Raw genomic sequence first — 142,762 nt, forward strand, 5'->3', positions numbered from 1 at the left:
TCGCGTATACCGTTTATTGCTCTAATGAAGATATAATACTGTTAAAATTATGTTGAATATACTTCAAACCTAAATTTTTTGATAAAATTTAAACGAAACTACAATTTCAAGACTGACTATAGTTTGTTTTTATTTTGTAAACGATTTATGTGCATTTTTAGTGGATTTTGACTCAAAATAATTTTGACAAATTTTGACTCGTTTTGACAAGTCAAAAAATAATTGCTCTGATAATTATTAACAAACAGAATAAAGTGTCTTAATTACAATTACATTTCTTAATATGATTTCAAATTTGTCTTACGCTTTTTACAAAGTACTAGGAACTTTTTGTAGCTGGTAACACTTATTTCTACAAACTCGACTACACCCATAATAATTGATGTGTTGACCACTTGGGTATCTACAGTACACTCTAGTCAACATTTTACAACTAAGTTAAATATTATTTTTCATAGTTGACCGCATGATAACCAGAAAATACCTTTAAATTTAAGAGACGGGTCAAATTGAGGATCCGAAAAAAATATATTATTAAGTACGATTATTTTTAAACGAAAGCTGTAATTACAAATTAGAAACAGCACCCAAAATAAGGTTTCTACTGTAATATACTTTGGAGCATAATGGTTGGAGGTTGTAGTAAGACGTAATAAGAATATCAAAGCCCATACAAAAGTAGGTATCATTTTGAACGTTTCGAATAACTCTTTATTCATTTTCAACATAGAGAGAAGTCACTGATGGTAAGTGTATATATAGTGCTAAGACAGACATCAGAAAGAAGGAAACGTGGATAGATACATAATCTAAACCGGGTGTGCGGCGATTAGAAGGTAGGTCGCCGATAGCAGATAAGGCCATCCACGTGATCAGATGTTGAAAAGATAGAGTGGTATAGAAGCTTGGTCTGCGTTAATTTCCGGGTTGTGCCGTGTTATTTCTACGGTTTCCTTAATCAAAAGACGACGCCAACACCGACTTGTCGCAAGAATCTTGGGGTTTTTAAAATCGATTTTGTGACCAGGATTTTGATGCAAATGTCTTGCCACGTGGACCGTGATGAAGGGTCGTGGTTGTCCATACGCACTTGTAGGTTACGCTTGGTTTGTCCAATATAAGTAGATCCGCACGAACATTGCACTTTGTATATAACTCCTGAACGACGTAACACATGCTGGTGGTCCTTGTGTATAAAAAAACGAACTGATAAGTGTGGTTTCGTGGCTGAAAATAAATTTGACTTTATTTTCGGTGTTGCGCGCTACGAAGGTAGTAAGTTCTTTGCATATATTCATCGATGTTTTTCCAATAAACGGAAGCTTCATTGTGATGGTATACAACGTTTTGTTTTCTTCATGTTCAACCGTTTTGTTTTGCACGTCCTTGTGTTTTTGGTCAAGAAACCTGTTAATGGCAGTATCAATAAACTGCTTGGGGTAACCATTCATTATCAACATTTTAGAAATGTTGCGGAATTCGTGGTGCATTCCCGTGTAAGTGTTACAAATTCTGTAAGCCCGGTGTAATAGGCTATTTATCAGGTTGCGCTTGTATTTAAATGGAACAAAACTTGACCATCTTGTTAGGAAGCCTGTATGGGTAGGCTTGCGATATACGTGAGTGCTGTGTCCATTAGGCATTTTCTTAACCAGTACATCCAGAAAGGGCAGATTATTTTCCTTTTCCCACTCACAGGTAAACTGGATATTTGGATGGATGCCATTTAGAGTGCAGAGAAAAGCCTCAATTTCATCACTGTTGTAGAATACGGCAAAAATGTCATCTACATAGCGGCATAAAAGATGGGGTTGTGCTGGGTTTTCCGCGGTTTGATCAATTAACCAGTTCATGAAAACATCAGCAAGCAGAGGGGCGATCGGGGAACCCATTGCGACGCCGTCGATCTGTGTGTAAAATTTTTGCCTGAATTGAAATGTGATGTCATTGCAGGTCCAATTTAACATTTTCTTGAACTCAGATTTCTTAAGTCCATGAAACAGCTTAACACCTTCCTTGTATATGTTGTTGAGAATAAGGTTGGTGGTAAATTCAACTGGAATGTTAGTGAACAGGCTTTTTACATCGTAAGATACCATGACCTTGTCATACAGTTGTGTGTGGTTAACACGGTTCACGAAATCAAAGGTATTTTTTATATTGGTGGGATGTGCGCGCAGTGGTTGTAGAACTTCACACAGCCATTCGGCACAGTCATAGCAGAAACACCCACGCGAGTCTAGAATAGGTCGAAGTGGTGTGTTGACCTTATGTACTTTAGGAACGCCATACAATGTAGGGGTACGGGCAGCTGTTGGTCTGATTCTGGCGTACACATCCTCTTCCAGTTTATCATTCTTGTGTAAACGATAAAGAAACCCTTGAAAACGACTAAGCTTGGAGAGATTGTTGTCTTCCTGGGTGGTGACAAACTTGCTTGAGTCGTTTAAAACGGAATAAATCTTCTCTTCGTAATCCTGGCTGTCGAGAATAACAACACCATTTCCTTTGTCTGGCTTGCAGATGGTGATGGTCTTGTCCAGACTGAGGTTATGAAGGGCCGTACGTTGTTCATCGGTGATGTCCATCTCAGTGTGACGCCTTTCATGGAAGAAGGAAGACCAAATATACTTAGCACTATATATACACTTACCATCAGTGACTTCTCTCTATGTTGAAAATGAATAAAGAGTTATTCGAAACGTTCAAAATGATACCTACTTCTGTATGGGCTTTGATATTCTTATTACGTCTTACTGTAATATAGTTCCGTCAATGTTTTTAAATTAAGGTAAAAGCGTAAGGCATATTTTGCTTATTATAGGGAAATTAGAAGGCAGGCCGATTAAGTTGCTTGCTCTTCTACAGTAATTTAAATATTATACAAATTTGCTACGTACTTAAAACGTTACTAACTTACTGTGTTACGTCACACTTATCAGAAACAATCGGTTTTTGGTAAGTGATATATTTTTTGACATTGCTTATTGATGATCTATTCTGGTATACACGTTATATTCGAAGGAAAATTGTCGCAGCACGAAAATGAGATTTTATTGCACGCTTGGTACGGAAACGTACTCTCCGTTTGAAATTTTCGGTGTACAAGGTCCACCTGTACCGAAAATTGGAAACAAGTTCATCGAATTGAAAAATTTTTTCGTCGGAACATTCCCGTCTTCATTGGAAGAATTCCGAAACGATTTGGCCTACAACGTTTCTATGATGTTGATTGCCGTACTTATGTTGTTTGGCATATCTATTCCTGGGGGCTGGTTGGCAAAAAAGTAAGCACAATTTTATTTTTGACTTTTCGTTTAATTTTGTTTTTAAGGTTGCCTTCAATTGAGAATTATTGACGACTGATTTATTTTAGTGTTTATTGCCTGATTCCGATGACAGTTGGACTATTTAGAATTGGAAGCAAGTTGAAGAAAAACGTTGCGGTGAGTAATATAGCTTGCAAAAAGATATATTACAATAAAACATGTCCTTAAATATTTATATCCATTAGTTTAAATAATTACGTTAAATCACTTTTCAATATACTTTTTTATGTCACTCATTATAATGTCTGCCCATGTTTTTTCAACAGTTTAATCCGAACTACTTGGGGTGCGAGTTTCAAAAAGCAAGACTTCTTCGTTTAAAAGAAGTGGAAAACATGGTTCAAGATATGAATACCGCATATGAAGGTAACAAGCAGTTACTTTGCCATGGGCAACTGCATGTTCTGCATTTTACAAACGTTGAATTTTAGGTATTTTAGCACAACTGTCAAAACTGGAACTGGTTGCAATAAATATTTCAAAAAAGCGTAGGAGCAAAGTGTTGGTGAAATCATCAGTGATAGTCACCAGCTATCCAGGGTCTGATGAACTGGGAGGAAACCTTGGTCAAAATGGTTGCCTGGATACAGGGTCTACTGTACAGCTGCCATTTGGAATGTGTGGCGAAGGAAACTTCAACAAAGCAACTGCCTCCCCAAATAATAAAACGAGAAATATTCCAACCGAGGAAAACTGGCTTCGTTATTATGAAGAAGAACTGGCAGAGCAGGCAAAATTACAAGCCGCTTCGCAAAAAAACTTAGCGAAAACCGATTCAGATTCAAAACACCTCCACGCGAAAAGTGCAGAAGTATCTAATGTAGAAATCGCTTTGCCAGGAATAGAAACAGCATCTCCTCGTAGTTTGCTCGAATCGGAACAGGAAATGCTGGAGATTCGTGGAGAGTTTAATAAGCTGGTGGCCGATATGGAACTAAGTATATTCGGTGAAAACCTGCAGCCTATTCTAGATGATGTTGGAAAAAGCTGCTCCCCATCTACAGTAGGTAGAGCCATGAGGAAGAAAAAGATAAAGATGAGCAGAAGAATTGAGCGCAACGTCCACTTCATGGAAGCAATTAAGGAGGAGCTTTCTGAACAAACGAATATGACCCGGTTTGCTTCCGGCGATTTTCTGGACAATCGCAAAGAAAAGGTAAGATATTGCTTTAAAAATCCTTTTCGTTAAATATTTTTTCGAAATCTAAACATGTGTGGTTTTCAGAATGCTACGGAATTCGAAAATTTCAAACTTCAGCTCAATGTTTTAAATATCACTGACGATTTTTAAGACGGTCTTCCTATTATAACGAGCGGAGATGTAGAAGATTTGTGTGTCCGAAATCCACTCCTGGCTCCATTGACGCAAAACGAGTCGGCTGAAGTCTAATTATGGTTGCGCAACTAAGATTCCCCACAACAATCTGTCCTAGACAAGTGCCAAAACTTGTCGAAATGAGACAATACGAGTGCGCCGAAAGACAAATGCGATTCTAAAGGATCGCTTTCAATGCGCCGCTACAACTTACAAGGACGCTAAAGAATTATTTTATTATTGTTGTGTAATTTAAATAAAATATATATTTTTTACATTATGTTGGTGGTGTTTGAATAGTAAAAATGTTGTAAAGGAACTGTAAAAATAGTTCTAGTTCTATAGAAATATTGACTTTTAGCAGGTTTAACAAAAAAAGTGCCATATGTAAGTATTGCGATTAAAACCAAATAAGTCTTGCATAAATTCTCCAGACGACAAAGGAGCCAAAAAATAATAAAAATATCGCCGTCCAACCATATCTTTTAAATTTCAACTAAAGGTAATATATTGACATAAGGTGTTAAAGCATTTCCTCTCTATAGAAACGTCAGGATTATAGTATAGGCCTACACGAAAAATCAAGTTTAGAAAATAAAAGAAAAATTGAACGATAAATCATTTTATTTAGTTATTATTGTAGTTGGCAATAAGCTACAAAATCCAGAAATAGAACTGTATAGGTTTTTATATAAATACCGAACTATGTTGAAATAAAGGCATTTTTCATGTTGTTAAGGAAAAGAATGAAACTCGTGTCGCGCAACCCGTATTATGTGTACTTTTAAGTTGGAAAACATTTGGCAGATTTTTTTGTTTATCTATATCAAATTTATACAATTGGTGCTAAAAAAATCAAAATACCTAATATTCAAAAATCAGTAAAATATATTTTGGCGCCAATTTAACTTATTGATAGGAAAATTTGACCCTCCCAGCCGATTCTGTGGTTAATATACTGAACAAAATAAATCCAACAAAATAGCTTTTAAACTAGTAATTTGATGTTCAAAATCTTTAAATGTATTTCGAGTCAGCGCTTCTTATATCTTCCATGTATTACTAACAAATAATACGACATAAAGGCAAAACCATGTGCATCTTATTTGTATAAACACTGTTACTCCTACGGGGTAACATTTGTATAAATAGCAATCTGAAAGTGTAATCCATTTAATTAAAAAATGTTGGGTTCAGAGAGAACCTTATTTGGGTGATCGTAAAAACAAGTTTGGAAACAGACTGGAAATATTCTTTAAAAAATTGGCTTTACGATCCATTAGGAGCTGCAGTAGCATAATCAAGTCCGATTTCGCTGTTAATTTAGGATTTCAGTCCCAGTTCTACTGCACATATGTCAATTAATAATGGCAAAAAGGTTCTCATTAAGCTGTAATTCACCAACACGGTAGATAGTGAAATTGTACACGTCTTTATTACATTTTTATTTCCAGAAATTTAACCACAAAGTTTTTTATTTGTTTAGAAAACAGGAAATCTTAAACTTCAAAAGTAAATCAATTTTTTTAAGAAAACAGTTTAATTAAAAATAAAACAGTTTTGCACTGACTGTATTTCGACTCTATTTCGCTTTTACATTTTGGTTCAAAATCTACAGATTTACGAAGTTTATTTGTTTTGTGACGTCAATTTATGGTGTTACCTTTAACAATCTCTTGTCTATACCGTGGTCCATGCGAAGCCAACAAACATTAAAGGGGTCCGCGGTAAAAAAGTTTAATAACCGCTGGTTTAGATGCTTTAGACTGGAGATGGAAAGTATAGACAATAATCAGGTGGTTCCAATCATGACAGACAAGAAAACTGCCCCTGACACCTACTGAAAATGATATACTGCAATTGCGAATCGTGTCCACCTGACTGTAGTTGCCGGGTATATGGGCTACCATGCCATGCTGGATATGAATCGCGACAAACCGGTTTATGTGTCAACCCATACAGCAAACAAATAATGACAGACGATCACATCGAGATTCACGGCCATGGGCTCTAGTAATACTGGATCCATGTGCTTGCTTTACGCTGATAATGTCAAGATTCTACATGACCACATTGTATGAACTATTTTTATGCCTGCTTAGTTGGACAAAATATAAAATAGAAATTTATCGGGATTTTTATTAACTAATATATTGATATTGTTTTGTTGTTCACTTTTTTATTGTTTTCGCAGCCATCCTGAATTGCCATGTTGAATTTAGGTCAGTGCGTCGCGAATTCTTTTAAGGTGGGTCGCGAAGCATGTATGTTACAGTTTTCTATTAGATCGGAAAATTATTGCGTTATCTTTACGTAACATTTATGCAAAATACGTAACAATCCAATATGCAAGCTCAAGTTTCGCCTTAATAGTAAGTTGCATGTGTATAGGCCTATACATTGTGTATTTTCTCATTAATTTGTTTGTCATTCGTTTGGTCATATTTCATTGTGGGTCGCTCACTGAAAAAGGTTGGGAAGCACTGATTTAGATAATTCAACAATTCTGAGAATGGCCTCATTGACTATAAAGGGTATAAGAACCTAGACTTAAATATTGGCACCAAAACTACATGTTTTGATCATAATATGATGACCGAGTTGTGGTTAATTTTCTTTTTACTGGGTTGGCGGCCAACTTGGAAGCCATCTTTAAAATAACCACTTTCCAGAAGTTTGATTCTTTAATATTTTAGTATGTAATGATAGACACCTATTACTACGCGAATCAGTTAAAAAACCCTTTATTGCAATTTTAGGGTCAAAATAAATATGCCCCTATATCGATTAGGCCTAAACGAACGAACAGTTGAGTTGGGTTCGACCGGTGTCGCGGTAGACAATACAACGTAAAATGGTTAGGGATATCGGTTTAGGACACAAATTAGCCAGGCCGCTCCAAAGATGAAAGTCAACTGAATTAAAATATTTAACACTTTACCATTCAAACACGCTATAATCACATACACGAACAGTCGAACATGCGCCGCCGATGCAACATAAACCTGTCGAAATAAATCCTAAATACGAAGGCCTGCGGGCCGAATGCGTTTTTGAGAACATTGTGCGCCCTGCGACGTTGGAGTATAAAATATAATTAATTATTTATCGTGTTCAGTGCCTCATGGCTTCAGTTGTTTTTAGGCCAACAACAAATCTTTCACTAATCAATTTATATCTGATTGCTGGCCTCTGTTTGGGCTTAGTGGTGGGTAATGGGTAGTGTTAGGGTTGGGTAAAATATTCTGACCACATAGGTTTATTCCGTCGGGTTCGGGACTTATTCCTATTTATTTTTTGGTTTGATTTGGTTGTATATTCGTATGATTAGCAAAAAAGAGGCGATAAGGTGATAAAAAATGCCCTGAGATTCTAAGGATCCCCCCAACCCCACCCAAAAAAACATTGGAAATTAAACAACGACATACTAAAAGAGGAAAAATACAAAAGCACAATAATATAACTCATAATTAAAACAACAACAAACAAAAAAGACGAATACCCCCCACATCTAACACCATGGACCATAGCGGAAACAACTTAAAAGGAAAATTAAAAAATATACAACAAAATACTGACTGCATAGAAAGAAAACGAAAATCCGAAGCAAACTCAAAGATATAAACGCAAAAATTAAATCACAATTGTAAAAGATAGAAGCTTGCGGCTGTTCATCTGACTCACGCAACGCCTCCAGTGATGGAAACCATTCTATTTGTTTGAAAAAACATTTGTGTTGTTGGGGCAAAATTGTCTCTTATTTTTGGCAATAAAAAAATTATATCGTAGGCCTAGCTGTTAGTAAAACTATAAAAATCATATCGAGCTATTAAGATTGTCAACTAACAAAATGTCAATTTAAAGGACTTTTTATCAGGGAGTCGAACCGTTTGACTTTTCCGGTTCAGGTTCAGTTCGGGTTCAAGGATTTTTTCGGAATCCGGTTCAGTTCCGGTTTCGGTTCGGAGTAATTAAAAAGTTCCGGTTCAGCTCCGGTTCAACCATCATTATTTCAAAACCGGTTCATAAAGTTCCGGTTCAGATACAATATAATTTGCGTTAAATCTCAAAATGTGGGTCGATAAATGTAGAGAATAATCTTTTTTGTAAGTCATTTTATCGAAGTTCCGTGACTTATTAAAAAAACAGCAACTCTATATTGAAATATCTAAAAAATAAAAAATGAACGATTTTTTTTTCTATATTTATATTTTTTCATAAAATTTCGAACATGGCGTAACTTGACTCTGTAAAATAGAAGTTGTGACGTCATGTTGGAGCGAACCGCTTTTGTTTACAGGTTCGGTTAAGGTTTTTTCAAATTATTCGGTTCAGTTCCGGTTCGGCTCCTTAAAATCTCATAAAAACCGGTTGAGGTTCGGTTACGGTTGCAAAAAATTGACCCAAAACCGGTTCATAAAGTTCCGGTTCGACTCCCTGCTTTTTATTGAACATTTTATGCTTGACTTGCTGATTTTTCGCGGGTAAAGTTGATGATCTCATTGGCTGTTTGACATTTGATAGTGATAATCGAAAGCTTCGCAAAATATTTCCTAACCAAAACAAGTCTGCCTTCATTGCACTTCACGCGTGTGCTTCGACGAATTTTATTGCGTGCAGTTGTACAATTAAGGTTTTAACCTAGCACAACTCAACTTTTTTCGGCGCTGGTCTAGAATCCTACCACAACGCACATTATTTGGGTTAGGTTGCGGGGTTAGCGTTTGGGTCAAGTATTTTTATTAAATAATGGGCGCTGGTCTAGAATCCTACCACAACGTTGAAATGATTATTAAGCAATGCATAATATGTGGGTTAGGGTGTCGGTTAGTGTTTGGGTGTGGGTAGGTCAAGTAATATTGTTTAACACTATTACTGGACTCACCCAAACCCAAACGCTAACCGGCACCCTAACCAAAATAATGTTCGTTGTGGTAGGATTCTAGACGAGCGCCAAATAATGAATATAATGATACTTGACCTATCCACACCCAGACGCTAACTCTCACCCTAAATTTCAGTGTGCACACAAATTGCTATTAAATAATCTGGCCACAGAATGCAGGCCAAAACGGTAATAACAGTAAAAATGATTTGCAATTTAATTATTTTTAATTTTAGGAATCAATTAATTGCTCATTTTTTTGTTCTTAACATGTCACGTTTCTGTGACCAAAAAGAAGAATGAACACTGAAAACTTAGCTCAAAATTATCTGTGGAAGGTCTCCAATAAGCAATACAATGACAATTTGTCGCAGTCATCCCCAGAAGAAATTGCAAATTTGCATCAAAAAAATTACGTTCAAACTGTTGCATCTCTGTATCAGGAAGAGGAAAATAGCAGTTACATAAATATGTTAATGTGCAAGGAGCTGGAGCTTTATTCAAGTGCTGTCGATGGTGTGTATTCCAATGCTTGAATTAAATATCTTACTATGTAAAGTTTGGACCATGTTGGAAAATTACTTATAAATAAATACCCAATGCAGTTGCCTGCTCAGCTGCGGCCCTAATTGGAAACTTGGCACACAGTGAAATCATTTAACCAATGTTAAATAACTAGGCATGCTTATACAACTGGACCGTGTTACTTGAAATTGTGCTTCGCTTAAGTGTGGTTGTCTTTATGTCATGCATAATAAAAAAGAGTAAAAACTATTTTTTTATGTGAACTAGAACTACATTTTTTAACAGTATTAAAACCCCATTCCTTGCCAATTTAAACATATAGATCAATTGCTCAACAAAAGAGTTGACAACAACAGTTTTCTGCAATGGTTAATTAATCATGCAAGTTTAATAAAATAATTATTTTTGACTAAAGAATCTTAAAAATGAATCATGCAAGTTAATTAAACATTATTTTGACACTTTTTAGGAAAATCAAGCATGGTTACTCCAGCACCAAATCAAATGTTATCTTGGAAAAACTCAATGTCCGTTGGTGGTATTCAACAAGTTATGAAAATAATGAACTTAAGTCATTCATCAAAAGTTGTTTTTACACCCCAGACTGATAATAACCATTGCATGCTGCTGCAAAGTCCTGAAATATCACCATATAACGGAAGTGAAATTATATTAAACAATAAAGGGTATGAAAATGTTAAATCTTTGAATTTACCAAATGCCAATTGCCAAGATTTTAACCCAAAGCGACAAAAACGCCAGCGAGTGGATGAAGTTTCGGAGGGTAAGTATCACTGCTACCACTCATTTTAACAATATGCACATTTCTACAAGTTTTGAACTAAGATAACAAATACCAAAATGTCCAAATTAGGCTATTTAATGCAGCTGAGGCATAACATTCACATGGGTATATACTGTGATTAGGTGTAATCTGTAAGGTTTTTTCTCTGGGTGCATTTATTCTTGTGAGTTGTAAAGTCAAAATGAAAATAATACATGAATTCACTATAAAATGTATCACACCCAACATTTAGCTATAATTTGCTTAGAAAACACAATGAGTTAAGAAACGACCAAAACTTTCTTTATTGATTATACGGTTGAACTTTGTTTATTTTTAAAGAAATGAGTTCTAATTTGTTTGAATTCCGAAGTGCAAGGGAACAACTAGAAATCAATGAAACAAAAAATTGTGGTTCGCCAAAAACCGACAAATATGGAAACATCAATGGTCAGCATTAGCTGAATTTTTAGTTAACGTTTTCAAAGTGGTATGTTTTAGAACTTTATTACTCTACAGTGACAAACAAATTAGGAAAGAAATCTCTTGGGTCAAGGCCAAGAAATCAATGCTTTTCAAAGTTTATTCCACCAACTGGAAAAGGAAAGGAAGACCAATCCACAATGGTTACTGAAATATTTGTAGTTATATACTTCTATGATTTTAAACACATACAAATTTATTTTTTTTATCCATTTTGACCAAAATCATACTGATCTTTGTTTACCAGGATGTTAAAGAAGATGCTAAAAGTGTAAATTCGTCAAATTGTAAAATTAAGGGAATTGAACCCCAATTAGTTGAGCTTATTCTAAGTGAAATAATGGATCATGGGCCTACCATTGAATGGGATGACATTGCTGGTGTGTAATATTGCTTTAATGAATAGCAAAACTTTTCATATTGCTGTAAACAATATTTTGTTCCTTTATCTCAGTGTTTTGCAACCTTTTTTGGCTTGCGGCACCCTACAGAAATTTTAAATAGTTCGCTTGTATTTTTGCTGAGTGGTTCAGTGTAACATTACAATAAACGACATTAAAACAGCACATTAACTGTACAATAAGGTTGAAAAAACCTTTTTAGTTTTTGTCACTTTTATCTTACACAAAAATTATCAATAGAGCAAAAATTGGAATCCTAAAGAACTTGAAATATCTCTCGGCACCCTTGAGCGTTAAAAATGGCACCCTAGAGTGCCGACATCGCGGTTAAGAACCACTGCTTTAACTGAACGACAATTTCAAAAAACTTAATAGTAATAATTTTGGCAAATGTTGACCTAACATGTAAATTTTGACAAGTCAAAAAATAATCTCCTAATTATAAGGATATATAACTATTAAAAACCTGGCTTTGTTATATAGAAATGATATAATTTATTAAGTTTTCAATTTTTAGTATGATTGATTGTGCTATTCTCACTATGCTTAGGTTTGGAATATGCAAAAGCTACTATCAAGGAAATTGTTGTTTGGCCTCTGCTCAGGCCTGATATATTTACTGGACTGAGAGGACCCCCCAAGGTAGTAAAATCAATTTACTGTTTTAAAACTATGCCTCATATTTAGGTGATTTATGTGTATCGCAAAGCATGACATGTATTTATTTTTTAATTTATTTTTTTGTATTCCATTTTTTAAAGGGGATTTTACTATTTGGACCACCTGGGACAGGAAAAACTCTGATAGGAAAATGCATTGCCAGTCAATCTGGGGCGACCTTTTTTAGTATAAGTGCATCATCCTTAACCTCTAAATGGATTGGCCAAGGAGAAAAGTTGGTGAGCAACTATGTTAAATGTGCGACGATCTTTTTGAAAACATAAACATATTATGTTGGAGATATTTTCATATCCTTTTATTTTAACATTGTATGTTGTTATTTTTTTCCAAAACACTGATATGAACACAATGTGATTCCACTCAGATTTGTATTAAGCTTTAACAATCAAAATATAATTATTTTTTTGATACTGAATTCGGGAAAACATTTAAGCTTAGATAAGGGATTGAAATATATATATAGAATTATATAGAAATATAGCTTATCTGCGTATATCTTAAAATTGCAGGTTAGGGCTCTCTTTGTTGTGGCAAAACTTCATCAACCAAGTGTAATTTTTATCGATGAAATTGACTCATTGTTGTCTCAGCGGTCGGACACTGAGCATGAATCATCAAGGCGCATCAAAACCGAATTTTTTGTTAGTTACTTCTTGTTTAAAATACTTTTAAAAGTTTATATGAAATTAACATGTTATGTTAGTTGATCTCTAAATTACATGACAGGTTCAACTAGATGGAGCTACAACAGTGAATGAGGATAGAATCCTTGTTGTGGGTGCAACTAATAGGCCTCAAGAAATAGATGAAGCTGCCAGAAGGCGTTTAGTGAAGCGATTGTATATACCCTTACCTGATGATAATGCAAGAAATCAAGTAAATAAGAATATTTAACCTGAATGATTAATATAAGTAAAGTTAATAGTTTGGCTTGCCTTTTTAAGGCATTTTTATGCCTGATTATTTTTTTTAGAGATTTGTATTTACCCGAAAATGGGGTACCTGGCAAAAAAAATGTAAACTGTATATTATTTGCTAACTTTGAGTAAAAGCAAAAATATTTTTAGAGCTTCACGCAAACTTTATTTTTTCTATAATGTTTTTGGCATGTTTTGCAGTGTTATTGTGCCGTCTGTTGTGGATTTCTTAACATTTTGACCCTGGTGATTACCAATCTTTTTTGGCTGGATAAAAACTTACTTCTCTATTCATGTTGCAATGCTGCAATATTTAAACAGTGAAAGTATGTTGTTCAAATTGTTAGAGGGAATAAATGTTTTATAGATTATTACGAAGCTCCTTAGTCAGCAATCACATGGATTAAATGAGAAGGAAATTAATATAATTGTACATGGAACCGAGGGATATAGTGGTGCAGATGTTACTAATCTTTGTAAAGATGCTGCTCTTGGTCCAATACGGAGTCTTAAGGTAAAAATAACAAAAAGCCTTTGTAAACATTCTATCTGAATCTCTGTATTTATATTGCCAGGTTCAAGACATATCTAACTTGCATAAGGATGATGTTAGGCAAATTGAAATAATCGATTTTGAAATGGCACTAACCCGAGTGAAACCCAGTGTCTCACCGGATGATATAACTTCATATATTAAATGGAACAAACTGTTTGGTTGTGGTTCGTTTTGAATTTTGTTATATTTCTACTTGACATTTTTTGGCTTTTAGTAAATTTTCATTTTTTATTCATAATGATCAAAATATTTAGGTTTCTCCTATCACAATTTTTGTTGCAGTTGTTAAGTTTTATTTATGTTAAATATAAACGAACAACTTGCTCAGTTGACAGTAGTAAAAAAATAGTTTAACAGTTAAAATAAAATCACTCAGTTGAAAATATTGCACATTTAAAGATGTATAATACATTAAATCTACAAAATATATAAAAAAAAAACTATGTTGGGCTATTTAGGACATCATATTCATTCTGAAAACTGTATTCACTTTCAAAACCAGATGTTATGTTATAAATAGCAGAGCTTATATCTTCCATAAATTGTGTATGCTGTAGGGATCTTGACACAGAGGCATCAAACTGGAAAGGTACATCACTTACGGCCTGATAATAGTCTGTTGTTGCAGAGATTCTATTGTTACTGTTGCCTTTAACATCAGTTGTTGTCAACTGTTGATTTGCTGTTACTTCTGTGTTGGTGTTTGGCGGATTTATAACACTTGTTGTGTTTTTAAGACCCTACAAAAAAAACTTCTTTAATCAAGGCCTAGTAATACAGGGTGTCCATAAAGTCTCTTAACAATTTAAAAAATTATTAAAAAGTGAAATGATGAGATATCACAATGAGGTTTGTTTTATTTTAATCAGTATTTCATAAAGCTTTTATTGACACATTAAATACACTTCTAAACATCTAATTGAAAATATCATTACTTTATTTAATACACTTCTATATGGGCACCATTAGTTGTATGAAGCAGGTCTAAACGGTTCATTTAGAAATTTTGTCTGAAACAATAAATTAGTGGCAATAAAAACTTTATGAAATACAAATTACAATTACCAGAGAAGCTGTTTTTGATTTACATTACCATGCCTGGTAGCAACAGTTTATATTTAAAACAAACCTCCTTGCGATATCTCATAATTTCATTTTTTAATTATTTTTTTAAACTGTAAAGAGACTTAATGGACACCCTGTATAATCTAAATTGATAAAAAAATATAAACACACTAAAATTAATCTATAGATCTCCTAATTTTTTTTGTTTTTATTACCGAATACATTGGTGGAAGTTCATTGTTAATTGAATCTCCTGGCTTCACAGTTTCTCTTTCAGCTTTAGTTTCTCCAATCATAACAAAACCATCCACTTCTTCCTCATCCCCGTTATTTGAGTTTTCCTTTGAAGGAACTTTTTTTCGAAAAATGACATTCATTCAATTAATCATCTATTTCATGGGTTATCCTAACAATTTATTGATGGCAGATTAAGTAATTTATCTTTTTAATGTAACCTGAATAATAGTCCTAATTCAATTGATAAAATAAGTTCAACATTTTATTCTGCAAATCCTCTGCAACAGGGATCAGCGCAATCTTTTTCTAGTCATGGGCCGAAGTCAAACTGAGAATAATCTGTGCGGGCGAATTTTTTCAAATGTTATGTTTACATCTAAAAGATGGAATTGTTCATACAGCTTAAAAAAGGCTAAAATGATGCCCTCAAAACAAAAACATACCAAATACATAAACCACCATTTAGTAGTGTAATAGCTAAAATATAAAGTAGTTTTTTAATCAAGAAAAAAATGCTAATGAGTAAAACCCATGGCAAATATAACCCAATATTACCAAAAACGTTTTAGTTAAAAACTTCCTAAAAAGTTATGTATTTAGTAAAAAAGTTCGGATTAAATCAATTTAAATTATTCAACTTGGACATTGGCAGCCAACGCAAACCAGGGCTGCGGAGTCAGACTCTTGGACTCGAGGAGTCACCAGTCCGACATGCACAGAACCAAATATTAAAACTGGTGGAATGAAGAGTGGAATAACATATGATGGGATATTTTTTAACCATATATTGTGAGTGAATGAATTATACGACATCCCTTCAAGTGTATTGCTGAATATCCACGTTATTTTAGTTGCGTAAATTGGGGATTACAGGCTGTAGGGTCAGGGCCGAACTCGGGACGCGTTGAAATCGCTCATTTCACGAAATCCGCTCGAGTTATTTTTAACCGACACTTTCTTTTAATCCTTCCTTTTAAGTTTGTTCCATCGCAACATTGACTGGATCCAGGGTGATAACCAGGACATGCCCAAAAAAATTTTTTTGTGACAGCTTTTACTATGCTTTCATTCATTTTTGGGAATTTATTTACCCCAATAGCCTGAAACTCTGGAAAGGGTAAAATCTGTTGAATTCGCCAAATATCTGATATCATAGGCAATATGCGAATCTCTTTTATGAGCTTAATACGTCTCAGATCTTTTTGAATTTTAAAGTTTTGCCAATTTTCACCAAACAAATGCATTTTTTTTTCTTTATTCTGCTCTTTTGCATTTTGAAAAATGTCAGAGAAGTAGGGTGTCATTAAACCAAACTAATTGCGCTCTTAGTAACACATAAAAACAAAATAAAAGGATACGGTCTACAAATACCGCAACGCACATTCTTTGGGTAAGAACGCGGTAAAGCGTTTGAACTTGGGTGGGTCAAACCACCCGATCCGTTAGAAATCAGTGCATTTCCAAGCAAAAAGGTCTACGACAATCAGGCCATCCAATGGCAGAAAAGTCTAGACTTTTAGACCTTGAGGTCCTGGCAATGCACTGATTTGGACCTTTAGGTAAACTCCCGGCGTAGATAAATTAAAAATATTCATTAAAAGTTCAGAAAAGATAACAAAAAATATGAGATAGGATTAATAACACTTGATCCGGCGCTCGTCTAGAATCCTACCACAACAAACATTATTAGGGTTAGGGTGCTGGTTAGCGTTTGGGTTTGGATGAGTCCAGTCATAGTGTTAAACAATATTACTTGACCTACCCACACCCAAATACTAACCGACACCCTAACCCAAGTATTGCGCATTGTTTAATAATTAATTTAACGTTGTGGTAGGATTCTAGACCAGCGCCCTTGATCCACCTAAACCCTAACGCTAACCCGAATCCTAACCCAAATAATGTGCGTTATTTTAATAATTCTTTAAATGCTGGGGAAAAAGGCCCAAACTCGGATGGTCATAAGATGGTTTCTCGTCCATTGTATTTAAGATTATTACGTCACAAATTGAGGTATTGGGGCCTGAAGCGCAAGTATTAAATTATCGCACATTATTTGGGTTAGGGCGCTGGTTAGCGTTTGGGTTTGGTTGGGTCAAGTATTGTTAAACTTAATCTTCTTATGCATATTTGTTAATGCAAATCAGTGCATTGTCCAAGACCTCAAAGTCTAAAAGTCGGACTTTTTGATCCTTTGAATGCACTGATTGTCGCAGACCTTTTTGCTTAGAACTGCACTGATTTCTGACGGATGGGGTGGTCAAACATTATTTTTAATAATACCGACCAAAACGCTAAACCAAATGGCTTGAAACTTCGTAATCCTGGCGTAAGAATATTTCTCCTTATTTTTCACCAAAAATATTATAAGTTTTTCAAAGACGTTTACCATAGCATTGGCAAAAAGTAAGATCGATTTATCTTAACATATACTAAAATATTACTGAACAATTTTATATTTTACAAAATAAGATCTTTCCAAAAATAAAAATTAACGCAGTGCGTGTAGCTAAGTTGAGCGCCCAATAAAAAGTTATTCTCACCAAAGACTTCGGTGAAAATCGCTGTATGGCAAGCCAATATAATCTAAATTACACAAATTTGTAATAATTTTTCATTAAATTCTTGGTTGTGGATGATTTTTACAGGCTCTCAACCTAGTTACACGCACTGCGCTAATATTGTTCAGTAATATTTTAATAGTATATTTAAAATTGAAAAAATTGGTGCTAAAAGTATAATAATAAATTGATCTTACTTTTTCCAGGTTTATGGTAAACGTCAAAAAATTATAAAATCTTCCAAACAATTAATTTGCTGAAATGACAATGGCAGTTGGCACCTGATCCGTTAAAAATTAGTGCATTTCTAAACAAAAAGGTCCACGACAATTAGGGCATCTAAGGGCAGAAAAGTTTGAATTTTAGACTTTGAGGTCGTGGCAATGCACTAATCGATACTTTTGATAAACCCCGGCGTAGATAAAATGAAAATATTCGCTGCAAATTTTCGAAAGATAACAAAAAATGCAGGGTCGAACCGTTTGACTTTTCAGGGTCAAGGATTTTTTCGGAATCCGTTTCAGTTCCGGTTTGGGTTTTAGGCAATTTAAAAGTTTTGGTTCAGTTCCGGTTCGATTAAAAACCGATTTATGAAGTTCCGGTTCGGATGCAATTTGGAGATGAAAACGTGGGTCAATAAGTGTAGAGACGTGACATAAACAAGCAGCTCGCAATCAGTATTCATTTGTTTTTATAAAATTTCCAACATGGCATAACTTGACGCCAGGGCTGGGGAGCCGGAGCTGGAGCCCGTAGCTAAGCATTTTCTCTGGAGCCGGAGCCATTGTTATTATTTTTGTGGAGCTGGAGCCGGAGCCATTTTTATTATTTTTGTGAAGCTGGAGCCGGAGCCCTTTTTATTATTTTTGTGGAGCTGGGGCCATTTTTCAATTTGTGGTGCTAAAGCTAAGAAATTATATTTTGTTCTATCTCCAACGTTAGTTAGCCAAAAGCGATTTTTAAAACTTGCTTTTGAATAAGTGACTGGTGGCACCGGAGTCATTGGGTGTTTGTTTGATGGCTCCGGAGCTGGAGCCGGAGCCAAAGGATATGAGTTTTACTATTCCGGAGCCAAAGGATTGAGTTTTACGACTCCGGAGCTGGAGCCAGAGCCATTTAATAATTGCCTGATGGCTCCGGAGCCGGAGCTAATGCTATTTTACGGTGGCTCCCCAGCCCTGCTTGACGCTGTAGAATAGGTTGTAACGTCTGCTGGAATGAACCGCTTTTTATGACGGGTTCGGTTAAGGTTTAGGTTCTTTCAAAATGTTTGGTTCAGTTCCGGTTCGGCTCCTAAAAATCTTACAAAAAACAGTTCAGGTTCGGTTACGGTTCGGGAAAATTTTGACCAAAACCGGTTCATAAAATTCCGGTTCGACTCCCTGAAAAATTGTGAGATAAAATTAATAACACTTGACCCACCTGAACCCAAACGCTAACCCGAACCCTAACCCAAATAATGTGCGTTAATTTAATAATTATTTAAACACTGGGGAATAATACCAAATTTGGGTGGGCATAACACAATTTCTCGTTCAGGGTATGTACTATATAGGATTGTTACCGATTAGTGCATTGTCCAAGACCTAAAAGCATAGTTGCCATTTTTTGCTTACGGTAAACATCTAGAATTGCAATAAATTTAATCTAGAAACATCTAGATTTTTTCCAAATTTTTTTTTTTTTTTCCAAAATATAATATTTTAGCCTAACATACACTAGGGGTCCACCGGGGTATTTTCGGCGCTGGTTAAAATCCTACCACATTTCCGTCCGTTTTATTTTATTGTTAACGTTATTTGGGTTTGGGTTTGAATAGGTTAGTTATTATCGTATTTCTTTTCATAGCGCTGGCGAAGAATTCTAAGTGATCTTTCTGTCTAATTCCGACAACTTAAGTTGTAGTTCCGACAGTCTTAGGTCTTTTCGTTTTTTTGCTATATCTTGTTCTGACGAATATAAATTTTTATTGTTCTGTCTGGTTTCGGTCTATAATTCCGAAATCGTTTGGTATTCTTCCAACATTCCAGCGTCACTGCGTGTTATTTTGGCGGCTTTTAGTCATATTCTGAAGGGATTCGGGCTCCGATGACATTAGTCTCATTTTGACGGATGAATTTTATTTAGCTTTTAGTTTTTTGTGTGCAAATAAAATATTGCTGTGCGTTTACAAATAAAGCGTATTTGCTGAAAGTACCCATCCAGCTTCTGGGAAAAAAACAAGCCTATAACTGATGTACAACTATCAAAGCACACAATATCTCACACGAGTTATCGTTTTAATTGTAAAGTGTCTTTGGTACAGTCGTTAATTCAAATTATCATTAAAATATACTCAGATTACCAACGCTACAAAATTATTACGCAGTCCATATCTCATTTTATAAAGTTTAATGTTTAGATATGTAAATATTGCTGAACATTTACAAGTAGACATATTGTAAATTACCTAATTTGGAATAATATATGTTAAAATAGTAATCTGGACAACGTAGCCTATATGGTAAAACTAACAAAAGTCCATTTTATTATATTTGTATGGAAACCTAATATATAGAAGACTTATTCTATGCAGGGGTTAAAGTAGAATTTTTTCTTAGCAGAACGTTGAAATATTTCTTACGAAAAGAAATTGTCGAGAATGACGTCACCGAGTTACGTTATGAACAGACTTCCTACAACAGTGATTCCCAAATTGAGTTCAGTATGACCCCATTTAAGTTTTGTGACGCATTAAGCACATAAAATAGATTTGCATATTGCCTTAAAGACACGACATTTTGCGTATATTAGGAGAACGTGCACATCGTCTTTTTTAGAAATTAAAAATTTATATTAAACTAGGTCACCAGAAATTGACCTTAAACTCTAATAAAACAGTAATTTAAACAGTGGGATAGTTATGAGCAGAAAATAAATTGACTTTTGAGTTTGACAAATTGCTGAAGATTATGCAGACCAATCACCACACTTTGGAAAGTTGGAAGGAATGTTACTCACAGGGTATTTTCCTCCAACCCGTATTGCTACCATCATTCCTGACAATGTAAAAGTATAGTTAAAATATTTGTAATATTAAGTTATAAAATCATTTCTATTACCATGTTATCAATAATAAATTTTACAATATTTTTACAAGCTCTCAAGCAGTGTTAATAACATGTCCATGTGGCATAAGGTTTAAAAATTAGGATCATAGGGGAAGGTTGCCCATGATGGGACACGTTTTTTCAAATGATTGTAGTTCTCAGTTATAACAATAATTTTGAATAATATCATACCTATACTTGATACCTCTGCCCTTAACGCTTAAAAACACTTATAACTTTGCCTCTAGCGTTCTAACTTTTTTATAAAATCGTCTTAGAAAAAACGTTGTTGTGTCCCGTCTTTAGAAACCTTTCATATGATGGGACAGTGTGATTCGCAAGATGGGGCAGGGCGAATCCGTTGTTTTAAATTGATCAATTTATAACACAAGCATTAAAAACAACTTTAACTCTACATGCATAAATTTAAAACTAGATCAATATTTCCAATATTTTGTTCTCACGACGCATTTAGCGGTTTTCCAAAGCTTACGCCACCCCGTGATTTATATAGGATGTACGCGTAGCACTAATGGTACGAGAAGGTTTTTCAGGTGGTACGCGAGTAGCTTCCCGTTTTTTCACAAAACCTGGATTCACAACTTTATTTTTTGCTTATCTGGTTTTGTTTACATAAAAAAATTTCCCGAAGCCCATCTTGTTGTTTCAAAATAATGTGATCTTCAAAATACAAGTCATGTGAATTGTCGACAAGAGCACAGTTGGTTGTAAAGCGTACAACGATGTGAGACAGTGGGCGTTAATTATGTACGAGGTCGTGAAAAGGTTGAGAACCCCTGCCCTATATAAAGCAGAGTGAAGTAAAATTATTACGATTTTTATGAGAAAACACTGTTTTGTCTGAAGCTATTAGGTAGGCTTAATTCATTGATTAAAACCAAGGACAATGGTTACGTCATACACACGACTGGTTCACTTCAGGAAATGCCACGAAAACACAACTGTTGGACTGGCTGTTGCTCCTTCTATTCAAAACTTTTGGATTTTTTTTCATTATCGAAAACTGCCCGACGAACCAGCAGACAACCTCCATTGCGACCTTCTTTAAAAAAACAAGTTATGGGGCCCCAAAAACTATTAGGCCTACATATTGTGTTGTACGATGTCCGATATTGTAAAAATTTAACATGTAAAAAATTGTGACGTTCGACTATATACGCCTGGGGACATAGCGTTTCTTTGCAAAATATGAACAAAAATGTACACGCGAAAATGTGCGCACATTATTTAGAATTTGCATATGGTAGGCCTACCATCTGTCCTCTTTTCGTGAAAAAAATGAATGGCCCTCCGAGGACGCTCAAACATGCCCAAATGCCCCCTTTTTTCGCATTTCGAGTTAGTTGCTTATATTTTCACCAAAACTTTTAGGCGAGACGTTGTATTTATTTCCAAAAAAATACTGTTGCCTTGAAACATGCTGAATTGCTGGTTTAAAAAAAGTTTTCCAACAAATTGCCTACCAGCCCTACCTTGTTGATTATTATTGCAAAAATTGCAACAGAACCTCACATAAAAACGCCTTGGCCTATCAGTAAAGCAATGGTGTGAGTTTTTTAGGCCTAGCCTACTATCAGTGTCATTGTATGTCCAGCAATATTCCTAGTATTACAGAACCCAAGAAATGTTTAGTGAACTGTTAAAGATCGCGCAATTTTACTTAAGCATTATGTCCTATAACGAAAATGTTGAACTCATTTTTTCTTTGATGCAGCCTCAATGGTGCAAAGAAAGAAACATCCTATTAGTTGGATCAGTTTCGAGCATCTTGACGGTTGTATATAATTTCAGTGATATTTCGAGTAAACAATTTTACGATCTCGTTAAAAAAAGATCATTCCTTATTGGCAAAAGTTAAGGGAACCGTAAAGTATTCATGGGCTGAATCTGAAAAATATATTTGATTTGTTGTTTTTGTTACTGTTTTTTTGTAACTTTTGCCTGCAACTACCAAGGAAATGTAAAACATCTTCAAACTTAAAGATGTTGCTGAAAAACATGGCAGCCCTAGCATGTGGCACATTTTCTCTGATCTGTATATGGCCATATAAGCAGATTAAGAGTTAGTGTCAGTGTCAGAGTTACGGTTAGCAGGATTCTGGTTACAGTTAAGAGTTCTGGTTATAGAAAAAGTTTGTTGTTTATGTTGGAAGAGTTTGTTGTTTTTTCGGTTAGATCAGTGTTATATACCCTCTAAAGCGAGTCAGTGCTGAGATCTTAGGAGCTATGGGTACTTTGAGCTTAGAACTTAATGAGTTTATTTGGACTATTTCGTCGTCTCCAACATTCTGTGCAAAATTGTAAAAATGCCAATCTACTTCAGCAACTGTGAAATTAATGCTTCGCGGAAACATAAATTTTAGAGATACAAACATTGTATACCGCATGAGACTATTAAATTGTTTCGTTAATTGTTTGCATAGGTTGAAAAACATGTAAACATTTGCATGCGAGTTGTCATTACGGAGATTAGCTTAATTTAGTTTGAAAAAAGTCATATTTTTCATAATGAACAGACTAATTTATGTCATTGTAAACTGGGAATTTAAAAGGTCAAACACTATCACTTATGATGTTAAAGTTGGATGAAGCCGCTGGTTATTGGCAGAGTTCAATGTTGTGTATGTATAGTGTTTCTAAAATGGATCTGCTAAGTAGCCTACTCGGTTATATCGCACATAACTAATAACGTCGCATATGATATCAAGGGAGATTTCTATTTTTCCCTTGTTCTGTTGTCTGAGATAAAATCATTCTCGCTTTGGAGTAACGCGGGTCGCTCGATTTAGTCTCATGACGTCTGTATTGTGCTCTTGAACGCGAATACCCTGATCGACTGGCGGACAAAAATATCTATACATATACTTTCATCCATTAACTAACAAATGTACTTTCGCCTTACCGGCTTCTACATGAAATGCCAAATGACAGTGGAACGCCCAGATTCCCGGATTTCTGGCTACAAAGCGCAGAACAGCATAACCTCCGTCCGGAATGATCACTGTATCTTTCATCACAGGTTTTTTGAGGTTGAGTTTCATTTCACCACCGTAGTACATTGACTTCACCAATGCCGTACTGATACTGCTGTTTACTCTAAACGACAAAATGGCCAAGCTAAAAAATATAATTTAATATTCACTGCCACTTAATAGGATATGTGTAATTATTATTTTTGTCAAAAAAAAAATATGGAAGCGTATATATAGTTACGCTGGTTACAGGAATTTTTACACCAATTTTGTTGTTTTGGTGACTATACAACATCGAGATATACCCGCTTCTTTTTTGTACCTTTTGTCAAACAGCATTTTGTAGGGCTACTATTACGTCTTTTTTAGGAGGATTTGTCCTCTTTTTGAGTTAAAACTATATTGTCCTCCGAGGGCACTAAAAATGATATAATCTCCTCCTTTTTTGCACATTTGAGAGAAGGGTAATAAAAGAAAAACTCCATTTCCAATGTACTTTTTGTTCTCTGTTGGGGCAAAAGAGATAATGACCTATATTTTGTATATTACAACTAAAATTTGCCAATTTAAAAATCGCGAAACCGAAATCTTATACAAACTAAAACCGGAATAAGTTGAATTTTATAGCGATTTTAAGAAAATGTTTTGTATGTTTCTTTGTTTTCTGCTTGAAATAACCTACTTGGCCATGTCCATAACGGCGAAATGTTGCCCATGTAGATGCATCGGATGTCCTGCATTAAAGGTAACTCCTTCGTCAAACACGACCAGGTCAACCAGTTGTCCTACTTCAACATCCAGTATTTGAGGGCACGCTTTAAACTATGTGAAAAGTTTTAATTAGCAAATGAAATGCTGCATGACTGCAAAGAAAACAACGAAAATTTAAAGGAAAGTTAAAAAATAGGATAGACATAGGCCTACATGTTTATTAAATTGTTTGATTGCGAGTATCTTGGTATTTAAACAAAATAGTGTATAGGCCAACCTATGATAAGAAGTAAGAATATATTATGCATAAGGTTTTATTTTAACGTTACCTCAGTCGAATCTTTAAATTCACAAAACGCAGATTGGTCAATTTCGGCTCCTTGGCTCAGCAAAGGCGAATTTGCTGATTTCCAACTGATGTTGTTGATTTGCGGTGAGTAAAGATGATGGTCGCGAGGCACTAAGCTTATGGGATACAATTCAGGATCGTGGTAATTGGGATTGTCAACCTATAAATTACCTTGTTTAAAAGACCTATTACTACTTTTTCTTTTGATATTATTCATATTAAAAAAAATTAAATATACTTTGACTTACTTGTTTAAAATCAAAACCATAAAATTGGACCACATCAGGAGATTCAGACAGTCTTGGATCCATTTGTTGAACAGTGGACAGACTAGATACAAACACAATTTCTTCGGTCTCCTGTTCGTTCAACGGATTCAGCACCTTCGATATATTGGAAGGTTTGCTTGTCGGTTGCTCGTTTTCCTCTATCGTGGAATATCTGACGATTTAATTAATAAACATTTTAATGTGAGTTGTAAAATCAATATAGATATATACAAATTGTTCACCATTTCGATAACATTATAAAGTACACCTTATTGTCACTAAATTAACAAATTTACAAAGTTAGAATTAAAATGGAGAACTATAGGCGGATTTGAAAAGAACAATCACCTTTAAATAATATATATTTTTTTAAACACACGCTATTGACATAGACAGTGGTTTTCAACAGAAAAATTGTTCTGGTGGCCCAACACTGTGAAGGCCTTGCCAGCGACTTAACATACACTTAGGCTATATAAAACAAAAAAACTCCAAATCAAGTTAACCTGATAATTGCTACTTGCGACTGGTTGCAACAGTCAGCCATTCCTTGTACGCGAAACCAGTAGGCTGAGTCCGGTTGATCGGCTTTCAAAATAAAATCGAATCGCTTCCCTCCATGAACAACCAGCGCTGAGACCAGTAAAGGTTCAACGTCAATTCCATCGGTCGCTATTATTGTCAAGTTGTGCTCGTCAATTGTTAGCTGAAAATAGCCTCGAAATTTAGGATCCTTTCGTATTTTATCTAGACCAGGGGCGTGCAACCTGCGGCTCGCGGGCCAAATGCGACCCGCGGAACCTAAATATGTGGCCCGCGGCGTGCTTTGTTTTTTGGGAAAAAACACAAAACATTTCTTAAATGTTTTAGGTAACTGTTAAAATATAACTGTTCCTAAGTCTATTCTGGGTCACCTTATAGCATGTAAATGTTTAGCCCAACGGTGTCTAATCTGCGCGGCCTTCGATGAATAATTGTGCGGACGTTTACACGTATAATAAGCATTGGTTGGCGGCCGTGACCGATGACCGTGCTGGCATGCGTTAATGGTTGTTAAATGTGGATTATAATTTTTACCTCTTTAGGGAGTGCAGTTAAATCATTGAGTTAAGCTTTTTCGTTACATTCTCAGTGACTTCTTATGTGCACTAAAAAACTTGATTTCATTGATTGATTGATGCACAAAGAAATCAGTGTATGACAGGGGTAGGCAACCTACGGCCCGCGGACCGGATCGGCTCGCCAATGTAATTTATCCGGCCCGCGGCCTCTTTGGACAAACTATAGACACGAGTAAATATTTTTTGACTATTTTAACTAGGCAAGGGCGTAAAATTTTTCGCGCGTAATGATATTTGTTCGTCCAGTTCGTTTACGTTTTGAGGCTGTCTTTTGAACTAAATCAGCGATTCTTTACCAGTGAAACAGTGGAAGGCTGACAAGTGGGTTGCGGACAAACGGAAACCGTATTCAAAAATATCGGCCATATATTTTTAATTTGTTTTTAATTTTTGGCAATGTAATAAAAACTTGCACGAAATTTAAAACAAATGCCAGTATAGAAAAAACATGCCGAATTTGGAAGTTTGAGACAGGTCTAAAATTAGACGGGGTTTTCATGTTATAAGCCAGCCAGACATTCTTCTACCATTGCTGGTCATTAGATTGGGTAAGAGCATTAGAGCAGGGGTGGATCCAGAGGGGGCACCTGGCCATGCTCCTTCTGGATCCACCTTCTTTATTGTATTTTAGTCCCTATGAAGTAAATCCGTTAATATCAAAAGTGCTATTTATATCATGGCATATTGAGCCGCATTACTAATAAAATCCAATTCTTACATAAATGCTTGTGTTTATAACAATATGCGATTATTTAATGTGCCTCAGCCCATTTCGATTTAAAATTTTGCCAAATCTAAACGTAATAAACGCATTTTTTTCGCGCTTCACGCGATCAATCTGCATTTAGGTTCCATATTTTACCACGAGTTCGTTAGACAAAAAAATGTCTTTTCAAAATTAATTATGCTATAACGTCACCATTTGACAACTTTTTGAGTCATCCCTAAAAAAATTTAACTTGCGGCCGTGAGGAAAATAAGACTTTCAATGCGGCCGTCAAGAGATGAAAGGTTGGACAACCCTGGTTTAGCCTATTAGAATAATCATAGCATGAGGTGCAAAGCGATTTACCTTAAATTACCGCCAACTGTCATTTTGACCGTAGAGCAAATTCTAATTCCTCCACGAATAAAATCGCCTTAAACAATATCCTTTTGTTTTACTATTGTTTAAAAACAATCATGGAACATTTGCTGTTTTTTGCTTGTTTTAAAGTAGGTTTTGTGTTTTCTCAGATTCCATGCAAATTTAAATATAGACTAATTACGAAAGCAGATGCAGACTTAAAAAGTGTCTTACTTACTGTCCAACGTAAAATGGTAGCGAGATATGTCTGTTTCATTGGTCTTACTTTTTGTATTCCCTTGTAACATCTTGACGTCATTTAAAAAGTTCGGAATAAAACCAATTTATTCTTTAAATCTTTCATTTTGTTAAGGTTTTACGTTTCTTGTCAACAGCCTCTCTTAACGTTACAGCGTAAAACCAAAAATCAGCCAATTGTTTTTTAATATGATGCCAGACGATTTTTTGCACGTTTTACAGAAGCCGTATGCTCACAAGGTTTGATTATTGTCAAACTGTTATTGTAAAGTATCTGGTTGACCCATGTTTTTAGGCGAACAGGCGAACGGCCAGCGGCTTTACTTTGTTTTATTGGGACTAGATGTCTCGCGATAAGCGCGACGTGCAGAATAACATTAAACACGACATTGAATGCCGACTTACCGAACGTGCACGTAGCCTAATATTTTATGCCACACTAGTTTGTCTTTGTGTCCTATGACCAACCGTTGTTAATATTATCACGCTAAAAGACTGAATGTTTAGCACTAACATAGGTCTATGCAACTCAACAGCACGCAACATTACTTTTGGTTAACCTACGATTAAATCCCCATACATACTAAATTGTCGCAAAGGTTTTTTATTTATTTATCGGGTATAAAACATGTCTTAGCAAACCTACACGGAGATGGTAAAGCCAGCATATAGGCTATGTAGCCTAATAGTAATTAGGACTTAGTCTTAGTGGAACGTAGCATGAACGATTGGTACTTTTTTTAGCCAAGCAAAATTGAATTGGAGGTCGCAAGCATCGTTCAACGTTTATCAACAGCACGCAACATTACTTTCACTTTTATCACTTTGTTTCGCTATTTGCCAGTTATCCACGTCGTACTTTTTTCGTGCAGGGCGACAAAGTATTTCAACTGATAAATCTATTATTTAACCTGGGCATCGTCCGTTATTTCGTTTATTATATTCGGTTATTATATTAATATTTTCGTTTAACCTACATACAGGAACTGATTCCTAAAGGACGAGGAAATTACCCTTCGTGAACAGTTTGCCAACTTGAAATTATTAAATGCATATTTTGCCGTTAGCGCGAATAATTTTTTACATATTAGTGTAACTAAGCGGATTGGATACATGCCAATCAAGTGACCACCTCTAACTTTATAATCACAATGTTCTGGGTATTAACTTAGTACAGTGGTTCTCAACCTTTTATGCTTCGTGACCCCCTTTTAAAAGCTCTCAACCCTCGTGGTCCCCCTAATTATAAAAAAATACCTAGCATTGTATTTAAGTGTTTTCACTTGTTTTACTTTCCCACGTTAGTGGCAAATACAGCCATTAAACGATTTGATAAACCCTGACTTAGTAGAACTATTTGTCGCCACACCTAGGATTTCGCGTTTTGTTGGATTCTAAAAACAAGCGCTGTGTTAAAACCTTGTGTTGACCCAGTTTAGTGCAATATGATGTTCTTGCAAAACATAACTATAACATAAAATCTAAATCCAATAACATCGTCTGGTATATTTTGTAAACTAAATTGCCTTCCTAATACGCGCCTAAAAAAGTTTGATTTTTTTATTTATTATACCAAGTTGAAACTCTGATAGGCTTATTACTAAAAAATACCTGGAAAGGACAGAATACAGCCGCGTTGCTAATAATTCTAAATCTATAACGTTGGCCGAACATCACGTTAAACTCAGCCAGAGGTACGGTGTAGTTTGTTCCATTTCTCAAATGATTCTGTTCAAAAAAATAGAAATAATAAATAAATCCAAGGTATTTTTTTACAAAGAAACTTTTCTAGCAGCATGTTCCTGGACAGAGATTTTAAACACGGCGGAAAATGTCGAAGTTTCAAGCGGGGAATTTGAAAATCGCATATTTGTGTTTTAATCGTCAGTGTTTGCATTTCGTTAAATTTAAAATCATCTTGAGGTGTTGTTAAAATTATCCATTATATTTAAGCGGCTAATCTTTTTTGCCCAATAATTCATATATTCTCCTAAATCAGTGCACCGAAAATGTGCGAAACCATACCGGAAAATAATTTTTCCTTGTGCTTTACAGAGGTTGTATATTTTATGTTAAAAATACTGAGGTATGGGCATAACAAGTTTGTATGCAATAATATACCAATTCAAACCAAACAAATCACATTTTAGTTAAAGATAGTAATCTCGTTGCAAATAGGCTACTTATTGAAGGACTCCAGCCATAAGAACGAGATAAGAACAACGTCAAGGTCAGAATAAAACACAGTTCGAAATAAGACCAAAATAAGGCTAATACCTAATGGCCGTAGTGCCGTTAAAATCGTAATAAGTCCTAAATCCGTCGGAAGAAGATCTAAATGGTCAAAATCAGGCCTAAACAACACTTTAACTAACCCCAAACCTCACCCTTAAGTACATGACTAACTCATTAATATAAATCCCAACCCATTTTCTAACCCCACCCATTACCCATCAATAACCCCAAACAGGACAGCGGCGCCCTAACGGCGCCGGTCAAACTAGGGCGTCCAAACGTCGTCACCAAAACGGCCCCCGCTTATCCCATACCCTCTACCTACAGTTTCAGGCGTTATTTTGGCCATTTAGGTCTTATTCGGATGGTTATAGAACGTATTCCGGCAGATTTAGGTCTTGTTCAGACGATTTCGGTCTTATCCTGTACTGGATATTACGGCGTATTTGGCTATATATGTTATGTCGTTGATTTTATTGCTATGATTTTATAGATTTTTCCGCTTTAGGTATTGTTGCTTTTTAGGTCTTATTGTGTTTTCCCTTATTGAAGCCGGTGCTGCAGAGTCGCAGTCGGGACTCGGGACACGGCGATGTCGGTTTATTTTTCCCGAGTAGGACTTGTGACTAAGGGAATAACAAAGCACACTTATCGCTGACAAACATTGGTATAACGATATACAATACAAAGTGGAAGAACATGAGCTAGTCTGAACTTGAGGGTTCTGTAAATGTTACGCGATGGTAAATAAAGCGACACCCTGTTTAACATGGTATATATTGAGCGACGGTGTCGCAATGTTAACAGCCAATCCCGTTTGCGGTGTAATGGTTTGCGGAAATATTACGCAACTTTCCGAGGTAGGCTACAACGTTTTACGACAAATAATATTTCCAAGCTCGAAAAAACCTATAATATGCCAAAAAAATAACAAAGACACTATACCTTTTTTTCGAAAATAACACTGTTATCATTATTAAAACAATATTTACTGTGTAGTTTAACTTACAAATGTCAAGGCTATTTAACAATGACCTGAAAATGCAATGACTTTTGTCCTAAGTGTTGCGCCCAAAAACATAATCAATTGAATTTTAATAAAGTTGTAACTTTTAAGAGCGTGACACTAGCACAGAAATGTTGTACTGAAGCTATGAAACAATGTAAAATATCAAAAAAATTAATCCGGATAGTTCCAAGTTACCTCGAAGTGACCCCGTGCATTTATTAAAATACTCTCTCCTTTATTGTTTCCTGACGAATGGTGATGTTGGACGTACTTTTCCATGGTCATCTGGTGCAACCAATCTCCAATCATCACAGTATAATTAGTGTTATCTGATTTAATGAAATGTTAAAAATGGAATGCTTGTAATAATTGTATTAGTTAGGGGCATATATGGTTTGACCCTAACAAATTGCAACAAAAGGGTTTTCAACTAATTTTAATAGTAGTGGGTGTCAGTATTAATAACATATTCAAAACCTTAAGAAGTCCATCTTCAGGAAAGCGGTTATTCTCAAGATGGCTTCCAAGATGGCCGCCAAACCATTAACATAACAATAAACTGACTATAACTCGGTCATCATATGACCAAAACATGAAGTTTTAGTATCTATATATCTAAGTTTTTATACCCTGTGAAGTTAATGAGACCATTCTCAGATTATAGACACCAAAACTACATGTTTTGTTCATATCATGACCGTGTTATGGTCAGTTTACTGTTATTTTAATCGTTTGGCGGCCATCTTGAAAATAACCACTTTCCGGAAGTTGAATTCCTTAGGATTCTAAATATGTTAATTCTGACACACAATTCTAATCAAATCAGTTGAAAAATCTTTTGTTGCAACTTTTGGGGGTAAGGGTACCATATGTCATAAATACCCCTACCTATATACCAGTGAACATACCCACGTCGTACAGACCGCGATGAGGGTCAACGCTGGATCGGACGACAAAAGGGCCAGCAACACCATCAGATTGATGAAATCCTACGTGAGCATGCCACCAATGAGTACCTGAGAAGAGATTACTCTATGGCACTCATGAATAAACTTGCGTTTTTTAAATAAGTTTACACTTGCATTAGTGTAAAGTATACTTATACTAGTGGTGCCTGACCGGATAGGTAAAAAAATTAAAAGTTTAAAACACCGAGGAAAGATTGTTTTGTAATATTTGTTTTATTTAATATAGTATCGCCCTAAATGGCCTAAAATCAATAAGGTTCAAGCTGGCCGTGATAAGGTTTAGCTCATACTTTTGTTAAAACGTGTACTTCTAAGAAATTTTTACAACAGCTGTTTATCAGGGATTTTTGCATTTGAAAATTGGTCTAATGTGCCTATCGGTTCATTTAAAGAAAACGCTAGCACAGCGTCATTCATGATCACAATAAAACGGTGTAAAATACAGTTTTTACACAATAAAACGGTGTAAAATACATTTTTAAATAAGATTTTTGCGAAGTCCGATTTTTTAAGCTTACGTAGCCTATATTTAAACTAGATAACAAATATGAATAACGGTCTCTTGCCCAGTTTACAAGAAAGGTGATGGGGCGAACATTTAAATTGGTTGGCCTTAGGTTGCCGACCCCTGGTTTAAACAAATGTCATTACAGTTTGGCAGTATTCTTGAGTCAGAAACCTGCTATCCATTGTTTTGCATTCAATAAACCGAAACTAAATAGGTATCCCGACCCTTAATATTACCCGTTTCCATGTACCTTGCTGGGCGAGGTTAGACTTTTGTAATATTGACATGGAAATGACGCTTATATGTTTGATTTATGGTTTTGCTCGTTGGGAAGTAGGATTAGCTTAAATCAACGGCCAAGGGTGCTGGGCTTGCTTGCCAAACAAGTGTGTTTTACTTAGGGCTGCCAACCGTCCTTTATTACAAAGGACATTCCTTTATTTTCCTTTTTTGTCCTTGTCCTTTTTGACATTCATAAAGGACGCCAAATGTCCTTTATTTTGATCTTTTGTACTAGATTTCATTCAAAAACGTTATTATTTAGAATATCTATTAAAAATCAAGAGCATGTATCATGTATGTGAAAATGCCTTACTAGCTACCGAAGCAAATGAAATCGTTTTTGTTACTTTTAAGTTATGTAACGCAACCATAATGGTTATGTTTAAATATTTTGTTAAAAAGGATATATATATATATATAAAACATATGCATATTATTTGTTGTCCTTTATTTTCCATTGACAAAATTGGCAACCCTAGTTTTACTACTTAATCGCACATAACTGGTTTGGTGTTTCGGGCGGTCAGCTAAACTTGCCCTATAAAGCGCTAACAAGCAAGGGCAAGGATTCCACATAAGGTCAAGTAGAACAAATTATTTCAGTAGTTGTCATTTCGATATCTAAATTTTCCACATTATATAAATAGGCAATAAAGTATTTTTATACAAAACTAGGAATGTCCGATAATATGGGATCTAAGAAAGTGGTGCTATCGACACTATACGATACCATAGACTTTTTGGGGGCGTATTAGCTATTTGTGCCTATTAGCCATTTTAAGATCCAACGCAAAGTTTCCTTTCTTGACAAAAAAATTAAAACAAAAACATAGGTGACTTATCATGCGAAATAATTTAGAGTTTTTTTAACGCTAAAGCACTGGCGTACAACATCACAGCAATTAAATTTACCAGATAAGGGCTAATTTAATCAATGAGTACTATGAAAAGGGTTCTTTTTTTGTTGCATAGTGACGTACCTGTTCCTCTATGGTGCGCAACTGCGCTAATGGACAGCAATGCAAAGCCATTGCAGTAAAATGTGTTCCTTGTGTAATTCAGTTCAAGTTTTGTACTAAATCAGGACCAAGTAATAAAATTTGAAAAGTACCATAACAAATATATATTGTGTGAATTCAAAGTGTCTTTGTAGGTATTTTAATTCAAAATGTCTTTGACTTTACATATTTTTGTGCCTCACAAGCAAACTGAGATGGATCCAAGATCTATTTAAATGCCGATCTTCGCAAAGCTAATTTACAGCTGAAGTATGTTTATTAGGGAGAATAACTTAAACTTGGGAAGTTATTTGAGGTCAAATGAAGACATCTCGATCTTACCCGCAGACAAAGGGAATTGTACTGTCATCATGAACCACTCAGATTACGACAAGAAGATGTCTGACTTATTACTGGATACTTCGACTTACAAACGTTTAAAGCGTCACGTAAGTCGGAACGCGTCCTTAATAAGTTTGTGGGGAAATTGCACACAGAGAGGCAATGCATTTCTGAAGCCGCATTCCATGAACTGCATAGCACGGACGGCTCCGCCCCGCGCATCTACGGCTTACCAAAAATCCACAAAGAAGGCATCCCTCTGCGACCAATTGTTTCGTTTGTTGGTTCTCCAACCTACAACCTTGCGAAGTACCTAGCGAAAGTTATTTCTCCGCTCGTGGGCAATACAGAATGGACTGTTTCGAACTCGTCCAAGTTTGTTCAAGAGATAGCACAGGTGCCGCCCCTGTCCAACGAAGAGGTAATGGTATCGTATGACGTCGTGTCACTTTTTACATGTGTTCCTGTGGAGTTGGCAATGAACATCGCGTCATCCAGGATTATAAACGACTATAGCCTTAAAGACAGAACACCATGGCTCCCTCTGGATATTGTGGACGGTTTGCGGATTTGCTTGGAGCAATCCTTTTTAACATTCAGGGGAAGCTTTTACCAGCAGGTTCAAGGCACAGCGATGGGTTCCCCGGTCTCTGTGGTTGTCGCGAACATGACAATGGAAGCGCTTGAGGAAAAAGCCTTATCAACATTTGCCTACCCACCAAGATTCTGGCGGCGATATGTTGACGACATTTTTTGTGTCATTGATAATAACAAGGTTGAGGCATTTCTACGGCATCTCAACGAGGCGCAACCAGGCATTCGGTTTACCATGGAACTTCAATCGGTAAACTGTCTTCCATTTTTAGATGTTCAGGTCACAAGAACCGATGACGGTGTCTTGTACTCGAAAGTGTACCACAAGCCAACGAGTACAGACAGGTATCTCAATTTTCGATCGCATCACCCCACATACCAGAAAAGAGGGGTGGTTCGTTCCCTGAAAGATCGGGCACGACGCTTGTGCACACTTAACGACGACTGCGAGGCGGAACTGGCGAACGTTCGCAAAGCCTTGAAATATAATGGCTACCCCAATTGGATTCTCCGTGATCGACGGACAACTTGTCCCAAACAGGCGACTCATCCAAAAACAGAGGGTTTTGTGACACTTCCGTACATACCAAAACTGACGGATATTCTGCGGCGTATGTTGCGTGACTTTGGTGTAGCGGTGGGCGTCCAACCTGCCAATACTCTCCGCAAGCTACTGTGTCACCCGAAAGATCCAATCAACACCTTTGAACAACGAGGTGTTGTATATTCTATTCCCTGCGCCGAGTGTCCGTTAATATATATCGGAGAGACTGGAAGGTCACTTAACACCCGACGAAAAGAACATCAACGGGATGTTTCCAACAGTGACGCGAAGAAGTCGGCCCTCTCCAATCACGCGGTGTCACAGGGCCACCGTATTGATTTTAATGCGGCGTCGGTTTTGGCCCGGGAATCTGACTACAGGAAAAGACTATTTCTTGAGTCATGGATTATTCACCAACGGGGCAACACAATGAACATCAAAACGGACGTGATGCTTTCAGCGTGCTACAGGCACCTGCTTAAAGATTAGAGGCCCAATCATTCGTTATCGCGTGTTGTTTTCGTTTCGTTGTAACGTGCTTGCGTTCCATTCTTTTTTCCTTTTTTTCCTTTGTTTATCGTGCACTGTACTAGTCGCATTCAGTGTTATTTACCCTGATGAAGACGACCTGTATAGGACGTCGAAACGTCGGAATAAAAATTACATTTGCCAGAAGAGCTCTACAAACCTGATATTATGCCTGGCAGCAATAGCTTATATATTGGGAAGTTATTTGTTTTAGAGAGCAGCAAAGTTTTTACAGGGTTTCTTTAAGGGAATAATATCGAAGAATTAGTCTGTTGATATGTTATAAAACGCACGGAACTGTCGATTTCTTTAATTTTTTCGTTTGGGAGATATAAGATGAATTTAACATTTCGATCTACACAGTTTTAATTAACTGTAGGCTATTTCAGCATATTTGGTTACGAACGCTGCATTTCCAGATAGATCAGGGGTTCTTAAACTGGGGTCAATGGACCCCTTGGGGGTACGTCAACTAGTTTCAGGGGGTCCATTAGGGTATAATTAGATTATTAGTGTATATTTGAAAAGCAACAACTTTTTCAAAGAGAAGTGTTGACTTAAAAATAAAACGTTTTTGCACCGAATGTATATTTAGACTCCAGTTTGCGCTGTCATATTTTTGGACCGGAAACAGCATATTTATAGGTTTATTTGTATTATGACGTCAATGTATGACAACATCTCTAAAATTTCTTGCCGAACCTGGGCCCTGCGAACCAAAAATATTTTTAAGTGTCCGCAGGAAAAAAAGTTTAGCAACCCCTAAAAAAACTCTTAAACAATTGAAACATCACAAATCAAATGTGTATGCTGCTTGATATATTGCCCTTAAATCAAATAGGAACAAATCCTTAAATAAACTCACGAATAGAAAAAGCCAGATGGCCCTTAGCAATGTACCACAATACAAGCTTTGGTTTTGTTTGCGATCACTTTAAAACAACGCGCTTATCGTTATGCTGTGTTTGTACTTGATCTTGTTGCTGTAGTGTAGCCAAAACTGGGAGGTAAACTAGGAAATTATTTTTATGGTTGGGGTATATGCTTGTACCTAAATTGTGTTAAAAAACACCGTTTAACTCGTTTTTCCCTGATTTAAGTTATCCTTATAGTCCTACCTGCCGGATTGGCTTCAAATTGATAAGTAAAACTTGTGTGATAAGTGATCGGGCATTGTGTCACCATTGGAACACCATCCATCCACTGCGAACCATTCTGGTAAATTCCATGCCAGTGAATCGCGGCACCTTCAGCGTTGTCCAGCAAATTTTCCACATGTACCACCACTGTGTCCATGTGACATACCTAACGATTGTTTATTTCACAACACTTTGATGTAGTTTAAACGGTTTAGGTAAACCACAGCATTATAAATTTGACAATCTGGTAAATTTTTTTAACATACTTCAATAGAAGGTCCGGGCATTTCTCTGTTAACCACCGTTATGGCTCTCGGGTAGCCATCGGCTGCAATGCAATGTGGTCGGAAGCAATCGGACTTCACGAACGGGCAGTCGTAGCATGCTTTCGACATTGTTGAGTACCTGAGCATAACGTATTACAAAATAGCCATCAGGCTTAATTTTTCTTAGACCTATAATTACACGTACCATTGTAACGTAAATTGGTATTCGCAGGTCATCGGTGTTGTTTCTGGACCACATGTTCGAACGCAAGGGTGGCCTAAATTTTACTCCGTCGTGTATATGGAACAATATAAGCAAGCTAAAATCGACATAGCTTACCACTTTCCGATGGAGTTGTAAAGAACGAAAGCAATAACAGCAGATTCAGCAAAATTTCCAATCCTGCATAATCAATCAAATACTTTGTTTAAATATGGAAATAGCATAGTTTCTTAAAAAGGCTTGATCTTTTTTATTTCAAGCACTTTTTTTATTTTTTAACATGGATGTCCTATGTTTAAAAGGGAATTATAACTGACATTAGGAACAAAGAAAAATACGTAAGCCGCGTTTTGCCTTCAAGTCACTACTATGTTAATATGTCTTTCTGTAAAAACACGGTACTGGAGCTAGGGTTCAAGTAAGTTTTCTTTGTAACATTACCACATTACTTTTTAAAGTAATTTTTCATTTTAGCTAGGCGAATACCGTAGATTTGGAGCTTTCTGATAAACGCAATATTTCACGTAAAACATTATACTTTTCGTTTTGTTAATATTTCGTATTGTCATTCATGTCTTGTGTAATAATTCTGAATTGTTAGCTAATAGTTACCTGCGGCGTAACCATTGGATTCGTGACGCAAAATATTAGTGCTTTGAAACATTCTCAACCAGCTAAGCTGCCAATCTTTTTTGGTGGGTCGTACATTTTTTAGCGAGATATTTCAATTTTGGTTAGAACAAATTAAAGTTACAACTTCTTCGACTATACACGAGTGTTTCGCAACTTTTTGCCGCGACCAAAATCATACGCGTAAGTTAACGGCGAAATATAATTAATATGAGCCAAGCCTTTGTATTGCTTTCACAATGTTCCTACATTTTTAAATAAACCTACTGATGTAAACTCCTTAGTCGCCACCAAACCAAATCAAACAACATTTGTTTTGGCACAACTATACAAATCAATTTAAATATCAAATAATATAATCAATTTTTCGCCAATTCCGTATACCAGAAGTACTGTGAGTGTAGATATGTATCTTTATTTCGATACTAATTTGGGTGAAAAAAAAGGTATTTTTGGATATTTTCACAAGAAATTTTAGCAGACAAAGCTCAGCATAGCAACAAAGTAGTTTAAAAAAAGCTTAGCCACGTAATATTGGAAAAAAAGGGATAAAATGTTGATGCTTATGTAGGCTTAGGTCATTATTATTATAACAGCAGTGTTGCGTACTAAGTAAAGCCGTTTTGTTATGATTGAATTTAAGCGTGTTTCAATAATTTTGGACTATTAAGATTAAATATGATTTACCTGAATTAGTGTAGTTACAGTAATTGTTAAAATTAACTTTCTTATTAAAAAATAAAAAAATTGTTACTTGAACCCAGCCCTAGTTGGGACAAAATAATAAAACAAAGACCAACCGGAATCAAAAATTAAATATACAGTAGCCTAGGATCTAAAGAGAGTATTTTGAGGCAACAATGCAATGGAATTTTTAAAACAGTGGTTCCAACCAGGGGCGGATGAAATTTTTCGCTTGGAGGGGCTTCGTAAAATATTTTAACAGATGACCTCACTTTTACAGACGATAACCGTGTCATAACGTTATTTCAAAAAATAGGCCACCTTAATAAACTCCTGTTCTTTGTCAAAATTGTGCACCAATGTCCGAATGAAATCAAGTATATAAAGAAATTCAAGGAGGCAAGGCTCTCGCGATAACATTTGCGACTACTCTAGGTTTTAATTACCGCTTTTCCTTTTTTTCCTTTTAAACTTTGCCTTCAGAGAAGGTGTGATGTATATATCGGTATCGAGATAGTTTGGACAAACAAGTTGCAAGCCATTTACCCAATTCTCTGTATGGTATTACAAAGCCATCATATAAGTTAAATTGCTACAGGCGACAAAAAATCGTACAATGCATTTATCTTGTTAAACTTCAAAGATTTATTAATATACATCGTTAAAACTATTACAATTACATCTAGTTAAATAATTACCTTTATGTTTCAAAATAAATCTAATATCCTAAAATATAAGACAATTAATTAACCTTACCAGCATGGACAACGCTAATATTTCTTCCACTGTTGAACGGCGACATTATTTGTTGTTGTTTTTTGTTACATACAACTACACATTAACGCTACAACTTCACATTAACGAAGATCCCTAGAAGTTAACTGCGAAAGTCGTTAAACATGTATGGTACATAACACTGCCAATCTGGCAATCACTACTATAAAAGGGCCCTTTGTTCGATCTCAGCGATTTGTGCGGTTAAGGGCGTCATTGCTTATTGGTTGTTCTTTAAATATTTTAATAACCATATAGTCATTGGTGGGATTCAGCCGGTTCGCACCGGTTCTATCGAACCGTCTCACGAAATTTTATGAGATCAGCGAATCGGTTAGCATTACTGGTTATTGCCAAAGGAATTTTGCATCTTATCTGAAAAGTAGTTAACGTGTTTTTTTTTAATGTGAAATGCAATGCTCAAGTTCGCACGTAAAATAGTGTTAATTTTTTATAATTCTAATAATTTTCCTTTAGTTTGTCTGAAAATTGCATTGTTGCATCACAAGTAAGTCAAGAGACGACTGCTGCTTTTCATTGTGGCTGTTAGCAATGATGATATTCAGCCAGTTTCAATCTTTCGCTGGAACGTGCATCCTGTTATTGCAACATACTTTAATGATTGCCGAAAAATATGACTTTTGTGATAGAACCGGCTGACAAAAAATTTGAGTCCCACCACTGTAAATAGCTATACATACAAAACGAAATCTTTTTCCAAATGCTATTACCCTTTATCTTACATATGCGGCATACTTCTACTTTTACATGGTGGTTTGGTGCAAACAACCTCCACCCATCACAATAAAACTTCGCATCTCAGTCACCGAATGTTAAAATTTAACTATGTTTGGGATCAGGACCGGATTAAGGTTAAGACGGAACTGCTAGTGTAAAGCCTATTAATTTCCTATTGGAATATTGAAAAACAAATCAGCTATGAGTATTAAAACAATCAGCTGTCAGAAATCACGTTATAACATGGCGTCATAACTCTAATAATATTCGAAAGTGCCTTATCGAACAAACTGCGGTGCTGTACAATTATGCAACTGTGCACAAATCGCGAAAGAGTCTGCTTTCAATTGGTTTTATATGGCAAAAACTTAGAAATCGGTTTACTAAATGAGTTCTTCCAACCGCAGCACCCTGGGGTGCCATTTCTAATGCTTCAGGGTGCCAAGAGATATTTGAGAATAATAAAAAATCTGATTTTTGCTCCTACAACTTTTTTTTGTAAAGATTAGAGTGAAATAAATCAAATTATAACTTCCTACATTGTGTAGAGTTAATGTGTGTAATTGTTCCAGTTCCGTTTATTGTGACATTTAAAAAAAATGTAATTTAAAAAGATCCGATGAAACATGAACACACATATGTGGGCTTACAACTGAAATCTAGCTTTCGTTATATTAATGATATGTAAGCCGTAACCGTTGGTCAAAAAGTAGCTTCAGAAGGGCTAGATTTCAGTTGTAAACACACATATGTGTGTTCATGTTTCATTGGACAATGATAAGGTACTGTGAATCCCCTTCAATTGAAGTTGCTTGTACTAACAGATTGAGCAAGCATTGGCGTATGGCTGTTTCTCGACTCGTTCCCTTCTGAGCCTGCATAGCTCAGTTGGTAGAGCGACGGTCCCGGCTTGACCGGAGGTCGTGAGTTCGTACCTCACTGCAGGCTAGTTGTTTTTCTAGTCTGTCCTGCTTGCATCATTGATCGACAGATTCGGTGAAGATTCTGCAATGGCTTTCGGTATACGAATGATATGTTATGAGCCTGCATAGCTCAGTTGGTAGAGCGACGGTCCCTGCTTGACCGGAGGTCGTGAGTTCGAACCTCACTGCAGGCTAGTTGTTTTTCTAGTCTGCTCTGTTTGCATCATAGATCAACAGATTCGGTGAGTCTGCGATGGCTTTCGGTGTACTAATTATACGTAAGCCGTAGTCGTTGGTCAAAAAGCAGCTTCGAAGGGCTAGATCTCAGTTATTTAACACACATATGTGTGAATGTTTCATTGAATAAATGATATGGTACTGTGGATCCCCTTCTATGAGGTTGCTTGTACTAACAGATTGAGCAAGCATTGGCGCATTGTTGTTTCTCGACTCGTTCCCTTCTGAGCCTGCATAGCTCATTTGGTAGAGCGACGGTCCCGGCTTGACCTGAGGTCGTGAGTTCGAACCTCACTGCAGGCTAGTTGTTTTTCTAGTCTGCCCTGCTTGCATCATTGATCGACAGATTCGGTCAAGAGTCTTCAATGGCTTTCGGTATATTGAAAAGATCCGTTAATTATTTTATGTTATGTTCATATTAAGACGGAAAAGATTTTCGCGCAGCGGACAAAATACTTTATATAATATAAGCAGGGCCGCGGAGTCGGGTAAATATACCCCGAGTCCAACTCCGGCAAAACCAGGGGTTCCCAACCGAGGGTACTCGTACCCCCAAGGGGTTCGAGATTGAACATCAAGGGGTAGGAAGATCCTTGGGCCACAGAGCAGCTTTTCGAACAGATTTAACAGTACAGTTTTATTTTGGAATTGTAAATTACATTATGGCATTACAGTCTTTGCATTAAAAAAATCAATTATCTACAAACATTTGTTATTATTTAATAAGAAACCTCATTGTCTTATAACAATGCGCTATTTTAACTGTAACGTCCGTCTTCAAGTGATTTAGAAATTAATATGAATTTAGCTGTTGTCAGCAATCAACAACTTATCACAAAGTTAGGAACAAAATGCACGGATAAAGGCGTTCAATATACTGTTGCTGTAAATCTGCTACAAGCTGTCCACTATTATTCACCTCTGGAACTAAAGTTTAAAATACAGTTTTTTGGGGCACACAAATTGGTTATGCCTCCGGAGACATTGACCGAACAATTTATGAAACAAATTTAGGCATGGGTCTAGAAAATAAAACATTCTAAAATATTATATCTTAATTTTCTTTGAGTAAAATCGACCATCATTTGAGCGAATTTTATCAATGAAGTCGCAACAAAGGTTAACGTTTAATAGAGGTACAAAAGCAATGCAATTGGGCAATATATATCTACAAATTCCATAATAATTTTTTGGGGGGTACGAAGAATACTCTGACCTGACAAAGGGTACGAGCAGCAAAAAAGGTTGGAAACCCCTGGGCCAAATGTTTGATTTTGTCGAGTCCCGATTCCGGCTCCGATTCGTCAGCCTGTATTCCGCCATTTACGTAACTAAATACGGTGGATATTCAGTAATCCCGGTATAGGCCGGTCTATAAATTCATTCACTCACCATACATGGTTGAAAAATATTCCACCATATGCGATTCCGCCTTTACAATTTACATTTGGCGGCCATCAATATTTGGTACTGCACATACGCATTACGCACGTCGGACTCGGGACTCGGGCAATTTTACGTGGTCTTACTGGAGTTCCGAGTCCGACTACGATTCCGCAGCCATGAATATATGTTTGCAAAACAGTTATTTTTCATATAGTGGCATTGTCCGAAGCACTGCACCCTTTCCTCGAAGCGGCCTAAAGTAACATGACCTCCTTGCCAACCCTGGTGCCTGTTGAGTAATAAAACGAGAAAAAATGCTCTAACGGCACGATTAATATAATTAATCAATATTCCGCGGGCCACAGGTAATGATGTTTCAACATGATGAGGCCGAAAAGCTAACCGAACCAAGCGTCACATTCAGGATTATAGAATTTATTGCGCAAGCAAGGCCACCCTAAAAAACATCTAACCTGCGGTAATGTCCAAACTCATGACCTCCGGACGACACATTTAAGTACAAAAAACATATGAAAACATGCATAGTTGCAAATATTTGCAAATAGCACTATGGCCAACTAAACCTGATCTTGCTCACACTTTGGGAACCAGCGGAATAAACGAATAACCCAATTTGTATCATAATCAGATAGCACAAAGGTTTAGATACAATGTAAAAATTAACAATGTCACGAATACCGTTAAGCATGTTAGCGCAAATTTAAGCAGAAGCAATGCAATGTACAGTGCTTTATTTCTAATTCACTTTCTAAAATTAATTCGTTGTTAGATACTCTCGTTGAAACCATAAGTTTACCAGGTAATTGCATCCAGCATCGTAGCAATTTAGCAATACAAACAGTTATGAATATAGCTGCACAATAAAGGAAATCAAAGCAAATATCAGGTGAAAAACAGTTCAAATAATAAAATTCGAATAACAACGTTTAATTTCATAACATTTCAGTCATCTACTTCAGTTTAGCCTAAAATCTAACCAATATGATGACATTAAAGTATTTTTTTTTTGCGAAAAGTTATACCACAGGAGAAACTTTTAACATTGCCCTTTGGTAGATAAACCCTAACTCAATATGTAATGTTTAATTTTCGTTATTCTACTGATCGGTAAACTTCGTCGTCCATTGAATTATTTGTTAGTATATTTCAGCTAATCTGTTAAAAAAGTATATAAAACTTTATAAAATACTTAACAAAGGATGAGGGCCTTCAGAAATTAAAAATACAACCTATTCTAAATAACTATTGCTTGACAGCAGGATAGTAATCAACATAAAATAAAAGGAAATTCGAGTTTGACAAGTTGCTGAAGATGATGCAGACCAGTTACCACACTTTGGAAAGTTGGAAGGAATGTTGTTAACAGGGTGTTTTCCTCCGACCCGTATTGCTACCATCATTCCTGAAATTTTTTGAAGGCTTAAGGCTTTATCAAGTTTTATTGTACGATGAGATTTTATACCATTTTATTGCACGGAATGTCATCTTGGTATATATGTATGTACTGGGGTATAAACAGAACATCCGCGAAGAGGGCGCGATTCATCATTTTTGTTTAGGGGGAACATAAAACATTTTCTGACATGACGTCAAAAATTTAACTAAAAATGTTACATCACAAGTAGTAACCTTAATACTACCACGCAGTCGGTTTATTTTGATTTTTAGGTTGGACAGGCGCTTAAAATACACAAGCCACAAATATACAAAGATGTAAGGATTTAATCTTTTTGCGAAAGAGCAAACAAATTGATTTTAACAATCTTTAAAGAGTCGCGGTGTCACGCTTGCATGGTCACATTGAAAGGTTTAGAAAAACACTTTCGGAAAGCGCTATAAATATTATGAAGTTTAGGCTGGTAAAACATAGTTGGCTTTTATTTTAAATTTGTATCACAAAAAGGACCATTAATGACATTTAAACGACGGAAAACCTTCAGCCCGTCGCGAAAAAAACACCTTGATAATATCATCGTGTTAAATTGGCAAAATTTTACTTACACGCGCGTCGTCCGGTGGCTAAGCGATTTTATCAAAATTGCTCGAAAAACATAAAATATATAGTTGGGGCACGAGGCATTCGACTTCTTTTCATCGTCAATTTTTTTTTATACAAAAGGAAAAAATATGTAGTTGGGGGCATGAGCCATCGCACTTCTTTTCATCGTTAATTTTTTTTTTTTATACAAAAGAAAAAAATATGTTGTTGAGGGCATGAGCCATCGAACTTCTTTTCATCGTCAATTTTTTTTTATACAAAAGGAAAAAAATATGTACTTGGGGGCATGAGCCATCGCACTTCTTTTTATTGTCAATTTTTTTTTTTACGAAAAGGAAAACATATATAGTTGGGGCACGAGACATTCCACTTCTTTTTATCGTCAATTTTCTTTTTACGAAAAAAGGATAAAAGTATATATTTGGGGGCACGAGGCATTCCACTTATTTTTATCGTTAATTTTTTTTACAAAAAGCAAAAACATATATAGTTGGGGTACGAGACGTTCCACTTCTCCCGAATTAGTTCCACCCAAGTTCGTGAAGTAATAGCTCATGTGATTGAGGGATTAATTATATAGACAACCAAATAAACTAATTATTATATCTAAGTAGCCTTGTTACAAAGACACAATTCCACGTTGTTCTTCCGAGTTAAAAATACATATTCGTCGTGTCTCACCGGCTTCCAAATGAAATGCCAAATGACAGTGGAACGCCCAGACTCCCGGATTATCGGCTACAAAGCGCAGAACAGCATAACCTCCGTCGGGAATAATCACTGTATCTTTCATCACAGGTTTGTTGAGGTTAAAAGTCATTCCACCACCATAGTACATTGACTTTACCATCGCCGTACTAATACTGCTGTTAACCCTGAAAGAGAAATAGTCCAATAAAATAAAAGCAAAAACCAAAAGGGGCTTACAATAAAGTGATGTATACAAACCTATAAAAGTACACTAATCACTGTACTGCTGCACTCGTTTAATGATTCACAAAAAGTGGAAACTGACAAATTTGAAATGTTGCCTGGATATGTATAAAGCGTATCGGGTAATGTTTTCATACTAATATTATTAAAAAAACATTGGTCGGGAGTTTAGGCGCGCTAATCGTCTAAAAACTGATTTAACCTGGTCTATTCTATACAGTAAGAAAGCCTGGCAAGTAATATGTTTTATAATTTTCGAAAAACAAGTCGTAACGACTACGCATACAAAGTATTGCCTCGAAAACGAATTCTGGGCTCTAGAAATTATCCTCGCTTAAATTCAATGGTTTGAAATAACAAAATTCAAAATGGAACACCTGTTGACTTCTTTACCCAACAAACGCTAAGTTAGGTTTTTACTAAACTATGCGCTCCGCACAGGACCGTAACTATATACGACCAGTTCAGCCGCTGCACTCAAACAGGGCCCATGGTAGAGGAACAACCTTATTTAAACCTCTTTTTACTACTTTTTTAATGAGATTTAATAAAATGTTTGTATGTTGTTGTTGTTTTATTGCTGCTAGAAATACCGTACTTGGCCATGTCCATAACGGCAAAATGTTGCCCATGTAGATGCATGGGATGTCCTGCATTAAACGTAACTCCTTCGTCAAACACGACCAGGTCAACCAGTTGTCCTACTTCCACATCCAGTATTTGAGGGCACGCTTTAAACTACAGATGTTAAGTTATAAAAGTGTGAAAGTGATCTAACTACATGAAGAAATATACAAAATAAAACATAATTAACTTTTGTTAAGTCGTTTTTAAAATCTATTTTAAAACATTTATTTATCCACTTACTTCTGTGGAATCTTTAAATTTGCAAAACGTTGATTGGTCGAGATCGGCACCTTGACTAAGAAGAGGTGAACTTGTTGACTTCCAACTTATATTGTTGATTTGCGGTGAATAAAGATGATCGTTGCGAGGCACTAAGCTTATGGGATACAATTCTGGGTCGTTGTAATTGGGATTGTCAACCTATCGTAACGTTAAACCATTTTAGAAGTATTTATCCAATTGTCCTACGTAAAAAAATAGAGGAATTTAACTTACTTTTTTAAAATCAAAACCATAAAATTGAACTACATCTGGGCTTTCTGAAAATCTCGGATCAAGTGGGTATATCGTGGACAAACTAGATACAAATACTATTTCTTCGGTCTCCTGTTCGTTTAATGGATTCAGCACCTTCGACATATTGGAAGGTTTGCTTGTCGGTTGAACGTTTTCCCCAATTGTGGAATATCTGACAATAATTTAACATTGTTGAACGAGTGTCAGTACGTTCAGCGTAAGCAATATTATAAAAATTTACAGCAAGGAAACAAAAATACAAAATGGTGTGTATGGGCACCAGTAAGGGCGCCCGCCGCTTGTCTGCATAACGGATGTTGTTTAACTGCCCTTTAGAAGGCAGTATATATTGTTTTGCGCTTTAGGCAAAATTTTACGGTATTTCTTGCGAAACCACATACATCTGTTGGGTAAATGGTTCACAACTTGTTTGCGATATAATCAATATGTCATGCCTTCTCTAAATTAAAAGTTGGGTTATTTAAACCTATAATCAACGCAAAAAAAATCGAGCTTGGCGCAAACAGTTTTCCCCTTAAACCAAATCAGTAATTACGCTTTGATGTATAGTAAACAGGTTCGCAATAAATAATCTCAAAGAAAAAAAAGAGTATTTAGATGGGGTCAAAGGTCAATTAATTTGTTTATGTCATAAATAATCTCGTTAATGTTTAAATGAATAGTTTCTTCAGCTTGATAGGGGTCGGCAACCTTTTTCTAGTCGCGGGCCAAAACCAAATTCAGAGAGGTCTCTGTGGGCCGCATAAAACGTTAAATAAGAATTGTGTTATTAAAATGTTAGAACCACTGTTGATCAGACGGGCCTCGGATTTTTTTGCACTTAAAGACGTGTTTGATTACATTTAAAGAGGCACTCAATTGTTGGGGCAAAGCGCGAAAAAAATCGCTTGCTTGGTTTAAACTTCGAGTCCACATTTCGTCATCCATATTCTAATAAAAATTGTAATAAAACTATTTGACGAAACACGATAACTTTAATGGTTAATCTTGTTCAGTGTTTATTACCCTTTCGAAGTAGCGAGCAAAGCGAGGGCGATTTTTTTGGTATACCGGCATTTCTTCTAAATTTCTTGCTTGCAAGTTTTTATTACATTGCCGGAAATAATAAAAAGTTAAAAAATAGATGACAATGTTTTTTCATGAGTTTTCCGCTTTTGCGCGACGCACTTGTTAGCCTTCCACGCCGCAACGGTAAAGAAGCGCTGATCTATAGTTAAACGTAAACAAACCGTATTATATAAGGCCATTCGCGCAAAGCGAGAAAATTTTTCGCACACAGATATAGTTAAGATAGTCAAAAAGTAGGTGAAATTGGCTCGTGTCTAGTTCGTCAAAGAGGCTTCAGGCCGGATGAATTGCTTTGGCAAGCCGGATACTGCCCGCGTGAGGTAGGTCGCCGACCCCTGACTTAGGAACTAGTAAAGCAGTCTTCATCCCGTTTAATGGTATAAACGATGGATGACCAACTTCGACACTTTATCCCGTTTTAAGCGGTTCACCTTTCATACGGCTATACCATTTTTAAAATATGAAAGATGGCAACGATGTTCAAAATTTGCTGTAAATTTGGGACGTTTTAAAAAAAATTGATATAAAATTTTAATGTCGATTTTTCCAAATAGTGAATCTCAGATAAAACCTAAGTTGTTTGATTGCCTTATTAGTGCAGCGATTTCACCTTATGAGCACGCAGTATATTAATCAAAATATTGGTGGGTCTGTCATTTAGAGTCTTCGTTTAAGACCAGGTAAAACATTAACCTGACAACGGCCACTTGCGACTGGTTACGACAGTCTGCCATTCCTTGTACGCGAAACCAGTAGGCTGAATCCGATTGGTCGGCTTTCAAAATAAAATCGAATCGCTCCCCTCCGTGAACAACCAGCGCTGAGACCAGTAAAGGTTCAACGTCAATTCCATCGGTCGCTATTATTGTCAAGTTGTGCTCGTCGATTGTTAGCTGAAAATTACCTCTTATTAAATAAGTAAATTGCTTTAATTTAACCGCTTTAAATTACAAAGGCCTAAACCAGAAATTATATTTAAAATATTTTATATAAATGAGAATAACCTTATTTTGTATAAATACCTGAAAAGGACAGAATACAGCTGCGTTGCTAATGATTCTAAATCTGTACCGTTGGCCTGATATCACGTTAAACTCAGTCAGAGGTACTGTGTAGTTGGTCCCATTCCTCAAAACATTCTGAAAATAAAATAAAAAAAGGTTGTAAACCTACACAAAAATATAGAAACTTAAAAAGACAGAAATTGAGTTTTGTTCTTTAGCTAATACTTCCATAATATTAACGTTTTACGTTCTATACAGCAACATGTGCTAAAAAAGATTAGAAGAATATACGTTTTGGAACATTTCAGTGGCTAACTTAGCTTTGTTAACAATTATTTTAACCCATTGACGTTATACTGACTATTTGATTGTTTCAGGACCAATGTATTTTAATACCATTATTTTTATTCGATAGCAGAGTATAATGTTTTAAATTGTAGAGATGACGAAATGTCCACTATACACGTAATTTCATCCCGCACCGATATCCCCAATTTCTCTGAATTGTTATTCGCATTAGGTTTGATCTAATAAACCAGACATTTATCGCATCAGTTGTTGTGAATATTATAATAATTTTCGTAAAAGGTATCTAACGCTAACTAACACTAATTTGACCCAACATGAAACCGATAAAGTCGAATAAATATTCAACTTCTGCGTGGCGTCAGCTGTTTTAACTTCCTGGTGGTCAGACTGATACCCGATAAGGTCCTTAAGTCAAACAACAAATTTGATAAACTATTTTTCATTTTACTAATAACTCACGCATTCGTTACGCATTTTCGGCGAATTCCACCACGATGCATCAGGAAGCTTATATCTATTTTATGCTCATGTTTTTTTTTCAGAAAAAAATATTCACAACCATCGTGGCATTTATTTCAACGACGGGTATTTGTTTTTACAGCAAAAAAAGCGCCAAACTATACGATCGTTTAAAAAAGGAGTTTTTAGTTATGCGAACGTAACCTACCTCGTAGTAACCCCTGGCGTTTATCAGCATACTTTCTCCTTTGTTGTTTCCCGACGAGTGGTGGTGCATAACGTACTTTTCCATGGTCATCTGGTGCAACCAATCTCCAATCATCACAGTATAGTTGCTGTTATCTAATTTAACGAAATGTTTGAATGCCAACTCGAGTAATTGCTTCATATAAGCAAGTAAAAACATATGCATACCAACATCGTAGAGATTGGCATGATGGTCCACGCTGGGTCTGACCACAAGTGGACCAGCAACACCATCAGAACGTTGAAAGCCTGCGTGAGCGTGCCACCAATGGGTGCCTGAAAAAAATATTTAATATTATAATTATTTTAATTTTTAAAATTATATAAATTGAACGCAAAATCATTAGTTTTAAATGATGTAGGGGAAGGCAGGGCAAAATTGACCCCTTAAGCCTTAAGGGATAAATGCCATATTTCGAGTTTCACAAAATATTTTTTGATGAGTAGGATATCAACTGAAAGGTCTTACTGAAAGTTACTCCTATGCTAAACAAAGACCACTATAACAAGCGACATTTGTTGTCGATTTTTGCACGGAGCAAAACGGACTCCTGGCAGGGCAAAACGGACCCCACTAAAATATAATTTAATTGCCTTGTTGTGTGGAATTGCCGAATCAAGGATTTGTGTTTAAGGGGCGCATAAAAAAATTAGAGATATTTTTAAAGTTAAGTTACGTCAGAACGTGAGGTCATAATTCAAGTGATGGTATACATGGCGCCTTATAGGTTGAACCGCTGTACCTGTGTGGACACCGCTGTACCTGTTCAACACCTGAAGGTGAATTATGCTCCTACTTTCGAAACTCAGACTGATAACCATTGCGTCCCATCTCTTATAAGTAATGCTTGAATTGCTTCTCAGTCACATTAACTAAAGATGATATAAGCTCGTATCGAAACGTCTTAATCAAGATGTTGTCGATTTACGCGACCTTTTTGGCTTTGCAATTTATTATCAAGCTATAAAATCTTTCAAATTAAAAAGCCAACTGTTTCGGATTAATAAACAGCTGCCCTTACCTACAAATTATTTAGCAAAAAAGTAACTTCGTCGTTACTTGAACTTTAGTAACAAACACATAATTCTACTTTGCTATCCTATATCAATATCCCCCAAACCCATTTTCTCCCCTCGCCGGTTTCTGCAAAATCGAATCTGCCTAATTTCGGGCCACAAACGGTTTTTCTACAATAGTCATTGTTCAGCAAAGAAATATTGACGCTGGCAATTTTGGTTAACGAGAAAAGAGAGGGGTCTGTTTTGCCCCGCTTTCCCCTACGCTTTTTTCGAGATGCAAATAGCACATAGCCCAACTTTGCGTACCGGTACTTAAAAGCAACGCATATGGATGTCTACTGTCCAGTTGGATCATAAAATCAAATTGATAATAACTATTACACAAAATACGTCGAGTAAGGTGAAACTATAACAGAAGGAAGCTTTGATTCTTAGCTGAGAATTCCACACTCGGAGAAATTTAGAAGTTTCAAAGGTGGGATTTGATATTTATTTGAGAATCTCTTTTTCAAATATGTGACTTGCTGTATCGTTTGTGTCTGTATTCATGGTGCAAAAAACTATTTTTCTATGCTGTTAAATATTTTAGTGGACTAAGCATCATCCTTTACGTTTTCATGTAGGATACGTATCGTTTCGTTTGGCTGTTCCTTACATAAAGTGCGGTCAAATTAGGGGTGGATCGATGGAAATGGCAGCGTGGTGGTATAAACGATGCCAATTGTTATCAAATGTTACCTTTTTTGATGTTTTAACAAATATTTTATCAAGCAAGGGCTAATATTTTTTGGGCAATGCGTCATGTAATCTTCTAAATAGGTTCTTCGAAACCGCATTGCAACTTAAAAACACTTGTTCGCTTGTACTTTCCAAAGCTAGTAGAATTAAAGTCTGAAAAACCAAGGCAAGCATTTTTTGTAAAAACAACAAAAGATTTTTGTAAAAACAACCTTTTGAAATTGCAATCACTTTTTTCAGATCAAATGTTAATGGTCAATGTTTTTTGACAAAATTCGCAAGCGCATTTGCGTATTGGTGACTTTATTAGAAATGAGCACTTCAAGATGAAACAATGCAAGTGTTTTTCGCACACGAGACAAAACCTACCATTAGGTGTTCCTTATTGTTTCGTCATAATGCGCTCTGTTTGATTTCTGCTATTTACACAAGTGCATATAAAAATGCTTTTATTAAAGGATCACTTGGCAAAGTTACTTTATGAAAATTTGGAACTAAAATAGCTGTTAAAAAGCTTGTAATTTTAAGAGTTTACTCTCTCTTCGTAATTACACGTATTATTTTTTAAAGAGGAAATTTAGTCCTAAAATGCGGTTGAAGGGGTCCACCGGATATAAAGGTCGACAACCACTGCAGTAAACTATAAGTAAAGTCCCATTCATACAGTTTCTAGAAATAGGCACCAACAGAACGCAAAGTAAAGTTAGAAAAGTAACACCCGCTAACGTTTATCGCAAGTGTTCGGTTTCATGCATTTAATAGTACAAAATAGATCAGATTTAACCCGAAATGTTAAAAAGGTTGATTTTACGAAATGGATAAAATTTAAGTTTTTGTTTAAGTTACCTATGTAAAATTGCTTGACACAATTAAGCACATAATTCTACTGTAAATTAATTTCTAGGGATTGTTGGAGGTTTGTTCTCTAAGTCTATCTAGATTCTAGAGGTTTTCGAACTACTCTCTTAACCCGTGGCTCCGTGAGGACGTCTCAAATGATCTGCGCAACATCCCTTATTTTCATTGACCAATAAATTAGGTTAGCCAGAGCACATAACAGTTCAGTTTTAAAGATAATAAATTAATTGTTGTTTGACAGCTTGCAAAAAGCGCCCACCTGTTGAAGTTCATAAACGACTGTTTTAGATCATAGCCTACTACGGCAGGCTAATTTAAGATTAGGATAGTGTATTGTGTTATTTAAACAATTTTGTTGTATAACGAAAATATTTTGAATTGGTGCAATGTCGTAGAGAACCAAATTATCAATGGCTTCATGCGGCCTATTTGTTCCCCGTGATGCCGTGTTTATTCTTCCTGTGGTAATTGTGACGTTTATTTGCTCGTCGATGCGCCTTAATCTATCAGTGTTATATAGTTTGGATTACTACTTTACTGCACTTAGTACCGAAGCAAAATTATTTGCAGCCAAATTTATCTAATTATTATTAAATTTATTTAATTAATATAAAATTGCATTGACAAAAAGGGCAACGTTCTGCCTTCCATTTTGGGGCTCGGTACTTGACATGGAATACATACAAATTAAAAAATTAGACATGGAATACATACAAATTTAAAAACTCATTATTGCCAGTCAAACCCGGGTGTTCGATTAAAATCTTTAGTAAACAGTTTAAAGTGTAGTTTAAATTAAAACCGAATTAGGAATCTTCCGTAGATTTGCCGACCCCTGATTTAGATCAAAATTTTTTATTTCCTCAACTTCTTTAAAATTTATTTACATTTTATTCAGCAGATCTGTTTTCTCTAGAAAATTATGATTGTAAGGGGAACAACAAAAGCCGCAGTTTTAACTATAGCTTTCAGACTACCATTTCTATAAAGATTTTCGAAATCTGAGGTCACGGCGGTCCACGATCGAGTTACACACTTATTTCAGGAAAGTTTATAAAGCTACAAGGTTTATTGTATACGGTCAAAAACCTGACTGGGTGTATATGTTTGTTGTTTTATTTTCTAACTATTTTTTCCCTACACTACCTTTGTGAAAGTAAAAAAATCTTTGAATTACACCGCGCCACACCTGGCAAGGTCTCGCGGTACACCGGTTGCAAAGCACTTGGCAAGACCACTGCAGTATTTTATGTTTGCCACAATCATTAGCAGCTTTACTGAACTATACGGTCTATCTCCCACCAACTTGGGAGACTATAATGAGAAAACGAAGCAAAAGCCTAACGCATGCGACGGAAATCTATCATTTTACAATTTAAATTAGAGGTTTGGGAATATTTTAGAGTATCTTAAAACATAGAGTTTCAAATACCTCTTTAATCCTAGTTTAGACTTTCATCGAGTTAAACTACCTCAACATAGGTTTGCCTGTAGGGGTCGGAAACCTATGACTCGCGAGCCACATATGGCTCTTTTGTGACGCCATACGGGCTGTTTTTTTGAAGAAAAATGCTTGCTTTTACAGAAAAATCTAAGTTATCATTTTTCAGCATGATCTGAACAAAACTTCACGCAGCCATGGCCGTTTACCTAACTTCAAATTTACTTTTTTAATACACATAGCAGTAAATCTCAGGCGCTACACGCGAATCCTATTTGTTTTTCGAGACTCTGTTGACCCGCTCTTAATATCCAAAATTCCATGTTCTTTCAACGGCACTCGGTAATAAAAGTTGTGCAAACTTGGCTAATTAATTTTCGGTGCATAGAATGTTCTGTCCTTTGAATGAGGATAAAATAAACGGCCCTGCTCAATTTACTGTTTTTTGCCAACCTATATAATGTTAAAAAAGTATTTATGGGAAATACAACCAAAAATATTTGGAATTTATTGCTCTCTTAGACAAAAAAGCCTGGGTTATAGCTAAAATGCTTGCTGAGTGTATCTAAGCCACACAACTTATATTCCCGCCAATACCTTTGACAAATAATAAATATGTTTACGTCATAATTGAAATAAAAAAAGTTTATATTATCTTACCTGCGGGGTTGGCTTCAAATTGATAAGTGAAAGTTGTGTGTGAAGTAACAGGGCATTGTGTCATCATTGGAACACCGTCCATCCACTGCGAACCATTTTGGTAAATTCCATGCCAATGAATGGCGGTACCTTCGCCGTTGTCCAGCAAATTTCTAACGTGTACTATCACTGTGTCCATGTGACACACCTGAAAATGCGATATATTTAAATACGCAACGAGTTACGTGTAACACAGCATAAATATAAACTGTGTCTGGAAAATTAAACGCAAAATGTCGCCAAGATGACATTGATGGTCGGCCATGGAAGCAAAGCAAAATTGTGAAATCCGTTAATCTCACAAGACGTAGGCGAATAACTGAGGTTACAAATTTACAATGAAATGCTAACAGTGGGACCTTAAATATTGGTTTGGACGCGGTTTAAAAAGTTCAGTCAAAGAGTTACTAAGATGTTTAAAATTAGAAAGCGGTACCTTGTTATACTCATTACTTTAAATTAAATGAATCTATATCTTTATTAACAGCAAAACTTTGCCTCATGATATTTTACACCACAACGGCAAACTAAGGATCTCGGGCCGGACCCAGCCCGGACCCAACCCGTTGCATTGTTATATACCGCAAGCTATTCTCAAAAGGTCAACCTTTAAAATGTGCCAGTTGCATTAAGGCAGTCATTTTCTGTCTATCTGTCGCGAGACATTCTCAAGTGTACCACAGAACTAATGTCAGTTAAGTTTAAATGGCTATTATTAAGTTTAAATGATATTAGATTGTTATACTTAGACTGCATACAACGCAGCCATGGATAAACACTAAATTCATTTTTACGTTAAGCCAATTGTTTCCTAACTTTAATACGCATTGTCCGATAAATCAGCAATGTAACGTGCTGTATTGTAAAAATTCAGCAAGATACCAGTTTTCCGTTTTTTTTTTGTTGGAGTAAATTCCATACTACTCAGTTGGAGAGAAGCAACCAAACGAACCTTTACGTTAAATGTCGAATTTTTCAAAAAGACAGTTACAAACAAATACTTCTTTACTGTGGTTATATTAAAGGCTATAATATATTATTTGCTAACAAAATGCTACAGTTTAGTGTTGAATTTTGGCCTATTTAAGTACTTATGCGAAAAAAATTGGGCTTTAGGCGAAAATCGTTTAACTTTTCCATACGATTTAGCAACTTTTATGCAATCGTTTTAGCATATATGGCGAAGACTTTTGTCGATTAACGATAGACGCGTAGAGTATAAAAATGCTTGATTTCCGTTTCATATTTTCGAACCAGACTTATTTCATGGCGTAACGTTTTTACCATGTGCCCTTAAACAAAATCTAGATCCTATTCCTTTCTGTAGAGTTCAGTCAATAGATTTATAAAATTTGTCAGCGTGTTAGCATTTATTTGAAAAGTCCGTGTGAATAAAAATACGCCTAAATGCAGCGTACACGCAATTTTTTTTGGGCCGCAACATCTTTCATAAATATAGCTGAGCAAATGTGTATGTGCGTAGGCTATGAGGACACACGTAGGGCGATATCTGTCCACATGTGGTGTGCCTCTTTACGGTTTACTAACTAAGAAATATGGCTCTTGGTCTCTGTCTGGTTGGCCACCTTTTCGGTGTGTCCAATACCTCACATTTTATTCCGATACACGATGCTTTGGGCAAAAAGTATCGTGATCCGATAACAAATGACGCTATTACTATTATCAAACAACAAAATAGACAAAATAAAAATGAAAACGAGTATTTTTTCAGATTATTCACACAGTTTGCTGTAGGGTTAAATGTCAAGTTATTACCACAAGTTACCCACTAGGACTACTGTACGTTTCGATATTTTAATTTTCGTGGAGCCGCTGTGTTTGATTGCAAATCATGGCCGAAATTCCTATATTTAACAGGTATCGGATAGGTACCAATATCACCCTCAAATTTGAATTTTGAATGTCCTCTTGTCAAATAAAGATTGCATCGCAACGTAAAAATTTTGCCCAACTCAAATAACATGGGCGAGAGGACCGAGAGGTGCTAGCAGTGTTTCATTTTATGCGAACGACTTGTGCGGCGAAAGGCCTTGTTTCGGGAAGTAATAAATAAACACATAAATCCCAAAAGTGTTTATTCTAAAATATCGAATTCCAGTCCCCCATTACCGAGGTGTTTTAATTTTTTTAACATACTTCAATAGACGGTCCGGGCATTTCTCTGTTAACCACCGTTATGGCTCTCGGGTAGCCATCTGCTGCAATGCAATGTGGTCGGAAGCAATCGGACTTCACAAATGGGCAGTCGTAGCATGCTTTCGACATGGTTGAGTACCTGAGCATAACGTATTGGCTTTACCGTAACAAAAAATAAAAATAAACACGCTTGCATTGCCAAAAGTTGGCGTAAAAGGCATTGATCAGTAAATTATTTGTTTAAATTTAAAAACGCCATATCTGCTAACAAAACGCTTATGTCCACAAAAAACATAATGTTTTCACTTAAACTGCAATTCGTTTAAGTTTTCTTTTAATTAATAGAGAAGACGGTTGCAAAAGACTAGCAGAAAATTAAATTACAGAAAAGTTAGTTTCCCCTTACAAACGCACTGTAAACGATAAGTAAAACTTAGTCGTAGCAATATACAACACTAACCATTGTAACGTAAATTGGTATTCGCAGGTCATCGGAGTTGTTTGTGGGCCACATGTTCGAACGCAAGGGTGACCTAAATTTCACTGGTTAGTGTAAAAAAATACCAAAAATGCTTTAGATGAACTTTACTTACCACCTTCCGATGTTGCAGTTAAAAAAGAAAGCATTACCAGTAGGAACACGCTGGGTTGCATTCCTACAAAAAAACAATAAGTTTCTTACAAGCGTATAGGATTAGTTTGCAAAAGCCCAAGACAGAAATTATAGAAATCTAGAAAACATACAAACCTACAAACGAATTTGAAAAAATGATTTTATGGAATTTAAACGTTTATCTTTGTTTTCAGAACAAAACATCCGCCTTATACCTAAATTAACTTCTCAGTGTGGTACATATGGAAATGCGACTGTCGTTGTACCGAAAAAAGAGCCATAATTATAGAAATGAAATTCGTTCACACATTTTTCGTGTTATTCTTATAATCTCAATTCTTAGGAATTTTGTCACGTTCAACATTATTCAACATTATTTACATTTCGTTTGGTTTTATAATTAGAACCTCAGTTTACCAAATAACATAAACCGACTTACCAATAAGATAACCATCAAGATTTCCCTTCACTTCGCACGCCGGCATTATTATTTTTGTCTACAGAAGCTCGCACAACGAAAAACTACCTGAGGGCAGGTTGGAATATCGTCAGAATGTTTGCGTAGTGCTCTGCGCACGAACTCTTTCTCGCTTGAAAAAATGTATTTCTTTGTCCCATTTAAGCCTTGGGTTTTGTTGCAAGGGGCGGCATTATTACTAGTGGACCGTATACAGTATACACCAGTGGTTCTCAACCTTTTTTATTTCCACGACCCACTTTTTGTTTCAAGGGGGTCTTTTGCTACCCCCTAAGTTTAGTGTAGTACACATAAACAAATTTGAATACCAATTAAAAAACGGAAAAAGTTAACATTTTCGGACCTGTCAAAAACGTGTTTTTTAGGTTTATATACTTTTTAAAGTTGCAGTTAAGGTCTTCATTGGCGTCATTAACCTTTTGTAACACGATAACGCAATGTTTAATAGTTGCGCTTTACATTTTTTATGTGCGCTCGACATCGCAGCCCACAACTGTGGACTAAACGCCCTCACAACCCAGGTTGGAAAGTTTGGCCTGCGCGGGGGATCCCCCGCGCAGTAGCACGTTCAGCCGCGGTCACAGACGCGCATTTCATAGAAAATGTGTTCAGCCGCGCAAATCTGACTCGAGCAAACGCGCAAACTTCTGTATGAAACTTGACAAGCACAAAAAAAAATTGGCGGGCCGCATACTGAAGTTGCATAACATTTTTTAACGCTAGTCTATAAGACGGATATAATATAATGCATCATAAAGAATCCCCTGCGAAACGCTGAAAACGCACAGTTCGGCGTTTTGGTCACGCATCAGTGGACAACGGTCACGTGTATAGTGACGTCAAATTAGGCAATATCGAGTAATATTGCATATTAAATGCTACACTATCAAACTTTTTAAATATTTAGCTGCGCCCGCACACCAACCAAAAATTGCGCAAAAATATTCTATGAACGCTGTAAGTTTAATATAATTTCGCAATTTACAACTTTCGGTAGCCTGATGGTTTATTTTCAGCCGCGCAAGTTCAAGTCGAAATTTTATTTTCAGCCGCGCATTTTTTCAGCTGCAAAACATCTCCCCCGCGCAATATCCAAAGTTTCCAATCTGGCTCACAACACGTTTGTTAATATCAGCTCGATAAAAATCACTGTGTCGAGCACGAACAATTTGTTGTGTGCCCAATGCATAAAGCCTCCTGAATTTACGGTTTAGCGCCAATTAAACCAATTAGACTCTCCAATGAAAAAAGACAAAAAACATGCGTTTAAATTTGCTTAAAAAGTGTCTTGAAAAATAATTCGCGGTCCAGATAAAATTGCTTGGCGGGTGGTAATCGTGGTGATGAAGAATTACCGGTGTTTTCCAACGTTGGCGGTACCACCCCCCTCATGGGCTTGAAAGAGTACAAGAGGCGTTGTGCACCTTCTCCTGATTTTGGGGCGATAAACCCAAATTAAGGGCGTTATATAATTTTATCATATTACAAATTATGTTTATAAGCTACAACTTTTGTTTAAAAACTTTTGTTTAGCAATGGTGGGATTCAGTCCGTTCGCACCGGTTCTATAGAACCGTCTCACGAAATTATGAGATCAGCGAACCGGTTAGAATTGTTGGTTACTGTCAATGGATTTTTGCATCTTATCTGATACACCGATTTTTGAGATCCAAGCAGCTAACGTGTTTTTTTAGTTCGCACATAACAGTCATCCATTGTGTTAATTTTTATAACTGTAGTAATTTTCTTTTTGTGATTTTTTTGTCTGAAAATTGAATTGTTGCGTCATAAGTACACATAAAGTCATCAGAAGACAACTGATGCTTTTTAGTGTAACTATTAGCAGTTATGGGATTCAGCCGGTTCGCACCAAACGCTCGAACCTGGAGTTGTATTCTGTTTGTGCAACTGCTTTTATTATTTGCTGAAAAATATGACTTTTTGTAACAGAACCGACTGAAAAATATGACTTTTGTGATAGACCCGGCTGACAAAAAATTGAATTCCACCACTGCCTGTTAGCATATAAATATGATTATAGCACGTAGGCCCACTTGTAGGAGCCTATTAATTATATTTAACGTGCTTGGTTAGCTGCAAAAGACACACGTAGTACACACATAAAATTGGCGACGACTTGAGCAAGCTGCACACTGCAATGACCCACGGTTGTTACGGCTTGAAACCCACCACAATGTATTTTATTCCGATTGCTAATTAATCCTGCTGCTTAATCACGTCAGTATGCTTTTGTAAAAGCGTGGAATTGTTTACTTAAAATTATTTATATCCACTATTACAAGGGTGGGCAACATTTTTCTAATCGCAACCAAAATCGGCGTCTGTGGGCCTTTACGGAGAAATTGCCAGTGTTGTAAACAAGTCATTTTGAAATAACTTAAGTCCCAGTCAAGTCATTTGAAAAATAACTTAAGTCCAAGTCGAGTCTTTTGCGAAAATAACAAGTCAAGTCCCAGTCCAAGTCATCTGTTGCCCAAGTCAAGTCCCAGTCAAGTCATTATGAGAGCAAGTCAATTTCAAGTCATGTCATTGACATAAAAGTAATTTGTTAAACTATTGAAATTGGTAAAATCGTCCGATCATAAGCAACAATTTAGCTAAAAACTAACACAAACGCAATATACAGCACTTAAAGTGTTTAATGTGCAAAACTTAAAATAAATTTTAATGAAAAACACTTCATTTAATCCCAAGTTATTTGACATAATGACTTAAGTACAAGTCAAGTCATTTGTCCAAAAGACTTAAGTCAAGTCAAGTCATTTGAAAACAGTGACTTAAGTCATTACAACACTGGAAATTGCTTCTTTAATTGCAAACCAGGCTGAAATTCCTATACCGTTATGAAAGCGATATAGGATTAGCACCAAAAAAAACAGTCATGTGTAACTAATAACTTATAGCTTCAAGCGATTTTCTCTGCATTGCAATAAGCTATTTAAATACAATATAACAAGCAATAAATAACACTGGCATAAGTTTTGTAACGAACGTTTCAACAAATCCTAAATGATGATCGGCGTATAGTTAAAAAATACTGACAAGCGATAAACTGCGCTAGACTAAATTTATTCAGAAGTTCTACGCAAACTGACAATATGCATAAAAGTTAATTTAGAAGGTTTTGGCCTTCGAAATGGAAGATAAGTGCAAAGCGACTGAGTTAAATATGGGCTGAGCAGTCGCCGACTGGATGGCCTAGACCGGCCCAGCAAGGAAAAGGAAATCGAAGTGAAAACACTTTGCCATCAAGCAAACACGCGATAATAATATTCACAAACAGGCATGGGTCGCTTTAACAATTCTACTTATAATTATTATTGCCTTTTAGGATTTTGGTTTAGTAGAATTTACCTAGCCTAATTTGCCCCCTTAAATAAAATAAACCTTTGTCGTAACCTATCGTATTGCATTTAATACTATTTTTAATTGCACATTCCCGCGAAAATTTGATTGCAAACAAAATACCTCCTCTAATTTAGGCCTACATGTTTGGTGAAATCACACGATGATGTATTTTGTGACGTCATACTTTAACGACGACAAAATAGCTATATCTGAAGACAGTTGGAAAGTTTTCCGATTGTAAGCTGAACAAACATTGTAACCCTACCTATAAGCTCATCATTCAGAACCGTTTTCGCGTGCACTTGACCGTGTCACCGCGATATAATTTTAGTATATGTTCTCTTTTGTGGACTCGGTTAAATGGAATTTTGGACACACATAGTGATCAACCTGTTTTTAAAAACTACCTAAAATTTGCGAGGTAATAAAAGTATCAATTCTTATTTTGCCCGCAGCCCAATTGTTGCATAAAAAGTTTGCCTTCTGATGACAGAGTCAAAGATTAATACATTCTAGATGGCAATCGTCATTTGTCACAATTTATCAAATGTCGCACCAGGCTTTAAAAATCAAGAACAAATAATTCTAAATTATTTAAAAAAAATACAAATAAAATAAAATGTACAAAGTATGCGAGATGTTTTTTCGGAAGTATGCATTAGTCTTAAAAGTAGTGTTCATATCGTGTTTTATTTGGCACTTGTCACTGAACACATGCCAGAGACGTATTTACGTTGTCTATAGGCTGAATCACTGGGCAAGCCCACTGTAGCTTGATGATGAACTTGTTGTTTATAACACATAGTTTTTTGTAGTGTCTTTTATCACCCCATCCGTCAGAAATCAGTGCAGTTCTAAGCAAAAAGGTCTACGACAATCAGTGCATTCAAAGGATCAAAAAGTCCGACTTTTAGACTTTGAGGTCTTGGACAATGCTCTAATTTGCATTAACAAATGTGCATAAGAAGATTAAGTTTAACAATACTTGACCCAACCAAACCCAAACGCTAACCAGCGCCCTAACCCAAATAATGTGCGATAATTTATTAATTATAACGCTTCAGGCCCCAATACCTCAATTTGTGACGTAATAATCTTAAATACAATGGACGAGAAACCATCTGAGTTTGGGCTTTTTTCCCCAGCATTTAAAGAATTATTGAAATAACGCACATTATTTGGGTTAGGATTCGGGTTAGCGTTAGGGTTTAGGTGGGTCAAGTGTTATTAATCCTATCTCATATTTTTTGTTATCTTTTCTGAACTTTTAATGAATATTTTTAATTTATCGTCGCCGGGAGTTTACCTAAAGGTCCAAATCAGTGCATTGCCAGGACCTCAAGGTCTAAAAGTCTAGACTTTTCTGCCATTGGATGCCCTGATTGTCGTAGACCTTTTTGCTTAGAAATGCACTGATTTCTAACGGATTGGGTGCTTTTATACTCACAATAAAGGTTTAAATTTAAATCAATGCTTTATCCCATCCCATGACTCGCAACCCAAAAGAGTATGGCCGGATATTTATTGGGTCGCTAATTACAGTAGTTTGTATTTGTAAGATTTGCTGAGCTTGAAGTTTCTTGACAAAACGCTAACTATCTTTGTTTATTTTAAATATTCCTTTTACGGTATTGCCGTGTCATGGGTGAGCCCTCATTTTATGATTGATATTTAGCTTTAGCCCCTAAGGAGCAACATAAATGTTTGGTCAGCAGTCTTATAGCATATTAATTTACGACAAAACAGTTTTATTTAGGCTATTTTCCAGGCAACCTGGTGTCGAACCAGATCGGAAACTTTGGATTTTGCCCGGGGGGGATGATTTTGCAGCTTCAAATTGTGCTGCTGTAATAACATTTCTGCCCAAATTTCGCAGCTGTGATAACATTATTCGTAAAATTTTTACTGCTAAAAATTGAGTGCTATACTGAAAACCGTTATTGCAACATAAGTTTTGCGCGTTTAAGCGCCTTTTTGCGGCTGGACGCACTTGATGTTGATTTTAAAGTGCGCATCACTAGATGTGTCTGGCGATAATGTAAAACGTTTTTTTAAAAATGCTTTTGCTTGTGGAAAGTTGAAAAATTTCAACTATGACGCTTTCGGTTAGAAGCAAGGAAATTTGCCATTAACACTTACAACGCTTTATGTGTGAACTGTACGATGCTAACGCTTGATGCCAGACGTTAACGCCAGAGGCAAAACACGACTAGGGTGAACCAACCTTAATACAATAAATTTTCCGTGCTGGTCTACTATCCTACCACCTTTTTACAGTAATGAAATGGTTTGTCAAAATTGATACGAAAGAATAAATAAATATGGTTGAATAAATAATACCTGAACCACCCAAGCCCTAACTTTAAATTACTCCCCAACAATAAAAAAAAACAGAAAAAAATATAGTAGCATTCTAGACCAGCGTCCAGCACCCATATTCTACATATAGGGAATAATGAGTCGGATGTTTTAGATTCAAAGGTTGATTGAATTATTTTACAAATCAGCAATAAGATCCAGATTGAAAACCTTGAATATTGCTTGGTGAAGATACTTTTGAACCCTAACATTTCATGGCTGTAATTAAGTTGATACTAAAATTTGGGCGACTGTAATGCGTTAAATTAGATTAAATTGCGCAACAGTAAATGAATTATTACCAAAAACTAAGGGCACGACTAAAGTGTTGTGCATCCTGCTGCTGACAGTGCAACTGGCTAAATTTTCAATCTTGATGATATTGCATTACACAGTCTGACCAAAAATGTATCGTTCTTAAGGTAACTTGTTGAACTTTCCACAACCAAAATACCAATTTTTAAGTGTACAATCAACATTTAATGCACACCTTAGGTTCAAAATCTAACAACTACTCAAACTCTAACACAAACTAAATATAAATTTTCCCAACTTTAGGTTCCCCAACTCAACACCCAAAATGCTTTAAGTCTCTGTTGTGCATGTTTTACAATGGGCAGATTTTTATCCACTGTTTAACATGATGTGTTTAATGAGTAAATGTGTAATATTGTAACCAAGAGGTATTGTTAAATTGCATGACTTTCTTATATAAACATGTTTAATCATTCTTTATACATTAATATTTTGTAGAACTAGATAGTAACTTATATATGGCCGAAGAAAAGGTTTCTGTTCCACTTCCCGATGGTTTAGGTGAAGAAAAAGGTTTGCCTGTTTTCCTGTTTGTTTATATTTTTTTACATTTTTTTCAATTATGTTTTCTTTTGCAGATGGAACAACACATGGAAAAGAAAATGAACCAGTAAGCCAAATTTACTGTCAACTATTAACATTTCTGTTAGATAAAAAATTCTTGTAATGTACTTAAATATATAAATATGTATTGTATGTTAATCACTGTTCAATTTTTTGTCTTTGTCAGGCTGGAACGGTTACACCACAGAAGCTGCAAGCAAAAAAAATTGGCCATAGAAGAGTGGATAAATCGACAGGACAAACAACTTATAAAAAGGTACCTAAAAATTCATACACTGAACTGGGGTCAAGATGTTTGTGTTGTATTTTACTTCCCCTTGAAGCTGTTCCTTGAAATATTTGAACCTGTGGCACACTTACAAGGCTTTTTAATTTTTAAAAGGGACACTTACAAAAACATACCAAAAGGCAGCCTAGAGCGAACTAATATTTGTTGGACATGCACTGAAGGCAACAATTTTTATTTTTTTATTTTTATAATTTATTTTTTTTTTTTTTCTTATTACCACGATATTACTAAATCTTACAATTTTACAGTCCTAAAAAGCCTGAATCCACTTCAAATCCTATCCAGAGTGTGAACTAAAGTAATGTTAAGGAGAAACATGCCGATATATTTTCTTTGTATGTTTACTGACTTTGGAAAAACAACTATTTTGAAAAGCACAACAAAAAATAATCTAGGATAAGCTTGTGTCAAACCTGTGGTTATGTGGAATACAGTAAGTTCCCCTAAAATCATGCCAAGTTCCCCTTAAGATAAATGGTTGTTATTGTGAAGAAACAATAGAAGATTATTGCCTAATAGACTCTTTGATTACCAGTCACTATAGTTAATGAGAGACTTTTTATTGCACATAAGCAGTAAAAAATACATATTTTACACACTTTATTTTCCCCAAACTAAAAATTTTTTTCCGAGAGAGCCAAGGGTGAGCATTACTGGGCTATTTAGGTTAAATATTGTTTAAAAATTTTGTTTTGTGTAATTCTTTTGTCACACATTTATTGGATAGGGACAGAAAATAGTCTGGGATAGGCAAATGAAAAGTGTTGATGTACCAAAGCAGAAATATGTGCACTAATTCTGCATGTTTTGGGGAATTTGATAACACAAAAATTAAAAAAGTGTTTTATGCTTAGTTGTTAACAAACATTATAGTTAAAATCAGGGGCATATTCAGAAATTCAAAAAGGGTGGGTCCGAATTTTCAACTTAGGGAATTCCCCGTTGTTTTTTCGTCTAATGTTAATGATGGCATAAACAAGAAAAAAAATCATCCGAAACAGCCAATTAACGTCCAGCAAAAGCGAACATTTAGACGCAAAACGAACATGTGTGTTATCGACAATCCTGCCAGGCGCCAACTGCGAAACCGCTTGATGTGCAATCGTTAACTCAAGGCGAAAAAATAAACCAAGACCGAGAAAAATGTGTGTTTGATTTTGGTAGATCCATGTACGGGACTAGGCTAAATTACAAGCACGTCTTTCGCCACCTGCAATACTAAACAGAGATCCTTTTTCCCGGGTGGTTTTCCATTAGCGCGACATAAAACTACTTGAAATAAACGGTATAAGTTTAATAGTTAGTTAATTTAGTTCAGCGTTTGATAACCGTTAAAGATTGGATGCACCTGGCGAGCGAAGCGAGCGCGATTTGTTTTTGGTATAACGGTATTTCTTTTAAATTTCTTTTTAAAAAAAAGTTTTTATTACATTGCTGAAAATTAAAAATGTTAAAAAATATATGTCAAGTATTTTTGAATACGTTTTCAGTTTGTCCGCGTCGCACTTGGCAGCTTTCTACGGCGCAACGGTAAAGAAGCGCTGATCTATAGTTCAAAATACAGCATCAAAAAATTAACAAAAACCGAAAGTAGTAAGATCATTCGCCCGAAAATCTTTCGCACTTACATAGTTCAAATAGTCAAAAAGTATTTGAAATGAACTCGTGTATAGTTTGTCAAAGTTCGACAGGCCCGATGAATTACAGTAGGTTGCCGATCCCAGTCTTACACCAACACCTGATATTAACGCAGACAACTAACAGCGAGAAACATCAGCGCCGTCTAACTTGACGTTTTCAGAGAGGAAAAAAGCTGAAACCGTTTGATTTATTATATTAATTGTCGAACACACACTTGCTGATTAGCCAACCTGAACGAATAACTTGCTGATTAGCCAACCGAACGAAAATACGGTCGACCAAACAAAAGACAAAAAACGACGTTTTGCGTTTGATTTTGGTTTTGTATTTCGCTTAAAACGCGTGACGCAACTACATTTAAAAACACGCAGCTTCGGACGGTGAGTAAAACTGACAAAAACAAACAAAAAACAATAATCCCACTTACGAAAAGGGGGGGGTCCAAACCCCCAAACCCCAGCCCCCCTGGATACGCCACTGGTTAAAATTGTTAAACACCCATGTGTTTCTTAACTTTGTTCAGGTTGTCCCTAAACTTATGTCAACTGTATGTCATTTTTAGATTTGTAAAGTAGATTTTTTTTGTTTTGTGCCAACTTTAATTGATTTATTTAGCTTTTGTTGTAAATGACAGGCTGCACACTCTTAGAAATAATTCTAGGGTAGGTCGACCCTGTGGGACATGAAACAGTCTTTTGGGGATTTTAAATTGTTTAGAATATTTTTTATTGCTTGAATATATATGTATTGGTACGAAATATGTATTATAGAAAATGTGTGTAAGTGTAACTACTAACTATATGTATATGCTTTGATGCTTTTATAAAAAAATAATTTGACGCATCTCTGTCAGTTACTAGTAACTTTTTTTTAAATATTTGGTTACATATTTTAATTTACCTTTAAAAACAACATTTGGTTTCAATGTAACTATTTTTTTAATAGTTTTGTTGTAGTGATTGTTAATAAATGTGTGGTGAAGCATGTCATGTTCTTGCACATGTCATTACTGTCTCTTCACCTCTTCATAACAATAGAATGATTCATGCTTAAGAATAGATCACCATTACCACAGTCTACAAGAGCTTTTCTAAAGCACAATAATTTTGTAATAAACTTTCATCCTAGTGTATTTTTACAGGTAAAACAAATCAGCTTCCAATATTTTAAAAAACAGGCCAACGATTTATAGACATATATGCACAGAGCTAGTCATCAAATATGTTAAAATTTGTTAAACATAAAAATGTTTTTTTTGGCATAACAAAAGGTTATGCTCGGTTAAAGGAACTTTACTTATTAATTATTTTAATTAGCACATTTAGATTATGATCACTTTTTTATTGTTTATTTTTTATTCTTGCAAAATAGTTGTATAATTTACAATTTAAAAATCTGCCCAGTAGTTTCAAAGATTATTTTTTATTTTTTTATAAAGATTATTGTTTTTACACCAACAAAATATTCAGGTTTGTCCTTAATCAAAAAAAGCCTTTCTGTCCAAATATTGGTTTTAAATGACAAAATTTAGTTTTTATATATCTCAACATATTTATCTAGACTCCTTCTTCTGCGTTGAGTGGGAGCATTCAACTGGGAATTAGCCACACGGTGGCCGGTTTGAGTGCAAAGCCTGAAAGGGATGTGTTGATGCAAGATTTTCAAGTTGTTGAAACTATATCATTTCCAGTGTAAGTTTTTTGTATATTGCACCAGTTCATTGTACATTTGTTGTGCAACATATCGTTACAAAGTAAACACTTTGTATGTAAATATATATTCAAAGTATTTGTAGAAATATGGTTGTAAGCTACCGTTTACGTTTACTATGATTTGTGTTTCCAAGCTTTGGCATTAAAAAGCAATTTGTTGTTGTTTTCTTAAAACTAACCCTACTCCTAGCCACAGCACATAATTGATGGGGCAAAATGAAAATATAGCGCTTTACTTTACAAATGTATTTTCCCAATTTACGTCACTTAATTAAGCTGGATTTTTAGGAATCCCTCCATAAGGGTTTGATATAATTCATTGACTCACAATACACAGTTAAACAACATTTCACCATTTGCTATAACACTAAAATTTATAGTTGGCGACAATATCAGTTTTGAAATTTGGAACTGTGCCTGTGTGTGTCGGGCTAGGTTTGTTTTAAGTGGTTCTTACTCGATACCTAAGTCGGACTCCTCAGCCTTTGTTACAACCTCAAAAAAAATCACAATTTGTTTTTTGTTGTCTCCAATATGAGCTAGAGCACACAGAAAAATATAGCCACACATGAATTCTAAGCTACAGGATATAAACCAAATGTCTAGCCCAATGCAAATATCCAAATTGATAACCTGATTAGTTTCATTGTGACAAAAATGTTATTATTTCATCAAGGCTTTCTCCACATTAACCTTGTTCATCCACTGTGATATAACATTGCAATGTGACTGCTTAAATGTTCATACCACACTGTGTTTAGCTGTTGCAAGCCTTTTAGTCTATTAAGATATAAAAAAACATATAATAGATGTTAGCTTTTTTGTTTGTAAAAAGTTCTAAATGAAAAACTAGACACTTTTTTCAATTTTAGAAACTTTTTTGAAAGCGATGATTGTACAGGGTTTATTTTTTTTTTGCTAGCACAATTTTGCATTTAAAAAGTTTAGGTTTACTGTCCAAAATGGAATTCAATAAGCTGGCATATATATTGTAATTGATTACTTTTTTATTTCAACAAGGCCTTCACACTAAATGTTTGTTGTGTAGTTCAAATGATGAATTATCACAAGAAATGGCACATGGTAAATACTTGATGACATATATAAGTAGGAAAATCGAATTGGGATGGTTCAAGGTCAATTAAAGAAAAGTTTAGTAATTTGAAATTAACATTTTTCTTTTTAGTGAGGGTACCAATATTACTCCGGCACATCACTATGAAGATTTCACATTTCGAACTTATGCCCCAACTGCATTCCGTTACTTCCGAGATTTATTTGGTATTCAACCTGATGACTATATGGTAGGCAATTAGGTCTATTGTAAAACATTGGTAGATTAGGATAATGCCTTGTTTACTATTAATTTATTTTTTATAGTTTTACTATAAGTTAATTTTCTTTCTTTATTGTTTATAAACCTATTTTTTGTATTATTTTTTAAACTTATTATCTTTTCATCTCTTCAGCTCTCAATAAGCCAACATCCACTGACTGAACTCTCCAATCCAGGGGCAAGTGGCTCTTTATTTTTTGTTACCCACGATGATAAATATATTATAAAAACAGTTCAACATAAAGAAGCTGAATTTCTCCAGAAACTTCTTCCTGGATATTACATGGTAGGATTAATTTTTTTTTAAGAACAATAAAATTCATTTGGATTTACCACACCCCTCTGATATTCACATGTTTTATTTTGACACATTAAATTTTTTTGAAATGTAAAGTACACATTGTTGTTTTGGAAGATTCTTTAAATTTGCCATTGATTGCCAATGGATAGAAAATAAAAGATCAGGCCACAAGTTAGGCCCTATGTAAACTATTTTTAAGCACCCAGTAATTTCCATAAGCTAAAGGTCATTTTGTATTTCATAGAATCTTGTACAAAATCCAAAAACGTTTCTTCCAAAGTTTTATGGACTTTATTGTGTTCAAGCATCTGGGAAAAATATTCGTGTTTGTGTCATGAACAACCTAATGCCTCGCAAAATCAAGGTAGGTGTAACTTTTTATATTTAACAGTTAGGTTTTCCCCATTGCCGGTTTTTTTTTTTTTTAGAAAATCACAAAAAGGTGCCAACATTTTTTTGGCATGTAAATAGGCAGAGAGATTAAAGAACTACATGAAACATTGTTCATACGAAAACACTTTTTAAGTCAAATACAACTAATGGTTAAAGTATATTTGTGGAAATTGTAAAAACTTTACACAATTAATTTTGAAAAAAAAAAATTTTTGTGCGGTTGTGTACAGTAAGGCATCTAACACTTTGGTGTATGTGGAAATTTTTTTTTGTGCAGTTAGTGTTTCTTTTAAGAGCGATTATATGCAAACTTGATGCCACTATATGCAAGACTATAAGCTTTCATATAGATTCCTTTAATCATTTTGTCATCCTGCTAAAGGCATTGTATCTTAAACAACTTTTTGTAGATGCATTTGAAGTATGACCTCAAAGGTTCAACTTACAAACGAAAGGCCTCAAAACACGAAAGAGCTAAAAAGAATCCTACGTACAAAGACCTGGATTTGTTGAGTGATATGCCAGGGGGTATTTTGTTAGACCCAGAAATACACATAGCTCTCATCAAAACGATTCAAAGGGACTGTTTGGTAAGTTATTAAATATGTAGTTTTAAGCAGGGAGTCGAACCGGAACCGAACCGGAACTTTATGAACCGGTTTTGGGTCAATTTTTTCCGAACCGTAACCGAACCTGAACCAGTTTTTATAAGATTTTAAGGAGCCGAACCGGAACTGAACCGAATAATTTGAAAGTACCTGAACCTTAACCGAACCCGAACCTGTAAATAAAAGCGGTTCGCTCCTGTATGACGTCACAAATTCTATTTTACAGAGTCAAGTTACGCCATGCTCGAAATTTTATGAAAAAAATATAAATATTGAATGAAAAAATCGTTGATTTTTTATTTTTTAGATATTTCAATATTTAGTTGCTGTTTTTTTAATAAGTCACATAACTTAGATTAAATGACTTCACAATTCGAAGATTATTCTTTACATTTATCGACCCGCATTTTGAGATTTAACGCAAATTATATTGTATCTGAACCGGAACTTTATGAACCGGTTTTAAAATAACAATGGTTGAACCGGAGCTGAACCGGAACTTTTATATTCCTCCGAACCGAAACCGGAACTGAACCGGATACCGAAAAAATCCTTGAACCCGAACCGAACCTGAACCGGAAAAGTCAAACGGTTCGACTCCCTGGTTTTAAGTGATAAAAATAAAATAAAATTTCGCACAATTGTTGGATTTAGAAGGTTTATAAAATTCGATAATCATACTAACATAGTTTTAGATTGTCGCTTGCTTAGTAGCTATTATTTGTAATAATGAACAGGAATAACATTTATTATATATGGCGTTATCCAGGTGCTGCAATCTTTTAAGATCATGGACTACAGTATGCTGCTTGCAATACACAGACTGGATAACTCAGATCATGATAAAAGGGTACCTAAATGCATTATAACCCTTGTTTACATATTTCCTGCATAACCCTTTGTAAAGATTTTCTTATAAATAATTATACCTCAAACACTTGCATTAAATAATTATACCTCCAACACTTGCAAAAACTGTACTAAATAAAATTAAAAAAGGCCTAGTTTTGTTTTGTTTGAATTAAGAATTGTTTTAATTTTATTTAGATTCAAGAGACGAAATTTCATGACAGTGTTGCCACTGATGTAAGTTTCTAAATTATTGTGATATTTTACACTATTTCCCCTTTTTCATTTTTGGACAATATTAATAGTTAAGCTAAATTCGATCTAATTAAAACTTTTTTTTATTTTAGCCTGGTGTAATGGGACATAGTCGACAAAGTTCAAGTGATTATAACTCTGATGCGTCAGCCCCTTCAACTTCTGGTTATTACGGTATATAAAGTTTAGTTTACTACAAAATTCAATCAACTGACCATAAAAAATACTTGATCATTGTGTTAAAACGTTTCTTGATATTGTCCACTAAATATATTAGGATAACATTACTGGGCATTGCATTGTTCTGGTTAAAAAATATAAACAAATTATAAATAATCGCTATCATGTGTTCAAATCTTACATTTATTTACGTCAATATTTTCAGATTTATTTGAAAGAACATTTTTTATGTTATTTTGTTTGTAACAGGGCAACCTGCTGCCTTAAACCCAGCTGTGTCGTCCACCTTGTTGCGCAATAACCACAGTCAAGAACTTGATCACTGGTAAGAAAACAAATCATTCTTAAATCTGGAAACATGCATGTTTTGGTAGTTTTGCCCCGGGTGCCTTTGCCACTTATACAACCTTAAAATGTTGATTTATTGCACCTAAGAAATTTGCTTAACATTTAACGGGTAATATTTAGGTTAAACCACTTGTTTTGGTTAGAATTTCGATTTTACTTTTGGATTTGTATCACCTGATTAACTTTCACACACAGGTTTCTACCACAATGACGTTAACTTTCTGCTTTTCAAGTTTATAGTTTAGTTTGAACTTTTATTTCGTTCAATGGCATATTGTAATAGATATGGATCTAATGAATCATTGTCCTCTGATCTAAGGGATGTGGATATAATGGCCCATTGTCCGTCATGCACGTACTGTACTATATCGCTTGTTTTGTATTATAACAAAATAGACGCAAGTAGGGCCATTTTTTCCAAATTTTGGAAATACTAATGTAGAATGTGGGTTCGTATGACAATCCAAGCAACCTCACATAGTTACTTTGGCTTAAACTCAGTACTTATATATCTGTTGCTACCAGACATAGTAATACAAATCAGAAAACAGCTCCTCTGGTAATTGTAATTTTAGTACTTAGTACTATTTACTAAATCAATGTTAATAGCTTAAGAAGCGCACCGCTTCGAACAAAAACCAATCAGCAAGGTCTTAAACTTTTAATGCCGATATGCATTTCGCCATATAAATAAATGGCATCATCAGTATATCTTAATTCGAATGAATCTTTATCGTCGACATTATGTGTTCTGTTGGAGGGCAGGATTCTGTTGCGGAAACACATGCCAAGCTCAAATCAATGTTAAGGATGTTTTTCAAATGCTTCAGTATGTATCATTTAATAAAGCTTCCTTGTGTTGTTTTCAGGTCTGGGGGAATACCTGCAAAATCGAACCGGGGTGAAAAACTTCTGTTATTTTGCGGTATAATTGACATTCTACAGTGCTACAAGTAAGCAGTCAACATTAAATAAGACAATTTCAAATTATACTAGATTATTTTTTAGACATATTTTCATCTTATAAATAAATAGATTTATAGTGTGAATAGCAACAGCGTATAAATCGCCACCGAAAACGTTCTATTTTTAGACTTAAGAAAAAGATTGAGCACACATGGAAATCTGTGATTGCGGACGGGGTAAGTCAAAACAATGTATTTACTTCTTTCCAACTTTCAGATATGTTGTTTTACAAAAACTTTAATTTAAAGCTTGTGATCAAAATAGTACCTTTTTTGTAAATCAGATTCCTTTAAAAACTTTTTGTTTATCGTAGGATACAGTGTCGGTACACCGGCCAGCTTTCTATTGCCAACGCTTTCAGACTTTCATGGAAAATCACGTCTTCAAGAAAACAAGTGAGTGTTATTCAATAAAAGTTGTGTTACGGATGAAAATTTGACACATGTCATTCTAAAATGATCTTTTTATATATAACTTGCTGCGTTTTTCTTCAGTCGTCAAGACCCAGCCAACCTCACGCAACAGACAATCGACCAGAAAAACTCAACCGGCAACCACACCTTCAGAAAACAGCAAAAACTCCACTGCCACGTCATCCGCTGGACTTTCCCGCCTTCAAGGTCGCCCTGACCTTGTCCCGAAAGACGAGTTTGAAAGACCCAAGTCGAGCGACGAGGTAGTTAATGTCAGTTTGTATCTTTGACTTTCTAAAGGACTTAACGAAGTGTCAGAAAACTTTAGTTGCGAAGCAACAGTTTGACAAAACGAATGACACATGCACATTTGCAAAAGCGGTGATTTATCGTATGCCCAGCAATTAATTTACAAATAAATAACCAAGTTGTCCTCAAATTGTGTGATTCTAGTGGACTGCGATCAGCTCTTACTCTCACGATGTTGGTGTCTGGCCTTTTTGCCATAATGCCACTGCCCACTAGCATGTAAATATTCCGATGCGATTTATTTATTTACCAGAGCTGTGTTAAGAACGTAATGTTGATGTGTATCAAAAGTACACAATATATGTTTGTTACAATGGCATACCGATCACCATGTTTGCTGTTTGTAAACAAATTAACGATTATGTCTCAGCTAATGTTGCACTGAATATGTGATAATAGAAATCACCTTGACCCTTGCCGAATAAATGTCGATATTAATTCCTGATCAGTAACAGTTCAAAATACTAGCAGAGCTAGCAATTTAGGTCAGACACAATTAACAGATCTTAAAAGATATATATATATTTCGCCAACAAAGGCATCAAACAGTACCGTTGCGTTTGTTTTTATTCAGATATACTGACGATGCCTTTGTTGTCAAATTATATATTATATATATATATCTTTTAAGATCTGTTAATTGTGTCTGACCTGAATTGCTAACTCTGCTAGTTTTTTTAACATGCCCCAGCTAACTATTATATATATTAAAACGCTGACATTAGATTGTTTTTTGTTGTTCAGCAAGTGACGTCACCTGAGCAAGTAGCAGTCGATCTTCCCGACACCAATCATTCCAACTCGATTATCGATGGAGCCGGTAAGCAAACACCTCTTACTACAAGCCCATCCGTTTGGCGATAACTTTTCCCTAGCTTCATTTAACGGTAGAAATGGCATAACTATTGATGCACGGCCGTCGGCCACAGCTGTTACCAGTGTTATAAACAAGTCATTTTAAGTCCCAGTCAAGTCATTTGTAAAACAACTTAAGTTTAAGTGAAGTCTTTTTAAATAAATAACAAGTCAAGTCCCAGTCAAGTCATAATTAGAGCAAGTCGACTTCAAGTCACGTCCTTGCCAAAAAATAAAATGTTAAACTATTAGAGTTTTTAAACTGGCACGATTATGAACAATAACTGAACTAAACAATAAGAAAAACGCAACATATAGCAAGCATTTTGTTTTATGTACAAAAATTTGGATAAATAGCTCAATTTTATAAAAAAAATACCCCAAGTTTTTTGTCCAAATGACTCAAGTCAAGTCATTTGTCCGGAAGACTTAAGTCAAGTCAAGTCATTTTGCCCAAATGACTTAAGTCAAGTCAAGTCATTTTAAAACAGTGACTTAAGTTCACTTAAGTCAAGTCATTGACTTAGGTCATTACAACACTGTCTGTTACCTTTGTGGATATAAAGAATGGTTCAATTTACAAACTTCAGGCGTTTTTTTACGTCGTCTATTTTGATGGTTAATGTGCATCTCGCATCCCCTAAGTGCAATTTACCCTTTACCAGCTTGGTCCCTGTTTGTTTGATAGTGGGAGAATATTAACATTCCTTTTTGTGCGTCAGCGCAATCCAAGACTGAACTGAAAGACCCCGATCCATCGCCTAAGATGGAAACCATTGGCGGCAACAAGAGCGAAGTGTAAGTAACGCGCACAAAACATCCAAAAGTCATCACTATGGCGATTATTTTTTGACCTAAATATTTAGAAATCTGACCTAAAAAATTAAAATTTAGACTTAAAATATATTTTTTTTAACAAAATTTTGGCCTAGAAGAAATGTATTGATTTAAACAACATACTGTTGTTTGAATAACTGCATTAGTGTCTAGAAGTCGTTAACCACTTGTTTCTGATGTTATACTGACTAACGATGAAACACAATTTAGTTATTTTTCGGGTTTATGCAAAACTCTTGCGAAGGCGTAGTTGATACTTATGTCATTTCAAAAAAAAAAAATAAACTATAAAAATACCAAAGAAAAACAAGACGCTGGTTATTTTAGAAAAATGTTGTGTAAACAGTTGAAATGCAAGGTATAAAAGGTAAAAATAGCAATTTGTCTAAATGAGAGATACACACTTGTATGAGGCATAAACGAAGTTCGAACTGAACCTAATGCCATAAACTAGGACTGGGTGGTTAATTCTACCGGATCGCGTATACCGTGTATCGCTCTAATAAAGATATGATAAAGTTAAAATGTCGTTGAATATGATTCAAAACTATTTTTTATAATAAAATGTTAATTGAACAACAATTTTAAAAATCTGTCTATGTTTTTTTAATTTTGTAGACGATAAATGTGCAATTGTGCATTTTTAATAGATTTTGACTTAAAATAATTTTGATAAATTTTGACAAAATTTTGACTTTTTTTGACAAGTAAAAAAATAATCGCCCTATTCATAGCTAAAGAACCGTACTACCCACGCATTTGGGAGCATTTTTTTAATATGTGGTAATGTGCAGATTTTGTTGTTTACAATCAATGTGATTGTTTCTACAATGTCAAGCACTGTTTTTGTAAATCTTCACTTTTGCACAACTGTTAATTTAACCTAATGGATATTTGTCTGGCAGCAGACTTTATTTTATTATTCGAATAAAATTGGAAATGTTTGCTGTTAAAGACTTCCGTTGTATACTTGTATTTGATTTTAATAATTATATTTTATTTTCTCCTATTCGTGTTACACCTTTTTCATTTACGATGTCAAAACTAGGTCGTCACTTCCGGCCAAGCATCAATTATAATTCGCGATGACACATCATTTAATTGCGTTTGACCATATGCAGCAGCAACCGACATAGTATGCACCCAAAAATTCTCTTTTTTCATTCTGTTGCAGCTTATCGACGAGTAACGACGTCACAAACGCGTCTCATCACGTCATCGACCGGAATTCGATGAACGACGATGGTCAACTGGTAAACTCGCGCAATGTTTATGAAACCAGCGTTTGAAGGCGATTGTGAGCTTTTTGTTTTGATTTCATTTTCAATCATTGCCTGCTCTTTGAATATCTTTCAATCGCTAGACACCTTGAAATAACAAATCATCAGCCAAGATGTCTGTCGTTTGTTTAAATCGCTGCGAAAGGCGTTTTGACCCTTGCTTTTTAATTTTGTGATCCTCGTATTTTAATTACGAAAAAAGGTGATTATAATTTAAAAATCAAACACATTCACTTTATTTAATCAACCTTCAACAACAATTCTCCTATTTCCCTTTCATTCAACTGAGTGATTCACGGCAATGAGTTGAAAAATGCGCAGACTGTGGTAGCGGAAAAAAACTTTTCTGTTTCGGTGTCAGTTCAGAGCAAACTGCATGCGTCGTGGATTTTTGCAAAATGTCCTTGTCATATACATCGAGCATATTCCATCCAAACATCGTTGTCATTGTTGGTTGGTGGTGAAAGGTATTATTTTTTAAGTATCCTTCGTTTGCTGTGGTTTGCTATGAACTGGTTCATTGGTGGCTGGGCTGAACTTCTTTTGCACGTTTCTTGATCGACCTCTTTGGTATAGTTCGGTATCTTTTAATGTCGCCTGCTGGGTGATACATTTTCTTTGTTTTCATGCCTATTTTATTTAAGTTAACGTTCAAATTATTGGTATTTCGCAAGCTGCTATTACGTAAAATGTAGCTTACGGTTAGTATTCAAGAATCATAAATCGATGATCAACAAACGTAAATCTGCCGCGGAACAAAAGTAACAAAAAACGTCATTACAATACTTAGTAGTGCGCTTTTAGAACTTACAGTCAAATCAATATACTTTGACTTTTGTCTGTAGCCACATATACCCTTGCTGTTCTATGTTTTGGTTAAGGCAGTGCGTATTTCAACTGTACTGTTTCAGCTGGTAAGTAAGTGCCTTGTTAAAGGTAAATTTAACTGTACATGAGGTGTCACGCAAGATCAGCGGCATGAATTGGGAAATGTTGTGTTAAAAATATTAAAATTAATTAACCATTAATATTCTACTAAGTAAACCAACTAATCGCACTTTTACGTTGTATTTTGTTTTAAAATGCATTCCACACTTTGTATGGAACCAAATAGCAAACATTGTATGCTTTTGAAGTTTTAAAATGTTGGCTAACAAACAAAGATTGAAGCATCAAACTATAGGCCCAAGTTATTTTACGTCTTAAAGTACTGTACCCGGTAAACTCGTTTAGGTTTACAAAAGCATTTCCAGTTTTATACTATTCGATTAAAAATTATCTTGTCTAGTTAAAACAAGAGCGGTTTAAATTTGCGAAAACTCTTGCGTTTATGCGTAAGTGTTACATACAAATTCTTGCTTGCCTCGGGTACCGTTAGTGTTTATAAAGTTTGAGAAACCGCCAGCAATGAATTTGGTGACGACTGGGTTAAAGTTGTGGTCGTTAGTCATGTTGATTTCCCTTCTGAACCTTTCGGTTTCTTTAGTGTCTGGATTTTTTTTTAAAAGTGTAGGTGACGCAGTCAAACAGCATTGCGCAGTGCCGTAGCTCAACGTAAATTTGCTCATTTAATAAAATATTTGTTTTGTAGCACACCATTGTTTACTTAATGCTTACAGGAAATCTCGTCAAATGCCGATGAATTGGGCGATGCAGCACCACCTAGTGTTAAGGTGCATACAGCGAAGGACGACACCCAGCGGGAGCACGGTACAGCCTTCTGAAGCTTACGTTGAATATGCAAACACACATGTCAGTGGCAACCTCGCACCCGGGCCACTGTGCTGTAATAAGAATGCATGTTTTGTTCTGTACTTCTATTTAAAAGGCAACTTTTCGTTAAAATAAGTATGAAAATATCGTAATGTTTCGTTTCTATTTTTAACACAGAAGTAAAATAGGCAGAAAAGCAACGATTGAATAATATTAGAGGAACGAATCTAAGTTAAGTATTTTGTATATTTGTAACATACGAGGTGACTGTTCAGTGTTCACTGTATGACGCGTTTCATAAAATGATCACTAGTTGGATTATCATCCCTAATTATTTTTTCGTGGATTTGTATTGTGGGACTAAACGTCTTCAACGATTTAATATACATATAAGTCGAATTACAGAAATTTTTTTTAAATTGTCTTATAAAGCTGTTCAAATAAATTTGCATGGCGATTTGAAGCATGTCATTCTAAGCGCAATTGTTAAAACTTTTACTCGAAATGGCAGCAGGATTTGAAGTATATTTTATTCAAATCAACGTAATCCGTAACGGGTTTCCGTGTTGTCTATGTGGATTCTAGAACGTGTTATGACATTATTTAATATTATTATATTATGTATTTTATTGAAATATGTCATTGATAGTTCTATGTAATTTAAAAGATTACTAGCGCCTTCGATTTATTGCTTGTATTTCGTTGTGTAACAAAACTAGCTTCAATTATCCAATTAAAATCCAAAATCTGTTCCTAAATTATCAAGACAGTGATGTAGTAGGAAAACATCGGTTTATGAAATATCGCGGAAAACCTTCATTTATTTATTTCACTATGTTTACATTTTTCTTCGACACGATTATTTTAAGGGTCATTTTATCGGATAACATATCTTCCCAACTGCTGCTTCACTTATGCCAGTTTATTTCGGTTGAAAATTATGTTCTTTGTAATGCACTGTGCAATAACTATACAACACGATTGGGTCGGTGTATTACCGGTGTGACATTGATGTTTTACTGATGTCAAGTAAATATTTATCAGCTGTAGCTTCCTGATTTTTCAGGAAAGATGATCACGCTTATTACACTATACAGACAACAGTTCACAACAATCAAAATGGTGCCATATTGATAAAATTAGACTTGCATGTTTATTTTAATTCATACCTTCATGCGCTTTTTATCCACACGAGCGTTTAATGTTATTTTTTTGCTGCGAATTTGCATATATGCTTAAGAATTTTGTTCTTAGAGAAATGCGTTGTTATTTTTACGTGACGTTGCTTCCCATTATTCTTTCCACAGATAAACATTAGTTGTTTTAATTTTATTTCCTTTTAAAATTATCTTCATTTAGACCTATTGTGTTTCCTCCTGATTTTAGACTTGTGCGAAATTACTGATCGTTATCGAGTCTCACGTGCTGCGTTCTTGTTGTGACGTAATAAATTATGCCTCTGACGTTTGCCTATTTTATGCTATTATTACATAAAACGGGATTTAGTTGGATTAACGAGGAAAGTTTTAGTGTGCGCCACTTCGGAACCAATGTTAAGGTCTACCGTTATCTGGGCGCCACTAGAACTAATTTGTCGCGAAATTAATGGCATGCCAAACAAACAATTTTTACTATTTTGTTGTATTACCCTATTTAAACAACAGTTGTATTCCAAGGAACGTGCTGTCACCTGTCAACATCTGGCAAAGCGAAAGTTAAATCTACGTTTCTATACCTAAATCGTGCTTTATTTTTTTCTTCTATTTCTGTTGCGTTATTCATACCAAGCGTTCACACGGTCAAAATCGATGAAATACGCTAAATGAGGCAGCGCCAAGCCGTGCCTCTCTTCAGATCACAGAAGTGCTATACACTGCATTATATGTGCCTTTTTCTTTCGCAAATTATCTGGGAAAACATAACAAACGATTTAGCTATGATGTGAGGCATGCCTCAATTGTGACGTCCCAGCAGAAAACCTTTCTTCGTCCAGCTTGAATGCCCGCATAGTACGTGTACATTGACTTCTTGTAGTGTAAAGCTCTAAAGTTGAAGTCATAATTAAAGCAGACCTGTTGCAAATTGAACAGTTTTGCATCAGACAACTGGACAAAAAACATTACACGCAACTTTCAAAGAGATTGGTGAAAAAGGAGTGGATGTGTGGCTGTCATAGGCGTAGCCAGGGGGGGGCCATGGCCACCCAAAAATTTATAAATATTTTGCTCTTAATAATAATTTGTTTTCTAGCTTTTACGAGCAGCACCACAACAGTCTCGATAACAGGCTTGCCACGCTATTAAATGTCATGCACTGTTACGTCATAAAAGATGTAGTCATTATTAAGTTTGCTATATTAATGTAGTTTTACTACTTTTTAATCATTTTGTTTTTGCTCTCTGAATGGTTTTTGAGTTTTTTTTTTAATTTTTATTAGTACCGTTTTGGTTGTTAAAGAAAAAAGTGACTCGAAAAATGTTGTGCCTCACCATCTAGCAACCTCACCGCACGTCACTGTGTATTACCCTATTTATTTAAACCCCGCTTGTCTATCTATACTGCAATTAATTGACACGACTAACTAACCTACAAAAAACCTATCTCTCTTGTTTAGTTCGAACAGTGTCTGTTGTGGTTTTGCTTGATCATTAAATCCCAAACAATGCTTTAGCAACTATTTGATCATAAAAAAAGTTGCGTTGTCTGATGTGATGGGCGGTTGTTCCCAATTCTTAAAATCAGACCTGCGGCAACATAAAATAATACAATATACGTTAACGTATCTAGGTGGTCCGTACATAACAAGCTATGCTTATTCGTAATCGCTCCAGCAGATATCCACCAACCAATCAAATGTATTTTATTGTTATACAAAAATAAATCGAAAACCAAATAGTTATACTTGTCGTTTGTGTTGAAATTTTATCAAGTGTGTTGGAACCTGAAAGAGTGGGTATTCCGCCCTGTAATCGCAAACAACTGGTTTGTTGGTGATTGGTGAACCTTTGCTCGGTGGAAAAGGCAGTATATATAATAAGTTCGTGATTTATAGTTCTGTACAACAATTACTCGGCGAACTAGAATACTAAGAATACAGCGAGTCAATGGCTAATGATTGATGAATACTCGTATGTCATCAATCCATTTTTTGTGGCCATGTAGCGAATATTGGATCATTTTGAACAGCTCTTCTCACTTTACCCAGTCGAAAATTATCAAAGAAACACTGAGGATACAAAACGCGGTTCCCAACACCACCATGACCCAGGCCTGCAAAATATTTAAACAATATCAAACAGCAATAAAACGTATGTTAAAAAATTTCTAGAAAGAAGGATAAAGTGAACTTACGGCGTATTTGTGTCTGTGATAAATCTGCTGATTCTTTGTTGTTTCTTTTTCAAGAATTTTTATCAAAAAGGCGCTTGGAAATATAGCTAATAGAGATGCAGAAGAAGTGGCCCCTGTAACGAGAAACAATAAAGGTTAAAATGTGACTTTTTATTAATTGGAAACTACGTGAAATAAAGTTACCTGCAATGCCGAATATATCTCTTATGTTTGGCACAAACAGCACAGACAAGACCGAAATAGTCAAAATAGTCACCATCACTATAATATGACGTATCCAGGAGAATTCCGTGTACGATTTTGGAAAAGTGGTAATGATAACAGTCTTTCTTGCCTTAAAAAAACAACTAGTCGTTATTTTCTTGTCTTATCTCTAAAATATTATTCTATTTTAAATTTCCTTACCGGATAATGCAGTAAAGGCACCGAAAGGGTCACACATATTAGCACCATTACCCTAGAAATGACGATTAAAGTGTCATGAGGATTGTACAGACTGTAAGTCAGAAGTAGCTCCGATTTGACTTTGTCTAAAGAAAATAATGTAAAACATTACTATATAACTCTATATTAATTTCGAGGCAGACATCGCACTTACTGAAGAAGGTCAAGTATCCGAAAAGGGCTGACAATAGGTACAACGTGCATACGTTGAAAATGGAAATACTAGCCACCTTCTGCATGCGACGAATCGTAGGCCTGCTCATGCATTACACACGGTTTTATAAAACTTAAAGTGGAAAACGACAAGACTGCAACTTACCTGCGAAGTTCGGCGTAAATGGGAAGCATTGAAGCGTGACACATAAAGGAGAAGAACATGGTGGGAACTGCATAGGCTGTCTGTGCCGAAAATTAAAAAGAGGCATTTTTTGAAGAGTTGTATTAATACTATTCTTTAATTGAGTTTAACTGCAAAGTAAAGCAAAAACTGTAAAACGTTTTAAAGACAAATTGATTACAGTCCTTCTCTTTCTTAAAATCTTGACTTAAACGAGCTGTATCCCATTTTCAAAGAGCTGAGCACAACACTTGCAACATCGTGGCGTATGATAAAGTAGACCATTAACTCTATGTAATTCACTATGCTGCAAATTACAATACTGGCAAAGTTCTAATTTTGGTCGACAAGCCTTCAACATCTTGCATTTTGCAATTGTGATATAAAATTGTAATATATTTGGCGGACCGGCAGGAAAGTTTCCGCAGACTTTCCGCAGACCGGTTACGAACCACTGATCGAAATAACAGTGACATTTTCTGGCTTTTATAAAGGTGCACGCTCAGAAACGCTTGGGTTTTACTTTCATAGTATTTGTTTAAAGTAGTTATGACTTTTTTATCTAAAGTTCTTTCGTGCTCTTACCCTTGAATTGAAGTTAAAAGCCTTCGCGGAACAATATTGCTCTTCGTCACCCTCATCATCGTGGTGTGCTGAGGACGAATTGAAAGGTACAGTGCCAGTTGCGTTGAGGTGGCTAGGCAGCGGGCATGGGATTGAAAACTTTTTAATGACGACAGTAAATGCGAACAATATCATGCAAGCCATGCCGAATCCACTGGAGTAACCCAGAAACTCTAAAAAATAAAAACATTGTCTCCAAATGTCCATTTCTATTTAAATATTGGTTAAGTTTGTAAGACAATTATTATTAAAAAGTAAAAAATAAACGCTTGGTGCGATGTGCAAAAGTGTGACTACATGTATTGCAAACATAACAGCCTTTTGGACAATTATCCAATGGTATAGTGAAAAATGCAGTATGTAGTTACTTAGCAATGTCACTTAAAAAAAGTAAACTAAATTCTAACCAAACATTTTTTTTAATTGGAGGGCGATAATGACATCTCTGACTTAATAGTTGCCGTCCTTGTAGTATAACTTGCATCGCTAAATACCGGAAGAGCAAACAATGACTGGGGTAATTTTAAAATAGTAATGTATTTCTTAATGAAAATATGATATATACATAATATCACCAGAAGCCCGATCAGGTCTAGTACACCCTTACAAGAATGAGTCTTCTTTTCAGCCCCTTTGTTTGGCGCGGGGGCGAAAACAAGTTTTACTATTGTTTCATACCAAATGGTGAAACTTGAATAACCTCGATTAGATAAACGCCAGAAATCACAATAGCATCGCGCCCACTTTTATCATTCGCTTGTAACACAATCACATACTTATGTCTTTTAGCGCTGCGAGGGGCACAATCACAATAAGGGTCACTAGGATCATCAGGATATTTCCATTGGTGTACCACGGATCGCCGACTTCACTATAATACAACGTGTTTAGTGGATGACCAATTGCGTAGGTGAACAATTACGAAAAAAATAACAATTTTGTTTAACCTACTCGTCATGATGAAAGTCGATAAAAACTTTAACGATTTCCGGCAACTCAGTCTTGATAATGTACATGTAGGAACAAATCGCTGAAAAAGATAAATGTCGTCATTTTCTATCAACAAAATATCAATGTTAGTTTTTACTATTTAATTTACCTCCCAAGCAGTGAAATATGATCATGATGGATGTAACCACTCGTCCTTTAAATCCGAATGCTTTCTTAGCTAATCCTTCATACGACTTAATACGAGTCAGTTTGCTCATGTGCAGCAGCATGGTAATGGTGTATAAGGCAAGCGAGGCAGTAGATAGAAGGAGTATGCTTTAAACAAAATGGGAAGAATGCATTGGTTGTACTTTAAACGAAGGCTATGTCCTATTCATAAAGTTTATATTAATACACCGCCTTGTGAAAAAATCGATCTTACATGAATAGTACAAGGCCCATGTTTTTTACAGCCTCTCCAAGTCCCAAAATACCACTGCCGAGAATGGCATTCATTAAATTAAATATCGAAAGAGCTGTCGACAGTTTATCCTGCAAATGAGTAGAGTGAAATTAAAAATGGTTAAAAGTAACTTCTATTAAATATTAAGTTGGTACTAACTTTAAAGCTGTCTTTTGGAGTCTTATCATGAAAAGTGAGTGGCTCGAGAGAGTCTGCTGGTCCCTCATTATCCATATCAGCCACTTCATCCTGATACATCTCTTCTTCATCCATTTCCATATTATCAAACTCTTTGAAAGATCGTTGATCACCCATTTGTCACGTTTTTGTTAAACAAATATTAAGAACGTTGGCGATTTTTCGGTGTAAGTTCTACTCCGTTCTGCATAAAATACTTGCTATCATCTGCAATGTTGCTTTTAACGGACATAAACGGGGTTACTGGGGTCGTATGCCTTTTTCGTGATTTCTGAACTCGCAGTCGCTTCACTACGACTGTTTCAAAATTAACACCTGGCTTTGCAAAATGCGACTCTCGTTGGTCTAGGGCGGCGGGAGGAGTGTCGAAGAAAGTTCTCTAATTGGCAAATGAATTGGAATCTCCATCACACACCCTTAAATCAGGTGACAAGCTTTAAAGCTCTCGAAATGCTGTTGAAAACCGACACCGCCGCCAGAAGGCGTGACACCAAATCGCCCTCCATCACCGTTTCGGATTGGCTCTTTTTGTGGGTGTATTTAGTCTTGAAATGGTATATACGCGTATTTTAGCGGCGGTATGTATTGCTTTATCGCTCTGTTTGGAAGAAGGCAATCTACGTACGCATCGTGTGGTCAACATTCTCACGTAGCATCGTACAACCCTTATGGAGTATTCTGCGCCAGAAATTTGCCACCAGGCCCACTTAACGTTTTTCCGCAAAATATTGCATCAAACGTTGAATTTATTTTAAGAATTTAGCATAACTTATACTTTTAGTATGTATACATTGATTAGTACATTTGATTCATAACACGGATTAATTTAATATTTATAAATATTGTAGCCATTTATAAATATCAATGGATACCGATTAATATATCGGAAAGTTTAACCCTAAAAATACTTAGCAAATTGGCAGTTGCGTAGATATGAATCACTAATTTGGTAGCGCTGCCATCAAACTTTATTGCAATATGGCCTTCATTTTGCCGAACGTTACCCGTAGAAGTAGATAACTATAACTACGCCGAAGGGCCAAGCCTTGTCATTTGCAATTCTCCTTTAAAGTTGAAAGCCCAATCATCCAGTGAACCGCGCAGGAAACCTGATGAGGCACTTATGGAACGCACCTCTGGCCACGTGTGCATGCCAGAGTCTCGCATCGCTGGATTTCAGTCTACTCATGCTGCGACACATCCTATTAATTGTCTTCATAGCGAAAGGCTGAAGGAACACTAATCAAAGTTATAATTATGCATTAGCGCATCTTGTTCGACGATTTAATGAATTACTCGAATGTTAACTTGAAGGTAACGTATTTCTTTATGAAAATGTGATATGTATATACAGGGTATCCCCCAAAAATGTATATACAATAAAAATAATCATGTTTCATAATGTGTGCGATTCTATTGCTTGGCAATGTTAGCAGTGCCTGGATCAAAGTGGGCGCCAACTTAAGAACAAACGATGAAAAAACAAAAACAATTATACTTGCAGATTTTCTTGCATTTTTATAATAACAATTTTTTAGTTAAACACTACTTTACAATTATTTTTATTATGTATACATTTTTTGGGACACCCTGTATCACCAGAAGCCTAGCAAGAATGAGTCGTATCAAATCTTAATGTAACACAAACATGCCGCTTTGCGAATTTCATTTGACAATCTAGAGGTGAATCCGAAATGGTATATTCGCATTCTATCATAATAGATATCAGTACTTTCCAAAAGGCACTATCACAAACTAAACGAGTTTTAGTTGACAACGGCGGCTGGTTTGCGCAATTATTCAAGCGGAATTTTCGTTGCGGTTCCACGTACTATGGGTTTGTACCGAAAGGGCTAACTGCGATTAGTTGTTCCAGGTTGAGTGAACTACACTTAAAATGATATAAACCTTCTGGGAAACTACACCACTAGTTGCACACCTTTTGTATTATGTTTTCAACCTATAGTTACAAAAAGAAAAAACTCGTAAAAATTTATAATCGTATGCCCCAAAACTAGTGCTTAAAAATGAAATACAATATGAAATTTACAGTTACATTGCAAGAATGTTTTTGTTATTTATTGGCTGAAATTTACACGAAGAAACAAGTTAAAATTTCTCTACAATACAAATTCTGCTTAAATGCAAATTATTAAAAACTAACAATTGTTGTTCCACCAATATCAGTGATTACAGGACCAAGATAGGAACAGCGTAAAAACCTGCGGTAATACTTAACAGATATAATGAGTATTTAGTAATAAAAATCAGATGTTGTCAGTTTACACTTATATGAGTCAGTCAGTTTACACTTATATGACGCACCAATTCTACAATGTTTTTTGTTGTAATTCGTTCTTATAAAAAAAACGAACTTCAACACTAAGCACCTAAAAAGAGTGCGTCATTTAATTCTGAACTATCGATCGTTTCTATTTCACAACTCAACAAGCTTTTCATTCTTAAAGAAATATTTTGAAAATTTTTCACAGAGCTATAGTTATTAAAGCTGCCTACCAACTTTTTACGAAGCAGGTGTCCAAAAGGCGGCGACTTACGCATTTTTAATTCATGTGCCAGTTGCATCATCTCTAATACAATTGTCGGCGCGTTTGGCGTGAGCACCGCGAATGGGCGCTTTTCTCTTGCCTTAACCGTCTGCCGTTGAGGCCTGAACGCCAATCCACGCGTTCAGTGCCCTAAGGCGTTTCACGTTTCCACATATATATGCGCTACCTAACACAGTAATATTTAGCAAACAGGGCCTGAGGCAATAAGGCTACAAAAGTTCGTCAGTTTTTCGTTTGTGAATTACACGATCGCGTCTTTATCCAGAATTAGCGGATTGAACGCATAAACGCCCCGAACTTTTCCACTCTAAAATATTACGGTTTTAAATCAGAGTAAAATATCTTAATATAACTGCTACATAGTTCCACAAGATCACAAAATCAAATAAACACCATTTTTGCTCGTTGTTCAGCGATCTTAGTGGTGTGTAATGTTTTAGAAATACAAGGTTTCAACGAAGGGATGCTAATAATACTTACAACATGCTATTAAAATACATGTACACATTTATTGTATCCCAAAATACATATAGGCCCACACATTTATGATATCCTGAGCAATTCATCTTGATTATCCGGAAAGTTGTCTTTCCAAAGCAAAGATCATCGCCGTAAGTAGTTACAGGCCCGGGTAGAGGAATGGATTGACAGACAGAGGGTGAACCCTACAATAAGAGCAGATGTCCGACTTGTTTCCAGGCATGTCGTCACTTCTTGACAAACCAAATGGTTTTCCCAGATCAGAAGTTTTGCATTCGTCCCCTTATGGCATAATAGACAATCTTAGGATATTTATAACCTTCCGAAGACCCAAATTTGTACGCCTTGGGCACAGAATGCTTGAATTTTAAAATACGCGGTAAAGCAATTAAGGAAATTCCATGTAAACTTATTGCGATAAAAATGATTATCCCCTGGCAAACACATTCGAACTTACTATTACAAAAAATTGCACCAACTGGTTACAATTTTCTGAAACAAATAAATACATCGGCTTGGATGCAACAATTTGTCTTGAAAATTTGTCCTTAAGTGCGTCGCCAGTAACAGTAAACTCTTCTTCAAGCCTAGTAGGATATTATGCTTGCGAAACACTGTTTTATACAATTACAATAGTCACGCATTTCCACTTTTAAGTCCTGAAGAAATATTAATACTTATAGCTGAGTGCTAATGACGGTTTTGCTAATTAGCGCAACTGTCATAACTGAAAAGTAGATAAAGTAAATATTAATTTGCAGTCAACAAAAACTAAACCTTGAAAAGTTCTCTTAGAAGTGGATCACTATTTGTATCTCATAGAAACAAAACATATATTTCTAACAACTAAATTACAAGTAAATTTTAATATTTGGTATGTAATTTTTTGTTATAATTTCAGCATTTAAAAGTATATTTTTGAATAATACAACAAGGTATTATCGAGTAATAGATGTTAAGGAGATTTTATCGACTTGTATCGTTTAGCAATAATAAAAAAAATCCTTAGCTTTAATCCGTTACCTTGTTAATAATATAGTTTAAGAAGCAACAGCGACATAGTGATCAGAAAAAGTACTGTAGAACGCAAACTTTCCCATGCTGGATTATGTAGCAAGTTCGCATCCTTCGACATGTCATCAACTGATTTAGTGTGACAAGATTGCCGACAGTTTCTTTGACCAGAATGACTTTATGACGCAGACATTCGAAAGCGGTTGTAATTGTTATAAGTTCGTTAGAGACATCACCATTTGAAGAGCACATTAAATAAATTAATTTTAAATGATTAGTTGATTGATCGATTAAATTTGATTGAAGATGACTATGCTGGCTCTCTAAACTTACATTTTGTAACGGTAGTACTATTTAGTTATACATTGTTCGGGTTAACCAATAACATTATATATTGTGTTATTAGTTATTTATTATTATTATTATTATTATTACGCAGAAAACAACAGCATAGAAAAAGACGGCAAGAATAAAGAACAACTATTAAGAAGCGACAGGTTGGGCCAGCTCACTTAACTTTCTGAGTTGCGAGTTTTCTTGAATTCAAAGCACAGGTATATTCTCACTGTTTTAACCACTAGATAAAAGCAAACATATGGAGCGAGGTTGTTTTTGCTACTTGCTGTACAACAGTTGACGAACAGCCCATAACAGCAAGCAAATTACCAAACTAAAATCAAGATCTGTTCCAAACAGGAGATTGAAAGGAAATTTTAATAATGGGATTAAGAGTTTTGAGATCCAAGATGTAGTTTTTTTCCAATAATTTACAATACGTTTATAATAATAAATGCAAAATCGTGCACTATCGTGGCGGGAAACACATCAGTCTGAGTCTTTTTTCAAAGGAGTGAAGAGCCTCCATCGTTTGTTACAATGGCATGAAGGTTGAGTTTTATTTGAAACGACCGTATTGAAGTGTTTAAACGAGCGTGTATATCTTCTTCTTTTTATCCGGTACATTTAAAATTTAGTGGCGCAAACAAAAGTTTGGTCAGCCTGCTCAATAAACTTATTGCCACATATGAGGCAAGACGAGGTGGATCTCCCTAACGAAAATAAAATACTTTTGTAAGTTGATACCAATCCAAACTATATGAAGTTTTAAGCTGAATCATAAATTCATAGAGCTCACAAGAGTTTTTGTAAAAGTTTCCTTCGTTTAACGACAAACAAGTTAATAAGTTCAGCATAAAAGTTCATACCCGGTCATCATTCCTTAAAGTTATACGGCTCGCGATCTACAGTAATCCGGTCATTTATGGAAAAAGTTTGATGGAAATAATATAAGGAAAGTATGTCTGCTTCTACTAAGTACGGTAATAATTAATAACTGAATTCTAAAAAGAGTACAACGGGAATTTAAGGAACTTATTACACACAGCAATGATTTGTATCGTTTTTTAAATCTATTAGTTATCCTAAATAAACAACGACACGTTTATTTTCGGCGCATCTTAACTAAAATTAAAAAATATTCCCCAAAAATTGAAAACTGTTGTTTGTAGTGCGATTTGAATTTATCGGCTTTAATACCTCGAAACCAAAGTATCATCACTTCCGGTGAAACAAACAGCGTGAATCGGATTTACTCCATTACAACATATAAATAAAGTTCCACGTATCTTTGTTGACTGTGTTAGCAAATAAAGCTGTTGTCAGGCTTTATTAAATATGTTTGGCTGAAATACTAGTTTGCTGAAGCTCAGCAGCGCCCAATGTCCTAAGGTGAGTTTTATTGGTGCGGAGTTATTTGCAGCAAGACTAAAGTTATGATTTACATCACTAAATTATTTATCCAAAAAAAAAATCTAAAACTGCTATATATTTGTACTATTTTGTTTTCTCGAAATTGTATGAAGTAAGAAAAGGTTTGTTTTTTAACAGTGTGTAAATTATGATACTGGAGAGTTTTATAGAGTAAAAATGGGTATTTGGTTGAAAATAATGGCCCACATTCCAAATTTCCATTAGTTTATTTTAAGCTTATTCGCTGTAGTTCATTTGGCCACCTAAAAAGGAGGTGTTGTTTTGGGGGTGTAAGTTTAAACTTTAAACACGACAATTTATCAGTGTGGTTCTTAACTTTATCCTCCCCAATTATCAATAATATATCTTTATCTTAATTCTCAAAAATATTTGTAAACCATATATTTAGTTGCGTTTTGTTTTCTATTTATTATCCGTTTGTCCTTCATGTTGCAAATGTCATACGCCCTTTCCCAACAATAAAATCGGTTATTTTGTCACGTGACTCAGAAATCTATCGAGCAGAGCAAATTTGCAAATCGTCATTAGTACTTTACTAAATGTTTGTTGGGTATAACTAAATGATTAGGTCGCTAAACTTACAAATCTTTGATCAAATGCTTTAATTGCTAAGACGAGAAAGGCACAATAAAGCGGTTTGCCTAAACCTAACGTTTGTTTGTAAATCATGTTTTTTGTTTGATTCCGCTGGTAAAGTTTTCCAATTTTCCAGAAATTGCAAATAACCGTTTTACATGATAAAGATTTTTAATACTTTTCTGCCTTGTTAAATCGAAATATGAGTGCCAAACAGTTACCTGAGACCGATGGTGATATACCAGCATGGGAAAAGGCAAGAAAGGCTTTGGACAAAATTAATGAACAAATCAAAGAGAAAGTAAGTGTTTAATCATAAAGTTGCACAGCTGAAAATGGAGTAATATGCTAAAAACCGTTAGCCCGACGTAAGTTTTGCGCGTTTAAGCGATTTTTCGCGGCCGATAGCATTTTACAGTGATTTTACATAAAATACGCGGCTGATCTGGAAACTGCACAGGGGATAAATCTATTTTTCCAAGCGATATGCTAGTATGGAAACTATGACAGATTTCAACGTAAATCTTTATTGCAAACAACCATGCACATCTGATAAAACGTGCAAAGCACAGCCGAGATCTTCGCAATAAAGTATCAATTAAATGCAGACTAGCTTATGACCATTTATTATTAGCCTTTTAAACATTATGTGGTTATATAGACAGAACATAATGCTTAAAAAATAACTTAAAACAACCGTAAAATATGTTGTTTTTTATTAGGGATTGGACAACAACAACTATAAATATAAAATGGGTATGAACCAAAATCAGTACTACAATAATCAGTGGTCTGGTGGAAATGGATTTGGCTACCAAAATTATATGCAAGGCTCCAATGCCTATCAATATGGAAACATGGGAGAAAGATATAATGGAATGTCATTTTATGGAGGAAATTCCTCTAGTATGGGAAATCCGGTATGTATTCTGTTCCTAGTTTATCTCAATAGTTTCTTGAAAGCAAAATAGAAATGAATGTCAATAAATATTGTACATTAAGAATTTTTTGTTTTGTTTGAGGTATAGCTTTGTAGGTGTATAGCTTTGCTTTGTAGGTGTACTGCCCATTTGTTAAATCCCTGATAGTCTGTTGAAACTAAAAATAGTCCCTCCACCATTATAATCAAACTGGAAAATCAAGTTAAAGTTGAGCGTTATGCAAATGTTTAAAACTACTGGTAATAACATTTTTAATTGTATGGTTGTTGTTTAGCACTTTCATTGACACAACAAGGTGAATATCAAATAATCATTACGCGCTGTGGTTACAATCAACAAGTAACACATTGCTTTAAAAGTAATTTAAGCTAGGCTTCTTACAATTAACACCATGAATATAAGTGTTATAGTTGGGTGTTTGTATAGACATTTCAAAACTACCAGAATTATTCATCACATCTTTTATTCCAAATATGTTTTAGACAAAACTGCAGTAATCTGATTTGTTTTACCATTTATTTTTAAAGAAATGTCAACTCTATTATTGGTCTAAATCAGTGGTTCTCAACCTGTGGTACGCGAAGTCATTTTGGGTGGTACGCAGTCTGTTTTTAAATAAAATTACAGTTTTACGAAAAAGTTTAGAATTTTTTTCTATTGTAATAAACTATACATTCATCGTTATGATTGCATAGTTAAATATTTTATGCTTCATCAATGATAGGAATTAAATATCTTTCCGGAACATCCATGCAAATTTATTTTATGTCATAGACAAACAACAAAGAATCACAAAACTTGACTACCGGTATCTTGCAACTTAGTTAAAAAATGGAAACTTTTTCAAGATTAGGGGGCCGCATTTGTTTCGAAATTTCCGGGCTAACTAATTAGCTAATCCGCCCCTTTAATAATCCTATATACATTTTGAGTAAAGTTGAGTTTTTCAATAATTTGTTGGTATGCAACAAGATCATAGAACTTCAAGGTGGTACGTGGTGAAAAAAAGGTTGAGAACCACTGGTCTAAATCAACGGCGTCCAACATGCGGCCGTGCCGTCGATGAATAATTGTGCTGCCGTTAACATTTATTTTAATAAGCATGTGTTGGTCGCCGTGACCGTGCCGGCATGCGTTAATGTTTGATATGCTAAATGCAGATTAGAATTTTTTACGACTTAAGGGATTAAATCAGTGAGCTAAGCTCTTTCGCTACATTCTCAGTGAACAGATTTCGTATGTGCACTACAAAAACTTGATTTCATTGATGCACAAAGAAATCAGTGTAATGCAATTTTATCCGGCCCGTGGCCTCTTTGGACAAACTAGACACGAGTCCATTACAAATACTTTTGACTATTTTAACTAGTAAGTGCGTAAAATTTTTCGTGCGTTGCGCAAATTATATTTGTACGTTCGCTTCGTGTACGTTTTGAGGCTATCTTTTGAACTAAATCAGCACTTCTTTACTGTTGAACAGTGAAAGGCTGACAAGTGGGTTATGGACACACGGAAACTGTATTAAAAAATATTGGGCATATATTTTTAATTTGTTTTTTTTTTTTTGGCAATGTAATAAAAACTTGCACGAAATTTAAAACGAATGCCAGTATAGAAAAAAAATGCTGAATTTGGAACTTTGAGACAGGTCTAAAATTAGACGGGTTTTTATGTTATAAGTCAGCCAGACATTTGTCTACCATTGCTGGTCATTAGGTTGGCTAGGAGCATTAGAACAGGGGTGGATCCAGAGGGGGCACCTGGCCTAAAAATATTATTTTTGACAAATTTTAATGCAAACACACTTTTTTCGCGCTTCTTCCATCTGTCTTTATTGTATTTTAGTCCCTTTGAAGTAAATCCGTTAATATCAAAAGGGCTATTTATATCATGGCATATTGCACCGCATTACTAATAAAATGCAATTCTTACATAAATGCTTGTGTTTATAACAATATGCGATTATTTTATGTAGGGTTGTAAAGGGGTGGAAAGTTTCCGGGAATTTTGAAGGACCCGGGAATATTGGGAATTTTCAAATTTGGCATTTATTATGTTTAAAACAATTGTTAATATTTCATCAACCAGAAAAAATATTAAAAACCTATCTTGAGCATTTCTAGACGAGCAGGAGGAGATGCTAACCAGCAGCAACTAGTACAGGGGTCGGCAACCTTTTTCTAGTCGCGGGCCTAAACCAAACTAAGAAAGGTCTCTGGAGCACAATGAGTTAACTAAGAATTGTGTTATTAAAATGTTAGAACAACTGTATATCAGGCGGGTATCGCTTTTTTGCACTTAAAGACGTGTTTAATTATATTTGATGAGGCAGTAAAGTGTTGGCGCAAAGCGCGAAAAAAGCGTTTGGTTGGTGTAAAATTCGAGTCCACACGTCGTCATCCATCCTACTAATGAAAAGTGTAATGAAACTACTTTGAAGAAACGCGATAACTTTATTGGTAATTAAATATTTGCTAAGTTTTTAAGTCTGGGCGTACCTGGCGAGCTGAGTCCGATATTTTTTTTGGGTATACCTGTATTTCTTTTAAATTTCTTTCAAGTTTTTATTACACTGCCGAAAATAATAAAATGTTAAAAAAGGTCAAAAAATTTTAAATTTGTTTTCCATTTGTCCGTGACGCACTTGTCAGATTTTCATGCCGCAACGGTAAAGAAGCACTAATCTTTTGAAAAGACATTACAAAACCTAATCAACCGGATGTATGAAGATCATTTGTGTGTAGCGAAAAAGGTTTCGCACTTACGTAGTTAAAATAGTCAAAAAGTATGAAATGGACTTGAGTCTATTTTGTCTAATAGGCGGCAGGCCGGATGAATTACTTTGACAGGCCGCCGTATGTTGCCGACCCCTGAACTACAACCACTTTGTAACTCACAAAACAACAAATGTTAAACATTTAACTACCGTAAGCTGGGGATATTTTGGCCCAGACGGTCAGTGTTGTTTGTAAAAAACAGATTGATTTTGGTTCATTTTTGCAGTTAATAAACTAAACCATGTGTTTGTATGTTATTAAGTATTTCAGTTATACATAGTACTTTTAATCTAAACAGTTTAAGGGCATTATTTTCCTGTTTCAATATCAAACTAAGATTGTTTTAAAAGTTTCCTAAAATTTCCTAAAATTCCCGTTAATTCCCAAAATTTCCATGGAAAGTTTCGGCTCTGAAAATTCCCGGGAATTCTGCAACCCTAATTTTATGTGCCTAAGCCCATTTTGATTGAATTACAAGTTTTGCCTAATCTAAACCTAATAAACGAATTTTTTTTCGCGATTCGCGTGATTAATCTTCGTTTAGGTTTCATATTTTACCGTGAGTTTGTTAGACAACAAAACGTTTTTTTTAGGATTAATTATGTTATGACGTCACGATTTGACAACTTTTTGAGTCATCCCTAAAAAAATTTAACTTGCGGCCGTGAGGAAAATAAGACTGTCAATGCGGCCGTCAAGAGCTAAAAGGTTGGACACCCCTGGTCTAAATAAACTTAGAATAACAAAAATAAACATGATCAGTTGGACTGTGTAAATACTTTTTTAAACCATTTGATCTGAGGTGTCAGGTAACATAATATTGATAAACTTCCTCGTTTAGAACAACCAAGCCTTTGGACAAATGGGACATTTGTACACGAATTTTGGAAAAAATGACAACACAATGAAGCAATATCATGAAAATCAGCACAGAGTCCCCCCTCCTCCTCCCCCGGCCAACCCCCCACCCCTTCCACCCTCATATTCATATGCATCAGTTGTCAAAGGACCTGTTCCACCACCAACATCGCTCCCTGGTATACAGAACAAGCCACCGGTTTGCAAGCCATTTCCACCTAAAGGTAACTGTTTTCACGATGTTCGATAATATAGGATTGGAGCCCATTTCCTATGCCAAGTGGTAGTATCAGTACTTGTACAATACTAGGGGTAAAAATTTTTTACCTTTTAACATTTAAGTTTTACCTATTTTGCTTGTTTGACATAATTTGGTATGGGATCACGAGGAAACTGGTACACGATTCTAAAACTAAATTCATTAAGTTTTCTCTGCATATTTGTGCGCATGGATTTCAACATTCATGACTATATAGGGTTTGAAAATAATTTTATTAGCAACTCCTGCTTATAATAATTATTCAAACGACAAATTTAAGAGATAATAATTAAAAAAGTAGTTTGTTTTTAAGGAAACGCATCATGTAATATTTTAGTAGCAAAATATCACAAAATAATATGTTGATAAGAGTGTAATATCAATCAATATCATCGGTGAACCGACATGTTAGTCTATCTCGATATAATATATATATATATATACACATGTGATTTATAATTAATTAGGTGACAAAAATAAATATATACGTTTTTAAAAAAAGGTATTTATATTTGTATGTCAGGTATTTTACTAGTTAATACATTTCATTAGGTTTTAGGTAATACCAACTTTAATGGTGTGTATGATTGTTTTATATTTGTATTGCCTGTTCAAAACCATTGAATGAAAGTTTAAATTGCTTTTGTACACAAGGGTCGATTCGGTTCAACCTAGATTGGAAATCAAAAGCAAATCAACCAGGGCCTGTACCTAAGCCTCAAAGTCAACAAGCTTGTTTTCCAACAAATCAACAACCTTCTTTTCCAACAAATCAACAATCTGTGTTAGCAGAAAAAAAAGTTGCCACAAACAGTACTATACCACCTTCTAACATTCAGGTTTACCGTACTTTGTTTTTTTTGTTGGGAAAGTTTGTGAACATGAGGCCTTTTATATATATACTTAATTTCATCAAAGTACAAAAGTAGAGTGATTTGCTGTGAAATGCTTGTTAAATGAACAATTCAATGAATTAATAGTTCATGTAATCTGAAAACCATTTAGCCAACGCATTTTATACTTACTGTTTTCAAAAAAGTATTAAGAACAAAATAACATACCATCAAATGCCTTTGTAATTACAAGGAAAACCCACTCTCATCTAAAATAAATTGTTAAACTGTGTTTTTAATATACTTGAAGTCAACCCTAATAATATCTACAGAAAGCAGAAAAACCAGAGAATGAAGCAAATACTTTAAACAAAGAAAGTGATAAGCAGAATTCATGGCCTCCAGCACTTATGTAAGTCGTTTTACAAAAATAATTAAAAAAATCTATCTTTATAATAATGGGTTACAAATTTTGTGTATCATACTACCTGTTTAATTTACTTATTACTGTATTAACATTTTTAGGGACTACATACAAAGGGCTTTCCAGGCATGCAATTCTGAAGAAGACAAAGATAAAACAGAGGCTGTTTTAAAAGTTGTACTTAATGAAAAAATGAAAGATGGTTCTGCCTTTCTTATTAACTGGGTCACCGAACCTCTACCTTGGTAAAAACAATTTTAGGTTTATTATCAAACAGTTCAATAAGGGACTATTTTTTTAGTGTCAGTTATGTGTAAGATTTATTTGGAAACTGAAATTATTAAAAATTACAACTAATTGCAATTTAAAAAAAATTTGTGTCTTTAATATTAATTTGATTAAGGATTACCAATCTAAAGTTGTGTGTAATGGTTTGTAAAGTGGATTCAGTTTTGAAAAAGTTTTGTTTTGTCTAAGTATGTTTTATGATTTGTAACTTTTTTACAATTTTTAATATTTGCAATAGTTCAGATGGTCTATCTTGTGTTTCTGTTTTCAGTGAAGTTGTTAATCAAAAGCCCAGTACTCCAGGGACAAGATGGAAAACAATGTCTCAAAAAGTTGACAACTCTTGGGCAGGGGGCAGGTTTTCTCATCAAAAAAGTCGCAGGTATTGCTTTTTTGCCTTTGAATAATATAATCTGTTGTAATACTTGTTACATATCTTTCTTATACTTCAGGTCACGCTACTCACGATCACGAAGCTTCTCACGATCAACAAGTCGCTCAAGAAGCCGATCTTATTCCAGATCCAGATCAAGGTCCAATACGCCAAAGCGAAGACGGTTTAGAAGCAGGTATGTTCTCTCGAATAGGAAGGAAAGGTTATATGTGTTCTAGCAGCACTCTTGTTACTTGTTTTTCACTATTTTTTGATGGTCAATTTATATCATGTGTTTTTTAACAACACTTTTTGTAATAATGTATTGTTTTATTTTCTTGTGAAAACCGGCAATCCTAAGTCCTAACATTGAAAATTTTAGGAGTCGCAGCAGTAGCTCAAGTAACAGCCAGGGCAGCACTGAATTCACTATCACCAGTGCTGGCCGCTATGGAAGATTTACCCAAAAACACAGCAACAAGTTAAAAGCGGGACTCAGCACTATGACAAGGGGTAGAGGACGTGGACTTGGGAGGGGCAGAGGAATTCAAAACAATCCAAAAACTCCAAACAAGAAGGCTGGCAAAAAGGTAATTTTTATTATATAACAAAAACTCTAAAAGAACAACAGTTTGAAATACGCCTTCTATTGTTGCAGAATAAGAAAAAGGCCTTGAACTTTAAACTAACTGACCCCCATCGAGAGCAGAAAAAGGCAGATCGAGCAAGTCGCTTCCAAACCAAAATGTTACAACCTAGTCAAGAGAAAATGGAACTTACAATAAACAGTTTTGATACAAAGTAATGATATTTGTGATATAATGTAAACAAACTTAATGGCAATTATTGTGACTGCAGCTGGCAGAGATGAAATTTAATTGAAATACAAATTATTTGTATAGGATATTTAGTATTAACATGTATACATTTTTATACTATATTAAAATATGTTCTATAAAAATGACCTAAAATATGAATAATACCCTTGTTTTAAAATGTTTTTTTTAGTGATGATGTTAACCTGGAAGACATGCAGATTGTTGGAACTTGTCGTGATATTTTTAAGGATTACTTCAGGCTTACCGCTGCTCCAGATCCTTCATCAGTATGTGCTAAAATCATTATAACTAAATTTTATATTCACTTTTCTAATTATCTATATTTCTGCAATTTACTTACCTTTGTAAATAACCGTTGAACTAAAAAACATTAGTTGTACTGCTTTAATATACATTACATATTTTACCTTTGCTTCAAGTGTAGTCATAAATACCGACTGTTAGTATGTTGGCATTGATCAATAGTGAAAGGTATTTGTTGTGTTCCTAGGTTCGTCCAATTAGTGTTCTACGCACATCACTGGTGCGAGTAAAAGAAGACTGGGTAGAAAAAAAGGATTATCTTTATACATGCCGTCAGATGAAGAGTATTCGACAAGATTTAACTGTAAGTATTGAACATCACATAATTTAGTTTTAGTTTGACTTGAGCATGACATAAATGCAACCTAAAATAAAAAATATATGACAGTTAATATTTAGACTGATTTAGTAATAGTTAAAGCAGGTAAAAAAATGTTTCTTGAAATATTTTGTAGCATATAGACCAGTGATTCTCAACCGCGGCTCTCAGAGCCGCATGCGGCTCTCAACTGAACATTTTGCGGCTCTCTAACCAAGTGAAAAATTAGTTAGAAGTAGCAGAATTGAGAATTGCAACAAAATAAGTAAGAGAAATCAAGAATTAACGAATTGTATCAGCAAGGATCCCGAATACGAAGTACTAATGTTACCGGGTACTTCCATCCGGCTCTTTAAAACAATTTTGTGGTTTGTTACGTCACAATATATTTAGTCCTTATCGACAAGCTATGGCAAACACTGTTAATTAGTTAGCCTAGGCTAGCGTAATGTATATTTGTTGTTTTCTAGTTGCTTTCTTAATATTTTTTAAATATATGCCTACTGTTGTTTTTTATGCGGCTCCTTGCAAACCTTAGGTTTGAAATGCGGCTCTTGCTCTAAAAAAGGTTGAGAATCACTGATATAGACTATAGAGTGTCAAAAGACTGCAAACCATGTTCTGCAGTTTTAGAATTTTTTTATTTTGTAATCTTTATGTAATTGTGCGTGCGCCATGTTGATGTGCGTTTTTTTATGTTGAACTGTGTTATTTGGTATTTACAGGTTCAAGGGATTCGGAATAGTTTTACTGTTGAAGTTTACGAAACACATGGCCGGATAGCTCTAGAAAAGGTTGGTTAATGATAAAGCAGATTTTTAATATTTGATAATCATCAGGTTTCAAAATTTAATACAATTACTGTAAATCTTTCAAATGCTACACTACTCCAGTATTTTCAAATTGATGCATGAAATCAAAGCAGTCCACAGACCCCTTGAACTGCTCTGATTTGTCTTTCAGCTTTAAAAAAAACCTTTTTTGAAAAAAGGGTTTAGTGACTGCATATGAATACTGGGGACCACTGCATTAATTTAATAGCTACCTTTTTGTTTGGAATCACCATAATTGTGTGAATAATAACTTGATAGAATATTGATTCATTTTTTAGGAGCTCAGACTTTTATCTATTTTCAGGGAGATCATGAGGAATTCAATCAATGCCAAAGCCAGCTGCGACATCTATATTCGGAAGGAACAACTTCTGATCATCAAACAGAATTTTTAGCTTACAGTATTCTGTACTATGTTTACACAAAAAACACAACAGGTTAATCATATATAGAAATGTATAGATTTTATATATATTGCTGTCAAAATAAAAATCATCTGGATCTGTTATTTAAATACTGATGTTTAAATTAGTTGTTCTTAAAGTGGGCGATATCGCCCCCTTGGATACAATTTGCGATGGGGGTGAAAATCTTGGCGGGGGCAAAAGCACATCATTATTTTATTTTAGGTTGTTGTTGCCTGCAGAGAATTAATATATTAAGTGATTCTCAAACCTTCTCTTTTGCATACTGTTAAAAACATAAGTTTAATAAATAACGTATGTGTTTAAATTATAGTTTTATGATTTAAAATTTATTTGTAAATGGTGAAAAACAATGTTTGCATAGCACTTATATAGTCCATCTCATTGAAGTAATAACATTTACTTGTGTACTTGTCTAATGTATTTGTAATAAATTTCGTTTTTCCATCTTTTTTGTTGCAGGAAGGTAATAATGAACTATAGATTTCAGTAAGGGGGTAATAATGCATATCATTTTAACAAACACTGGTTTAAATGGCCAACTGCATTAAAATAATTGTTTAATAATTTTGACATATTCCCCAATAACTAAAAGTTTTTATTTGTATTGTACAGATTTAACCTCCATTCTTTCGTCGCTAACAAATGAACTTCGTCAAGATGAGTGCATTGCTCATGCTTTAAATGTTCGCGAAGCCTGGTCATCTGGCAACTACTGTAAGTTTTTCAAGCTATTAACCACTGCGCCACGTATGGGTGGCTACCTCATGGACAAGTTTGCTGCCCGAGAAAGATCATCAGCTCTTGCCAAAATTGTTAAAGCGTACGTATATATTTTTTCTTATAAACAATAGGCAGAAAATAATTTTGGTTTGGGGCCGAATAAATTTGTGCCACTTCATAGTATTAAAATACAATTTCAATATTCCTATATGTTTAATAATTTTACAACTATAATACTGGATTTGAAGAAATGTTTGGGTTCAAGAAGTTTCCACTATAAGTATATATAATATGACATTTAACCACCAAGTAAAGGTATTGCAAACAGGTAATTTATTGTTTTTCTTTATAATAACATTTAAAATTTCTAGGTAAAACTTTTAATTTAGTTTAAGAAAAGTATTACATAGCTTGCCACACTGGCTTTAATTACTTGGAATGCCATAACTTTTGGTAATATTTTTTTGCAGGTTTTTATTTTTTATTACCATTAACAATTAGCAAATTTTGTAAAAAATGATGCTTTATTTTGGTTGTGGGACACCAGGGTTCTTTAACTATGTGCGCAAATGGAAAAGTTTGCAATTATAATAAAGAAAACTGGTCACAAATCAACTGTCTGAAAAAAGGGGGTCCAAATTGCCAAGTTTCGAGAACATTCTACATAATAACTTATGTTAAATAGTATGTTGAGAAATAAAGCCTGGAAAGCATTTTTGATGTCAACCAAATAAATAATTTGAAATAAACTAATGGCATTAGTTACTTCTATTTTAAAGGCAGACAAAAGTTACAGATATATAGAGTTGCTATTTCACACTTTTTTTTTTCGATGTGTTACTTTTCTTAATCCATATATGATAATAAAAAAGTTAGCAAGCTTAAACTAATTTCTAGGGTTGTGAGATGTAAAAACTTTGGGCACTTGTATTTATATGCAATTATTATTATTACTGACACTTTTCTATTCACCTGTGAATATATTTAATGTTTAAAATCTTCATACTTGAAATTTTGTCATAAAAATGTTCTCCAATAAAACAGTAAATAGGTAACACATACCATCTGTAACCACAAGTCAGTAAACATAGAAATTTGTACTCTGTGCTGTGACCAATAGATTTTTTTTTGCCTTGCAAAATTATTAAATTTATTTTCATTTGGTTAGCAAACCCTTTGTATTAAAAAAATAAGAGCTGCATTTGACCTGGTAACATTTAGAGATCCCTGGTGTAACCCATTGTAGAATGTGTTGTGCAACATAACTTTATTAATAACAACTCAGTTAGTATTTATTGCAGAAATTTCAAAGGTATGTAACTTATTCTGTTGTACTTTTTATAACAAAGTAATTGTAAAGCGCAAATCATTGAAACAGTATGATGTATTGAATTATGCTAAGTACATTTTTGTAAACAACAGATTTTTAACTCATACATCAGCCCTAAATAAACTTATTTAATTCACATTTTAACATTCTTCTTGTTTTGTTCACATAGTTACCGGCCATCTGTTCCAGTGTCTTTCGTAATGAGCCAGTTGGCATTCGCAAACAAAGAGGACTGTATGAAATTTCTTACTGAGGCAAATCTTTCACTTACTCCTGACCAATTAAAAGTGGACTGTAAAACCAGCCAAACGGCATAGTTTTTTCTTTGTTAATGTCTGGGTACACAAAAATTCTATGAAATCGAAAGGTTTTTTCTTTTAAATCTGATGAGTTCTACTCTACTGAAGGGCCATCACAATGTCATAGCAGCAATTGATTCTTTGCGCTTCTCCCTTTGGCACAGTTTTTCTGGCATAGGTCTTTTGCTACCAGTTTTTAGTTTTCCTTCTGAAAAATGTACAGGGAATCTTGCATTGATGAAATATCTACTATCAGTAAGTATGTAGGTATCCTGAAGAACAACAAATCATATCACTGCCGAAAGTCCTGATTAAATCCTGTTACAGCTCCAGTATGAACTTTTAATATGCAAAATATGATTGCTGTTGTGTTTACGCTTTACAGTCGTACTACCAAGCGACCCCTGATGTACCCTACTAAATTTAATTTTGAAGTTACCTTTCATATACCATCTGGAATCTCTAAGAAGAACTGGCTGAAGGATATCAAGCAAGCGTCCTGGAACATTTTTGTGTTATTTTTTTTGTTTCTTGCAATTATGTATTTTCCTTTGACAGTAATAAAGTGGAAACAGCAAGAAGTTAGCAGCATAAATGTGGTTTCAAAAGATGAATAATGAATTATTATTGTTCGTGATTGTTGATAACAGTATTTAATAATAGGCAATTCTAAATTAAATTGGGGGAAAACATTGCTGTTTCTCGTTGAATACATTTATTATTATTGTGGAATCTGGTTGTGTTGTAACTGATATCAGCTTTTCTCACTTACATTGGTTGAAAGATAAGCAATACTTTTTGTATAGCACATAAAGCAGGCATATCAATAGTTTTAAACCACCCCAGACCATGCAAGAGATGTATATGAAACTACAGATTTTGATACAGAACAAATTAGCATAGTTTTTTTAACACTAGAGGCAAGTCTACCAAGAGTAGAATAGTCTGCTGTAGATAAATCTTGATTACTATCAATGCACAAAGCAATAAACGTGGAATGATACACACCAGGGTCCCCAGGATAAACTAAAAAGTGTCCTCCAAACTTCATGCCATCTGTTAAAAAATAACCCTTGAAATGTAAATCTTTATATACGTAATATTGCATAATTTCGGAGTTTGATAAGCACAAAACGCCTGGAGTCACTTCAGTGTTTTGATATCTTTGGAATTGCTCCATTTTTATCCATGTTTGATCCATTCCAACTTGATAAACCTTTTTAATTTCATCAGTTTTAAACGTCTCAAAGTTATTTGGGTCACGTTCATTAATGTTTTGACTTGCTCCTTGTTCAGCCAACCTTACTTTTTTGGATTGTTTTCCTTGCTTTATGCAATCCGCCATAGATTCAATAAGGTCAACCTTGTCTCTTTCCTTCAATTGTAACTGATGCAAGTGTTGCTTCGCTCTTTCTGACACCAGAGCTTGCAAGTCCTTGTCATCCTGAACACGTGAGCCAGATTTAACCAGAGTACATTTGGCGTGATCTAATACAAACCTCGCTTCAATCTTATTTAGTTGGATAGGCAGACTTAGATGGGAATTCTGCCTTGGCTTGGCAGGGTAGCAGCCCACCGGACAGCCGATTATACGATGTTTTTGCCGAAGGTAAATAATTTCCGACGGATCCCATAACAAGACTTGGTCATGGCAAATATGCAAATTGACAATTTTATCTAAAGAATTTGTATATTCTTCATCCATGTAATTTTTAAATTGTTATAGTGGGACTACAACAAAAAAATAGATCAGGTTATTCGTACAAGTGGAGGAATTCGTCCCGAAAAAGTAGCCATCATAAAATATTGATAGAAGCCGACTGTATTCCAGGCTTAGCTTAAGTACACCCTTGATACGCCCACACGTTACGTCACAGTAGAGTCACGCGCTGAAGGCGTGATTTCGCCCTAGTATTGCATCAGCCGAAATACAAAAACTACTGGTATCAATGCGCAAAAAATATGTTTCTGAGTTGTAATGATTTCAGACGTGATTTAACAAACTAAAAATTAATTATTTATTCGTTTGTATTGGGCATGTCATTGTCACTATATTATTTTAGTTGTTCTCTGGTCTTTTGTTATGTTATTGTATGGCGGATGAATATTATGACGTCACTGTAGTCGTTGTCACCAAACGCTGTCTTCTTGGCAATTCATTCTACGTTTTGTTTGGTTGTGAAAGTAAAGTTTAATTTTTATTTACGATTTTGGGCCAGAATGGCTCACTAAAGCGACTGCGATGGCGGCAACTTTATCTATGCGACATGCAAGCATGGAGTAAGTATTTTAAATAAATTCTGACGTATTTTTTGTAGCAATTAATTCTGACATAGTTTAATCAAAACAGTAGTATTTTAATAACCATTTAAAATTAATGTTTGGGAAGTATATGTTGGCGGTGGTGGAAATGCAGTTAAAAGTTTATTGTACCTCTATTGTTCACAGTCTCCTTCAACAAAATGCACTCTCCACGTCTATACTTAACCGACTCTCACAAAGCGCAATAAATGATGTGCGACATAATGAATTCGATGTACGACTCCGAAGATATCCTCTTGTTCGGGGGAAACTTGATCGAGAACACACTGCCTGGTGTGGATCTTGACCAAGATTTCTTCAAACCGGTGGAAAATACCACCGGGATTAATGGCACGGCGCCGTGCGGTGGTGAACTGAACGCGGCAAGCTTTGGTAAGTGTATAAAATTCTCCCTTGTTTTTTGTTTTTATTTGTTATTGGAACTATTAAATTCATCATCGCCTTGTTTATAGACTTGCCCTCACCCAATTCCGATTGGATGTCAAACAAAATGGACTTTGGTTTCTTGGCAAACTGCGACGTTTTTGATCTGTTTGAGGAGGTTGGCAACAAAGCCGGGTCTTACAACACACCGAACTCGCCGTGTTCCAGCTTCGACTCGGGTGTTTCTTCTCCCGGTGGAAGTTCCACAAGTTCAGAAGTTTTTTTGACCTGCGATTCACCACCCACAAACTTTTCGTCCTCGGACGATTTTTTCCAAAATACGTCGAATGACGTCAACGCAGGCGACTTGCTTACGGAGCTGGGAATCACTATTCTTTCCGACGAAGCTTTCGGCACTTCCGTGGAGTCGCCGACGACTGCATCCGATAACCTCGCTCCATCGCAGCAGGATTTTCAGCTAAACTTCGCTGATAACCAGCTGTTGGTTTCTGAGGTACAACCAGCCAAGTCCAAAGCCGGAAGGAAAAGCAAAATATCGTCCACTGTTGAGCGCAAGCAAAGAAAACGCGACCAAAACAAAAACGCCGCTACTCGGTACCGAGAGCGCAAACGCCAGGAACTCCAGGAGCGAAAGAATGAGGAGGATGCGCTTGAAGAGCGCAAAAGATCACTTAGCGATAAAGTGTCGCAGATTTCCAGAGAAATCGACTACTTAAAAGATTTAATGATTGAAGTTTATCGAATTAAAGGCTTTATAACGTGATTGCTTTATTTTTTTCGTGCCAATGTTCCAATATGTTACAGTACGTTCCAGTTTTTAGGGGCAAATTATGTAAATAAAAAATAAAAAGTCTTATTTTTGTGTTTTCCATTAAGTTCACCATGTAGCCATGTTATAGACCTGTCGCTATGTTAGTACATTTTAGAGCACATTTTTCAGCTTAGCAGAATTTTTAAAAGTTTTTCTGGGCGTCCGAACTTCGGAGGTTGACAGTATAGGGTCACACCTAATTTTTGAAAACAAGTACACGTTGCCAGAAATTTTGGGTTATTTTCACCATTTTGAAAATACTAACCCAGAGTAACAGAAATGCATAATCTAAAATTTGAATTGATAACTACAATCAGAAAAATCTAACATGTGCTGATTTGTACGAAATTATTAAACCGTGGAAAATCTGTAAAACAGCAACATTAAGTTTTCACAGCCATGCCTGTATTCACATAGTTGGAATACGTGGTGTCAAAATGAATATTATACTACGGCATAGCATATTTTAAGTACAAATGTAACAAGTTTAGCGGGTCACTTCTGAGCCACACGAACGCAGGTCTTTAATTGATTAAAAACAACAACAAATTTTTCATAAAAAATTTAAATATGTTTGCTTCACAAAAACAATAAAAATAGCTCCAGAGAAAAGTGCTTGGCTCAAAAACTCCACAGACTCCAGCTCCAAAACCCGACCATATCCCCTCCAAATTTTTTTCCTTACTTTTGCTATAGAAATACTATGTGTTTTCATAGTGTCGTTTAAATGTTATTTTGTCTTGGGCCTATTATACAGTTAACCGCAAGTCTTTTCAAACCTCATTGTTTTTACTATTCATTTAACGACATTCATGTGTCGGTCTTACGACATACATTTTTTCATGACACCATTTATAGCTAAAGGGCGATGCTGCACGATTTGCGGAAAAGAGCCATGAATAGGGAAACAAAAGTAATATTTCAAAATAGGATGTAGGAAAATCTTTATACAGTGCTTCAGTAACAGGCTATAGTGAGAATAACATAGTCAGGTGGGGATACAAGCCCAAGTGGGAGAACCAATCCAAAAAGGATCGTCTTTGGAGTTGTTAAAAAACGTCTATATATCATATCGAGTTAAACAGTTCTTTTAAAGCAGGGGTTCTAAACTTTTTTTACCTCGGACCCTTAACATTTTTGGGGGGCTCGCTTGAACCACGGTAGGCAAAATTACGTCATAAATTTACGTCACAATACAAATAGACTTCCTAAATCGGCTGGTTTCGGTTGAAGAAAAGTGAAAGTGAAATGGAGTCTAAATACATTCAGTGCAAAACCGTTTTATTTTTAAATAAACTGTATTGTTTGATAAAGTGATTACTTCCTAAATATACACTAATATTTCAATTAGGCCTTCATGGACCCCCTAAAACTAGTTCACGGACCCCTAAGGGATCCATGGACCCCAGTTTAAGAACCCCTGCTTTAAAGTAAAGGCTGTATCACTTTTTATTAGCCATTCTTTGTCTTTAATTCCTTGTGTGTTTTTTTCCGCTGCATAAATTAGTAAAATGAAACAAAAATGTTGATGACACGGTTTGGGGAGAATAAATAAAAAGTATATTATACACTAGCAGGCTTATGCTCTTAGAAGACATGTCCGACTTGCTACTTAGAAGACATGTCCAACGTAAGTGGCCTGGCTGCAGCACCGCGACTACACCAACATATGCACCGAGACATTTAAGTTTCTGTGTATGGTAGAGAACTAAGTTGCAGTTGCAAATTATAACAATGACAAATTGACAGTTTTTCAATCTACTTTTGCCCTAATAACAGTGCTCAGCATCATACGCCGGAAGGCAATATTGAGCTTTATCATGGTGTTTTAGAGTTTTTTTTAAACGTTTTTTATACGGTAGTAAATTAGTACCTATATATTACCTGCTGAAATGTCCACTACATGCCTTTTGACGGTATGCAATGATCAAGGTGAAACTTTTGTAAAGTTTAACAAATCTTTTTTTTACCATTTTAAAACATATTACTTCCGGTCGCGTCAATTCGCAATCAAAAAACGCTTTGAAAAGGGCCTTAAATTAACTTCCAAAGAGCTTAACCTGTTCTTTTAGAAAAAAACAAAAGTTCTGAGATAGTTAAATGAAACAGGTTGACTGTATAATTCTAGTACAGTGATTCTCAACCTTTTATGGAGAACACAAAATAAGACCTAAAATGCAACAATACCTAAACTAGGACAAAAATCGATTAAACCATAGTATTAAGACTAACGACATAATACACTGCAGTGGTTCTCAACCGCCGGTCCGCGTCAAATCTCCTGCCGGTCCGCCAAATATATTACAATTTTTTATCTCAATTGCAAAATGCAAGATGTTGAAGATCAAATTTCGAACTTCGCCAGCTCCGTAATTTGTAGATTTGTGACGTAACATAGAGATAATGCTTTACTCTGGACTCTATCCTACGCCACAATACTGAATTGTTGTGCCCAATTGTTTAAAAGCAGGCTATACAGTTTGTTTAGGTCGTTAACTTTAAGATCAGTTGTATGTAAAAAAAACTTCAATACAACCACGTATAACACGTATTGATATCAAAAACACAGCAGCAAAGTTTCCGTTCTTTGCTTTTAAGTTGCATACTTGTGTCTTAAATAAATTTTGGGTCGATTTGATTTATGAAGGTCTGCCGGTCCGCAAATTTGTTTTGGAATTTTACCGGTCCGCAAGCTAAAAAAGTTGAGAACCACTGTAATACAGCCAAATATGCGGCCATTAAGGCCTTATTCCGTACAGAATTAGATCGAAATTGTCTGAAGTCCTAAATCTGCCGGAATACGTCCTAAATTCAACGGAATAAGGCCTTAATGGCCAAAATAAAGCGTGAGACTGTACGTAGGGGAATGGGACAATCAGGGGCCATCAGTCTGGCATCGGCCGTTTTGGTGACTACGTCTGGAATCCCTAGGTTGACCGGCGCCGTTTGGGCACCGCTTTTTGGCAACGGACTTCAAGTCCTGTTTGGGGTTGTTGGTGGGTAATGGGTGAGGTTAGAAAATGGGTTAGGGTTGAAATTATTAGGGAAGTTAGTGATGTAAATAGGGGTGGGTTTGGGTTTAGAAAGTGTAGGTCTTATTCCGAAGGATTTAGGACCTATTCCGATTTAGACGGTTCTATCACCTTTAGGTATTAGTCCTATTTTTGGTCTTTGCGTTTTATTCTGATGTTGATGTTGTTCTTATCTTGGTCTTATGGCTGGAGTCCCCTTGATGTCTAACGGCACCCCTCAAAAATAATAAATAGATTTTCGACACTCAACTGAATTTTCGTTAAGTATTTCATTGCAATGTCACTATAAATGAAACTCAGCCAACACAATCAACTTAAAACATGTAGGAAAAAGGCATTTGATATACTGGTCTCCAATCGTATGCAAATAGCTGTCTCAAAAAGCTTACCAATTGAGCAAAAATCAGATTCTTAAAAATTCTCTACCTATATCGGCACCTATGGGCATGAGAAATTGCACACCAGGGCGCCGCGGCACCCCGTTGAGAACCACTGTTCTACTAAAACAGCACAACTGAAATATGCTACAATACATGACATTAAACGTAAATAGCAAAGGCTGACTTGATCATTGAGAATTTTAACAATAAAACATAAACAAATTCCGATGCACTGTCATGAAGTTACATCAAAACGTGACGTTATAGTAACCCTAATGCAAAAGTCATATAACAATTTTGTAAACGATTGCTAAAAAATCATTTATAAGGTTGCTATTCCGGTTCGACATAAGTAGTTTAAACTAAACTAAACTAGTATATCAAACTCATAAAACTGTATGTAACAAACAAAACTGTATTTTACCTCACAGAAGCCTATATACCAGGGGTTCTCAACCTTTTTTGTAAGTTTTACCCTTTAAACAAAGATGAATATCAGATTTACTCCCAAATTTTTGAGTGGTGCTCATTTAATAAACGAATAACAAATTACATCAGTTGTATTTAGTGCAACGGCTGCCCTTGCTTTTTGGCAACGAGTTATTTAATGTATGGTGAAATAGTAGTATAGATGAAGCACAACGAATATCAGATTCAAGTCGGTTTCGTGCTTAAGATTTGATATGCGGAGAAGCCGCTTTGCATAGGTTAGTTGAAGAAACGGAACCAGAATATTCATAGGTTGAATATACCTATTCTTGGATTTACCCCCCAAAACGAGGAAATTTACCCCAGGTTAAGGAGTGCTTCCATATACAAATATGCGCCGTTTTAATAAAAAACATGCAATGTTTTGCCGTATTTTGAGCTGTTGCTGCGCATGTCACATTTTTTGTTAGTCACCTGAGGGGCAGAACCACGGAAGGGACTTGTCTATTTAAACTACACGTACCGTATGTTCAACAAATTGGCGCATCATGCAAATCATATCTGGCTTTTCCGGATTTGAGAAAATCCTTGACCCTTAAGCACCGACCTTGTAAAATAATTTAGAGCGCTTCTCGTGGACGCTTTATACTGTTGAATTTCAACATAACAACGGGAGTCAAAATATTCAAATAGGAATACTTGCCTACCTAAAACGACGCAACTTCCGCCGAAGTATAATACAGTTAATGCACTTTTCTTTACGCTTTGCCCTAATCCATTATTGTATCAAAGTAAAACCTTTTTGGGCTGATGCATAGCGCAACATTTTTGCATTTATGTAATTAAAATATGCAACAAATACCGCATTTTTTGTTGGGGGGGGAGTGTGGTTCCCTCTTGAATTCGCTATAACTATACAATACCTCATTGGATTGTTTGCCACACAAAGCCGCTCTGTTCGCGTTTTCATGACAGCACAAAATAAATTTAAAACCGAGGAGGGGTTTACAATTTTTTGTCGTCAACCTGGGCTGTTTTGTAACGATCATGCAACTGTTGGAACCCCTATTGTTTCATCAAAGTTCGAAAAAGTGTTCGTCGGGCCGAAGTCGGATGTGATAAAACGTCAGCCGACAATTACAGGTGATTGTTCGCTGCTTTTGCGACTTCCAGTGCGGCAAAGTTTGTCGGTTTTTACCGCTACTTGCGAGCACAAGGGAAGGCGACGCCCGGTAAGACGCGCAACGTGTATCGCGATATTTCCTTAATTTGTTTTATCACCAGGCACGCGAGTTTGACTCGCGCATAAAAGGGACGACTGTTTGTCCCCAACTCACAGTTGTCGTATCAGACGATCAAAACTACTAACCAGGATGATGAAGTACCTTCTACTTTCTCTATGCATTGTTCTTATTGCCAGATATACGAAAGGTGAGTATTTGGTTTAATTAAATTTAAATTACCTAACTTTGTTAGTCTAAATATTTTTAAATATAATCTTTAAAAATAAGATTTAATAAAAATTATTTTTTTAGGGCTTACGTGTTTCACTTGCATCGATGCTTCGTCTAACGAGGAATGCAACAAAAAGGGTGAACTGAAGCTGTGTGACTTGAACCAGGTAAATAGTAGGACGCGTGTTAAATCAATTGAACATTTTACCGAGTTTTAACTTCAACACATTTTTGTCATTAGCAATCTTGCCAAAACGAGGTTCGTCTGAGCGAAGGAAACCGGTACAGAATTACGAAACGTTGCAAGCAGTCCATGGCATGTACAAACAACCAAGACCAGAATGACAAGCAAGCTTGGGACCCGGTGCAGTGTAACCCACTCTTCAGCAACAATAGTGTCTGCAGGTGTTGCTGCGATGAAGATCTATGCAATAGAGAAGCAATGCCATGTGATGGTTAGTGTCAGTAAACTGTGATTCTTCATAAACGTTAAGTCAAATGTTGAAACCATGACCTAAATACATGATCCTAAATTAATTTTACGCAAATCTGAAGTGTAAGATATCTTTCAGTAATAATTCACCTTTGAGTGAACTAAAATTATATATTTTTTTTATACAAAAAATCAAAGGCGACATGGGTATAACGTCATCCGATATTGCTGCAGCTATAATTAAAGTAAAGCTTTAGAAAGTTTTAGCTTTGTAGGTTAGTTCAGGAATTATTTGTTTGTGATCCTAAGTAAGAAGTTTTTAATTTCCAACCAAAATATTCCCCATACTAGAGCGTATAAAGACCTCAAAGTCGAATATTATTTCCACACGCCAATAGAAATTGCTTTGGACATAATACACCCTGAAAAACTTTAAAACATTTTTTTTACAGAAAATCCAATTTGTCCACCTGCCTATATACCGTCTAATGGCGAGGTTCGATGCAGCAACATGAACTTCGTCAACAGCACCTGCAGGTTTGTCTGCTTTTGCGTTGGTTTACCGAAAGTTTGGCATTAGTTTACCAAAATGGTAGTAATGAGGACGTTAACGTTTAATAGACAATATACACTTCACGATTTCTATTTTTTTATATTGTATTCAGTTACCAATGCAATGCTGGTTATGAAATGCTCGGAAACGGTGAAATAAACTGTCTAGAAACAACTGCTGGACCGGCCTGGCAAACAATCGCTCCAACATGCATCCGTAAGTTAGGTTTAGTAACTTTATAATAGTAAACTTATTTAAAGCAGAAAACATGTCACTTTACGGCTGTTTATTTTGCGATTAGAAAACACATGCACAGCGTCCGGGTCGACAGAGCCTGAAAATGGTCGAATCATTTGCAGTAACAGCAACAAAGTCGGGTCAAGTTGTCGCATCACTTGCGACCCAGGCTTCAAGATACAAGGAAGCAGCCTTCTCATCTGCGAACTGGATGGCAGCTGGAGTTCTGAGTCACCGATTTGTATCCCTGGTAAGCAGTCTGTCACCGAGTATGGAAGAATTCCTGTGGTGACCAACGTTTTTAACCCTAAATAACGAAATATAGTAGTAAAATAGCAATAGCAAACAAATTGCTTATTTAAACTCGACACCTAATTACTTAACGTTGTCGAAAATTAGAAAAGTAATGGTAAAAAATATATATACATTTTAACAATAAAAAATCTAAACAAAATTGGTCACTCATTTTGCATGGCATCAATTTATTTAAAAATGTGAGCTATTCCATTTTGTATGTCGGACTAGCTTGCTATCCTGATCTGTAAGTGAGCTATGCTCATTTGGCGTGTTCGAATATCTTGCTATTCTGATCTGTGGTATGTTATGATAATAACGGTTGTTGTACGATCTAAATCTAAACGAAGTATTTTTTACAGTTGTATGTGACCCAGTACCGTCGCAGCGCCTGGCAAACGGCAACGCGCTTTGCGCAGACGACAACAAATATGCTTCGGTGTGTCTTTTCTCGTGTGATGAAGGATACTTTAGAATGGGTGATGAAACGATGAGTTGTCAACAAAGCGGCGAATGGTCCAATCAAATTGCCAAATGTGAACGAGGTATATCGTCTCGGAAATTTCTTTTCTTTTAAATACTTAAACAGAGTATTAAACGTCGTCTATTAAATGCAGTTACTTGCGACGAAAGTAATATTCAATTGGAAAACGGATTTACTGATTGCACCGATGGAAATTTTTACCTGTCAAGATGCTCGTTTGTTTGCGAGGATGGCTATCGACTGATGGGACCACCTGATGTCACGTGCGAAGAAGATTTCAACTGGTCCACTCCCCCTGCATCTTGTGAATTGAGTAAGAGCTTATACCAAATACTATTTACCAAAAAAATATCACGTAATTCAAGTCAGAAAACTTATCTGCATATGCATAAGCTAATCCTAAGTCGTGAGATCTGCATACTATTACACAAATTTATTAAAATATTTATTTAATATTGGACTAATCATCTAATACATCGTGGTCCATCTACAGGCCAGCTGGTCAAATGTTATCGAACTCTTTTTACTGGCCCGTGATCTTATTTCTGTGAGCCTCTATGAAAATCAAAAAAATATTTTTTTATTGACCCACTAGTTATCGCCCGAACACACATTGTTGCATTTGCTTCCTTTTTATTTGGCTGCTGTGAACGCTCCCAAACTTTGTGGTTTACCAACTTTAAACATGTAAACGTATAATATTACCTAACTGCCGCTATACCTCTTAGCATTCAATCGTGAACCTAAAATGGGTAGGCTATATTTATTTTAGTCACATGCAATGTGGAGGAAATTTTACTTAACTGCCACCTCTTAGCTTTCAATCATGAACCTAAAATGGGTATATTTATTTTAGTCACATGCAATGAGGAGGTACTGCAGACGTTTCAAGATGGCGTAAAGCAATGCACTGAATCCAACGTATACGGCTCGGCATGTACATTCGAGTGTTTCCCCGGTTACTCGATGCGTGGTGAAGATAAAGTGGAATGTGAGATTAGTGGACGCTGGTCCAATCCACCACCAATATGCGAAAGAGGTTAGACCTTAATCTGCAACTGGAATTTTTTACGTTTTATTTAACTGGTACGTCAAAAAATATAACTGTTAGAACTCACTCCACAATTACCTATTGAATTGAATAAACAATTGGTTTAGAACTACAATTCCTCGCGATATAAAGTACAATACATGTATTTTGCTTTCTTTATCCGCCGACAGCAAACGCCTAACAGGTATAAACATAGTGGATCTATTCACATTTTTTAAATTTAGAAACATGCGAGCCTGAAACACCAAAACCAGTAAATGGAAAGAGCAACTGCAGCGAAGGCAACAAGTCATTTTCCAAGTGCGAATTTACATGTGGCGATGGAAGTACGGACTGGGAGTTGTTTGGATCAAACGAAACCAAGTGTACTGAAGATCCCTTCACCGGCACATTTGAGTGGACTGAAGATGCGCCATGCTGTGCAAGTACGTCACTGCTGCCAAATAGTCGCCAGATTCAGGCGTATAGTGATTGATGACATATTAAATAAGACTTATAATATGTGTCGATACACACTTGTGTCATCCTCAGTTAATGCCATACACAAACAAGGCTATTTTAATATATGTCCAAATAGTTTGCGAATCCGCGTTACTTTCGCGGAATTCCGCGAAATATGTTTTGTGTTGTAACTGACTCGAAACACGCAATCGACTAATCTGAATTGTGGTGTTCGTTAGAGAGATGCCCGCCGTTCGCTCAGGTCGATCTTTTCCTTGTGCTGGATTCAAGCAGTTCCGTGGGAGCAGACAACTGGAATAAAACTGTTCATTTCGTGAAGAGCGTCATTGACAACTTTGTTGTGTCGCCAGACGATATGCTGGTGGCCGCAATTAGGTAATTTTTTCTAACGCAAATGTATTTCAGTTTTATTAGAAAGACGAACCACTTAAAATTTTTCTAAGAACAATGTATACCGATGTAGTACTCTGATATAGTATAACGCCTTATCTAATATTTAGTGCAAGTTTACTTTTTGTTGCCTTCTGAGCCGCAGAAGGCTTGTTATAGCTAGAAAATTTGCTATTAATTACTTTTTTTTCCTTGGTTGCCATTGTTTAAATTCGTATGTAAGTTTAGGCTAGCTAAACTTTATGAAAAGGGTCGTTAAGGAGCAGTTATGTGCTCCTTAACGGACTAGATCCACGGTAATTAATAGTAATAATATTATTATTATTTCATCAATCAATAACTAAGAATTACTAACAATGAAAATAATTAGCTTAATTCTTATACTAAATAACCTTTTCAAAAATACATGAAGGATGGCGGTTTAATTCTATCCGACACTTCAAGTGCGTCTATACTTGAACATTATATTGATTCTTATTTAGATACAATAAAGCGGTTGATAGCGTCAGCGAAATCAAGATCGGTCAATATACAGACTTGGAATCTACCGGAAACGCCATAATCAACTTGCCTTATGACGGATCAGGTAATAAATAAACATTGTATAATGTATATGCTTTGTCGGTGCTTCGGCGAGAAATAATACGACACGCTAAATTACATTGAATCGTGAATGAATACAAAACAAACCAAGATATAGCATTTGCAATGCAGTTATTTGGCTGAAATTTTTTTACTTTTAGAAAATATGTGCGTTTGCTTAAGGTACATTGACTGGAAAAGCCCTGACCTACGTGAGAGAGAACATGTTGACCGATGCTGGGAACAGGCCAGACGTACAAGATTTGGTGCTCGTGGTGACTGATGGAATTTCCAAGGATGACATCGCCACACCTGCTTTAGAACTGCGAAGGGCCAAGGCTAACGTAAGAAAGCAAACTTTGTAATTCAATGTGTTTTTTATTTATTTAGCGAACGCATTACGTTATATCTCGTTACGTTGCGTTTTGCTAGACAGCACTAACTGTCCATGTTTGTCTTGTAGGTTGTTGCCCTTGGCGTCGTAAACAAAGTTGGCAGCTTGAAGAAGGACGACATCGTGGACATCACCGGAGATCCGGAGAAGACAGTTTTGCTGGAATCAGGTTTCGAAGGACTCACGGACGACCTGGTCGATGTTATCCTCACACAAATTTGCGGAAATTCCTGCGAGTGAGTACACCGCTGCATATATATATGTTTTGAAAATATTAAAATCAAAATACGATATTTCGGGATTTAATAAAACCCAAATCCGTGGGTTTTAATGGTTAACCAGTTCATAACCCAGTTTTAAAAAGTCCAACGGAAAAAAAGAGTTACCAGTCTGTTCAGGTATATTTTAGATAAAAATTTACAGAATTCAGCATATTTATCGCGATTTTTTGTTTCAAAGTTAACCGTATATTTTTTGGGTTTTAAGCTAAGGAGCAATTGAAAAACGAAACTAGTAAATTCAATTACGCAATTCGTATTATTTTGGCTAACATTGTGCCCTTCCTTTTCTAGTCGTCAAAATCAATATGCATCTTTCGTACCAGTGTGAAGAAACCCGTTTGGAATTCAATCGCCTTCGACCGAAAGTATTTATTAATTAATTTAAGTTGTGTTTGTTTATTGCTTTTAAATATTTATGGAATAAACATTATTGCATTCATATGTGTCCAGTGTCTCTCTGTAACAAACAGTTATTATTTCACTAAACTTCAAAGATAAAGAATTTTGACGAATCATTAAGACGAGTTATCGTTTAATGGGCGTATTTTGTCGTAAAGGTCACGTGTTAAAGCACAACTCCCAATTATGGGTTTTTAGTTAGATTTTGTTTGTAAGATCATTACATCCACCGGAGTTGTCAATATCACATTCTTGCAACTATTTTTAGTCGATTAACTACTGCAGCTGATTGTTTATTCATTCTATATTTTCCTTAGTCCGAACAGGCGTTCAATTGCATTGCGACTTCTACATATAGTTTTATTTTAGTAAACTATGCATAACTTGTGGCAATGACTCAAAGTAGAGTGAATCGTCTACGAATTAAATTTATTATTTATGATTCTTCTAACATTAAATGCTTCGGGTGTACTTGAAATCACACACGTTACCCATATACGCCCAAATAGATAATTATGTAGGATGTAAGTAGAGCCCGGGTCAAATATGACCCATATAGATGAATTAGGGTTATTTGGGCTTGGGGACTATGCAACATGTTGTAAGGTCATAGGCCTATTAAATGCATATTTTATACAAAGATAGAAAAATATTTAGGCAACATCACAGTACACCTGGCAAGGTCTTGGCACATCACTAATGTTGAGGAGAATTGGTGTAATATACATAGATTTACGAAACATTATGCGATTTCTTCCTATCCGATCGTTTCCTAACATATAGCGTCATTAAATCCCCACTCCCCCAACATTATGCAATTTCTTCCTACCTCATCGTTTCCTAACATATAGCGTCATTAAATCCCCACTCCCCCCAATCTATAAATATTTATTTTTTCAATATTCTTTTATAGTTAAATTTAACACTTTCGCCATAAAAAAAACATTCGCCCATCAGTGACGCTAAATGGGTGGTTTCCATTCTTTCACGTGTAAAGTTTATAATTACAGCTTTCGTCATTCAACAATAAATGTATCACCTCACCAGGCATGCACTTGTTTTATTTTACTTGCAACATAACAAAATAGGTTTATTACACTGTTATTCGATCGCTATTTTCGTTAAAACACTTCATTTACGCAAGAATTTGACATTTTCTTTCTTCGTGAATAAGTCTCAGTCACGCGTGCGAAATTTCCCGGCCAGGAAGCACCGTTTCGTTGAAAACAATGTATGTTCATTGGAGCGTGACGATATAGCAAATCAAGATGTGACGAAACGGATGGAGTCCAGTTCATTTGGTGATAGCTGTATTTTCCGGTGTGCGAAAAGCCATTCACTAATTTGCCCTGTTGACTTTCAATTAACAAGTACTCGTTTGTCTTACAGTTAATAAATTTCGACAAAGTTAATCATTTAAAACGACGACACTTGTTGTTCCAAGCAAGTCACGATTTCATTTCAATTTAAAAGCAACACATTGAGTGCCAATCTTTAACAACACACCATCAACCAATATTTTTTTGCAAATTTGAACGACGCAAAAATAATTGTTTGCTTAATCTAATTTATTTTACTTCTAATATGATTGACCCAGCTTTAAATTAAATCCTTTTTAATGCAAGTTGTACTAATTTAAACAAACGAAACCCATAGGAGGTGTTAAAGGTTAAATGATTTAAAACAACACGTAATGACGTAAAATATCTTAATAAAAAGAAGTTCGTCGTGTTAGTCCTAACATTTATGAAATCACTATATTTGTTAATCCAAGTGATGCTTACATGTTCTCTAACGTCATAAATGATTGAAGGGCGGAAAGGGATACGGCACTTTTGCAAACTTCAAGATTAGTTGCGGGATAGTAGTATAGATAGTTCACACACATCTCTTCATGAAGACCCAAACCGCCTAGTGTAACGTTTTGCCGTAAAGTTGTATCAAACGAGCAAGTTGTCACAAGAGCGTCACCCTATAGCAAATCGATGTGTTAAACCTATAGTTACCAGAATCTATTTCAATGTAAGAAACTAAGTAACAGTAATAATGGCTATGTATCTATAGGCTATTATTTACCGGTCTAACGTGAACCACTGGATAAATATGTCTGATTTCTTCAAACCAAGTAGAATAGTGTTCGTCACGATTAATGTCCATTAAAAATTTGCCCCGGCGATAAAGCGAGGTTTGTATTTTTCTTCCAGTCAAGTGTGCATGAAGTTCCGATCCGAAGATAAATATTCCATTCGAGTTTAGGGCCTAATATAAAAAACAGTTGATGAACTTAAGACAAGAGTAGTTATGTTATAAAAAAAATACTCTTTGAGCGTCCTAAACCTGAAAACACGCGGTGAGGCCCACTATATGATTGTGATTTTCAACATGACAATTTATTTCGACGTAATTTTTTTTTGTTTCACCTGATCAGCACTGCAACTGAAATGCGAAAACAATAAATTTGACTTACAGCAGCAGTACAGGCTGAAGGACATACGCCCGGCCATCGAAAGTTAGATTGACCAGGTGGTATTGCCATGTTTGGAGTGTATATTGTTCCCACTTCCATTATACCCACGTCGTGCTTCCTGAGAATCTCGCTATAGTAAAATCGAATTCCTGACGTATCGCGTTGATTTTCCACGCCTTCCGGATTGTTATAATGAACTTCCAGTCTTACAAAACGAGATATTGACTTTGCACCCAAAGCCAGTCCAGCCTCTTCAGGATAAAAAAAGCTCTGCCAATTAGTAGATCGATTATTTGCAGGAATATTTTTAAGGTTAACTAATGACCCACCGTCGCTCCAAATGCCCAAGCAGCAATTACGTGTCGACATCTTTCCAGCTGCTTTGGTTGTGAGTCGGAATCACAAAACCCGCTGTAGGGCGGGACATCATCATTCACATCACACACGAAAACCTATTGTTTCAAACCATTGTAAATTAAACGTGGCCTATATTAAACTAATCAGTGCCCCAAGTGGTACTAAATCACAACAAAATATTATAACTTTAAAAAATACTAGTCTAATCTTTTCATTATTCATGTTCGAAGGCAACTTATTCTTTATGTTGACAAAATTGCACCGTCTGTTTTAACCTGTATACTTTCTTACCTCAATGTGATGCACAAGTCCGTGATTGCTTATAATACCCTCAAACCCAACTCCGTGAACTTTTTTGTTAAACTTGGGAAGGTAATGTACAGAACAAATGTAGGAAGTTCTTAGTTTAGGTATTGTGATATTTTTTGAAAGTATATCAAAGTGTAAACTTGTTTTTTCCGTGTTTTTAACAGGTAAGCCTGGTTTGAGTAATTGAACTCTGACGTGACTGCGATTAAGTTGAGTAACGTCCGTTACTTCAAATTTGTCTGAACATTTGAAATATTTTTCTGAAATGATAAACGACATTAGAATATTAATTCAAGACAAAAAGCTAGCAAAAACTGTATGACCTAGAACATATAGTCGATACCTGTATATAAGCTGATTATATTCGTTGTTCCGCGGTCAAATACATAATCGTGTTGATGGCATGTATTTATTGCGCGTTTCACACCAATTGTAAAATAAGATTCGGTCCTGTTGTAAAATAAAAGTGTGTAATCTTGTTGAGCATCTGTGTGCAAGTATCCCCACTTGTCTGTCCACATGTCCTGAGTCACAAGTTTTCGTTATGGTTTATTTATCAAAAGAAATTTTATCTGTAAATATAAGTTACCTGAAGATTTATTTCGTTGTTTTTTCGTCGAATAACTAAAACATCAGCGTTATCTAGCGCTCCATAGTTGGAAAATACAAGCCCGGTAAAACATCCAAAATAGGCAGTTGGCATGTGAATGTTAAGCCCAATGGATTTCGTTTTACTATCAATGGACCATTGAAGATAGGCTCGTAGCTTGCCTAATCGAATAAAAGCACAATAAAATGGGTTGTATTATGTCATATTTGGTCTTCGACTATCTTTTGTGCATTTTTCGTTTATTTTTTGTTTACTAAAAAAGAAATCCATTCTCTAATGAGTTGGTGTTACAGCACTACCCAAAAAACTGTTTTACATTGTTTTTATGAAATATAGATTTTGAATGCCAAATACATTAAACTGCATAAAAGAAACTCAAAAGCAACTACACATTAACTAAAAAACATTTACCTGGAAGTTGACTTATTCGTATATAGTGCTTAAATACAAACAAGAATAAAAATAAAAAGGTCCTAAACCAGGGCTGCGGAGTCGGTTAAAAATAAATCGAGTCCAACTCGCGAGTCCAACTCTGGCCGTTGAAACAAACCCGAGTCAGACTCCCGACTCCCCAGCCCAACTCCGGCTAAATGTGCGATTTCGTCGAGCCCCAAATCAGGCTACGATTCTACAGCATGTTTTTCACCCATTTACGTAACCCATCAGTTAAGGTGGATTTTAGCAATCCACGCATAAAGGGTCATATAATTCAGTTGGTTGGAAAATATTTAACATGGTTGAAATCTATTTAACCATTTTCTATTACACTTTTACGATTTACATCAGTTTTAACTTTAATACTGCGCATGCGCACGTCGGACTCGGGACTTGGCTAGTTTTACGTGGTCTTACGGAGCCCTGGCCTCTAAACCCTAAAGTTGTGCACGTGAGCGAGCTTCTATATATCAGTAAAATAAACGCTATATTTCTTTTTGTGAATCAAAGTCCAAGTTCGTAAAATAATTTTTTTATTGGATAAATGTGTTGATTTAATGTATTTTTAACAGTTGTTTAGTAGATATTTTTTGAACGCAAAACTTTAAAAAAAAAGTTTGGCCGGGTTTAGCCGGAAGTTTGGCGTTAATAGAGTCTACTCTATAAAGAGAAGGTTAGATAAAGACTTACGCCGGTGATTGGCAAGTGACAAGGTAAACTATTTGTTGTTGTGCTTACCCATGGAAACGTATAATAATAATAGGGATGTCCAAAACAAGATATTTTCCTATACCGGTACCAGATCTTTTGAGTAAAAGCATCGCGAATTTATCAGATACCAATTGACATCATTACTATGGTGAAATAAGCAAAAAAATCATTTATGATGTTATTACGCCGAAATTTGCGATATTACGTCAGAAATTGCTTTGTGTTAGGAGCCATATTTATCTTTTATTTTAAATGTAATATTTTCGTGGAAAATTTGTCTTTGAAGATACAAAACTCTACATTAGATCGCAAAACATGGCTGTAATAAAGAAATTATTTTGGCATCGGTCGGATTGAACACTAAGCACCGGATATCGGTTCAGATACAATATTATCGGACTTCCCTAAATATAAGTATAGCATTACCACTCAAACTGACCATTTGCGATCATTCAGGTAAAACTTGTAAACTCAAAACAACTAAAAAAACAAAAAATAAAACAAATGAATGCCCAATCGCCCGAAGTAACAATTTAATAATAATTTTATAACAAGCAAAGCGATAGACACATTACCCCATTAGTTTTTACACTTTATACTAAAAAAACTTATAGGACTAAAAAACACCCTGGAAAACTATAGGAAACTCTAAATATTAATCCTTGTCAAAGGTTGCTTGTTTTTGATGTACGCCTTTGTTTGTATGAATCATTGGTTTAAATCAGGGGTGTCCAACAAGCGTGCCAAATGCACTACCACACAGATTTTGGGCTCGGCACGAGATCGCTACCGCCTCCTTCTGTTGGAGTCGCTGCTTATGCAGCAGCACAAGCCCGCTCTCAATGTTGACACGGTCTCAGTCCCCCTGTATTTGTTTAATACATAAATGGTATATTCGCGCATTTCCATCGTCGAGTTCATATTTTATTTTTTTTTTATTACTAATTCCCTCTTACGTGTATCTGTTGCTTCCCATTGACCTCATTGTTTTATCTTTGCCCTACTTTCGCCTTGCGGGTGTACTTTTCCGTTGCAGTTCTTTTCACCGTTACTTTGCGACTTCCTTTTTGCTGTTTATATAGCGTTCTAAAACGTCCGAGCGTCTATATAGTGACTCGTTTTTATCTTAGCCTCACTTACCGCACTGATGATGGCAAAAGAACTTGCCGAAACGTTTGCTAATAAAAGAATGAATCTTTTATCTATTATTTGGGCCACTCTCTTTCTACTGAAGATTATGAACACATCCGTGTTTAGTGTTCCTAAGTTATTTAGCCAATTGTCAAAAAAGCTCAATTTGTTATTCAGCCAATTGTCAAAAAAGTCTAATTTGTTACTCAGCCAATTGCCAAAAAATGCTAAATTTGTTATTCATAAAACCATCGCGGCAATCGCGACAACTAACAGTTACTTTTGATATTGTAACATTATACTGTATAGTGGAAGCTAGCATTTACATATTTATATAGCTTGTTGTGAAGAAGAAAAAGCCAGCTCACCGACGAACACTTAACGACAATATTGCGAATTCCTACTACACAGTTTTTCATGTGTAAATAAACCCTTTAATTTTTGGTAAAAAAACGCTTTTAAGATTAAAAAGAATTGGTTACGCAACTTTGGCACGGGAAGAAGGTATAAGATAAAAATTGGCACGCCGACATGTTTGAGTTGGACACCACTGGTTTAAATGAATTCCTAATAAAAATACTGTCTTTCAATTTTGTGTATTTATGGGTTTACTGTAAAAACGATAAGCCATTATGAACCTATAAGAGACTCTTGTATAACACTATTATAGTCACTAAAGAAACTCTCTGCGTAATAGCAATAAACTCGTTTTTTGACAGCTTTTTCGGCCAAATTCTTACCTGGAACAAATTTCCCCGACTAATTAAATTTATCTCTCTGTGAGCAATGTGGCTCCTGTTTAAAAACCATTTATGACTAAAGGGTAAGAATTTAATCTTAAATAAAAGGGCGATTTTGTGCAAAGTAACGTAAAGAAAACTATTTCTTTTGTTTAACTCTGTGTGTCAAATATTTCTGTTGTTGAACCAAGAATTGAAAAACACTCTATAATTCTTACCTTTTCCAAATAAGCTGACTTCATAAGACGATATAGAATACGCAATCGCAATAAATGAGGCAGCAAGTAATGTCGAATAGAGAAACATTTTTAACTAACGCGTTTGATTCACAGGTATTTATATTTAAAGAAAAAAAAACGTAAAGTATATTTTGTATAACCACAATGAAAAACCATAACATGTCCTGCGCACGTTTCGCATAACACCCTTCCACCGACCAGACGGTTGCAATTCGGTTAGTACTGACTTATCGCAGAATGTTTCCTGGGCATAACTCGTGTCGCTGTTTGCCAGATGCTATCGTATCGACGTTTTTGTAAAATTAGGTTGGCTAAATAAATACTATAGTTAACATGGTTGGACTAAAAATTTGTGAGGGGCATTCAAATTTTTCAGAGTTGGCGTCACAAAGTTGCATCATAAAGTGACGTCAACTAAACCTTAGACAATTCCTGTTTCCGATCGAATTCATACTCAAATGCGCAACAGAAACCTGATCGAAGTATATGCAAGAATATGGGCAAAGTGTTCGCTCGAAGCGAAATAAATTGCGATCCTTTGGTTGAAATAGACCAGTGTTTCTTAAACAGGTGAATGGTTCACCCCAGGGTGAATAACATTTTTGCAGGGGTGAACCAACCAAAAGGGGTGAATAAGGGTGAACCGTCATAAATGAATGAAAGCTTGCAAAACAACCTCAGTCATTTTGTGCTGTTATATATAGACAAGATAGTTTTATCAAATCATGAGACAAGGGTGAATGAAATCTGGAGATAGATGCTATAGGGGGGGACAAAACTAAAGAAGTTCAAGAAGCACTGAAATAGACAATATATTGAATTTAGAAGACATTTTGAAAAAAAATAACAATATTGGTAGACTACAGAAAATTAGTGGCATTTATCTCGATGATTTACATTTTAGAGGATTGATTTTAGAGTGGAGGGGGTGGGTCAGATTAATGAGTCATCATTTATATAATTGCCAAGATGAATCGACCACACTCCTTAAGATTTGAGATGGCCTGTCTTCGTGAGGCCAGACAGGTCCAATTCTTTACTTTAGTTCAGATACATGAACAGTCAATTTTGCTGTCTCAGTATTTTCTCTCTGCACTAGGCAGTACTGGGTGATACTGGTTGATACTGGTTTTTATTCGATTGTGCGACTATACTTATTGGCGAAAAGATTTCTAAAATGCACAGGAAATATTGACGTAGATATTCTTACGATTTTCAAAATCACGTGACAACAAGGCGTGGCCTAAACCTTTTTCTCTCGACTCTTATAGACGGAAATAATATTTTTGTCCCAATATGCTTGAACAAAAGCGCTTCGATCTACATTGCGACGTAACTGGCTTTCGATTCTAAAAAATACCGGATTGTTGACAATAAGGCGAATTTCAAAACAAAGCGCTCACATTAAACGGATATACGTCACATCACATACAGCTCTGACGCATAAAAATTGGTGTAACAAGGCATTCGTTGCAAACTCTAGCAAGAGATATCGGCAATCGAATTTAAACAAAAACTTTCATGACGCAACATTAAGGCGATAAAACAAAGAATTAATTTGATGTGCTGACGTGCTGCGACAAATACTCCCTTTGCAAAGGTTTTGCAGTCATTTCGAATATATAGGAATGACATTATTTTCCAATTGTTTTCGTGTGTTGTGTTTCAGCTGTTGTGAAATGCTTATGGAGCATTGGACGCGAAATTGTCCGATCATTTAACGCATTTGCGCAATTGTTTTTGGTTCGATTCCTGATTCCTCGAGAAAATTTTCGTTTGTGCCTGAACTGGCAACGAGGATATTGATGTCAGCGTTCGCTGGTTGCTTGAAATGTGTTTCATCGACACGCCAGAGCTGTTTGCTGTGGCTTTTTGCTTTTCAGGAAATCTGTGCGGCTTGCAGGAGAAAATCCCTGCGCGGTGCGTTGCAATTCTGACGTCACCAGGAAGCCGTTGTTTTGCGCGTTGCATCTCGATCTATCGCTTTGTCCAACGCTTGTTGTGTTTGTTTTCTGAAATTTCAAAATATTTTTCCGGCAGATGTGTGTTCGAAATTATCTATAGCAACACTCAGTATTCAAGTTATTTATATTTTGGTTATAGACACACATATTTATATTTATACATATAGGCGCTTTAGATTATTTTTAAAGTTTGAGACAATTAATTACTGCAATTTGTAATTACTCACGTTACATCTTTTGCGATTCAATACAAAATTAAATTCTATTGATTTTTAACATTGAGCAACATTTTCCCTAAAAATTTTTTTTTTTTAGTTTGCACAATTCGTTCAATGTAAGTTTTAAAATAACGACGCATCACAAGAAAATACGCTTTAAAATTGCTGCTTTTTCACTATTAATTTTAACAAAGGCAGGTAATGGGCTTATCCCTAATTCGTGTTTATAGACTTCACACGATTTTGAAGTTTTCACACGATTTTGAAGCATATATTTCGCGTGTGGAAAAATCATTATGCTTTTCTTCGAGGTATTTAGACTCGTGTTTGTTTTTTAACTACCTAACTAAACGCGGCTGCGTATGACGAGAGTTCCCTAAACTAAAACCCAAAAACGTACCAAATGTTTAAAAGAATTCGGAAATTTAACACAAAATTATTTCGTGCACAACAAAATTAAATCGTGATTCACAAGTTTAACGCGTTGATTTCAAACTATTGAGCTCCAAGCACAAAATTAAGCTCTTTTAACATTTATCAAAATATGGTGCGATCGATATACAATGCGGTTCTGCCACGCATCGTAAAACAGGAAATTCTAAGCAATTTACGAAACACGAGTATAACAATATGTTGACAGTTTGATGAATTCACACAGGCTGGTGTGACGACGTCACAATCCAACAGACTGTTTCAATTAAATGACCGGGGTTTCAACCCGGTAACAATGTTGAGCAGCGCAAGCCACTACAAAAACTGTTACGTCATCACTAGCTTCCCTAGTAAGTTTAACCTTAGCCCAATTCCTAACTCCATCCATTATTTACTCCAAACAGGGGCAAATAATCCTATGCCAAGACATCGACCCCCTGCGGGGACTATAGTTTGAGCAAAATGACTTGACTTTTAGTAAATGCGCCAAATAACTTGGATTAAAATTTAGTTTTAGTATACATTTTTTTCCACGTAAAACATTTTTCGTGCTATATGTTAGGTTTTTGTAAATTTTTAGATCACGTTTTGCTTGGTACTTTTGCAAAATACGTGACTTGGTCAGTTTTAAATTGGCTTGTTTTCTACATTGCTTAACTATGGCTTTTAACTTATTTACCAAAATCATCTCGATAAATGCTATTATATAAAACAATGTCGGATATTTATCGAGTGCCCAACTGCCCGCGTCAGTTTCCTTTTTAATTAAAAGTTTAGTTTCAACACAACTATTGTATGAAGCGGTGGAAAAAAAAATTTGAGCAACATGTGCGCACAGTTTTGCTGAAACTTTTTTGGTCGACTATGTCTTGAACTTAGTATAAGAAAATAACCTAAATAACGCAATGGCCAGTACGCGTTTTCTTCGAAAATTTGGTCTTGCTATCAAAACAGGGGACCTTTTTACAAAGTTGCCAGTAGATTTTTTTTCACAAACTGGATACCACATTGATAAGCTTTCATCAAAATAATAATGGTTATGCAAACTTGTCTGGTAACCGTGTTGTTCTAAATTCCGGACAAATTTTCCACCCAGTTAAAAGTGTAATGTGCCAGTTGTATACTGGAAGTTACACTCAGTAGTCATTTTATATCGTTGGAAAATATTTAATCAAATAGTCCACATTATGTGATTGTTAAGTTGCCATTTGTTGCAATATAGTCTTGTGGTACGCGGTGTCTAATACAAATGGCGGCGCTGGTCTAGAATCCTACCACTGTTCTAAAATCTTGAGTTGGGGTGCGGGTTAGCGTTTTGGTGTGGGTGGGTCAAGTGTTATTATATTCTTTGTTTAATAATAATAATTGACCCACCTTAACCCAAACGCTAACCCGCACCCTAACCCAAATGGTGTTTCGTTGTGGTAGGATTCTAGACCAGCGCCGAATGCAGTCAGGCTTTGCCTATCCTGTAACCCAAAAATTGCGTGGTATTTATAAAAATGTATTAACACTGGGTAAAAAACATCTATTCAGTGAACAGTCTTAAATGTTTAGCAGATCTTGTGGTCCTGCCACTTTTTTACAGTGAAAAAGGTACAGTAACACAGAGAGTTGTCAAAATTGAAATTGCAAGGTAGAATAAATATAATAAAAGTACTTGACCCACATTAACCCAAACGCTAACCAAAATAATGTTAGCCATGCTATAAACCCAAATAATGCGCGTTGTGGTAGGATTCTAGACCAGCGCCCTGTATTCCATAATTTGTGGCTGCCGAACATTTCTTTTGCCAAATTCCTATGCCAAAATTCTGTGAAATATATTCCGTAAATATTACTTTTCATTCTAACCATGTGATATTGCACAACAAATGATATTAAAAAGTGCTTGCAAATGGCCGGATGATGGGCAAACCTTTCACGCCAAGAATTTGGCCAAAATACACCTAAGTTCTGTTGGTATCCGTCATATTATTTAACTTATGTTCTTAAGTTTTGCATTTTCTCATGATTGATCCCCTAGCCTAGTTTATAATTCATTTGTGTATCAAATCTCATTGCTATCAAGACTAAATGAAAATTTATCTAGTTTTCCTTTTCTAGCCATATATTATTATTTAATCAACATTTGATATACATTCAATATTCAATATAGGTTAAAATCATTTAATTTACCATTTTTTTAATGGCGATCAAGCCCAAGTTTTTAACTTAAATGTGTGAATTTACCATTCTAGGAACGCAGATCGACAATTTGATCACTGTTGGGGTTTACCTTAAGTCATTGGTCATCAAACTTTTTTTAAAAAGGTCTGAATAACTGTAAAGATTGGAGATCACAGGCCTTTTTTTTGACTTATCTAATATATTCTCACTTTTTTGACTTATCTAATATAAGAAAAAGGTAAAAAATACTAATCAGAAGTTCAAATTAATTTTATGCCCAACAATTCACCAAAAAGTATAAATAACTGTATTTTACAACCATTCGGGAAAAATGGCTAGGGCCAGGAGAATAAAACCTTTAGGTCATGCTAATTGTTTTATGTATCAAAACAGGATTAAGCACATACTATACATTTCTATGTTTATTAGCGGTTTGTCAGGTAAATAGCCTCTTTCTATCACATAGGTCCTAAATTGTATGTTCAAATTTTAAATCTGGTTACCTACTGTGTGTTACTAATATATTTAAATACATATTTGTCTACTAAATATAAACACTTTTTAGTTGTGTTGGTGTAAGGTGTTGCTTTTCTCTGTTTAATGATTAGTAATTTTTGGGTTTTTTTCATTTGTGGCAGTTTCTTTTACATTTCATGAATAAAAAGAAATATAAAACAGAAAGAATAAAAATGCTGTTGTATTTCATTTGTTTTTAAAGATTAAATATTGTGTCACTTAACATGACGCTTGAAAGGTATTTATTGCCCACAGCAAATGGGATATAAATCTGTCTTCAACCTTGTATTTTTTTATTTAATAATTTATTATCTTTAGGGATTAATACTGTTGTACAATATGTCAATGGTTGAGTGGGTTACATTTTTGTAATTTGATCTAAAACCCGTTCTTCTGCCCAGTCAAATGTATTGATTGGCGAAAGAGAAGATCTTTTCAGTGTTGTAGCAACTTGCACAAGGACACGAAATGTCCAACACAAAATTAAAACCTTTTTCAATGAAAAGTCTTGAAGATTCAATGTGTGATGATATTATCAGTGAGCAAAGTTACGACTCTTTGACTAAAGAATCCAGTTCAGTTACACAAAGCAGCTCAACTTCCAAAGAAGAAAAAACAACAGAAATTTTACAGCATCAAATGAACGTTAGTGCACCTTTACAAGATAACACTGCTAAGGTAAACCTGTTGGCCGACAAAGTTTATGATACAATTTTTTGGGTGATAAAACTTTTTATTCTGGTAGAGAAAAACTTGCCCCAATGATTAGTTGTCCTTTTAGGAATGTCTGATATTATCGGATTGGACCGCTACCCAAAGCCAAGTGGTAGTATGCAGTGATTTCTACCTTAAAGGTAAATTTCACAGAATATAAGTTGATAACATGTTAAATCAATTTGTGGCTTGATAACCTGGAAAAAATGCCTTCAAAGATTTCAATTACATTTATATTGCTAGTTTACTCATAGTAACTTGACATCATTCGATATCGAGGCAGATTGCGATTGTTTTAGTCCAAAATATCGGATATTGGTATCAGAATAAAAAGCAGGTTTTGGTCATCCCTACTGGCATTTTTAAGATATATTAGTGACTAGGGTTGCAAAATTCCCGGGAATTTTCAGAGCGGAAACTTTCCATGGAAATTTTCGTAAACTTTTAAAACAATCTTAGTTTGATATTGAAACAGGAAAATAATGGCCTTATACTGTGAAAACAACACTGACCGGTCTGGGCCAAAATATCCCCAGCTTACGAAATCCTTAAAATTTGTTGTTTTGTGAGTTACAAAGTCGTTGTACTAGTTCAGGGGTCGGTACGGCCCGTCAAAGTAATTCATCCGGCCCGCCGCCTATTTGACAAAATAGACATGAGTATATTTCACATACTTTTTGACTATTTTAACTACGTGAGCAAAAAATTTTCCCGCTACGCGCTGATCTTCATACATCCAGTTGGTTTACGTTTTGTAATGCCTTTTCAAAAGATTAAAGCTTCTTTACCGTTGTGGCGTGGAAAGCTGACGAGTGCGTCACGGACATACAGAAAACGTATTTAAAATTTTTTGTCTTTTTTTAAACATTTTATTATTTTCGGCAGCATAATAAAAACTGGAAAGAAATTTAAAATAAATAACGGTATACCAAAAATAATGTGCTCACTTGGCTCGCCAGGCCCAGACTTTTAAAAACTTAGCAAATATTGAATTAGACTAACCAATAAAGTTATCTTGTTTCTTTAAAGTAATTTCATTACACTTTATATTAGTAGTATGGATGACGACATGTGGACTCAAATTTTAACCAAACAAACGCTTTTTTTTGCGCTTTGCGCCAACACTTTACTGTCTCCTTAAATGTAATTAAATACGTCTTTAAGTGCAAAAAACGATACCCGCCTGATTTACAGTTGTTCTAACATTTTAATAACACAATTCTTAGTTAACTTATTGTGCGGTCTGCAGAGATCTTTCTAGTTTGGTTTAGGCCCGCGACTATAAAAAGGTTGCCGACCCCTGTACTAGTTGCTGCCGGTTAGCATCTCCTCCTGCTCGTCTAGAAATGCTCAAGATAGGTTTTTAATATTTTTTTCTTGTTAATAAAATATTTAACCAATGTTTTAAACATAATAAATGCCAAATTTGAAAATTCCCCAATATTCCCATTATTCCCGGGTCCTTCAAAATTCCCGGAAAGTTTCCAGGAAAGTTTCCAAAATTCCCGGAAACTTTCCACCCCTTTACATCCCTATTAGTGACCCTATTTTAAAGCAAAAAAGTTTTTTCTGTAAAAAAAATAAAAACAAGCATTTTGCAACTGTTTTGTGTAGTTTGGGGTCTATAAATCTTAAAAAAAAATTATCTGACATTGGGAAAAGCCGCCATAGTCATTTTATGTTAAATCACCAGGATATAGTTTTGATTCTTAAAAATTGTAAATAAATTGGGTAGAACAAATCTCTTTAGGATAAAAGACAGATTAATTTTAGTCAAATCAAGGTAGTTTAGGTCTTATCTCCATAAGGCCACCAGGGGTTGGATCCCCAAATTGTACTTTACTTTAGCTATGTAAATACAACTTAAATGGTTACCTGCAGGTTCACTTTCTCTCCCTCCTTATGAATTTGTTAATGTTAAAAAAAATGTGAACTCTAAGATCACAATTTTCATTGTTGATTAGTCAAATATGCTGTCTTTTAGATGACTATTGATTAATATATCCTTGTTTATAAAAATGGAAAAGCCTAAAAATGGAAAGTTTTTTTTTATTCGTTGGATAATTTTTGGTGAATAAAAAAAACGAGGAATTTTGACCTCAAATGCTTTTCACCAGAAGTCTGGCAAGAATCTAAGAATAGGAAAAAAACTATTTGGCAATTTTGTCTGGTACACAGTTTCCCAATCTCCAATATTTGCATTCTTTTAAAAGGAAAGGCAAGCCTTTTCAGTGGTTTTGTTTATATTGTCGGAATTCGAACTAATAATGGAATGCTTTATCAACTATTGACCTTTGGATGTTATGTATGAACTAAATAATGTAAACCGTTTTGCCTGTGTTAGACTCTGGCCAACCCACTTTAGAAATAGTAATTGTATAAGGTACATTGGATTAATGCCATTTAAATGGTGAATTCTTTAATACAATTCAAACATTTTCTATTGTTTTTGGTTTTCCTAAGAAAGTCTGGTGCGTCAAATATATACTATATTATATTTATATATTGTTGTTTATTTTGCTCTACTTTAATTTTACCAGCATAGTTTGTGTTTTGTTTAGAACTCCAAATTGGTTGTTGAAGACCATCCCCTTGCTCGTCGGCCTTCCACTTCGTCTGCATCTTCAGCGGAGGACAGTCTAAACACAAGTGAACTACAGGGTACAACGCCAAGGTAGTTTGATGTCACAGATATTTCATAACATATACAAAAGTTAAAAAACTTGTTCGTTGTCAAAAAACTAACCAAGTGACCAGCTTTTAGGTATATGTATATATATATATATATAAGTTTTTTTTTTAATAAAATTAAAAAAAGAAAGACAGTTAATTGTGCAGACCAAACCTTATAATTGCATAAATAGAAATTATTGTCTATAGAAAACGTTTGAAAAGAAAAATGCTGATGTAGAAATAATTTGGTTTTAAAAAAAACTGTCCAAAGCTCTTAAAAAAATTTCAAACCAGGATTTCCTACACATTTCATTCATACAGGGTTGTTCCTAAGCAAAAATTTACACTCGCCAGGCGGGCGAGCGGCTATCAAGCAGCACTCGCCCGGACGAAATAACAATCGCCAAATTTGTTGGCACACCGTCTGCAAATTTCCGTCCTAGCGCGGTCATTTCTTGGGTTATCGTTAATCTCTCTCATAGTTTCTATACAAAAACATTAGTTTTTTATAAAAGTCTAATCGTTTATGTCCATGCGTGGATCAACAAATTAATGACCCATAATGCAGTTTAAGCTTAAAACAATGTTTTTTACCGAAATATTTTTAACAATCTCCGTAAAAAAAATTAATACTGACAATTTAGTAGCCACGGCCTGCTTGTTTTCCATTTTTATATGTTTAAAGGACGTTTCACCACAGGTTGCTTCGCACCACAAACAAAACGCCACATTTCGCCTAACACTATCTATAGTTATTGGTTGAACAGCAAATAATGTCAAAATAATTGTAAATTTACAACTAAACCATTCATTCGAAAAGCATGCACCAGAGGTTATGTGCTGCGCGACGCCCTATAGTTCGTTTCAATTTTCCAAGGGCGTACGCAATGACTTTGGTTGGTATATTAACAGAATTGCGATATAAAATATTTACAGACAGTTATATTTTAGGCTTTGGCTTGGTTGACCGACGTCCGACATGAACTAACTTCAGCAATTGCTTATAATTTTCGTATACAAACAATTCAATAAATACGGTAAAGTAAAATTCTTATCGCTGGGTACATCGCAAGTCCAATAAAGTTTTTCAAAGGCGCCAACGACTGGGTTAAACATTAAAAAATTAACAAATGTTTAAGTTAAACAAAAAACCTCATAACTATTTACTACTGCAGCAACGTCTTTTGATTCTTTGCCGGTAAACGATTTTTTAAAACGGGACAAAGAGTCTTTATTACAAGCTTTGAACGTGACTTCGATTAACCTTATTATTTGTGTAGTGTTGAATGTATTTGCGCCTTAGTGTTTAAGGAAATAATTGGCGCTAAGACATATTTTGCTTTAGTGGTGTTTAGCACAAACTGCCCTACACTAACTAATTAAATTCCTCGCCGAAGTCACTCGCCAGTCGGGCGAGTGGGTGTCAATCAGTACTCGCCCGGAGCGAATTGCACTCGCATTGGCGAGCGGGTGAGTGCTTAAGCCCAACCTTGTTCATAGAACACTTTTTAATGTTTTAAACCTTCTAATGACCTCTAGATTGACAGGGACCACCTAAATATTTTATGGTTTGGCGTCTGCTTCTTCACACAAATGTTTAGGTATTGTACAAATCACTTGTAGATTGTGTTTGGCAAAGACCTTCATTTGCAATTAAATTTTGCCCTATTTTTTTGACATAGATGTTACTTCCATAAATGTATTTGTTTTAATCCAGAAGTGGGAAAAGTTGAAAGATGCTTTGCAGCAAGTTATTTTTTTAATTTTAAAAACTTTCAAGAAAAAGTGGCAGATCAAGAGGTTCATCTATTGGCCGACTGCGTGACTTCATAGGAATGCAAGATGAGACAACTGATGGTTCAGAGGAAGCAAGTTATTACAATTCTGCCCATGCTTTGTGGAACAACAGAGGAAAGATACTGACATCACTTAAAAAACAAGGTAAACTCTACTAAGTGGTTCTCTGTTTGGAATGGTAACATTTAGCTCTCTATACTACCAAGATCATAAATATAAAAGTTAATTTTACTAAAAATCTGCTGATCGAAATATTAACAGTTTTGAATAGGTTTACAATATGGGAATTGTATGACACAATAATATTAATTTTTTAAACACCATTACTTATAATGTGGCAACAACAGTATTACTTTTTTTTTAAATTAAACTTTTTTTTTATTCTACTTTAGCTGCTGATGGTGTTCGTCGGAACCTTCCACTAAGTCTTTCCCATCCATCTGGGTTTGACAATTCAGAGCAACCTTCAACATCTGACCCCCAGAATAACCTTAAAAGACAAAAATCTGACCATTCTGGATTGTTGAAGGTGAAATTTAAATTTGCATATGGTACAAAGTTCTTGAATTTACAAGAAAAATGATTTATAGTTTTCTATAAAAAAAACAACAACTATGTATTGTATATATGTATATATATAATGACTCGGCGATTATTTTTTACCTGGCAAAAAGGTCAAAATTTTGTCAAAATTTACATATTAGGTGAAAACTTGTAAAATTTATTTCAACTCTAAATGGTTTAAAAAAAGCATGAAAATCGTTTACAAAATTAACACAAACTTTAATGAGCTTTCTTAAATTCTCGTTTAGTGTACAATTTTATAAAAATATGATTTTATATTGCATCTAACAACATTTTAACTGTATTTTTATATCTTCATTAGAGCAACGTACCATGTCTACGACGTGATATAATTAATTAAAAAAAATATTAAAGTTCAAAAATTTTAAGGTCAAAATTTTTCATTGTTCAGGTCAAATGATAATTGTCCTAATAATAAAACTTGACAAGCAACACATTTTGGTTGGACCATTATTTCCTAATCTCTAATTTCTAAATACACTTGTTTTAGGTGGAAACAAACATGATTACAGAAAGTAAAGAGGACACTGAAGTGAGTACTTTCCTCCATGGGCTGCGCGACAAAGTGGTCGACCCTCTGCAACTTCTTTACAACAAGAAAAAAGACGAAGACGAAAAGCAAAAAGAGATGGAAGAAATCGCCCAATATGTAAATTATTTTGAAAATGTTTAGTTTGTCACATTCAATATCAAATGTAAAACTCTTTCATTAAGCTTCAATAGAAAAACATACATAATAAACTTAATTAACTAATTGTTTTTTATTATGATTTTTTTGTACCTTTGTTTCAGGAATCAAAGCAAAAAAGTTATCAAAGCTCGCCACCAACAGGTATACCATTTAAAGTGTTAAAACAATTCTTAACATTCCTATTTTTTAATTTTTATCAATCTTGTTGCAGACAAAAAAGAAAATGAGCCTTCTGCTATTCAAAAGCTATCTGGTGATCTCACAAGGTATGTCCAAAAACAATTTAATATATTTTATACCTTTTTTCACCATTTTTTGTCTACCACAGCTCCTTGTCAATTAGCTTATCTGCTCTTTTGGGAAGTAAGCTTCAAAGTTTGGATGACATTGAGGTAGAAGCTGTTGATGAGGAGATAGATGATCTGCAAACTGTTGCTAAATCACACAGAGATTCTGATATATGCAAGTATGTGATTTAAAAGTATCCTAACTATTTCACAAAGAACACAGCAAAAACATAATTTTTAGTTTGATGTGTGTGTCATTGCCTTGAAAAAGGCCTGCCTTATTAAATCCACAGGTTGTACTTTTGCATCCCATTATGTAAATAATGTCACAAAAAATTTTACGTCTTAGTACAACTCTTGGTTCACTGTTTTCCTTGTTTATCGTTGAAACGTGGCAAGGTTTATACATTAGTAACGTGAATACAGCATTTAACTTTAATTAGGCCGAAAAAGGCTTAGGCAGAAAATGCTTGTCACTAGAAGGATGGACAGATTCTGCCAGCCTGCTGATATTCATACTCACAAGACATTGCTCAAACTAGAAATATTAGTCATATTTATTGGTCGGTAACACTTTTCAAGGGCCAGATAATTTATTTAGACATGCAAAAAAAGACAGTGTACAACTATACAAATTATTACAACATCAGCAGCTATATAGCTAAAATGAAATTGTGATGTGCAGTATTTATGTGTTTTTTACAGTAACAACAATATAAAGGAGTCAAACCCAATGGGAAACACATTTACTTCACCTGCAGAAAATATTGTAAATGATGATCCTCCAATGAAACTTGTTCTTTGCCTAGTTGTTACTGTCTATGCCTATTTTATTATGCCTGTGCCCGTTGTCATGCAAATCATTGTTATCAGTAAGTATATTATTTTATTAAACAATTTCAGAATCTGCAACTTTACAATTGTTTTAAATGGTGAAACACGTACACAGTTGCCAGAAAACCATTGAATCTTTAAAAATTTGAATATATTTTCACATTTAAAAGTCTTTGAAAAACCCTATGTTTTCCGTAAATTTTATTTATGTGCAGATAAAATTGTGTGTTTGGAAAGTGTCTTGGTGAATACGTTTTTTAAACAGTTTGTTAGTATGTTCACCACGACATTGATACTGTTTTGTTTTCGATTTATACCAAAAGCATATTCTGATTGATTAAAAAAGAGATTCCCTTCAAATCTATAAATTTTCTTTTAGTAGCCTTAAAATGTCCGTCATTTTTTCACAAAAGTGTGTGGCACTGCGAACCTTATAGTATCTAAGTAAAATGATTTAGGTATTGGGAAATGCCATGCGAATAGAAACTACATTACAATTTACCGTATTTACAAATTTTATATTTAAGATAAAAGCAGTCTTGTGAAATGAAATGCATATGTTGTGTACCATATATACTTTTGTAGACTGTTTGCAAAGAAAGTGATTAAAGTATTCAATTAGATAGAATTGTGTAAAATTTTGGTATTTCAAACATCTTTGTTGTAAGAATATCACACTTTGTGTTTGATAGCAATATACAATTTGTTGTTTGTTTGTTTTTTTTTGTCTGTTTGTTGTTTTTTTCTAACCCTTATGGTAACCCCTAAAACACTTAACAAATCATTTTTTGCAGGTTTTGTTTGTGGCAGTATTATCACCACTTTATTTCTTTGCATTTTTGCTGCTGCATCTCACCGTCCAAAGCCAATTTTGTCTTCACAGTTCAACAAATCTATTCCTTATGAAATTCCGAAATCAATTTACAATCCTGACCTGCCAATAAAGGTCCGATTTGGTTGCGTTTAATTAAATTCTTACAATAAATTATTAATGCTTTCCTTATAACTTTGTTTAGGGTTGGATGAACGAAGTGCATTGGTATGATGCGGAAACCTATCATGTCAGCAGCACACACAGTGTTTTTGTTACTTTAGATGGGACAACAATGAGGCTACAAACGCCAAACAAGTAGGGTTTTTATTTTTATTTTATGGGTGATTTATAAAACTGATTTGTTGTACATCTTTTGGCAAGCTAATGCAGTCTTCAGCTCTAATTGTAAAAAATAGAAAAGCCAAAATGACACGACTTTCATTTCAATTTTACTTTAGGAGTATACCTAGGCGCAACATGTACAGTGAAGGGCATACACCCGTTTCCAATGTTGTTTCACAGCGCCTGGTGGATATCACACATGCAAAGGTGATTTCTTTAAATAAGAGTATTGTATTTTTGGTAATGTTTTCTTTTGTCTTATTTTTTCAGGTCTACCTTAAACCGGATGGTTTAGTTAAAAAAAGAGTTTGGAGCAAAAAGTACCCAGTTGTAGTTGAAATTCCTGCCAAACAGAAAGAAAATAATATTGACAGTGTAAATGGTGAGCTTAACTGTAAAAATATTTACACAAAAAAAACTTAGTCCATAATATTGTATTAATCTGTATTACAGAAAACAAAGAAAAGTTGGTATCATCTAGTACGTCACAACAAGATGCCACCATGATATATCTCTTTGGAAGAACTGACCGGCAAAAAGAAGAGTGGTTTTATAGGTTACTATAATTTTCTAGAAGTTCCACCTGTTTACATGGAATATGTACACTGTACAGTACTTACCTGATGAGCTGTTTGATAAACACAACTACCAAATGAGTTTTTTATAGCTTGATAATTCCTCTTTTTTAATGTAATGTGGTTTCCTATAAACGCAGTCCAGAGTCTTGAGTAGTTGTGCCATTATTATTCATATGTGCAAATGCTGCTTCAAGTTTTCATTCAGCAGAGCATAACTCTTTCTCTAGTAAATAAATTATCTAGATTTGAAAGCATCACTTTAATACAAAGCTTGATAACCACTAGCTTTCTTGAATACTAATTGAGATCTGTTTAAGGTCACATAAGTATAAAATGTAGGTATTTCTAGCAAAAAGAAAAGTATAGAATGTTTAGATAAGTTTAAAATGCTTGAACAAAATGATTTTTAACCTCAAATTACCGTTTTTATAAACTAAATAAAGAAAATTTACAGTTTAAGTAGCTATATGGTTAGTCGAGCTATTTTTTTTACAAATGCTTACCTATTATTTCTACAAACAATATAAGTAAATTATGTATACATCCAATTAGTTACAATTGTATTTCCTGAGGTATTTTTCATTCACTTTTTTCATTTCACTTATACTTTTTTGTTTTAGAATACAGCGATGTATTAATCTTGCTCTAATAAAGCTTAAACAAAAGCAAAGGAAAAAAGAAATGAGTTCTTTATCAACTAGTTCGGAGGTAAACCTATCTATATTAAATATGTTTTTTAGATAAGAAAAAATAGGATAAAAAATATTAAAAACATATACTTTTTTGAAGCTGAGTCAACCACCAATCCCCTATTTGGAAGATGAGTGGGGCGTAATTGAAAATCATTATGAAGAAGGTAATTTATTTTAGAACATGCAAAATTAGCTATACTTTCAACTCTATTAAAATCAAAAAACACCAACCTGTCCCTCTCTTACACTTTCCCTTTTTTATTAATTTACTAAAAATGATGCACACATTGACAAAGCTCTTTATTTTAGGGGTTCGCCAATAATGCTTTTCACAAACTATAATAAAAGTCAACTGTCCAGTGACTTTTTAGTTGCATAGAAATAATCTTGTCACTTGAATCTGTAAACGCTACACCTAGCTAGAACAGTTTTTAGAGAAGTATATGGCCTTGTTTTCCGACTATAATTTCCCTGGTCAGCACGTCGCTTTCTAATTTTGTAAAGTTATATTAAATAATCAAAAACAAAATAAAGGTTCATTGAAGAAATAAAAAGCTAGGGTGGCACTTGTAATGTGCATCACTAACATCTTTTATTTTATTCATTTTAGAAACATTTGTTGCATCAAACGTTTGTGGTGTGGATAAGTGGAATAACAATCCTTTAAAAGCATATCAGGACTACTATGTTCATGTTTCAAGATTATTGCCTGAACCAAGTTTGCAGGGTAAGGTTTAATTATTAACATTGCCAAATTGTGACCTTAAAACTAGGATATTTTTTTCTTTTTATAGGGAATTATTACAATCTTAATATTTGAATTTCACTATTGTTCACTAAAACCTTCTTAATAACATGTGTTTATCCTGTATAATATGTTGCTTTTTATGAATGGAGTGTTGATCCTATCTGCGGGCAGTCACCATGTTTTGTTGGTTTACATCAGTCGTTCTCAACTGCCGGTCTGCGTAAATTTTTCTGCCAGTCCGCCAAATAAATTATAGTTTTATATCTCAATTGCAAAATGCAAGATGTTGAAGGTTTATGCATTTAGAGAATGTGAGTGTGTAGTAACGGGTAAGAAGGCGCTGGCTTTTAAGACGAGAGCCGACGACTGCCTAAGTCGCGTACCTGTCTTTGTATCTAACTCCAAAGGAACAGGCCGCTAAAATAGCTGTCCTTAAATTCTTGAACTCTAGACAAAGTCACTTCACTCAGATATTACCTGTTGAGTATAGATTCACAAATCTCAGAAGTACACGATAAGGTAAAGCAAGGTAAAACACTTTAAGTCTTAAACTTGACCAGTTGAATGTGAAAGCTAAGAAGACTTTTAGTTGCATGCTTTTGTCGTAGTTACATTTTAAATTTTTGAAGATTAGCGGGTCCGCAAAATTTATCCACCGGTTTGTAAGCTAAAAAGGTTGAGAACCACTGGTTTAGATGGCCCAAGTCTGCATCAATTTTGCTGAATAAACACTAAAACATGTCTTGGGTTAGTTTTTGCATGCTTTTTCGACAGTGACCACACATTTTTTATATCAAGTCCATTTTTTTAACTCCAAAACACGCCCCATGTCTATCCAGGCTTTCACACACTGCTTGGTTAACCCCAGCCTAATGTCAAGAGCTGGTAGCAATATTTTGCTTGGTACCTTTAATACTTGGTTACAGATGTTTTTTCTAGTAGTAAATTCTAGACCCTTGCTCTCTTTTCCATGTTTCATGTTTAGCTGTTAGTAAATGCATATGGTTCTTATACTATGCATAAAATTTGCCGACTTTAAAACATCATTCATATGTTCACGGCACTTTTACAAAATTGGTGTACTCTGTTGCGAGGCTGTGAGCTATGCAGTAACTATTTTCTGATCAAAATAATGAAGTGAGTTTTCTAAATAAAATAATAGAAACAAATTTAAGGGAATTTATGAAGTTAGCATTTCAGAATTAACCAACAGAAGTCCTCTTTTTGTAAATAGCGTATAATTTTTTTTGTACAACACTTTAATAATTATAAACTTTAATTAATGTCAAGTGGTATTTCTCAATATGTTATTTTAGTTAACAGCACTAAAGAGGAGAAGAAGAAGACACTTGAATTTGACGAGGTTTGTTATTTATCTTTAAATTTATAATACAAAAAATAAGAACGATCAATTGTTGTTTCTTAGGATAAATGTGTAAGTGGTAAAGAACCTGGATTGGAAGTTGCTTGGCTCAATGTTACCATTGGAAGAATTATGTTTGACTTTCTTAGACAAGAATCATGGGCAAAATGGTTGTCTGTGAAAATACAGAAAAAGCTCGATAAAATTAAGGTGAGTGCTATTTTTACATTTCATGAAAAAAAAATCTAATTATTTATGTTATTCCAGCTGCCATATTTTATGGAAGAACTGAAGCTAACGGAAATGAACCTCGGTAGTACAGTGCCTCTTGTTCACAAAATTTCACTGCCAAAATTAGATTCGCAGGTAGGACACACTTTGTTTTGCAAATAAAATTTTATGTGATACTTGATAATGTGCTTTGAGCGTAAAAATCTTTAAACGGCTTAAGTTACGCCTTTAGACTTGAATATTATTTTTGGTTTTATTTATTTAGGGATTATGGCTTGACATGGAAGTGACCTACACTGGAAGTTTACAGATGACACTTAAAACGAAAATGGTTTTAACTAAGCTTGGCAAAACCGAAGACACTTCAGAATCCCATGTCAAAAGGTTTGTCTTTGTTGTACTAAATCAAGTGAAATGTTTTCCAAACACCATATCTGATTTTTATATGAAGTATCTGGCAA

At 35.2% G+C, this 142,762-nt stretch overlaps 12 protein-coding genes, 2 non-coding genes and 1 pseudogene across 20 annotated transcripts in view; 9 read left to right on the forward strand and 6 right to left on the reverse strand.

The window, feature by feature from the left end:
- The first annotated feature begins 10,528 nt into the window (after positions 1–10,528).
- LOC146160229 (fidgetin-like protein 1) lies at positions 10,529–14,670 on the forward strand. Its single transcript, XM_083384220.1, has 10 exons — positions 10,529–10,838; positions 11,181–11,288; positions 11,358–11,464; positions 11,569–11,701; positions 12,273–12,364; positions 12,484–12,621; positions 12,913–13,044; positions 13,130–13,279; positions 13,688–13,834; positions 13,896–14,670. The coding sequence occupies exons 1-10, from the start codon at positions 10,535–10,537 to the stop codon at positions 14,049–14,051; spliced, it is 1,467 nt and encodes a 488-aa protein (XP_083240346.1). The 5' UTR covers positions 10,529–10,534; the 3' UTR covers positions 14,052–14,670.
- Positions 14,671–14,841: 171 nt separating this feature from the next.
- Positions 14,842–37,248, reverse strand: LOC146160230 (multicopper oxidase 3-like). Its single transcript, XM_083384905.1, is given in 14 exon segments — positions 14,842–14,886; positions 15,157–15,293; positions 20,676–20,777; positions 23,752–23,945; positions 24,504–24,643; positions 24,862–25,041; positions 25,130–25,322; positions 25,657–25,856; positions 29,207–29,323; positions 31,035–31,168; positions 31,748–31,855; positions 36,722–36,908; positions 37,009–37,147; positions 37,214–37,248. Coding segments are annotated over 14 exon segments (1,908 nt in total). The 5' UTR covers positions 37,246–37,248.
- On the forward strand, positions 33,868–34,502 carry LOC146160231 (uncharacterized; annotated as a pseudogene).
- LOC146160232 (uncharacterized) lies at positions 34,572–35,564 on the forward strand. Its single transcript, XM_083383522.1, has one exon. It carries the CDS (start codon positions 34,572–34,574, stop codon positions 35,562–35,564), a length of 993 nt encoding a protein of 330 aa, XP_083239648.1.
- Positions 37,249–41,099: 3,851 nt separating the features above from the next.
- Trnaa-ugc (transfer RNA alanine (anticodon UGC)) lies at positions 41,100–41,174 on the forward strand. The gene has a single exon. It is a non-coding gene; the product is annotated as a tRNA-Ala (tRNA).
- Positions 41,175–43,853: 2,679 nt separating this feature from the next.
- On the reverse strand, positions 43,854–57,817 carry LOC146160234 (multicopper oxidase 3-like). The gene is made up of 14 exons (XM_083384906.1): positions 57,772–57,817; positions 57,313–57,375; positions 57,180–57,252; positions 56,720–56,858; positions 54,524–54,710; positions 49,975–50,082; positions 49,769–49,902; positions 48,811–48,927; positions 48,482–48,681; positions 46,679–46,871; positions 46,424–46,603; positions 46,155–46,294; positions 45,305–45,498; positions 43,854–44,026 (listed from the first exon to the last, which is right to left on the reverse strand). Exons 1-14 carry the CDS (start codon positions 57,815–57,817, stop codon positions 43,854–43,856), a joined length of 1,947 nt encoding a protein of 648 aa, XP_083241032.1.
- On the reverse strand, positions 49,595–49,671 carry LOC146160235 (small nucleolar RNA SNORD36). The gene has a single exon (XR_014494743.1). It is a non-coding gene; the product is annotated as a small nucleolar RNA SNORD36 (small nucleolar RNA).
- Positions 57,818–64,210: 6,393 nt separating the features above from the next.
- LOC146160236 (phosphatidylinositol 4-phosphate 5-kinase type-1 alpha-like) lies at positions 64,211–80,164 on the forward strand. 6 transcript variants are annotated; one of them, XM_083385492.1, is made up of 20 exons: positions 64,211–64,365; positions 64,431–64,462; positions 64,583–64,672; positions 67,907–68,037; positions 69,245–69,362; positions 69,528–69,680; positions 69,940–70,059; positions 70,499–70,678; positions 71,466–71,546; positions 71,744–71,782; positions 71,893–71,974; positions 72,230–72,305; positions 73,198–73,281; positions 73,422–73,470; positions 73,608–73,689; positions 73,789–73,970; positions 74,761–74,836; positions 75,594–75,669; positions 76,883–76,961; positions 78,608–80,164. In XM_083385492.1, exons 1-20 carry the CDS (start codon positions 64,311–64,313, stop codon positions 78,710–78,712), a joined length of 1,890 nt encoding a protein of 629 aa, XP_083241618.1. In that variant the 5' UTR covers positions 64,211–64,310; the 3' UTR covers positions 78,713–80,164. The 6 variants fall into 6 exon arrangements, 4 of the variants coding, with proteins under 4 accessions (XP_083241618.1, XP_083241621.1, XP_083241619.1 ...); XM_083385493.1 differs by having other exon boundaries at positions 64,212–64,365; positions 76,883–77,005; XM_083385495.1 differs by lacking the exon at positions 75,594–75,669 and having other exon boundaries at positions 78,608–78,739.
- A 1,374-nt stretch (positions 80,165–81,538) lies between these two features.
- LOC146160237 (putative sodium-coupled neutral amino acid transporter 6) lies at positions 81,539–85,793 on the reverse strand. Its single transcript, XM_083384055.1, has 12 exons — positions 85,010–85,793; positions 84,830–84,939; positions 84,557–84,723; positions 84,409–84,487; positions 84,234–84,328; positions 83,419–83,630; positions 82,816–82,895; positions 82,651–82,751; positions 82,458–82,582; positions 82,236–82,386; positions 82,053–82,165; positions 81,539–81,971 (listed from the first exon to the last, which is right to left on the reverse strand). The coding sequence occupies exons 1-12, from the start codon at positions 85,163–85,165 to the stop codon at positions 81,894–81,896; spliced, it is 1,467 nt and encodes a 488-aa protein (XP_083240181.1). The 5' UTR covers positions 85,166–85,793; the 3' UTR covers positions 81,539–81,893.
- Positions 85,794–91,598: 5,805 nt separating this feature from the next.
- On the forward strand, positions 91,599–104,008 carry LOC146160238 (leukocyte receptor cluster member 8 homolog). Its single transcript, XM_083384223.1, has 16 exons — positions 91,599–91,759; positions 92,181–92,378; positions 96,018–96,258; positions 96,948–97,132; positions 97,459–97,538; positions 97,652–97,795; positions 98,110–98,220; positions 98,291–98,407; positions 98,594–98,801; positions 98,870–99,012; positions 99,220–99,316; positions 99,541–99,657; positions 100,398–100,466; positions 100,810–100,942; positions 101,546–101,753; positions 103,153–104,008. The coding sequence occupies exons 1-16, from the start codon at positions 91,661–91,663 to the stop codon at positions 103,298–103,300; spliced, it is 2,298 nt and encodes a 765-aa protein (XP_083240349.1). The 5' UTR covers positions 91,599–91,660; the 3' UTR covers positions 103,301–104,008.
- On the reverse strand, positions 103,098–105,105 carry LOC146160239 (tRNA-splicing endonuclease subunit Sen34-like). Its single transcript, XM_083384224.1, has one exon. It carries the CDS (start codon positions 104,985–104,987, stop codon positions 104,115–104,117), a length of 873 nt encoding a protein of 290 aa, XP_083240350.1. The 5' UTR covers positions 104,988–105,105; the 3' UTR covers positions 103,098–104,114.
- Positions 105,106–105,422: 317 nt separating this feature from the next.
- Positions 105,423–106,844, forward strand: LOC146160240 (uncharacterized). Its single transcript, XM_083384492.1, has 3 exons — positions 105,423–105,562; positions 105,731–105,976; positions 106,057–106,844. The coding sequence occupies exons 2-3, from the start codon at positions 105,793–105,795 to the stop codon at positions 106,749–106,751; spliced, it is 879 nt and encodes a 292-aa protein (XP_083240618.1). The 5' UTR covers positions 105,423–105,562; positions 105,731–105,792; the 3' UTR covers positions 106,752–106,844.
- Positions 106,845–112,013: 5,169 nt separating this feature from the next.
- LOC146160241 (P-selectin-like) lies at positions 112,014–117,583 on the forward strand. Its single transcript, XM_083384907.1, has 15 exons — positions 112,014–112,071; positions 112,176–112,261; positions 112,336–112,549; positions 112,980–113,064; positions 113,193–113,296; positions 113,382–113,567; positions 113,974–114,156; positions 114,229–114,408; positions 114,952–115,134; positions 115,371–115,571; positions 115,827–115,983; positions 116,481–116,584; positions 116,764–116,924; positions 117,044–117,210; positions 117,547–117,583. Exons 1-15 carry the CDS (start codon positions 112,014–112,016, stop codon positions 117,581–117,583), a joined length of 2,106 nt encoding a protein of 701 aa, XP_083241033.1.
- Positions 117,584–119,434: 1,851 nt separating this feature from the next.
- On the reverse strand, positions 119,435–121,066 carry LOC146160242 (dopamine beta-hydroxylase-like). Its single transcript, XM_083384908.1, has 5 exons — positions 120,770–121,066; positions 120,451–120,573; positions 120,122–120,391; positions 119,731–119,913; positions 119,435–119,626 (listed from the first exon to the last, which is right to left on the reverse strand). The coding sequence occupies exons 1-5, from the start codon at positions 121,064–121,066 to the stop codon at positions 119,435–119,437; spliced, it is 1,065 nt and encodes a 354-aa protein (XP_083241034.1).
- A 9,211-nt stretch (positions 121,067–130,277) lies between these two features.
- LOC146160243 (testis-expressed protein 2-like) overlaps positions 130,278–142,762 on the forward strand; it is a 14,288-nt gene continuing 1,803 nt past the window's right edge. Inside the window, exons 1-22 of one of the 2 annotated variants that reach the window (XM_083385911.1) lie at positions 130,278–130,630; positions 133,228–133,340; positions 135,120–135,280; positions 135,529–135,665; positions 136,212–136,370; positions 136,514–136,553; positions 136,624–136,678; positions 136,741–136,878; positions 137,405–137,571; positions 138,328–138,479; positions 138,550–138,662; positions 138,806–138,896; positions 138,960–139,071; positions 139,143–139,245; positions 139,888–139,975; positions 140,057–140,123; positions 140,570–140,686; positions 142,024–142,070; positions 142,134–142,280; positions 142,338–142,436; positions 142,567–142,685; positions 142,753–142,762. The exon at positions 142,753–142,762 is cut by the window's right edge and continues 119 nt beyond it. In XM_083385911.1, the coding sequence (XP_083242037.1) occupies positions 130,421–130,630; positions 133,228–133,340; positions 135,120–135,280; positions 135,529–135,665; positions 136,212–136,370; positions 136,514–136,553; positions 136,624–136,678; positions 136,741–136,878; positions 137,405–137,571; positions 138,328–138,479; positions 138,550–138,662; positions 138,806–138,896; positions 138,960–139,071; positions 139,143–139,245; positions 139,888–139,975; positions 140,057–140,123; positions 140,570–140,686; positions 142,024–142,070; positions 142,134–142,280; positions 142,338–142,436; positions 142,567–142,685; positions 142,753–142,762 (2,445 nt within the window). In that variant the 5' untranslated portion in view covers positions 130,278–130,420. The remainder of the gene's footprint in view (positions 130,631–133,227; positions 133,341–135,119; positions 135,281–135,528; positions 135,666–136,211; positions 136,371–136,513; positions 136,554–136,623; positions 136,679–136,740; positions 136,879–137,404; positions 137,572–138,327; positions 138,480–138,549; positions 138,663–138,805; positions 138,897–138,959; positions 139,072–139,142; positions 139,246–139,887; positions 139,976–140,056; positions 140,124–140,569; positions 140,687–142,023; positions 142,071–142,133; positions 142,281–142,337; positions 142,437–142,566; positions 142,686–142,752) is intronic. The other variant, XM_083385912.1, reaches the window with a different exon arrangement.

The sequence above is a fragment of the Ascidiella aspersa genome, chromosome 3 (genome assembly GCF_963924565.1).
Source record: "Ascidiella aspersa chromosome 3, kaAscAspe10.2, whole genome shotgun sequence".
Classification (NCBI taxonomy): Eukaryota; Metazoa; Chordata; class Ascidiacea; order Phlebobranchia; family Ascidiidae; genus Ascidiella; species Ascidiella aspersa.

Excerpts from the sequence above, each read along its gene's own strand:
- LOC146160229 (XM_083384220.1), top strand. The coding sequence starts at position 10,535 with ATGGTTACTCCAGCACCAAATCAAATGTTATCTTGGAAAAACTCAATG. Across the intron at positions 13,045-13,129 it reads GCATCAAAACCGAATTTTTT|GTTCAACTAGATGGAGCTAC; the intron begins GTTAGTTACTTC and ends ATTACATGACAG. Across the intron at positions 13,835-13,895 it reads GTCCAATACGGAGTCTTAAG|GTTCAAGACATATCTAACTT; the intron begins GTAAAAATAACA and ends TTATATTGCCAG.
- LOC146160232 (XM_083383522.1), top strand. The coding sequence starts at position 34,572 with ATGGGTTCCCCGGTCTCTGTGGTTGTCGCGAACATGACAATGGAAGCG.
- LOC146160234 (XM_083384906.1), bottom strand. The coding sequence starts at position 57,817 with ATGCCGGCGTGCGAAGTGAAGGGAAATCTTGATGGTTATCTTATTG. Across the intron at positions 48,682-48,810 it reads CTGTATTCTGTCCTTTTCAG|CTAACAATCGACGAGCACAA; the intron begins GTATTTATACAA and ends GGTAATTTTCAG. Across the intron at positions 46,872-48,481 it reads TCGCAAGTGGCCGTTGTCAG|ATATTCCACAATTGGGGAAA; the intron begins GTTAATGTTTTA and ends AATTATTGTCAG.
- LOC146160236 (XM_083385492.1), top strand. The coding sequence starts at position 64,311 with ATGGCCGAAGAAAAGGTTTCTGTTCCACTTCCCGATGGTTTAGGTGAA. Across the intron at positions 69,363-69,527 it reads TTCAACCTGATGACTATATG|CTCTCAATAAGCCAACATCC; the intron begins GTAGGCAATTAG and ends TCATCTCTTCAG. Across the intron at positions 74,837-75,593 it reads CTCGATTATCGATGGAGCCG|CGCAATCCAAGACTGAACTG; the intron begins GTAAGCAAACAC and ends TTTGTGCGTCAG.
- LOC146160237 (XM_083384055.1), bottom strand. The coding sequence starts at position 85,165 with ATGGGTGATCAACGATCTTTCAAAGAGTTTGATAATATGGAAATGGAT. Across the intron at positions 82,896-83,418 it reads CTTTTAACTTCAATTCAAGG|ACAGCCTATGCAGTTCCCAC; the intron begins GTAAGAGCACGA and ends TTTTCGGCACAG. Across the intron at positions 82,166-82,235 it reads AGATATATTCGGCATTGCAG|GGGCCACTTCTTCTGCATCT; the intron begins GTAACTTTATTT and ends TTCTCGTTACAG.
- LOC146160238 (XM_083384223.1), top strand. The coding sequence starts at position 91,661 with ATGAGTGCCAAACAGTTACCTGAGACCGATGGTGATATACCAGCATGG. Across the intron at positions 91,760-92,180 it reads ATGAACAAATCAAAGAGAAA|GGATTGGACAACAACAACTA; the intron begins GTAAGTGTTTAA and ends GTTTTTTATTAG. Across the intron at positions 98,221-98,290 it reads TCTCATCAAAAAAGTCGCAG|GTCACGCTACTCACGATCAC; the intron begins GTATTGCTTTTT and ends CTTATACTTCAG.
- LOC146160239 (XM_083384224.1), bottom strand. The coding sequence starts at position 104,987 with ATGGATGAAGAATATACAAATTCTTTAGATAAAATTGTCAATTTGCAT.
- LOC146160240 (XM_083384492.1), top strand. The coding sequence starts at position 105,793 with ATGATGTGCGACATAATGAATTCGATGTACGACTCCGAAGATATCCTC. Across the intron at positions 105,977-106,056 it reads ACTGAACGCGGCAAGCTTTG|ACTTGCCCTCACCCAATTCC; the intron begins GTAAGTGTATAA and ends CCTTGTTTATAG.
- LOC146160241 (XM_083384907.1), top strand. The coding sequence starts at position 112,014 with ATGATGAAGTACCTTCTACTTTCTCTATGCATTGTTCTTATTGCCAGA. Across the intron at positions 113,568-113,973 it reads GTCACCGATTTGTATCCCTG|TTGTATGTGACCCAGTACCG; the intron begins GTAAGCAGTCTG and ends TATTTTTTACAG. Across the intron at positions 115,135-115,370 it reads ACCACCAATATGCGAAAGAG|AAACATGCGAGCCTGAAACA; the intron begins GTTAGACCTTAA and ends TTTTAAATTTAG.
- LOC146160242 (XM_083384908.1), bottom strand. The coding sequence starts at position 121,066 with ATGTCGTTTATCATTTCAGAAAAATATTTCAAATGTTCAGACAAATTT. Across the intron at positions 120,574-120,769 it reads GACTTGTGCATCACATTGAG|GTTTTCGTGTGTGATGTGAA; the intron begins GTAAGAAAGTAT and ends TTGAAACAATAG. Across the intron at positions 119,914-120,121 it reads CTTCAGCCTGTACTGCTGCT|GCCCTAAACTCGAATGGAAT; the intron begins GTAAGTCAAATT and ends TTTTTATATTAG.